The sequence below is a fragment of the Pelodiscus sinensis genome, chromosome 3, assembly GCF_052426305.1.
Source record: "Pelodiscus sinensis isolate ZL-2025 chromosome 3, ASM5242630v1, whole genome shotgun sequence".
In the NCBI taxonomy this organism is placed as follows: Eukaryota; Metazoa; Chordata; order Testudines; family Trionychidae; genus Pelodiscus; species Pelodiscus sinensis.
The window spans coordinates 186,667,910-186,794,925 of record NC_143054.1 but is presented as its reverse complement, the minus strand read 5'-3'; the positions used below and the strand labels follow the sequence as shown (position 1 = coordinate 186,794,925).

At 43.7% G+C, this 127,016-nt stretch overlaps 1 protein-coding gene across 7 annotated transcripts; it reads left to right on the top strand.

The window, feature by feature from the left end:
- Positions 1 to 46,352: 46,352 nt before the first annotated feature.
- Positions 46,353 to 120,441, top strand: AFTPH (aftiphilin). Of its 7 annotated transcripts, XM_075925580.2 has the most exons (12): positions 46,353 to 46,559; positions 54,415 to 54,489; positions 66,436 to 66,502; positions 68,327 to 70,218; positions 87,338 to 87,489; positions 88,048 to 88,174; positions 88,540 to 88,596; positions 91,275 to 91,397; positions 98,988 to 99,048; positions 100,666 to 100,749; positions 104,692 to 104,815; positions 119,348 to 120,441. In XM_075925580.2, exons 4-12 carry the CDS (start codon positions 68,359 to 68,361, stop codon positions 119,490 to 119,492), a joined length of 2,733 nt encoding a protein of 910 aa, XP_075781695.2. In that variant the 5' UTR covers positions 46,353 to 46,559; positions 54,415 to 54,489; positions 66,436 to 66,502; positions 68,327 to 68,358; the 3' UTR covers positions 119,493 to 120,441. The 7 variants fall into 7 exon arrangements, 6 of the variants coding, with proteins under 6 accessions (XP_075781695.2, XP_075781696.2, XP_075781693.2 ...); XM_075925581.2 differs by lacking the exon at positions 54,415 to 54,489; XM_075925578.2 differs by lacking the exon at positions 66,436 to 66,502.
- Positions 120,442 to 127,016: the final 6,575 nt, after the last annotated feature.

Genomic DNA, 127,016 nt, shown 5'->3' with positions numbered 1-127,016 from the left:
ATCGAAAAAGTGATCAGAAGATATGCAAATTCCTGCTGAATTTGCATATCTTTCTAAAGTAAAATGTAGTCTAGACATGCCCTGGATGTTTGGCTGTAAGATTTAGAGGGCTGACTCTCTAAAGTATCATACAAAGGAGCAGTCCTTACTCCGTGTAGTCCCATGAATTTCACTAGGAATACTTCCATGCCTAAGGATTACTCTTTAAATTATGGAATCTGTTCAGTGCTCATTTAAATCTGACTCTGAAATTTTGTGTACACATCCTTTGACGGGTAAACATTCTTATCTTGTGCAGGGATTTAAGCAGGACACAGAGCTTGTTGGCACAAGCAGTAAACACTATGGAAGCAGCCAGCTGCTGAGTCTGAGGAGAAGGGTGTTCAACAAATGCCCCTGCGGGCAATTAAAGATCTTGAGGAGGAGGAGGTGTGTTGTAGCAACAACCCTGCTGGCCAATTAAAGACCTGTGGTGATGGGATAAAAAGCATCCCCATACTGTTCCCTGGGCTGATGATTTTGAAATAGAGGGTCAAATGTAGAGCAGTAGTATGGGTTTGGGAATCCTTAGGATTCTGAAAGCGACATGAAGGGGATTTATATACAGAATGAAGGTTGGATTAATTAGGGAAAACTTTCAGTGAGACTGAATAGTATCTCCTTTCACTTGCAGCAATTTAAGTGGAACAGAGGGGCTTTCAGTACAAGATTCTAATGCAGCCTTGACATGGGGCTACACCCTGCTTGGTTCTCTCCTCTTGTGCACAGTACCCAAAAGCAGTGTGACAGAAGTGGTTCTGCTATATTTAGGGTTGCTAACCCTCCAGGTTTGGGTGTTTCCAGGAATTAAAGACTAATCTTTAATTAAAGATTATGTCCTGTGATGAAACCTCCAGGAATACATCCAACCAAAACTGGCAACCTTAGCTGTACTGAAAATGGGTGTGTGGGCCAAGATCAGCGCATGTTGGATGATCCACACACCCTGTTTTGCAGGGACCTGCTCAGAATTTTCACAGATTTGCCCAGCAGCTTTGTAGGTAGATAGGTCTGTGACCAAAAGCACAACCAGTGCCTATAATATTATAATTTATGATGGGCTTTAGTAGCAGCTACACAGCTTCTGTATGGTTGGTCCATAACACCCTCTACCCCTGCCCGTGAGAAACTTCCCATTTATTCAGCCTTTTTGCATCCTGAGCCCTATTCAAACCCCATAGAAGTCAATGGAAAGACTTTCATTAACGTTCAATGGTCTTTAGACTGGGGTCTATGGAGGTATTTGGCCCACAGTAAAAATGTTTTTAAAAAGCTAATAGGTTAGTCACTTACTCTAGATGAAAATTAGATGTTTTAAATAAACACTAAGGTAGGCTAGAGTATGCTGTAGATGGGCTCCCTTTACTTCCTGGCTCACACAGAAAAGGTCACGAGGTGCTGCATACAGCTGGCTATCCAGAGTTGGGTCAGCAGGACAGATATTCCCAGTTAGGCTGAACCTTGGTCTCTGAGACCCAACCACCACCTTAGAGTTCACAGACAGAATGAGAGTGCCTATCCTGCTGTTTTTAGTGCCATAGTGTGAGACTGGCAAGTTGAAATCTGTTGACCCAGGCTCTGAGACTCACTGCTGTGTTTTGTTTGCTTTGACTGTGTTCATGTATGCACCGTCTGAGAGACTTTTCTTTCTTCATTCATCATGACTCACTTTCACCAACTTCCCTCAATCGGAATTCTACACCACAGACAGACCTGAGTGAAAAAGTTTAGTTCTGGATCTGGATCCTAGCTTAGAGACACACACACCCATCTCTTTTCTATACACAGCAGCTGAGACACTATTTCATTCATATCTGAATATGTATAGAATAATATTGATTTCCACAGCACTTCTCACAGAAGAATCTCAAAGTATTTTACAAACCATTAATAAGATTCTATGATTTAATTTTTGTGTCATTTTACAGTCAGAAAAACTTGGGAATTAGGTTATAGGTGGATTTCACAGCTATCCATGACAAACCTGGGAACAAATTTATCTTTCTAGCTATATTTTTAACACACTGTGATATCTGAGTGGAACTTGTGAATACAGGTTCCAATCACCAGATAACAATATTCATGATAATGAGAAGTATTTAGGGCCAAATTATTCCACCCTTACTCATACTGAATAGTAATATACTCTGCAAATACTTCAGTTAAAATCAAGGAGACCATTTGTGAAGTAAAGCACTGCTCAGAATGAGAACAGAGGTGGCAGAAGCTAGCCCTAGGAAAATTCATGTGTGGCATATATAGATTCCATCTCAAAATTCCATACTATTAAAATGCATACTTTGTTACTAAATTGTGCAAAATGCTGATATTTGTTGTGAACAGTTTATTATTTAATTCTAGGCCATTTTTGTGATCCCAAAATATTGTGTCATTTCATGAAATGGCTTTTTCTCACATCACCATTATACATATTTTTATTCTAATTCAATTTATTTGAAAGAAAATATCAGTTCAAAGTTATGGTATAGTGTACCTAAATAGAGCCAACCTGAGTAAACATTTTCATTCAAAAATGGTCCACAATAGAAAAACAAAATTTCATAAGCACTTTTCTCCCTCCTCCCCATAATGAAACTGTTTTAGAAAAAAGAAAATACATGATGAAAAACCTTGGAAATTGAAGTTTTGGCATTATGTTAAAATGTGTTTACATACGCTCCCAGAGTCCCTTTCATAATACAATATAAATAAATCAGAATAAAAGATAGAGCATGGAAAATGAGATCCAAAACCAGGCAGTAGTTTGCTGCAGCTGGCTTTCAAAAGATGATGTGGCCAACACAAGATATAAACACATTCCCATAGACAAAATGATTGGCTAGATTCTCAGTGGGTTTAAATTGGCATAGCTCCATTAAAGGAACACCAATTTACAGTTGATGATCTGGTCCAATATGAGTGTGTTTAGGGACTCACAATAAACGTAATTACTTTATGCTGTTCAGAAGTGCTCTCAGGCAAAAGGACTAGCAGCATTCTAATTAGCATATGCAAAGGGAAGCATGTGAGCATTTTAATACATTGTGTGAGTGAGGCTGTGATACTGCAGAATAAATGATGATGGGATTCTTTAAGGCTGAAGCAAAAGGAGAATCAACTACAATTACTATTGCTTTTTCTGTTAACACCTGTATTGATTAGTTTCATCCTATATGTCACTGGTAACTAAGAAACATGACACATCTTTTGCTATTGTTGGAGGGTAGCAGAGATTACAGTATTTTTAGAAACAGATTCCCACAATGTAATTGTAGCAATTGGATGATCATGGACTTGAATATTAAAAAAAGTGGAAATATTCATGGGCAACACCACTAACAGGCTAGCATAGAAACTGGACAATTGATGAGGACAGAGCTGTTACTTCTAGGCCTCTGGTTTGAAACTGCGCTAATCCTGCACTGGCCAATATGGGTATGTCTACACTTGCATCCTCTTTTGAGAGAGAAATGCAAATGTAGACATTTGAAATTGCAAATGAAGCCAGGATTTAAATATCCATTTCCTGGTTGCTTTGTACATAGTCTCTAGACAGAACTTCCCTTTTGGATAACAGATTAGGTTTCACACTCTACAATGCATCTCCTGGAAAGTCTGCCCTTCACTTTTCGTTACAGCAGGAACAGCAGTGAGAATGTGGCACAGCTGGCGGAGCTGGCACACTGAGGGTCAGGAGCTCCTGGTAGTGAATGCACACATATGCCACCTGCCCATGGCAGGTAATAATATGTGCTATATTGGGTGCAATAAACAGGATAGCCCCCACTCTGTTGATGAACTTCTGCCTGATTTTCTTTTTACTCCAAGGGTATGTCTAGACTACATGGCTCTGTCGACGGAGCCATGTAAACTGGTTTACCCAGCATAGGCAAAGAAGCAGGGATTTAAATAATCCCCGCTTCATTAAAATAAACATGGCTGCCGCGCTGTACCGACGATCAGCTGATCCGGCACAGCACGGCAGTCTAGATGCGGATAGGTCGGCTGGGGAAGCTTTTGCCGACTGATCGCTTATGCCTCGTGAAACTGTGCTGGATCAGCTGATTGTTGGCACAGCGCGGTGGCCATGTTTATTTTAATGAAGCGGGCATTATTTAAATCCCCGCTTCTTTGCCTATGCCGGGTAAACTAGTTTACATGGCTCAATCAATGGAGCCATGTAGTCTAGACATACCCCAAGAGCTTATCCTTTCTTGATGTTTATTTTTTTAAATCAGGTGGGTTTGGTTTTAATTTAAAGAATGTTAAGTGTTCAGTGTATCTAGACCCCTTCATACCCTGCCACTAAATTCCCTAGCAAAACTCCCGCTAGCCCGTTTTTTGACTGGCATACCTGACAACGTTTTTGGGACCATCTAATCATCCTTAGTTCACTTTTAATGACAAGCCTTTTGTTATGTTAATCACCCTGCCTCTGTTCATAAACATAAACGCTCTGCAGCAAAGGCTGTGCTGCTCCCAGCTTCTGAATTCATCACGGGCTGGTCTACACTGAGAGTTTAGGTTGAATTTGGCTGCATTAGGTCAAATTTCTAAATAATGAGTCCACACCACCACACCTGTTCCATCAACTTTAAGGGCCATTAAAGTGGATATCAGTACTGCTTCTCATGAGGAGTGTAACTAAATTTGACTTTGTATAATCGACTTTACGATAGTGCAGATGCAACGCTGTGAAAGTGGAATTTCTTGGCCTCTGGGAGGTGTCTCATAGTGCCCTGTGGTGACCACTCTAGCTAGGAATTTCAACTGTACTGCTCTCCAGGTGAACAGGAAAAGCCCTGGAAAATTTTGAATTTGATTTCCTGTGTGGACAGCATGGTGAGCAGACCTCAGATCAGGCAGCCCACCTAAACAGTACACTTGACCATGAGTTGTATTTGACCGTACCGTTGCAGATGTGCACCAGCATGGAGCATGCAGGCAATCCAGGACCTCACTGCCATGTGAGGAGAGGAATCTGTTCAGACAAAACCAACAAAAGTAAAGCAGCTATCTAGGCTAAGATCACGAAGGGCATGGAGGAGAAAGGATATGCCAGGGATCCCAACAGCGTCACATAAAAATAAAGGAGCAGAGGCAGCTGTACCAGAAAACAAAGGAGGCAAATGAATCGTCTGGCTCACCACTGAAATCATGCCACTTCTAAGAGCAGCTGCATGTGAGCCTAAGTGGGGACCCAACTAGCTTTCATAGCCAGTCTGTGGATTCCTCCCAAAACACTCCCCAGGCAGCCTCAGGCAGCAGCATGGAGGACAGTAGAGATGAGGAAGAGGAGGAGAATGTTCAGTAAGTGAGCGGGGTAACCAATGTCACAGATAGCCAGGACTTTTTCACAACGTTGGAGACAATCCCCTCCTCCCAGGACGTCTCATCGCTGACCCCCAGGGATGGCACTACTTGTGAGTTCACATTTTTCATCATGCTACAAGTGGGTTAAGGCAGTCGGGTGTGATGTTGGCAGCCACTCTGCCTACACAGATGGGGGTCCCTGGAACAGCTTGATAACATGTCTGGAGAAGGAACAGGAATCCTCCCTGCACAGCTCCATAAAGCTCTCATGGAGGAACTCTTTAATCATTCTCACAAGGTTTCTGTGGAGGCCTCCTTTATTCGGTCCTCCATGGTAGGACATCTTTCCATGCCAAGCCAGCAGTAAGTGGTCTGGCATCGTTGCATTACAAAGCATTGCAGCATTAGGTCCAGATTTCTGGCCGCATGCAGTCAGCATTTGCTCCCTATCACTGTGTGATTTGGAGAAGACTAATATCTCGCATTGCAACCTGGATGAAGCAGGGGGCATTATTAGCTGATTCCTTTGCAGTAAAACTCCATACGCTCAAGCGTGGCTTGAACCCCTGCCCTGCCATCACACCCAGGCCCCTTTTCCCCACAGGCTCGAGATCCAGCCTGTCCCCTAACATGCCTACCACCAAATCGAGTCCAGCTGCTTCCCTAGGAACTCTGTGGTGTACCTGCTGCATAGTGGCTACTTAAAAGCCAAGATCATTTCAGTTACATTTCCTGGTTGCCTTGTACATAGTCTCTAGACAGAACTTCCCTTTTGGATAACAGATTAGGTTTCACACTCTACAATGCATCTCCTGGAAAGTCTGCCCTTCACTTTTCGTTACAGCAGGAAAAGCAGTGAGAATGTGGCACACTCTCCCAGCTCCGCCAGCTGTGCCATTGGCACAAATCTGCAGGCAAAAATGGAGTTAGGGATGACATGTTCAAGGAGCAAATGCAATCCACCCACTTGGACAGGGAGCACGTAAGCGAGTGGAGGAATACACTGCTGCTGAAGAAGAAAGTAGAGCATGAGGACGGGAGAGCATGCAGGGAGACGGACGTGAAGGACCAGGAGAGAGACTAGAAAGCCAAGGTGGATGTGATGAACCACATGGCCACCTTCCAGGACAGATACATGTGCAGGCACCCCCTCCAGCCCTTGCAGAACCACATTCTCTCCTTGCCAAGTTCCATAGTTTCCTCTTCCAGGGGCCCTAGAACTCAGGAGGTAGAGGGAGTCAAGAGCAGCCTCACAATCAACCCCTCAGGGATGCATCCCAAAGCAAAAGGTTGCCCTGTCACAATTGTGATCACATACTCCTCAAGCTCCCGCAATGAACTCCTTTTATGTTCCTGCGCACTCCCTAAATAAAAAACACACGAATTCTGAACAACAGTCTCTTTATTGCTTGTGCTGAAGGGAGCTGAAGGGAGGGGTTTACAGGCAAGCACACTGAATGCAGGGGCACCTCAATGACAGCAACATGCATGACTCTCAAAACTGGCCATTCATAAAACTGTCTTTCAAAGTCTCTCTCATTTGTAGTTCCCCATGCTGTGCTCTTCTTAGTGCCCTGGGGTATGTCTAAACTACATGGCTCCGTCGACGGAGCCATGTAGATTTGTTTGTTTGGCAAAGGGAAATGAAGCCGCGATTTAAATAATCGCGGCTTCGTTTAAATTTACATGGCTGCCGCGCTGAGCCGACAAACAGCAGATCAGCTGTTTGTCGGCTCAGCGCGCTAGTCTGGACGCTCCCCTGTCGAAATGAAAGCCTTTTATCGACATCCCCGGTAAACCTCATCCTACGAGGCATAACGGGGATGTTGATAAAAGGCTTTCAGGTCGGCGCGGAGCGTCCAGACTAGCGCGCTGAGCCAACAAACAGCTGATCAGCTGTTTGTCAGCTCAGCACGGCAGCCATGTAAATTTAAATGAAGCCGCGATTATTTAAATCGTGGCTTCATTTCCCTTTGCCTGTCTAATCTACATGCCTCCATCAAAGGAGGCATGTAGTCTAGACACACCCCTGATGTCTGGCTGCACATTATCGCTGGCTAAGCGCTGTGCTTTGACACACTCTCCACCCTGCCATATAACTTTCTCCTTTACTCTCATAAATATTATGGAAGACACAGCACGCTGCCACTACAATGGGAATGTTGTGTTCACCGAGATCTAACCTAATCAGCAATCTGCGGAGCCTTCCCTTTAAACTCCCAAAAGTACATTCTATCACCATTCTGCACTTGCTCAACCTGTAGTTGAACTGCTCCTTACTGCAGTCCAGGCTGCTTGTGTATGGTTTCATGAGCTACAGGAACAAAGAGGTAGGCTGGGTCGCCAAGAATCCATATTGGCATTCCAATGCCTCTGATGGTAATTTTCCAGTCTGGGGAAAATGTCAGTGGAACGGCCCTTGTGACCCAACAGCCCCTGCAGCACTAATGAGAGGTAACCCTTGTGGTTTATGAACTCTTTGGCAAGGTGGACAGGTGCCAAGATAGGGATGTGAATTCCATCTCTTGCCCCACCACAGTTAGGGAACCCCATCTCGGCAAAGCCCTCCACGTTTCCCGGAGTCATTACCCTCGGTAGCAGGGTAATGACTCCGGGAAACATGGGTATTGATTGCCTAGGCGACTTCGATCATAACAGCCCCCACTGTAGATTTTCTACCTCAGAGGACACTTGTCACAGGCTGGCCAGTCTGCTCCCAGCATTCACAGTTTGCACCATAACTCATTAAAAAGCACATTGTGTTAGTGATGGTGGAGAAAAGTGGTGGTCACATGTCAATTTCCTTAGCCATTCCTGGCCATCAGACTCTGGACAGTAATAGCTATTAACATAGCTACTTGGGTACACCTGCAGGAATAGAAAAAGATACATGCTTCAGGCAACCAGCAGTCGTTAGAGTGAGCAGTCACTTGTATGTCTTCCATTTCTACAACCCAGCACCACCATTAGCCCTGACTTTTTCATGGACTGGCTGTAGATCAGTAGACTCAGCAGAAAGCTGTTACTCTCCGATGTGAAGGAGATGATGATCTCAGTCCATTTTAGGAACCTAGGAATTGCTGCATAGGACCCAACTAGTCCAATATCTTCTCTGGCAGCTGCTAGCTGCGTCAGAGGATGGGGTAGACAATTATGGAATAACCTACCATCAGAGAAAGTTTTCTCCTAATCCCCATTAATTAGAGGTTAGTTTATGCCCTGAAGCATGAATGTTTGTTTACAGATTGTTCAAAACTATTCATGCCCTCTTGGTTATCTCCTCTCAGGTAAACCATCCTGATCTTTTTTCTCTCTCTTCATCTGAGCTTTTCCTTGCTCTCCAACAGCACACTTCTCAGGAGCCTCAGCATAAGAACGGGAAGGACACAAATACTGAATGACTGCCTACTATGGCAGTGAGTTACAACGGAGACCTTCTGCTGGACACGGTTGATATCCCCTCGGACACTCTTAGTGACTTTATTATGATGATTTATTATTTGCACTAAAGGTTGGACCTTGCTGGCCCAGCACTCTGGGGACCTAACTGGTTCCGAACAAGGGGATTTGCTGGACCAGGGGAGGTCCCTCCTGGGTTGCCATCAGGTTAAAGCTCCAGCCTGCCACCATTACTGCCCCAGCTTGCTAGGGCTCTCTAGATGTCGCCCACCTCACTGTTGATGATGCTCAAAGCTCCACAGTTGGGCCAGAGCTCCATGGCCGCCTGGTTCTGTGGCCAGAGCTGGCAGCCGAAACAGAACTCAGAGGCCAGGACTGGAGCTCCCTGGCTGCCACTGGGGCTGGAGCCAGAACTCCCCACTGTGCCACCCATTCCCCCCCAAACACACTCACCCTGGGGCTCCCTGAGTCACCGGTGCCCTCTTTGGCGCTTCTGCCCCACCATCAGTCCTCCCTGTTCCTAGGCTCTGTGGTCCAGGAACATCCATGGTTGGTGCCAGACCCTGGATGTGGCTGGACCCACTGGTTCTGTTTGTCTCTTTCATCTTCCTCAGATCTTACGGTTCTGCAGCCAGGACTTGGCTGACAATTCTATCTGGAGCTTCAGGGGGCAGCTGAGTTAGTCTGTACAGAAAAAACAACAACAAATGGTCTGGTAGCACTTTATAGACTAACAAAACATGTGGATGGTATCATGAGCTTTTGTGGGCACAGCCCACTTCTTCAGATGACCAGAGATTTGAGTTTAGGATGTGCAGACCCAAAATAGGAGACAAGTGGAGGAGAGGAGGAGGGAAAAAAAGGAAGGGGTGGGAGAAAGGGAGCTAGAGGGAATCAGTAAGTATTTGAAGATTGGGTAGTAAAAACGAAGCAGATAAGCATCAAAGTCAATTGATAGTATCCTTCCTGACATAGGAGTCTACACAAAGAACTGTTTGCACCTTCAATGACTATTAAGTTGATAGTGCCCCAACCATCCTTCATCACAATTGAGTCCATTAGCATGTGAATTGAATTTGCGGATGAAATCTAATTCCAATATTTCTCTGTGTATCTGGCTAGTAGAATTGGTTTGTGATAAGACAGCCACTTGAAAATCTTTTAAACAGTGATTAGGAAGATTAAAGTGTTCCCCAATTAGTTTCTGTATGTTTCCCTTACGTATATCTGAATTGTATCCATTGATTCTTTCCCGCAGAGATTGTCCAGTTTGTCCAATATATATAGCAGTGGGGCATTGCTGGCATTTGATGGAATAGATCAAATTACTGGATAGGCAGTCCAATGACCTTTTGATTTGGTAGCTTATGTTGTTTGCTCCAGTGATGAAGTCGCTAGTATAGATATGTGGGCAGAGTTGGCATCGTGTTTGGTTGCAGGGGCTGGGTTCTTGGATGCTTATGATGTAGTTGTGTGGCATGGTTACTGGAAAGAATTCGTTTCAGGTGGGGGGGGGGCTGTAAGCGAGAATAGGTTTTTCTCCCGAGGCCTCAGAGTGAGGGATCATTTTCCAAGATGGGTTGTAGATGGTGTATAATGCGCTGGAGGGGTCTGAGTTGTGGCCTATAGGGAATAACAAGTGGCAGGGGTGGATATAGGGCAGGGCGAATGGGGTGGCCGCCCCAGACCCCACACTTCAAGAAGCCCCGCGCATGCGCCGTGGCAAAGGGGGGCCCTGCAAAATTGTGCTACTCTGGGCCCCACAAAATGGTCATCTGCCCCTGACAACTGGAGTTCTGTTATTTTCTCTTTTGGGTCTGTCTTGAAGTAGTTCATGTCTGTGTACTTTTTTGGCTCTGTCAATTCTTTCGGGGTGAGGTGGGACAGATTCCAGCTCAGTCTTCCACACCTGGCCTGGCTCTGCTGTGCTAACAGTTTTGCCAGGCAAACCAGTATCTGTGCTCAAACACACACAGGCAGCATGTATGTGGAGTCAGACATTGCCATTTTTAGACAGCCACCTTTCTGGCAAGGTCCCACTTGCAAGAGAGCCACACTTCATTCATCCACAAACTACAGCGCTCTGCAAAAATCAGTTTTATCCCATTTCTCAACAAAGACTTCACAGCAAAGTCATAGTACTAAGACTCATGACTTATGCATAACATCTTAAAGCCATTGTACGGGGAGGAGCATCATAAACAACATAAGCTCCGTTCAGTAAAACAAAGTACATTGAGTTTTTATGCTTATGTTCCTTTACTAATTTGAAAAATTTAGTCATTTGTGGTATGTCTCCCATTCTTTATTATGAGCTAGCAATAAGCCCTGAGATCCTTTGTAGAGTACACTGAGACACGTACTGTCCCCAGTTCTGTTGCTGCTGACCTATTCATATTGATTACCATGTTATCACTGGAATTATGGGAGAATCTATGGAAGGACGCAGATGACATGAGGCACATACCCATGACAGCAAACGTTTTTTAAACATTAAATAGCGTTGATGCAAAGCACACAATGATGAGAGTTAACTGGCAAATGAACCAAGTGTGTGTCAGACCAAGAAAGGTACATTTCAAGAGATTACACATTGTCTAACACTCATCTGAGATATGTACAACACTCATCTGAGATATGTACATGTAACATCAGGATCCACCTTTTGAGCCAAATCCTGATCATCCATGAATAGCCCAAGGAAACTAACTGCACAGGAAGTGTCTGGCCCCAACTTAGGACAATTTGAACATGGCTAGCATGTGCTTATGAGCTTTTCTAAATCAGGGCCCGTGTGGAAACACAAGGGATGGAATTCCCTCAGTCACTACTACAGTCAATGGATTTTATGTGACTCCTGTCTTTGCCTCCTACGTATATAAGGAATTTTAAACAGTGGATCCTTATCGTCATAGTAGTAGGATGTAAAATCCCATTTAATTGTTTAAATGAGATTCACCAATTAAACGGGGGCAAACTGGGACCAGGAGTGCCCCTTTGCACTTGCCTGTCCGTCCGTCCCCAGACATCGCAGCTGGAGCAGTGCCTGCCCAGCACAGGTAGGTGGGGCTGGAGCAGTCCCCTGCCCGTGCCAGGCAAGGAGCTGATCCAGCACCACTGGCTAACGTTAATCAGTTAGCCTCACCATAAAGGATTAAACATTCACATCCCTACATGGTATTGGACATTACTGTCCTGCGTCTCCATAGCTAGTTTTGACCTGTTTCCAGCCACACCGCCACTGCTACTGTGTGAACTCTCCAAAGCCTGCTCCCCCACGTACAGCAAACCATAGTTACTTCCTTCGTACCGAGGCTAGTTTTTTATCCCACAACAATGGAGTGGAGTGGCAAGATTTGGCCAGTGGTTTTACTGCTGTTTTTTTAAGTGTTTGTCTGACAGAGCATAGGGCAGAAAAGTGTGTTCCATCCCTGAGAGAGTTTGAAACGAAGAAATATAATTAATGATTTTTATGAGAATGTGGGGCAAAGGGAAGTGAAAACTGGCAACTCCTCACCTAGAGATTGCAACAGATGTTGAGCACAAGTCAGGTGTGCTCACCTTTACCTAAGCTATTCATCCTATTCCCCAAGCATATCCAAAGGGAAACTCTAGATATCATCACAGGTAAGTTTCCATTTAAGTTCATGGAACCAGTGGGTGTGACGTTTTGCAAACAGATCTAAATAACATGCCAACACTTCCTTCAGTAAGCAGCTCCATTTAACTAATGCACATAAACAAAATTATATGTGCATTTATTGGGAAAAGATAGTACAGTGACTCAAACAAGAGTCAACAGTTTCCCAGGGTAAGGGCTTCAAAGAGCAACTCTTACTATTTATTGCAGTAAAGTCCAATGCTTAATCCACAAATTCCCTGCTTCAGATTATACCAAGTGAATGTCTAAATTACTGAGCAAAATTGAGAGTCTTGTTTGAATGACTACTACTAGACACAACTTTGTGTCCAAGACTGACAAGAATAAAGCCATGCTTTCCATAATTAGTGGTGGATGTATGACCAAATTAAAAACAAAAAAACTCTACAAGAGTGTAAACAATAAGACAGCACTTGGCTGCCAAAGGCAAATGAGAATACATCTCTCACATAAGAAACAGGCACTAATTTTGCTTCCACAGAGGATCATTTGTTCTAACACTATGGTGGAGACCATTCTGAATAGGGAAAAAAGCCCTTGTATTAATGGATGGACAGCCATGTAGGGAGAGTTCAACGGGTACTAGAGGGGATATTTAGGGTGTGCTGGAGGGATGTGTGGGTACTGAGAGGGCATACTAAGGGTCCTGGAGTGATAGGTGTGCACTGTACTGGAAAGGGGTATTTGGGGGAGTGCATGGGTACTGGAAGAGGATATTTGAGGGGGTGCTGAAGCTGCTGCGTATGTGTACTGTAATGGAGTATTGGGGGGGTGCAGGAGTGGTATGGGTGTACTGGGAGGGGCATTTGTGAGGTACTGGAGGGGATATCTGTGGTCTCATACTTGAGGTGGGGGGAGTAATGTCTGGCTTCCAATTGTGGGGGAAATCTCGCTCCCCTGGGGTACAGAGCCCCCAGAAGGGTCCGAGGCTGGAGGTCAAAGCAGTAAGGCAGAAGAGAAACCTAGAAGGAAAATTTTATTATGCATGCATGCTGGCTGACCGCTACCAGAGTTAGCAGCCAGCCCTGAGAGAGAGTTTCAGGGATTCTTTATACAGTATGTTCAGACAGTAGTTGTTGATTGTTTTTCTTTAACATAGCAAAGTCTCAGCAGAAGTACTCTGAGATGTTTCTGTTCACACCAGGAGTGCTAGAAGTAAGTTTTACAGAACAAAGGCACATGAAAGAGTTTACATGACAAATTGTGACAGACTAGGAGTCTTCATGAACTTGAGATAGGCATTGTAAGGGTCTTGATTAGAGTTAATTTGATTTCTCTCTGTTACAGGGAGAGAGGCCTGGAAAACTTTTAACCCTTACAGCAGTTTTCTTTTAGAGAGTTTATTTCCTGCACAGTCCCCCCCTTAGACACAATTGGAGTTATTTGATTTTTCTCCCACACAGTCATGCAGGGAAGCTAGTGACACAGCACCAGCCCATAAATCACCATCTCCTCTAGGCCTCATCTACTGCTTCCCATGATGGGGAACCAGGGCCTGGCCCTGTTACCCCTCCTGACCGGGCCTTGCAGCAGGGCAGGCAACATGACTAAGAGGCGCTTGGCAACTTGGTTTACCTGAATAGCCAGACAGAAGGGATCCAGCAGCTCAGGATGAAGGCCAGGGACCAATCAGGACACGAAGATAGCTCTTTCTAATCTGCAAGACTTCACAAGGAAAAATCCCTGACATTTCCTTTTGTTTAAAAGATCTGCTCACATAGACAGAGGAGGACCAAAAAGAGGTCATGTCAGGAAAACCCCTGATATATGGGAACTCTAGCTGTTACGCAAAAGGAATACAACTAACCCTATTAACTGGATTCTCCTTATGATGTGGAAAGAACTTAAACCATGTAAGGTTTTATTTCAGCACTTCTGCTTCAATGCTTTTTGGAGCAGAGGTCCATAAGGACCTGATCCAACACCGATTGAAATTAATGAGAATTTTTCCATTGACTTCAGTATGTATTAATCAGGCCCTAACTTAATAAAAAGAGTTAGACCTCAGAATGGACAAGGGGAAATTTCAGTCCCAAAGGTCTGGCTCGTCTTTGTAAAGAAAGATGAAGTAGAATTTTATCTACAGACTGAGATTAGATTGGAGAATTTCTTAACCATACCCATTTCCAACTGTCCACTGTCTTTCTCCTTCTCTGAAAAGAAAAGGGGGGGGGGAGGGAGAACAGACATCAGAATGCTTGTTATTCTGGAGAGTGGAGAAAGTTGTTCCATGGCACCACTTGCAAGAACAGAAGTATTCACTCTGGTGGGCTTGACTAAATTCTAATCTGGTTACTGAATTATTACAATCCCCTATGCTAAACCCCAGGCAGTCTCAATGTAATAAGACAAAGTCAAATACATTCCTAAGCATAACTCCACTGATATTGGTGGTCTTCCACTGAGGATGCATTTTGCCCACAGTCTTTCCTTTTTGTCCTGTACTGTATTGTTTTTCCTTTTGTTCTGAGCGCACCATTCTTGTGCGCTGTTTGAAGCCTGCCACCTTTTCACTCACAAGTAGTTGGACATCAGTGATAGATGAAGTCCACACTCAATAAAACTGAGTTTGTTGGACTGTTAGGAAAGTTTGGCTAAAAGGTATAAATGTCAGTAACTATTATTAGGTGGCCACCTCATGAATGAATGTATGTGACAGAAACTGCCTGCAGGTCATATTCTCATCAGCCAATACCAACCCACACTGGCTCTGCCATTAGGTGTGCAAATGAGTCCCTTCCTGCCTAATACTGAAAAGTATTGACAAATTGCTCACAACAGCCTGTCTACTCAAAACAAAAAGCAAAAAACCTCTTAAAAAAAAGAGGGAAAAGGAACATGGTTTCAGTGAAGAGTAACATCTTACTTCAATTGCTTAATGCAAAGTCTCAGCGGGGTAGTTGTGTTAATCTGTGTCTGCCAAAACAACAGGAAGTCCTGTGGCACCTTAGGGTACATCTACACAGCACGCTTATTTCAGAATAAGCTATTTTGGAATAGAGACTCTGAAAGAGCTTATTTCAGAATAATGGGTCTACACAGCAAATGCCCATCGAAATAGCACTGAGCTATTTCAAAAAAGAGCGCCCACACTCACTGGACACTGAAACGTGTGTAAAGCCACCCAGAAGGGCAGGGCATCAGGCAGGGCATCAGGACACCCACTTCAGGCAGGGCATCAGGACAACACACACTTCCTGGAGCTGCTGCCTGAGGCTCGAGATTGAAGGGACCCCCTGTACATGTCTCAGGCTCCTCTCCTTTGCCTACCTCTGTGAGCGACAGCAAAGCCTTTTCATTGCCTACTGTGGTTGCCCTTGCAGACACCACGGCACTCCTGCCATGGAGCCAGAACAGCCTCCAAGCAGTCGATGGCCCTTATATCCCATGCTGCACCTCCTGCTGCAGTTTCTGCAGGTTGCCCTCATGGCTCTGTGGGAACAGCACCCTCATTTCCTCTCCTCTCTCCACAAACTGCTCATGCAGCACGACCCCTCCCATCCTTCCCCATACATTGTGTACTGCTGTTTCTGGCGACTGGACACCAGTTCCGACTGGGGGGACTGAACAGTCGTGGAGCAGTGGGACAACCAGCAATAGCTCCAGAATTTCTGCATGTGGAAGGACACCTTCCTGGAGCCGTGTGAGTAGTTTGCCTCTGCCCTCATGTGATGGGACATCCACATGCGACCCGCCATCCCCCTCCAGAAATGGATCAATTGCTGACTTAATTTTCTTGGGCCTGTGTACAGGCACATTTCCTTGTATTGATACCATAAACTCTCTGCTAACAACAAAATCCTTTCCCTGCTGCCAAATACTGGCAGTATTTTCCAAAATAATTGTTGCCCCATTTCTCATTTCGACATGGATGCACTGATACGTTTTTCTAATTTGACCTAGTGCTTTAAACTTTTGTCTATTCTTTTCATTTCCACCAACAGATAAACTTTGTGTTTCATGCATATCTTGTCTTTAAATGTGCCTTTACCATTTTTGGTTTTTTCCTATTAGCAGGACTGGCATTCCTTGGCCTTTGCCCTTCTGAGACACTGTTGGTTTTTTTTGTAAATACAGTAAAAAATGCTTATTAATCATTTTCTGCCTAATGCAGTATTGTTTAACACAACACAACAATGCTAGCACTAAGACAAACACTACAAGATGAACACAAAAGTAGAGCACAATCTTTGTCAAAATAGTAGATCCATAGCATTTTAGGGTGTTCAGCTGGTACCAGCTCTTTCTGATGTTCTGAAAGACAAAAATAACATTTTTCTACCCCTAGAAGGATGGCACATTATATCTTAAAAGATTCCTTTTTTCCCACAAATATTCTTGCTGGTTCCTTTATTTGCCTGCCGTTACTCCCCATATTACCTATGTTTCTGTCCTATAGGCAGGCCAGGTTTTAATGGCATCTGCCCTTTAAGGGTGCATCTGCACAGCACCCTTAGCTTGAAAGAAGCGATTTCGAAATAGCATCTATTAAAAAGGCTCACGCCTTCCCTGGGGCTGTTAGGCAAGGCGTGGGGAAGATTCAGGCCCTTTAAATAGAAGCAGTTAAAAGGGCCCACATGTCTCTGGTTCCCAGGCAACGTGCTAGGGGGTGAGGCCTGGAACTGCCTCACGGTCTGGATCAAAGCCCTAGGTAGGCCAGATCCAGGGTGCTGAGAGGCTTTTGCCCACTTCTGGTCTAGGGACAGTCAGGGCACTCACCTGATGGGCCTTCCGCTGCGTCGTCCAATCCCTGGGCAACATCCTGGGAGAGTGGTAACAGATCCAAAGATGGGGTGAGATCCTGACTGGTGGGCATCACAGCCCCCAGGCCTGCTCCTCCTCCTCATTGGCCCCAGAACTGCCCTTTGGGAGGGTGGAGATGGTCGTAATACTGGCAGCTCTGGGATGCCACCCCTGATCAGGAGCTGCACGCCCTGGCCTTGGGATAGGCCTGCCTCAGCTCCTTCCCTTTTATCCACAGCTGCACCTGCATGCAGATGTGTCCCCTCTGCCCAGCTGTTGGCCATTTGGCCATAGACATCGGCATTCCTGCATCTGGTGCAGAGATCCTGGAGGTTCACCTCCTCACCTCAATGAGATCCAGGATCTCCGCATCAGTCCAGGATGCGACCAGCCTCTTCCACCCCCAGGCAGGGACTTGGGAGCTGCCTACAGCTGTGCTGGCAGCCACAGGGGGCTCAAGTGCAGTGCACTGGTCTGCCATAGCGGCTGGATGGCTGCTGCTGCGTAGCACAGTGCGAGCTGAGCCTGCTGTGTGCCACACATGGTTTCCCCTGCAGTTGTTCCTTTAAAGCCTGCAGGGGAAGGGGAACAATAGAGTTCTGATGAGGGTGGACAGCATCCAGCAGGTCACCTGTGGGAAGCCCTGGAGGCCCCTTCTTTCAAAATAACCACAGCTGTGCTGTCTACACATGCCCTATTTCGAAATAACTATTTCGGAATAGGTGTTATTCCTCGTAAAGTGAGGGTTATGGATTTCAGAATAAGACACCTGTTATTTTGAAATAATTTCAAAATAACAGGCTTGCTGTGTAGACACTCACCTAGTTATTTCGAAACAATGCTGCTGTGTAGAGACTAACCAAAATATCCTTCTACAAGAAAACTTCAAAATCAGATTACAAAGAGAAACAGAACTGCAATTCATACGCAAATTCAGTACAACCAAATTAGGACTGAACAAGGATTTAGATTGGTTATTTCCCCTTCTTGGTAGTCACATCTCCTCATCAGCTGCTGGGAGTGAGCCACATCCACCCTGACTGAATTAGCCTCATTAACACTGGTCCTACACTTGATAAGTAGCTTACTTCTTTTGTTATATTAGTACTTATATATCCACCCTGGCCTCTGTAATTTCCACTCCAGTTCATCAGATGAAGTGGATTTTGCCTATGAAAGCTTATGCCCCAATAAACCTGTTAGTCTCTAAGGTGACACAGGAATCCTCCTTGTTTTTCCAATTGCTTACTCAGCCATTATTCTGAAATGCATTACATTGCATTACCACCCAGGGAAAAGCATGAACACAATCTCCATTACTCAGCAGATTGGGGAGATAGGCTTTCCATTTTCTTACAGCTGTGATCTTTATATAGCTACATTAAGCCAAATCCAGCAGGCTGGCTGTGTTCTTACTCAAGCAAATCTCTCACTGACTTCAATGAGAGCTTTGCTCAAGTAAAGACTAAGCAAAAACCTCAGGATAAAGCCTGTGAGAATCACAAGCACCTGTGAATACAGGTGTAATGATTGGCTAATAGGCCTTGTTAAATTGAGGAACCTGGATAGAGAGTACTTCCTGGTTCTAGCCTTTCCTGTATATATACTGCTAGGCTGTGTCTAGACTGGCAAGTTTTTCCGGAAAATCATCTGCTTTTCCGGAAAAACTTGCCAGCTGTTTACACTGGCCGCTTGAATTTCCGGAAAAGCACTGACGATCTCATGTAAAATCATCAGTGCTTTTCCAGAAAAACTATGCTGCTCCTGTTTGGGCAAAAGTCTTTTTCCGAAAGACTTTTGCGCAAAAGGGCCAGTGTAGACAGCATAGTACTGTTTTCCGCAAAAAAGCCCTGATTGTGAAAAAGGTGATCGGGGCTTTTTTGTGGAAGCCGCGTCTAGATTGGCCACGGATACTTTTCCGCAAAAAGTGCTTTGGCAGGATGCTTTTCCGCAAATCTAGACGTGCTTTTCTGAAAATGCTTTTAACGGAAAACTTTTCCGTTAAAAGCATTTTCGGAAAATCATGCCAGTGTAGACGTAGCCCTAAGGTTATGCTGGTGGGATAGGATTTAGAAGGCAGAGCATATCAGAGGTTAGAAATTCAGTGCCTGTTCTTCTCCCATGACCACAGCAACCCATTTAGCACTGCTGTAACTCCATCACTGCCAGTGGAACTATTTTTGATTTATATTAGTATCTGTGAGAAAAAATCAAGCTCTTAAATTCCTAGTTAGATTAGGTTTGGATTATACCTTCTAAAGGCACAAAAGTGAAGACTGTTTTGATAGACAGTTTTATTTATAACAGGAATGCATTTTAAAGAGGAAGCCCCCACTTTTAGGATGGGTGAGGGAAGGGTTTGGTATTGCCTTTATGAGTTAGAAAGGTGCTTGGTCCCCTCTGGAGTAAAGTTATAAAGGAATTTTATATAAAAACAGCTCATTCATTTAAACCCTGACGCACAACAAAGTGAACAATAGCTCAGAGATAGAATTTTCATACAAACAAAATTAGTTCTAAAGAGTGTGCTATGCAACCCATGTTTGGTTAACTATATATGCCTAAACAAAAAACAGGACTATGTAGCACTTTAAAGACTAACAAGATGGTTTATTAGGTGATGAGCTTTTGTGGGCCAGACCCACTTCCTCAGATCAAAAAGTGGAAGAAAATTGTCACAACCATATATACCAAAGGATACAATTAAAAAAATGAACACATATGAAAAAGACAAATCAAATTTCAGAACAGAAGGGGGATGGGGGGGGGGAAGGTAAATGTCTGTGAGCTAATGATATTAGAGGTGATAATTGGGGAAGCTATCTTTGTAATGGGTAAGATAATTGATGTCTTTGTTTAAGCTTAGGTGTAAAATGTCGAATTTAAGCATGAATGACAGTTCAGAGGATTCTCTTTCAAGTGCAGTCTTAAAAGGTCTTTGAAGCAGGATGCAGGTAATCAAGTCATTGAGACAATGTCCTTTCTGGTTGAAATGGCAAGAAACTGTTTTTTCTTTGTGATCTTGTCTAATATCTGTTTTGTGTGCATTGATTTTTTGGCGAAGTGTCTGAGACGTTTGTCCAATGTACATAGCAGACAGACACTTTTGGCACATGATAGCATAAATTATATTTCTGGATGAGCAGGAATATGTGTTCTTGATCTTATAAGATCTTGATCTTACAAAACAGATATGAGTATATGTGTGCACGTACGCTCTCTGAGATTTGAAATGTGACTTTTAATGAGTACAATATGGCAGGAGTATTTGCAGAGAGGTAGCTATTGTAGCACAGACCTGATGGAACAATATATAGGTAATGGTCTCCTTGGAAGCCTCCATCTTCTAGGAATCTTCTCCTGGTTAAGAGAGTTCATCTTTTTTTCCAGTAGTCAAATGATGCCAGGCAGTGACACATGCAAACTGCACCTTTGTGTGCAGGTGGTGATGTTCATTTCATAGGAATTGAAATGGTCACATTCCAGAGTAATCTATCAGCCCAAATAAACAGAAGAGCAGGAGTAAAACAAGATCCTAATGATCCCACAAATGTAATGCATTTTCAGTGGGTAGTCCTAGACTGTCAGGGCTATAGAGACTCCTCCCCAGATTACATAATGACTCTCCATCAGCATCACTATAAATGAGCTTCCCTAACAACCTCCTATAATTTTCCATAGCACTTTGTAGAGCCCCATCTGGGCTAGGAGCCAGCTCTGGCCCTGGGTCTAACACAAGTGGAACCTCCTTCCATGTAACTCCTCATTTTAATCCTACAAAAAGGCAAAGCTGGTATGGGACACACTGGCTATGTCTACACTGGCATGATTTTCCGAAAATGCTTTTAACGGAAAAGTTTTCCGTTAAAAGCATTTTTGGAAAAGCACATCTAGATTGGCAGGATGCTTTTCCGCAAAAGCACTTTTTGCGGAAAAGCGTCCGTGGCCAATCTAGATGTGGTTTTCCGCAAAAAAGCCCCGATCGCCATTTTCACGATCGGGGCTTTTTTGCGGAAAACACTACTGTGCTATTTACACTGGCCCTTTTGCGCAAAAGTCTTTCAGAAAAAGACTTTTGCCCAAACGGGAGCAGCATAGTATTTCCGTAAAAGCACTGACGATCTTACATGAGATCGTCAGTGCTTTTCCGGAAATTCAAGCGGCCAGTGTAGACAGCTGGCAATTTTTTCCGCAAAATCAAATGATTTTGCAGAAAAACTTGCCAGTCTAGACACAGCCACTAGCTATAGGCAAACTAGGTGGCTGCCAAGGGCAGTAGGTTTTGTGGAACTGTGGGGTATGGTGGCTAGTACCTCTGCAATAGAAATATGCTGATCTATGTTTCCATTTTGCCATATTTCCTTTGTGCCCAGGGAGGGTGTGAGAGCAGAGAGCGTAGGTTTTGCTCCACCTCCGGCCAGAGAGTCTGGAGACGGGGTGGGCAGGGAAGAGGTAGCTGGGTGGAGTTGCATTATTTTGGGGATGGAAGGCATGTCAGTCCCCCTTCAGGCCAGGAGGAACTTTGAAGGCAGAGAGCTGGGTGGACAGTTGCTGGGTAGAAGCAGGGATACCAGGCTGCTACCTCAGTCTGATGTCAGAGACACACAGCAATGTGAGCACCTACCCTGCTGCCCTCCACCAGCCCTGACGCTGCCAGCACCCAGAGTTCTGCCTGAGCATCCTGAACACCACGCCCCAGCCCCAAATCTTGCCTTCCCATTCAAAAGGAGCTTCTGCGGCCTCTGGGGAAAACGTTCTTTAATTTTATGTTGAATGCTCAACCTGTGAAACTGAACCGAGAGTGAAGCGACAACTTTACAATTCAATTACCCATTGTCAAGCAGTCAGCCACTCGCACTAATACCCAAAGAATTAACTCCGACTTGAGCTCCCTCACTGTTGCTAAGCACAAAGAGCTGGGGCTCACTTGTTTCACTTAGCAACAGCTATCTGTTTCTACCAGGATAAATCTAGCTCATGTGGCATGGGACGAGGGCTGTGCATGGGAATGCAGGCTGCACGTTGAAGGTTTCTTCGGGTGGCAGATTGTCTCGACAGCACCAAGGGTGGGGCCTGAGCAGCGAGTGTGCCATGCCCCCCCCCCCAACCCTCAGTGCAGCCCAAAGTGTGACGCATCCTTCTCCCCAGCCCTTAAAGCCACTGGGAACATGTGGCACAGCACTCTGACAGCAATTAAAAGGGCTTGGGTTCCAGGTGCTGCCTCTGCCACAGTAGCAGGGGCCAGGAGCTTTGGGACTTTTAGTATTGCCAGACCCAGGGGCAGTTGTCCTTTTTGCCCCCACCATGGGTGGGCCTGAGCAGCACCTCAGAGCTGGCCACCTCTGCAGGATGGCCAGGTGCCCCATTTTTGACAGGAAAATCCAGTTGGAAAGGAGAACTAACAGTGTCCAATCTGATCTACTGACCAGACACCCAACATCCAGTTACTATGAGCTGGGGTGGCAGGGAGGCGCCAGGTCATCGCTCACACCAGCACCTACTCAGCTGGGGCTATGTCCTACCTGCATCAGTGGGCTGTAGCTCCCAGCTCTGGCTGTGCAGGCAAGTCTCCTGCCACAGGGGTAGGGATAGAAGGGGCAAAGCAGTGAGTGATGAGTAAAAAGGGAAGAAGAGTGGACCAGGACAGAGCCTCAGGGGAAGAGGCAGAGCAGGGACTGGGGCTCAAGAGAATAGATGAGGCAGGGAGGGGCCTTGAGGAGAAAAGATGGGGCAAGGGAAGTTACGGCTCTCCTGCTGGAGTGTCTGGTTCTTAAATATTACCAAATTGGCAGCCCTGCAGCTCTCCTCAATGGGGGAAAGGGACAGCCCTAACTATGCCGCAGAAATAAGGGCTTGAACCTCCCCACAGGTGAAACTTTTCCACAGACAAACGTAAGCCTGGAGAAACTCTTCAGATTAATTTATAGTGATGTGATGGTACTTCCAAACAGTACCAGAAGCACAAAATAGAAAACACACCACAAGCACCTGCACCCTCAGGGAGCTAATCTGTGACCAGGCGCTACTGAGAGATGCTACTCCTAAAAAATAAATTACTTAAAATAACAGAAACCTTCCTGTCCAACTAAAGGCAAATTAAAAGTACATCAGCAGCTATCCTGAAAGAAAATACAGCTCTGAAGCGCCACACAAAGTGACTCCCTGTCACACTTCAGGTGCGTATATACTGCAGCTTGGGAGCGTGCGTTCCAGCTGGGGAGGCAGATGTGCTAGCTCTGCTCCTGCTGGCCCACTAAAAATAGCAGCATTGCCAGAGGTAGCACAGTGGGCAGCTCCAACAACCTGCCTGAATACAAACCTGCTCCTGCCTTCTGGGATCATACTTGGCAGCTTGTCCAAGCCACTGCTTGTGCTGCTGTGCTGCTATTTTTAGCTATCCAGCTTGAGCAGAGTTAGCACCTATTTGTTTTCCGAATCAGGAGTCAGGCTCCCAGCTGCAGTGTAGACATACCCACATGCAACCTTTCTTTTAAGCAGAATGGATAGTTAGTTCTGTGCTCAGTGAATGTGCCTAAAGAGTGAGTCCAGCTCCTGGGCTGCCCTTTTAAGCTCAAGAGGGAGACTGAAAACCTTAGTGATTCTCTGAGGTTAGGATGCTGTGAGGAGCCCAGGGAGAACAATGATAGGGTGATGAGAGGTCCTGATTTTTCACAGTTGCCATCTGGTCATCCTAAATGAGAATGGTGACCACAAACACAGTCATGAGTAAGGAACCTTGTTTGTGTTGTAAATTTTACTAAGTAGATGATGGTTACAATCATAAACAAGTACACCAAACCTGAGGGAGCCAATGCTGTGTCGTACTCAAGATACCCAAAACACCACAGAGTGCTGGGTCTCTCGAAAGGTTGTCAATAATAGGAGGTGATTCCTGTTGGGGTCTTCCAAGCCTATCTGGGAATCCTTTTTATCCTGCATCTTCAACTTATTCCTAAGCAGGAGGGTTCCAATCTCTCTTTCCTTATCTGTATTTCCACACACCATAAACTGTCAGGTGCCCTGCTTCTATAAATTCCCCTTATTCCCATTAACATCTTACTAGTATTTATGTAAGCATGTTCCCATGATAACCTGCAGTGAAAGCAGAAATGTCCACAACGGTACAATCAGCTATCTCATGGCCTCAATGGGTAGGTACACTATGGCGCATTTTCCCAACCATCACCTATTACAAGGACAGGTAATAACATGGTGGCGGTTCACCGAGGTTAGTTCCTGGCAGGCCACCACTGCTAGATTTACCTGTACAGCTGCAGGTATGGGCGATCGCAGCTCCCATTGGCCACAAATTGCTGTCTCTGGGCAATGGGAGCAGCAGGAAGTGGCACGGACTGGAACATTTCTTCCCGCAGATCCCATTGGCCGGAAACAGCAATCTGCAGCCAATGCTGCTATTTGCCTACCCTTAACCTATTGGCACATTCTTTACAGTAAGGCTACGTCTACACTGGCCCCTTTTCCGGAAGGGGCATGTAAATTTCATGAGTCGTCGTAGGGAAATCCGCGGGGGATTTAAATATCCCCCGCGGCATTTAAATAAAAATGTCCGCCGCTTTTTTCCGGCTTTTAAAAAAGCCGGAAAAGAGCGTCTACACTGGCCCCGATCCTCCGGAAAAAGCGCCCTTTTCCGGAGGATCGGGGCCAGTGTAGACGCTCTTTTCCGGCTTTTTTAAAAGCCGGAAAAAAGCGGCGGACATTTTTATTTAAATGCCGCGGGGGTTATTTAAATCCCCCGCGGATTCCCTACGACGACTCATGAAATTTACATGCCCCTTCCGGAAAAGGGGCCAGTGTAGACGTAGCCTAATATTGTAATTTTGCTGGAACAAGGTTATTCCTGGATCACCTATATATATATCAAGTCTCCTTAGGCCCAAGACCCAGTATGGCTAAACTGAAATCTTATAGGCTTTAGCCTGTAGGCCTTACATTACAGCTTTACTTAAATACCTACACACTCATCATTCCTAAATACTTCACCTTATACTCCTATGATCCTATCATACCTGCATCTACAACTTAATTCTATGCATCACACATTAATTGCATATGAAATAATATATGAGTTAACCACAACAATAGTAGTTAAATGATAAAATGAGCTAATTGGTGGCACATTGTTGATAGGCAACACTCTGCTTTCTAGTTAGAGTAAAACTGCGGCATTGTCTGCCTAATATGTGTTGATCTGGGAGGATGAGTTCCCAAGGGGATTGATGAACTATAAGCAAGTACTGCAGTATGAACATTCATCTGAGTCAGAACACATCAATGATGTGGGTCTCTCTGAAGTTTTACCATATAAGGGATTTTATCAACATCTTAATGATGAAATAACCACGGAATGGAAAAAAATCTCTTCAACATCTGAAGATATGGAAAAAAGGAAAAAGAGTTCACCTCGATTTCAGCCAGGGAGAAGATACATGTATATTCCAAGTTGCTTGAATGTACAGGTTTGTATGTAGTCCTCAAGCCTCCAGAACCCCACACTCACTCCCAGGAACAGCTTTCAGTAGCAATTCCTTCTCATTTAGGGGAAATGTCAGGCTGGAGGGGTGATCATTGCCTAGAAAATCCATGCTATTCCCATCTGATTTTTTTATCACTGCTACTCAGAGAAGCATTAATTCTTACCACACAGCTAGCCCACAGATAACATTGTTCCTAAAGGAGCTGTGCTGTTTGGGTGGGTTTTACCTGTGGGTCATGTGGACAGCTATGTGAGTGGCAGGCCAAATATCTTGAGCCTTCTGCAAGGGAACAAACTCCATTGCAAAGGATGAAGCAAAGTGAATTTCACAAATTTTTCCTCTCATAGAAAGTCCTCCTCCCTGGACTTTCTATGAGAGGAGAGGGCCCTTCACATTTAAATGGTTTTGTAGCTACAATCACTCCAGCATTTCTAATATAAAATTGCAAATTGCACAATTATGCAAACACCACCAACACAATTTACATATAAATTGCTCATCAGTAGCCAATTAGTACTTCATTAAGTGCATAGAAGTGCTGACTTGGACACTGACCAAGCAAACAATAAAAACCATATTGCCAAAATATGTAGTAGTTGTAAATAATTTCTTAAACACACATGGAGAAATACATACAAAGCTACTCCTTGAAAAATGTATGTGTAACACAATATGAAATACCTAAGTGTCTGTTCTTCTGGGCTTTTGTCACCAGAATTATGCTTTCATCACATCTGAGCAACATGCATATTGACTGATGTGTTGTTATAATTATCAAACCGTTGATTAAAAAAAATTAAAGGGCTAATATAAATAAAAAATCCAATCTAAATTCTTCCCCAATATTAATCCAGTGACTTCAATAGAATTATGCCAGAGATGGTGTCTTGAGATGGAGTAGTTCCATAGCAACCTCTCCTGCTCAAATGAGGCACTACAGATGTTCCCTGTCTTGAGTTTCCTTCTCCAAAGTCTGTCTCCTCCTCAGCTCTCCACACATGTCAATCTGTGCTGGAGATGTGGCTTGGCCCTCTGGCCCAGTCACAAAGCATAGCCCCTTTTGGAGTAGCAAAAGTCCAGCTGAAAGTTCCAAGAAATAAGGTTATTTTTCCCCTTGGGGCTTCTCTTCAGCTGTACCTCTGGACCATATTTCCAGGCCTTTTCTGTGTGACTTTTAAAAGCTTTTATATCCCTTGGATAGAGCACTCAAACCCCAGGCCAGTTCCCCTGGATTACTGTTCCCAGCCCTTAATGAGCTCTGTTCCTTGCATCCTTCCCTGCTCCTGTAAAGAGCACACGGAGCCTGTGCTTGGTTCCCTTGACTCAGGGCCTTGCTGACTCTCTGCGGAAGGATCTTGGATGTTGCTAGACCACAAAGCTCAAGAAGAGTGAGGTCTGGTGACGAGGCCAGGGGTGGTGCAGGGGGGCCGGTGGTGCAGGAGGCTGCAGCCCCCCAATGGCATAGGGCCAGCAGAAACCATGGAGCTCCAGCCCTGGTGGCAGTGGGCCCGGCGGCTGCCAGAGAGCTCTGGCCCCAAGGAGCTCCAGTAGGGCCAGTGGCACGGGGGCTGGTGCTAGAGGCCAGGCCAGAGCCTGAGCCCAGAGGCAGCAGGGCCAGGTGCGGGCTAAAAGCAGCCAGTAGTAGGGAGGGGAAGGTGGCTCAGAGACCAATGACAGGGACCTCCCCTGGTCAAGAAAATCCCCTCATTCAGACCGGTCAGGTCCTGAAGGTGTCAGACCAGGGAGGTCCAACCTGGATATTAATTGTGGGGAAGCGTTCCGCTCAGGATTCCCTGCACTGGTTCCTCATCCTCAGCCCCAGAACTTCTGTTCCAGTGTCCCTGTGATCTACCTGCTGTTGTTCCTTGCTCCATCTTCTCTCTGTTCAATCCCCTCCTACTCCTCCTACTGCTGATCCATTCTCTTCATTTCTTCCCAAGTCCTTCCTCTACCATTTGGGCTGCTCAAGCCCAGTTTGTGATGTACATTGAAGGTCCAAGTTTGCTCCCATTTCCTTGACCTAATTCAATATTACCTTTGCTGCCATTTCTAGGTTAAAAGTCTCAGAGGGGTAGCCGTGTTAGTCTGTAACTTTAAAAACAAGTGGTCCTATTATTCCGCAATAGCACATTTACACAGCAAATGTCCATCGAAATAGAGCAGAGCGATTTCAGAATAAAGCATCCACACTCATTGGGTCCTGAATGACATTGATGGCCTCCCAGCAGTTGATGGCTCTTATATGTGTCGGTGCACCTGCTGCTGTTTCTGTGGGCTGCCTTCCAGGCCCTGCAGGAACAGGACTCTCGAGGGCCTTGGCAACCGTGTGATTCTCTCTTTGTCTCCTTCTACAGGTGATGAGTGCTATCAACACTGTCCTGCTGCACTGGGTCATCAACCTGGGTGACGTGGATCCCATCATCACTGGATTTGTCGCCAAGGGCTTCCCCAACTGCGGGAGGAGGCTACTGACGGCACCCACATCTACATCTGAGCCCCCAACCAAGGGGCATCTGAATACATTAACCGGAAGGGGTACTTTTCTATGGTCCTACAGGCTCTCGTCAACCACCACAGCCAGTTCACTGACATTTACATTGGGTGGTTGGGGAAGGCATATGATGCACCTGTCTTCTGAAACTCCAGTCTGTTCTACATGCTGCACACCGGCATCATCTTCCCCGACTGCACCACCAGGGTCAGAGACGTGGACATGCCAGTCTGTATTGCAGGGGACATAGCCTCCCTTCTGCTCCCCTGGCTCATCAAGGAACGTTATAATGCCAGGCTCAGCAGGGCCCATATTGGCACGGGAGGTGGCAACCACTCCCCTCTTGCAGCTGGTCCAGCTGTGGAGAACAAAAAGAAGGGCAGTCATCCCGGGAGACACCGTGCATGAAGCCCAGCCCTCATCTCTGAGCCAAGAGTGAAAGACCTCAGACGAAGGCCATGTGCTTTGAGCAAGGCCACCCGAGGCCTAGACAGTTGGCCCTTTCTGGCAGGGGCATAGATATCCAAGGGGAGAGTCTCACTACCCCAATGCCCCGAGAACAAGCAGGCATGAGAAGGTGCCATGGGAGTCTGCAGGCAGAAGGGGGGCCATGAGGTAGCTGGGCTTCCCTCCTTGCTGCGCACACACCAGGTCTGGCAATGGCAGCATCACACAGGAAGGGGACTTGTATCCCTGACCGCTGGAGGAGAGGGGGCAGGGTGTTAGGGGAAGGTGTGTGTGAGTGGCAGACATTCCTCCACCTTACCACATTGTCCCTGGGAGCAGATGCTGTCCCTGGGAGCAGAGTGCAGGCATGCCTGTGTGCTGTGTGCAGCACTCCTGAGTGTGTGTAGGTGTGTCTCCATGTCCGCAGCCTCTTTCTAGTGGTAGCTTGTATTGGGAAGTGTCGGGAGTAAGGCAGGCAGCTCCGGACACCCTGTGAGCCAGTGCACAAGGGTCCTTTGTTGCAGCATCCTAGGGGGCTGTGTGCTCTGGACTGGTGCTCCACATGCACAGACTGCTGCGCGATCCCCAGGCCAAGAAGGCCAAGTGAGAAACATGCAGCTGCCTTTTTCCACCCGCTGCCTCCACCCGTGTGTGTCTAAGGAAAGTAATGGCTGGGCCTTCCCCAGCTTCGGATGATGCCCAGGAGACATCCTGGGAGGGGGTACTGGCTGCAGGGTGAGCATGATGTCCTGGCTGATAGGCATGGAGCTGATGCTGGCCTTGTCTGGCTCCTCCTCCTCCTCCGCACCAGTTCTGCCCCCTGGGAGGGTGACAAATGGTGTCTGCAGCCCAGAGTCCACAACAAGGGGGGATGGGACTGCCCTCTCTCTCATGATGTGGTGGAGCTGCCTGTAGTAGGGGCAGATCTGGGGTGCCACTCCTGAGCAGGACTTGTGCTCCCTGGCCTTTGTGTAGGCCTGGCGCAGTTCCTTGACATTCATGCGCACCTGCTCTTGGGTGCACATGTGGCCCTTGTGGCCCAGGCTTTCAGCCATTCAGCCATAAATGTCCACGTTCCTGCATCTGGTGCAGAGATCCCAATGGTTTTCCTCCTCACCCCAGATCTCAAGGAGATGCAGATCTCCACACTAGACCAGGATGGTGCCCTCCTCTTTCAGCCCCAGGAAAGTTCCTGAGAGCTGCCTGAGGCAGTGCTGGCAGCTGTGGGGGGCTCAGCCATGGCAGTAAGGAAGGCTGTGCATGGTCCTGCTGTGTGGCACAATGCAAGCAGGGTCTGTTTGCTGCCATAAGCCCTTTCCCTTCTGCCTGCAGCTTTAAGGGCTGCAGGGGAAGGGAAGCTACAGAGTGTGGACAGAGCGGCCAGCAGGGCACCTGTGGGATTTCCTGGAGGCCCCTTCTTTCAAAATAACTCCATCTGCCCTGTCTACACATGGCCTATTCCAAAATAGCTATTTCGGAATAGGCGTTATTCCTTGTAGAATGAGGTTTACAGAATCCAGAATAAGACGCATGTTATTTTAATATTATTTAAAAGTAGCGGGCTTGCTGTGTAGATGCTTGCAGAGTTATTTCAGAATAATCTCTGCTATTCCGGAATAACACTGCCGTGTAGACGTGCCCCACGGTGCCACAGGACTACTTGTGATTTCTAGGTTAGTATGCAACATTGTTGTAGCCATGTTGGTCCTAGGATAATAGAGAGATACAGTCATAGCTTTTCTTGGACCAGCTCCTGTTGGGAAGAGAGAGAAGCTTTGGAGCTAACACAGAGGTCTTCTTCAGGTCTGGAAAATGTACTCAGGTGTCTAAGTCAGGGCAGTGGCCTTTGCTATGGATGTGACTCCACAACAGCAGGAGTAGATGGCATATTGCAGGATTATTTGTATTGATATTTACAAGGCTAAGTTACACAACACTGATATGGAAAAATAGGTCCAGAAGCGCCTACATCAATATTAATATTCTTGTGAATCAACATCAAAGCAGAGCAGTTTAGTCTCCAAGGGCATATTATGCCTTGAAAATGCATACACCCTTAAAGTTCAGAAAATGAATGGATGATGGTGCCAGCATTACTGAGCATTGTTAAAATTCAAATAAGAGTCTAAGTAGTTGAAATATCTGGGGCTTACACATTCACTTTTGGCAATTTCAGTTCTTTCATGTCTTCAGAATACTGACAGCATATGCCGTTTTGACATACAAAAGCAACACTATTCCACACTGCCACAAAGCTCACACAGAACTGATTGTTGCAGCCACAGAAATCTCCAGAGAATACTCATGGAGTAATGAAAATGCATATGTCGAGAATATATACAATGTAATGGTTGATCCACTATTCACGTGCATGTTGATGCATTTATCTGATTGCCTGTAACAGAAAAACTAAAACTATCACTCCAAAGTGCAGATGTATACACTCTTCTCCATTCTGCAGTGTGGTAAGCAGCAGTTTGAAATAAATTACCCACAAATAGTCCCTCCACTGCACAAGGGAGGTTTGTCTAAGTTTCTTGCTGTCATTAGGAGTTCTTCTGACAACAGAAGAGGATATGTGATTAAAACTGGGGCCAATTCTTTGTGGGCCAACCCTATATATATATAATGTATGTATGTATGAGTGCACCTGTCTGTAAGTCCATCTATCTGTGCATCTGTGAGTCCGCTTGTTCAAGAACTCCTCCTAACTCATAAGAGCTGGGACCACTAAGATTGGGAAGCAGCTTCCTCTTTCCCTTTATTTAAACAAAGGTTAGTGGTTGGTTGTGCCCGGAAAATGGGAAGTGCTGGGAATGGGACTTTTTCCATAAGATACAAAGAGAGGAGGAAGAGAGCAGAGGGACATGAAAGGGAGGGGCACAGAAGGGAGGCACTTGATACTGATAGTGGCCATTGGGGGCAGCTGCAGCACCAAGAGAATAGCCAGAGAGGCTGGGGTGCCACCATTTGCCTGCCTCCAGACTGGGTAAGTAGCCCCCTGTCCCAAACCTGGAGCCTGCCCCTCCAATCCCCGCCTCCCCCACTGTGGAGATCCACTGGAGGAGGGGGCAGCAGCCTGGATCCTCAACCCCCCAGACAGTCTGCAGTCTGGGGAGGGGCAGCAGCAGGCCATGGACTACCCCCAAAGTGCTGTCCCCCCCAACAGGCCAGGGGGGCAGCTGGAGGCTGGGGCCAGCCTGCAGAGACTCCCACCCAAAAAGTGTACAGCTCCAGATCTCCCTCTCCTGGGAGGAGCCGCCTTCTGGGGAGTGCAGCCATGGTCCCTTGAGAGGAACCACTGGCTGGGGAGCATTGCCCCAGTCCCCTGGGAGCATCCGCCACCAGAGCTGCACCACCCTTGCTGCCACAGGCAGCCACAGTAAGTCCTACCACAACCTCCCAGCCGCCTATCCTGAGCCCCCTGCCTTGAATCCTGCATCTCCCACCTGCCTTAACTTCTGTACCCCCACCCCCTGCCCTGAGCACATTTTTTAAAAATCCCTAAACCAGAACAGTTGTCTTCCCATATTTTCAGTACTGGCAATCCCAAGTCTTCAAAAATCATGAGACTGCCCCCAAAATAATGAGACTGGCTAAAAAATAAAAAGGTTGACATTTCTCATTTGCCTTCTGGGTTTTCAGCCTATAAAGTACACTTAGTGACATGTTCAAGCTTTTCTTTCCAACTGTGAGAGTTAGAAGTGTGGTTAATGAAAGCTAAGATGCTCACAAAATCTCATGTCTCTAAGGGTATGTCTACACTACAAAGTTAGTTCGAACTAACGTCTGTTAGTTCGAACTAACGGAGCGCTTAGTTCGAACCAGGTAATCCTCATTCCATGAGGATTAAGCCTAGTTCGAACTAGCTAGTTCGAATTAAGGGGTGTGTAGCCCCTTAATTTCAACTAGTGGGAGGCTAACCCTCCCCAGGTTTCCCTGGTGGCCAATCTGGCCAACACCAGGGAAACTCTACTGCCCCCCTCCCGGCCCCGGACCCCTTAAAGGGGCACGGGCTGGCTACGGTGCCTGTGCCAGGTGCAAGCCTGCCAGCACCCAGCCAGCAGACCCTGCACCTGGCACGGATCGAGCCACCCACCCGATGCCAGCCTCTCCCCTCTCCCCAGCCCTCCCCTCTCCCAGCCTCTCTCTTCCCCTCTCCCACCTCCTTTTCCCTGTCTCCCCCAGTTTTGTTCAATAAAGACAGATTCAATTTTTGAATACAATTGTCCTTTATTTTGTACATCAAGAAGAGGGGCTAGGGAAGGGTAAGTGGAAGGAGGTGAGGGAGGAATGGGGTACGAGCCCCCAGTGGGGAGGACTGGGGTGGCTCTGCGGGCTTCTGGGAGTGGAAGCTCTCCTGCAGCCCCCCAATTGTCTCCTCTCCCCAGATGGCAGCCTGCGGCAAGTGCAGCCGGGCTGATGGCCGAGTGCTGTGATGTGCCCAGTGTGGGCACTCAGGGCACTCCAAGCCAGGACTGCTTTGCAAGCGGGGCACCCCTGAGAACTGTCTGTCCGGGAACGGGGTCGGGACCCTTTAAGCACAGCCCTCGGCTAGCCTGAGACAGCATCTCTACGCTCTAAGTCCTCCTCTGATGCCCTGCCGGCACTGCTTCTGGCCATCCTTAAGCCTGGTTCAGGGTCCACTTAATGTGGACATGCTAGTTCGAATTAGCAAAACGCTAATTCGAACTAGTTTTTTAGTCTGGATCCGTTAGTTCGAATTAGCTTATTTCGAATTAACTAATTCAAACTAAGTTAGTTCGAATTAACGTTGTAGTGTAGACATACCCTATGAGATAATGGCAGGAACATAAATATCCCATGACATTTGTAGGATATGACTGTGACAGACTTTCAACTCTAGCAGCGGTTTTACATTTTGAAGGTTATCTTTGCAATTGAAACTACTCGATTTACTTGATTTCTTAGTACCAACTGGAATTAGCTTTGACAGTTATTATAAAAAATCCCCAAAACAAGGAGAACAGTACTTGATGGTTCTGTGGACTCAAAGAATCAGTTCTGACTGGAGGCTGGGATGAGGCAGATCAAGGAAGAAAGAGCCCCTCCTATTCAGGATACGTTCTGGGGACAGCATCCCAATTTATCTTAGCATCTAGAATAAATGTTAGGGCACTGTACTCCTTTCTCCTGGCTACTGGGAGTAAGCTTTGGTTTCTAAAATTCTGACTTTTCCCTCACATCTGCTATCAATAGTTTAGAGGGAAAGAGGACATGCTATACTGCGAGACCCATACTTGTGGCAAACAGCTGCAGTAGTTGTTCTGTAGCTCACTGGATCTATAATTTTGTCATGGGATCTCCTGATTTCTCCTGTGTATCAATGCTGAATGACTCTCGTCTCAGACTGAAATTGCACATCCACAGGAGAAGCTTGCAATTACATTCAAAACTCAGAGGAATCTTATTAAATCTCACTAAATCAAATATTGAAAAATTCAAATGTTAAATTCCCATTAATGTTGAAAATACTCAAATATTAATGTAATACTACTTCTTTTCCCTACTCCAATGGTGCACCTAGTTTTCCTAATGTGATCCCACAATGCCCCTGTCCATCTTCTAGTGATAATTATGACAGCACAGAGTAATACAGGTTGGACCTCCCTGGTCCGGCACCCTCAAGACCTTACTGATCCCAGATGATGGATTTTGAGGGACCAGGGGTCATTTCTGGACTACCTGCTGCTGCCCCCCATCCCCCGCCGCCCAACCCTCTAGCCTTCCAGCTGGTTCCTCACCTCCTGCCGGCTCTGCCAACTCCATGGGGCAGCCATTGCTGCCCTGGCTGCGGGACCCACAGGCAGCCGTGCATGCCATGCTGGGACTCTGGGACCCGCAGGGCAGCTGTGCGTGATGTGCTGGGGATCCAGGACCTGCTGGGCAGCCATGCATCACAGATCCCTGCCCCACCAAGCTACTGCAGCTCTCAGCCCCACTGGGCAGCCATGTGCATGTCTCCTAACCCCACTGGGCAGACCTGCTGCCACATGCTGATGCCGGACTCGCTGCAGGTAGCCCACTGCCCTGCTGGCCCGAGAGGGATCCTTGCCACTGACTCTTCACCAGGACTCTCTGGTCCTGCAACATCTGTGCTGGACCATGGAAGTTGCCAGAACAGAGACTCCTGGTTAAGAGAGAATTTCAACCTGTAGTTTCATTAGCTGTGAAGTTCCCCCCTCACCTCTACATGCATCCCCAAGAAGAGGTGAGGTGGTCTTTGGCTGATCCTGATTCTGCCTTCTCCGCCCCACGGGACACATCTAAACAGCCAATTAGATTTTTATTTTCAACATGGAAAAAACAGTGTTCCCATTTTTTGTTTTGCTTTTTTTCAAAACATAAATTGTTATTGATGGAGTATCCCACTGAGTTTGAAGGATGAGCTACAGTCACTTCTTGTGCATCCTGAGTAGAGATCAAAGATCACCTTCATACCTGCAGCCCTGTCCGTCAGTGCCACAAGTGCAGACAATTGTAGGTGAATGTACACTGCTTTTAGCTTTCTGGCTGATGCCTGTCTATTCTTGATTGCAGCAGTCTGTGAGATCTGAAAATCTCTATCTAAGGTTGAGAGCTGCCTCCATCAGTTTTTGTCATGGCATAAGAGCACTCAGATGATAGGTCAACAGTGTAAGATTAGAGGTTGGTTTGGAGAGTATATTTTAAATGACAGCCTTTGTATTCTACTGTCTGCCAGCCATATGGGTCACATGACCACATCCTCACTGTAAAAGCTTCAATGCTTGTGACGTTGCAGCACTCAAGGATCTCCATGTTTGGAACCAAACCTTGCCATTTAATTTCCATTATCCACTATAGGCATTGTAGATGGAACTGGATTGAGTGTTTTATGTGGCACTAATAAAGTCTAGGTACTGCAGCCATGGAGGAATGTGACACAAATATATTCATAACTCTTTTTACAACAGACTTTGTGTTTAACTATATAGCCCATTTTCCTTTTCTTTTAACTTGGTATTTAAAAAAATGAAAAGTTAGAAAACAGTATAACACGGTAGGCCTAAGTCTGAAACTGTGGTACATGTGAAATAAATGTCTGTCCCTTGCTATGGGCTTAATCAGGCACTGGATGCACAAGCTGCTGCTGGATACTGGAGACCTGAGATAGACAACACAAAAGTAACCATTAGGAAAACAATAGATATATATGTTGCTGATTGTGATCTTCCTGGAGTTATGCTGGTTTAAAATTGATACAAGAGTGTTAGGCACAAAATCATTAGTTCAACTTGCCACCCCAGGATCAAGCTGGTGGCTCTCTCCTGACCATTCATTTCCTCTGCCCCCACCTCATGCTGCACAGTATAGCCCCCAATAAGACCACTGCCACAGATATGGCAGGGCAATTGGGGCAGCTGAGTTCTGGATAAAGGAGTCTCCCAGAAGGACTTTCCCAGTCTCCATGCTTCCCCTTGGGATTCTTATCTCTAGATTCTAAGGAGCGCATGTGAGAGAAAAAAGCCATTATAGTATGAAAACCACAAAGTTTTCACACACAAATATTAAACTATATGGAAAAGTAAGAAACAATTTCCTTGCTTGATTGAGCACCACGTGCAGCAGGGCTCTTCGGAGGACGTTCCTGGGCTCCCACGGAAACAGCCTGGGGAGTTCTCCACTATCTCACCATGAAGGGGTGAGCAAGCAGACAGACCCTGGAATGCATGCATATTTCCTCAACCAGGATAAAACTAGCTATGAACAATCATCAGACTAAAACATTGGGACTAACAACCAAATACTAAAGAATCAGAAGCAACATTATTTGTGGTAATTGTTACAATATAATTATAGTAAGTTGCATGTTATATTGTCTTAATTAACAAGTTATAATTATTTTAATTAGTTTAAATATCTCATATGGAATATATCCTAAGATTAATTAGTTATAACAAATTAAGAGAATCTTTAGAATCCTGCCTAATTTAAAACTAATTAAAATATTATGCATTGAATGGTATTTTTGCAGGTTGTTGTACTATACCAAGAATAATGGGATAGCAACTGTGTTAGGGAATTCCTATGTGTAGATTTGGAGCAGTAATGCAGTCAAAATAGGATGACTAGTTTGGATACACTGCTGCATTACAATTTACACTTGCAATTGTGACAGAATACGTCCCTGTATTCACACCTTCCATGCTATTATAACAGTTTTGCACAAAGTATTCCTTGTAAGGTATCATTTGAAAATTTATAATCTGCTGGTCAGTGGAAACGTATGTATGTGAAATTACAGGTTTCTCCTGTATGATGGTAAGAGTGCACATCCAAAACTCACATAACTCCAAACTGGTCAAACAAGCCTGTCTTGAACAAAGGAATACGTTTGTCTTAATTTGTACTTAAACAGTAAACAGAGTCACCAAGAAAGAAAAATAAAGGTAGTTCAAATAAATAGAAAAAACAACAGGAAACATCCTTCCACACAGGCTCCTTGCCTCCTAATTCCCAACTGGAAATGTTTTTTTGGGGGGAGCAGGGTGGTGGGATGGGTGGAGACTGAAACAATAAAAAGTAGGGGGAAACACCCTAAGAAGCCCCCTTTCTTTCCCCGGACTTCTCTGGCATCACAACTAAGAAGACAAACAACTGTTGGGGTTTGCGGAGGGATCCTAACCTGAAGTGTTTGTTCAGGAACCTTGCAGGAAATATGTGACGAGAAATTTTGCTTGCATTAAATATAGTCTGATAAGTTTGTTAAGGCACTCAGCACCACATAGGCTCAAGCCCATATCTATGGAAGTTACAGACATGGCATATTAGTGATACTTACAATTCCTACAATAAGTTTAAAAGCAGTTTGGATTTTCTTTTAGATTAGTATCTGTAATTATGCTAGCAAGAATGAAATTATTATAAGAGCTAGCTACACTTACAAGGCCATAAACTATTACCCTCTCAAGTCAGAACAGAGCCCTTCATGGTACACTTCTGTGCAATGAGGCACAGTATGGGGGTGCTTAAGAATTTAATTCCCATTGTCAGAGATGGGCTGCTTGTCTGTTTGTTTACAGCAATTTGTATTTTCCTGTTCTTCAAATATTTTTTCCTTTCTTGGGTCCAAACAGAATAGTCTACAAAAGGTCAGCATAAAACATCTTTAAAAATGTTGAATTATACTGCTTTTGGTATTCCTCCTCCTCCCCCAATTGCATTTTTACTTCCTTTCAGATCAAAAGACACTTTATACATTATTTTAGACAGCTATCTGAAAAACCTAAAATAACCACCAGGGGGCAAAATATAATAGCAATAAAACAGCAAATGATTCACATATTATTGTCTCTAGCTGCAACATACCTAACCTAACTGAAACTGAAAATATAATTTCTCATATTTTTACAATAGTTTTATATTGTTTATTAAATGTAGTAGCTTACTTATGTTTACTTTTAAATTCATTTGATTATTTTTTTATTCCACATATGGACCCCTAACCTGTGAAGACTTATGCATATGCTTATTTTTAAGCATGTGAGCTCAGTGGGATTACTAAGGGATGTTAAATATTGGTTAATTGAATAGTTGAGTAACCTCATGAATTCTTATCAGTTACTCGACTATTCTACAGTACTCAGGGGCAGGGCTGGCAGCCAGTGTGCCCTGGCCCCACTGCTGAGGAACCCCTTGCTACTCTGCCCTACTGCCTCTGTATCAGAGATAGCAGTGTGGGGTCGTAGGTGGGAGCAGTTTAAAAACCAGCTCCTCTCGCAAACCAGCTGCCTGTCACCCCATGCTGCTGTCTCTGGTACAGAGACAGCAGCACAGGGTGGAAGCAGCCCCTGTCTGTGAGTGGCGGGGGGGGGGAGTCTGAGCTTCTAGACCTGGCACAAGCTGAAACTGAGCTGGGCTGCCTGCCTGGCTCCTAATATACTTTAAATGCAGAACCGCAGCGGGAGTTTGTCCCGGGCCTGTCACAAGTCAGGACTGAGCCAGGCTGCTGGCCAGCCTGATAAAAAGTTTACTGGTGGGCAGAGGGGGGGCAGGGCGGGGGGCGGAGGACAATGCATATAGTCTATAGCATTAACCTATAAGCTTTTGCTTATTGGTTAATCAATTAATCAACCACACTATTACATCCCTAGGAGTATTTCCTTCCTTGAAGTTAACCACATGCATATGTCTTTCCAAGATCAGTCCAAATTCTTCTCTTTTATTATTATTACTAGTATTACTGGTCCCATTGTGACAGTAGACATACACATGGCCACCTCCCTCCCCGCTGTTCCTGGAGGCGGGGAAGCTTGGGTCGTGTGGTCTCTTTCCTCCACGCTGCTCCTGGGGTGGGGGTTGAGGCCATGAGTCCTCTTCCTTCCCTGCTGCTCCAAGGATGCTGGGGTGTGTGAGCTCTTTCCGTCCCTATGGTGGTAGTGGGAGGAGGTGTGCATGTGGCCTCTTCCCTCCCCGCTGCTCCCTGGACACTGGGGTGCACGCACTCTTCCCCTCCCCGTGTTGGGTGTGTGGCCACACATGTGGCCTCCTCCCTCCCTGCTGCTCCCAGGGCCGGGGAGGCCTGGGACAGTTTCAGCTGCAGGCTTTCCTCTCTCCCCACTGCTCCTGGGGGTGGGGAGGATCAGGCCGAGCGGTCTCTTCCCTCCCTACTGCTCCAGGGATAGTGGGGTGCATGTGTGCACTCTTCTCCTGCCAATGGGAGGGGGCAAACACATGGCTTCTTCCCTCTCCGCTGTTCCCGGGGGCAGGAAGGCTCGGGCCGTGCAGCTTCTTCTGTCCCCTTTGCTCCAGGGATGCTGGGGCATGCGCGCGCACTCTTCCCCTCCCTGTGGAGGATGGGGGAGGGAGACATGTGCACGCTCAGTGCACTGCTTCTCCTCCTCTCCTCTCCTCTCTGTGGTGGGGTGGGGCCTCAGCAGAGGGGGCAGGGCTGTAGGTGGAGCTGGGAGCCTGCCGCCCCCCTGGAAACTTCTCAAGTCTTCTTAGATGTTCTCTGTGACAGATGTCATGACAAGCGCCTCTCCTTTTATAATAGTATAGCTCAGCGATGCGCAACCCGTCTTCCTGGGGGTTGTAGTACTTCGATCTGGGCCAGCCAGCATTTTCTTTTCCCAGCTCAGCACCCGACATATACATGGCAGGGCGGGGGAAGTGGCAGGGGCGTGGACTGGTGCTTTTACTTAAAGGGACTGTAACAAAATGTTCCTGGCATATTTTTTTTTTGTTCAACAAAAATTTGGGAGTTGCAAATGAAAAAAGGTTGTGCATCTCTGGGATAGGTTATAATAGTATAGATTATAATAGGATAGATGAGTTTGAACAGCAGGGAAACTGTGATAGGTAATGTACAATATAGTTAGTTCACTGAAGTCAGAAGAGTCACAGCATGAAAGAACTTGGTTCTCATTATACATTACTTAGATTCAAGCTCTACATTTGAAATACATTTAAGTATTTTAAATTATGAGAATGTTTACTAATACAGATTTGCATTTTAAAAATCTGAATATATTAATTTATTGCAGTTTACATACTATAAATGCTTACAGTTTTGGCATCAATGTTTTTTCATGCATTACCTCTTTTTCCAAGGGCTGTTCTCTTTCATGCTATCTGAAAGAGAGAAAACAGAAGATTTAAAAAAAAATAAAATAGCCCAAAATCCTCTCATTGATTCAGTCTTTTACCCTCCACAAAACGCTTTTCTCCACTGAGGTTACAATATTTCTTCTGAGCAACAAACAAATGAATAAACAACATTGTAAAACTGAATCTGAACAATTGTAGATTATTCAACTAAACTACAACATGATCCATAGCACAATTACTGCAGTTACTTGTGGGAGTTTGTACACTTCCTCTGCTTCTCCTTAACCTCTGGACATATCCTGAAAACTCCTGTGCATTTTTTGGAATTTCACACTTCAAACTCTCCTCCTCATCCAAATAGCAGATTTGCGCCCATTTATTCCTTGACACTGGCAGCTCCAGCAGATTCTGTTGCTTGTGAAGTGTTTAGTCCTAAACCCTGGTGAGAGCATTGTGTGCATAGGCTATGCAGATCCACCTGGATTGTGCTCTTTGCAATTCCAGGGCCTAAGTATTATGCCCTAAGGTCAGAAAGGGTCAAGGTGGAAAATGGAGACCTGACTCCTGTATTCTTTCTTTGAATAGATTTAGAAAGACAGAATTATAAAAATTGATATACTAGAATAGACCAGTAGTTCATCTCATACAATAACCTGTCTCTGATGTAGCCACAACATTTGTACACCCTCTGTGGTCTCACAAATGCATGGGACCTCCTCATCAACTTTCTCTTGATGCTGGCCAAAAAGACCATGCATTTCTTCCAGATGTCACTGAATACTTCAAATATATAACTGGAAACCAGTCTTGTTTACCAGTGTGACAGGATTATCAAAATAAATATTAGTTATTAATTTAATAGAATGTGTTTCATGTTCTGTAAAATACTTGTAAGTTGCTGCATGTATTTTTCTCACTCAACTATACCCCATAAATATAATGTAACAGCAAACATTTGCATTGCATATACCTCTATCCTGAAGACTTAGAAAAAAGCCTTGTGTAATGCAAATGATGATCTCTTACAAGGAGAAGTTAAATCTTGTTCATTAAACGCAAATGAGCCATCCTATGAGATCAAGGATCCAAGACTTTGTTAAGTGCATTCCTCCTCTCCCTTGCCCTCTCCATGAAAAAGGGACCTAAATGGGAACTGTTGCTGTGCTCTTGGGTTCTGTGAGAAGAAGCTGCAAACACAGACACAAAGAAGAATTCTTTAACTCTGGACTGTTTGAGTTCTAACAGGGTAGAATAACCAAACAAGACAGAGATTCCACAAGTTACTTTAGGTAGCCCTAAAAGAATTTTTAGAAAATAGCAGATTACTACATCTCTCCACTACCTTTTGAACATTTATCTGTGATTCATCCAAACTTATATTTTTACCTGCTTTTTAATCTCTCAATAGCTCTCATTCTTTTTTCTTAGGTAATGACTCTTTTGCTAGTTTACTTTAGAACTGGCTACCAGCATTGCCTCGGGTGTGAGACCTAATGGGATCAACCTGGTTAGTGATTGGCCTTTTGAGACTAGGTGCAATGTGAATATTTTGTGATTTTCAGCAGAAGTGCCCATTTATAACACAGTTCCTCCTGCTTGCCTGAGTAGCAAGATAGACAGGCACAGGGATGTTTCCTGCTTGCCTGAGTAGCAAGATAGACAGGCACAGGGATGTTTCCTGCTTGCCTGAGTGGCAAGATAGACAGAAAGGGATAGAGAATAAGACAGAAAATATCTTATTGCCTCTATATAAAACCATGGTACGCCCACATCTTGAATACTGCATACAGAGGTGGTCACCTCATCTCAAAAAAGATATATTGGCACTGGAAAAGGTTCAGAAAAGGGCAACAAAAATTATTAGTGGTTTGGAAGGGGTCCCATTTGAAGAGAGATTAAAAAGACTTGGACTTTTCATCTTAGAAAAGAGGAGACTAAGGGGGGAATATGATAGAGGTCAATAAAATCATGAGTGGTGTGGAGAAAGTGAATAAGGAAAAGTTATTTACTTATTCCCACAATATAGGAACTAGGGGTCATCAAGTGAAATTAATAGGCAGCAGGTTTAAATCAAACAAAAGGAAGTTTTTCTTCACTCAGCGCACAGTCATCCTGTGGAACTCCTTGCCAAAGGATGTGGTGAAGGCTAGAACTTTAACAGGGTTCAAAAAAGAGCTAGATAGATTCATGGAGATTAGGTTAATCAATGGCTATTAGCCAGGATAGGTAGGAAGAATGGTGTCCCCCCTAGCATCTGTTTGTCTGGAAATGGGTGACAGGGGAGGGATCATGTGAGTATTACCTGTTGTGATCCCTCCCTCTGGGGCATTTGGTATTAGCCACTGTTGGCAGACAAGATATTGAGCTAGGCTAGATGGACCTTTGGTCTGACCCAGTATGGCTGTTCTTATGTTCTTATGTTCATGTGTACGGGGATCTCCTGTGACTCCATTATAAGACTACAGCCTCTCCCCAAATTACAAATGAGTTACAGACCAAACACTTGGCCATAACTCTATCTGTTCGTAACTCAGACCCCACTGAGTTACATAGCGACTGCGCTGTTCGTGAGCGCAGGTCGCGTTAGTTACTCGGACACCACCTTTACGACCGCTCCATGGGAGCTTTGGTTGTAAATGTGAATGGTCATAACTCGACCGTTAGCAACCCGGGGACCGGCTGTACTGTAGTAATTTGGGAGTTCACATTTGGTTCTAAGTTGGTAAATCTAGCTACAGAACATACCATCAGTTTGGGGTGTCTGCCCTGCTTATAACAGTCTGTCCTGAGATATTAGAAGCTTCAGGGGATAGCCAAGTTAGTCTGTACAGGATAAACTTAAAAGAACAACAAATAGTCTGGTAGCACTTTAAAGACTAACAAAACATGTAGATGGTATCGTGAGCTTTTGTGGGCACTTCTTCAGATGACCAGAGTGTTGGATGTCCAGGACCAAAATAAATAAGGGAGAAGGGCAGGGGGTGGAAGAAGGAAAAAATGGGGGAGGGAGAATAAGAAAAGGCAGTGAGTAAAAAATATCAAGGGGAAAAGCCAAGCTGGAATGTAATAGGAAAACAAATAGTTTCTAAGTACCTAAAGGCTAGATAGTCAAAGGAGGCAGATAAGAACCATTAATTAGCAAACAACAAATGGTCAAAATTTAAAAAACAACAAATAGTCTGGTAGCACTTCATAGACTAACAAAACATGTACATGGTATCATGAGCTTTCGTGGGCACAGCCCACCTGTACAGACTAACTCTGCTACCCCCTAAAGCTTCCGAACAAATGGTCAGGTAGCACTTAAAGACTGACAAAACGTGTAGATGGTATCATGAGATTCTACATAGACAAAGAACCATTGTCACGTTCATTGTTTGGTAGATTGATAATGACCCAGCCATCCAGTATCTTTATTCAGTCCGTGGGTATGAGAATTGAACTTGTGAATGAGTTATAGTTCCAGTCCTTCCCTGTGTATTTGACTTGTGGAATTGATTTGCAACAAAAGAGCTACTTGAAGATCTGTTAATGAATACCCAGGGAGATGAAAGTGTTCTCCAACAGGTTTTTGTATGTTCCCTTTATGGATATCTGATTTGTTTCCATTCATTCTTTCCCATAGGGACTGTCCAGTTTGTCCAATATATATTGCAGTGGGGCATTGCTGGCATTTGATGGCATAGATTAAATTACTGGATGTGCAGTTAAATAAGCTTCTTATTTGGTGGCTTCTGTGGTTGGCTCCAGTAATTAATTCACTAGTATAGATATTGGGCAAAGTTGGCACCACAGCTAACTGCAGGGCTGGGTTACTGTATGTTTAGGATGTAGTTGTGTAGCATGGTTACCGGAAAGAATTTGTTTCAGGTTGGGGCGGGGGGTTGTCTGTAAACGAGAACAGGTTTTTCCTCCAAGGCCTCTGAGATGAGGGATCATTTTCCAAGATAGGTTGTAGATTGTGGATAATGAGTTGGAGGGGTTTAAGTTGGGGACTATAGGTAATGACAAGTGGAATTATGTTATTTTCTCTTTTGGGTCTGTCTTGAAGTAGTTCATGTCTGGGTACTTTTTTGGCTCTGTCAATCTGTTTTTTCACTTCTCCAGGTGGGTATTTCTGATTTAGGGATGCTCTATAAAGATCCTGTAGGTGTTTGTCTCTTTCTGTGGAACTGGAGCAAATCTGGTTGTATCTTAGGGCTTGGCTGTATACAGTAGATTGAGAAATTTATCTGTGATGGAAGCTGGAGGCATGAAGCTAAGTGTCATGGTCGGTGGGTTTCCATATAGGGTGGTGAAAATTTGTCCATTATTTGATTGAACTGTGGCACTTATGGTTGTGAGACATTGTAGACAGTGTTACATGTAGTTACTTTGTAATCATGAAGCCTATTTTGTCATGTGTCTGATCACTTCTCCAGGCAGAGTTCCTTCTGAACAGCATCCACTGACTCATTAGATGCTTTTGAGGAGTAGTGAGCTCTGTCCAGGGTTCTTTGCTCAGTGACCCATTCTGATTCCATGATTTTTAACTTTTGATCTCATCCTCATTCCTGTTTCTCCTTTGTTGTATTATATGGCCACTTCCTGTGCTTAGTGGTTCCTCTCCCTTAGATGAGGGGAGTGGATCTTCAGCTGAGGGACGCCTAGAACCCCTTGTCCTAGTACCAGCAAACAGGACATTGGCCAGAACCAGATATTCCAATGAAAGGTGCAAGAATTTTGACAGAAAACTACCATGGAATAATTTACTTAGTAGGAAATTTTAGTCTAAATCCCAGAAGTTAGAGGTTGGGTTATACATTGAAACATGAGGGTTTATATCTCTAAATATTCTTGTTACTTGTATCAATGTCCAGTCCTTTGTGACCTCAATCATATTTTGGGACAATGAGTTCTACAGAGTAATCATGAGTGGTGTAAAGAAATATCTTCTTTTATTGGTTCTGAATTTGCTACCTTCCGATTTCATTGAATGTGTCCTCTTGTCCTTGTGTTATGGAACAAGTGGAATAGAAGATCCCAATCTACCTTCTTCATGCCATTTTCTTTTATTTTGTGTACTTTTATCATGTCCCTTCTTTTCATCTCCTCTCTAAAGTAAGCAGTCTCCATCTTGTCAGGCTCTCTCTTTAAGAGTCTTTCCATGTCCTACTCGGTTTTGTCGGTCCCATCTCTGAACCCTTTCCATTACAACACATAACTTTCTGCAGTGCCCGCACGGATCTCAGGAAAGAGACACACAGTACAAACTCATCTCTCCAATAACATACTTAGCCTTAAATTTCATAGCCACTTGTCCTTAGGTTTTAGTTCCTTGGGAGACCACACTGTCCTATTATTGTGGCAGAGGCTGATAAGTGCCTAGAAAGGCAGAAAACGGTGCTCAGATTTGCTGTCTCTGAATGATCTTCGGCGAGCCACCTGCTCTCTGCACTTGACTCCTACCCCACTGGGTGCCTTACTTATAGCACCAGCTTATTTGCTTACATAGGAATCTCAGATTTTATTTTTGAAAAAGATACAATCTTCCTTGTGGCTGGAGATAAAAGGTTGGCAATGGAACCAAAGCAGTATCTGTAAGAGCCTGGCGATTTTTAAGCTTATTTTCTTATTGCGGGGTGGGGGGGGGGGGTGACTAGTGATTTTTGAATGCACATGGGACTTCAGCCACCTGCTCTTTGACAGGGCGTGAAGTAGGGGTGCCCATGGCTGCGCCAGGCCCAGGTCCCAAGGCTGTGAGAAGGGATGGGGCTGACTGAGGAGCATTCACCCCCTGTGTAGCTTCTGCCCCTCCTAGCTACAGGCACTGGGCTCTCCCTACCTAGGGCCCAGCCTGCCCCGCCAGTGAACTGTTGCCCTCACGGCGCCCTTCTCCAGCATGGCCGCTCAGGCCTCCCTATCGCTTCATAAGCCTCGTCACAGGCAAAGGGGCTGTTGTGCCCTCATCTAAGATGGCTCCTCTCGCGACCATAAAGCCATTTTGCCCGGGCCCAAGATGGCCGCTGAACCCGTCTGTTCACTGCACGTCGAGGAGCGACTTGCCCGGATCCAAAATGGCCGCGGGACGTCACGCGCCTCCCTCGAGGCCGCTCGACTGCAGGCTGGGGCTTCCGAGCGGCTCCGACGCCCGGGGCTGCCGGAAGTGGCGTGTCCGCGGTGGTTAGCGGCGTTGCATGCTGGGAAAAATGGACTAAGTGGGCGGTGGGGGGAGGGGCAGCGTTGGACCGAGGCGGGTCCTGGCGCTGCGGGCTTTGACATGGATTCCCCCTGATGGCGGCCGCCCGGGAGGCCCCAGCTCGCCCCGGCCTGGTCCCTGCGCGGAGCCCCCACTGTGCCTGGCCATGCCGGGCCCAGCCGCCCCTGCAGGAGTCCGGAGGTAAGAGGCCGAGCCGGGGCGTTGCGCGCGGGTGACAGCGGGGAGGCGGCCGGGTCAGGGCTGAAAGGTGAGACCCTGCCCGCCCCTGAGGAGAGTCCCGCTCTCCGGAAGCGGGCAGTGACTCAGGAGAGCCCGGCTTCCCCGCTGCCACAGCGCCCCACACACCGAGGGGGGGCGGGTACTGCCGGGAGGCGGCACCTTGGGGGGCACGACCCCCCCCCACTTGAGATCGCAGCAGCCCCCGCCCCGCCCTTGGAGGGCTGAGAGCCCGCTCCTGGGGCTCAGTGTCGGGTGTGGGGGTCGCGTTTCCTCTGGGGCCGCTGCCCGGCTCTTATCTCCTGACCCGGCGGCTGGTATGTGAGTGAGTCTGGCCAGGGCCTGTAACCTCCTTAGTTGTTCTTGTTCCCCCCCGGCCCGCCTCCTGTGCCTGGCTGTTAGTGGGGACGGCGGGTTGAAGAGCTGCTTTTATTTTCGATCTCTGTGCCTCTGCCCCCAAAAAGGGAGAGGGGGGAACCCTCTGATTTCATTCTGCTCCCACAGAGGAGTTAAGGTTGCAACATTGAGGTAGCACAGTGGTAAGTGCTGGAGAAAATCTTAAGTGAAGGAGATCGCCTTCCTTGATGGCTGTCCTTAAGGGCTTAATAGATCGCCTTTATTAGAGGAAACTGTCACGTAGATGCCTGCTTTCAGTGTAGTTCGCACTGTGCTCTAGTGAAGCCTCACAACAGGGAAACTCAATTGTTTGTGGGGGTGAGTCTCTAACTAAACTCTTCCACCTATCTTGAAAGATATTCTAAAGTGGTTGCTTAAAATAGGTATTTCCTGTTAGAAATAGAATTTTTAGTGCATGTTTTGCTGTATTTAATTCCATTAAGTGCTGTGGTTAAAGGATTGGGTAGAGTTGTAGATGGGAAATTAAATTATGCTGTGTTGTTCCCTATCCAAACTTTTATTTTAGCCTCAAATGAGTGCCAAATGCAATGTTTTAATAAAATTCCATAAACAAATTAATAAGTACTAAAAGTGATGTTATGCTGCTGGTTTTCAAGCAGAGAAAATCTGACAGGTCAAAACAAGCAGCCTTTTGACAATTTTATTATTAAATATCAGCATGCACCTGATTTCAGTATCATATATAGCTATCCCACACATTAACAAAATTGTTTTCTTATTACAGATGGTCTCTAAAGAGTAAACACAGTAACACTATAGCTATTTAAAAGTGATCACTGAAGACAAGTGATTGGCTGTTTGTTAATGGTGGTCCTGCCTGAGTGTTTCACTCTTCAATTTCAATTTAATTTCAGTGTACAGCAATATGCAGTTCCTGTTAGAGTGAACTTCTGCTCAGAAGTGAAGTTGTCGTGTAGGAAAAAATCATTAAAACAGGGTCCTAATGTATTATGAAGTAATTTGTTTTTCCAGTGGTTTAAACAGAGAACTGTATTTCATTTAAACTAGTATTTAGAAGCTGAGCTCATTGTAAAATGGTCTTATTGGGTGCCAATTAAAAATACTATTGGACTTGTTATGAGAGGTTAAATTTAATTATTTACTTTGAATTTATTCAGTAGACATACTATTATGAAGTAGACTTTGAAAACCCATTAGCCTACTCAAGCATAGGAAAAATTCTGGATATACTATGTGAACCGTTGATTATGCACACAAAAACTCACATTTAGGATGAATTGTTTTTAAAAACAATTCATCTTAATTCCCCAGTATAGCAACAACCGTACCCGAAACCAGAGATGTAATTTAAAGACTATTGTATTAACTATTTTTGGTTGGGAAAGAGGGAAGTCACTTTGAGTGTGTTTTGTTTTAAATAGACTTTTTCCTCATGTGTGGTTGAAAGTAAATAAAATGAACTTAAGTAAGGATACTCCAAATCCAATATGTGTAAAGTTAGTGTTTCTTTGACTGACATAAAAAAAAATCAGTTTTTCTCCTTATGTTCAAACCACTCAAACAACACTGATCAACTGCTCCTATAAATGAGGGAGGTGCTTGCACAGTGTTTTGTTTTGAAGTACATTTCTTTGTTTATAGTAGAGTTTATTCTATAAATACTTTTTCTAAATGTAAAGGCTTGGATTGGTGTTACAGGAACAAATATGTGGTGTTAAGGTCTTTTCCATTTCTATGATTCTAATAGCTATTAAACAAACTATTTACATTAATTAAAATATAAGAGTCCTTTTTTGAATGAACAGAAGTAAGGTAATTAACTCAGCTTACATTAGTGTATCAGGAATCCGATAGCTGGGGAAGGAAACTTGAAACCTGAAGTTCACGTTTCCATTGGAAGACAATGGAAAACAGTGTATTGTTTCAAGTCCTGCACTTATGCAACTAGTACGTTGTTCTTAACCTAACTATATACATAGCATCATCTGATAAATGATGAATGACTTAAGTCTACTCTTGCTAAGTCAGTTTAGCACAGTATGGCGTGATGGATTTTTTTTTTCTTGTTATCCCTTTATTACATGTTTTTGTATGTTGAAGAAAACTGAGCTATACCAACAATAAAGAGGAAGCTGAAATGGCTCTTCTGTCTATTACAGCTGTACTCTTAAGTACCAAACTTTGAGTGAACCTTACAAATGAGAATTCATCTTTGGGTTGTTGTCATCTTCTTGCTTTGGTGCATATTAATTTTGAAGGCTTTGTTCTATGTAGTTCAGAACATATTGTTCTGAAATACATCTGTAAGAACAGTTGACCCAGGATGGCCTAGTTCTAATAGTGTGTAAGCCAGCATTTAAAATTAATACTTAAACAATTTGTATCTTGAGTTTTAGCCTGAAAAAATTTGCTGACTTAGTTGAAAACTTTTCTAACGTGAAACTTCAGAAGCAGTTAATGCTAAAATTTGAGTCATCTTGTACTACAGTAAAACTCTGGTGGTCCGGCGTCCGGTACGCCTGATGGTCTGGCACCAACTGCAACCCGGAAGTGCTCCGGCAGCTGCTTCAAGTTGTTAGAGTAATTGATTAACTGCAGCTGGATCCACAGCTGACACGCAGTTAATGTAACTTTCTTCTCTACTGCCGGGGAGGGGGGGGGGGGCAGGGGAAGGTAGGGGTTGGTGGGAGAGGGGGAGGGGGAACAGGAGGGGGCGAGGGTGTGCCAAAGCAGCCGCATTCAGGACGTTCTGGTCAGTTACAGTCACTCCGGCTGGATCCACAGCCAACACGCAGTTAATGTAATTTTCCTCTCTACTGCCGGGAGGGGGGGGGCAGGGGAAGGTAGGGGTCGGTGGGAGACCCCTCTCCTTCTCCCTCCCCCTCTCCCACCGACTGTGGGAGAGGGGGAGGATCCAGTGACTGTAACTGACCAGAACGTCCTGAATGCGGCTGCCTGCCTGTCACCGCCTCTCCTCTTCCGCTCGCAGGCTCTGCCTTCCTGCAGCAGGAGGGAGGGTTTGGCACACCCCCGCCCCCTCCTCCGCTTCTCCTTCGACGAGACCCGCCCCTGCCAGAGTACCTCCTGATAGTCCGGCATTTCTGATAATCCGGCACCACCTGGGTCCCAAGAGTGCCGGATTATCGGAAGTCTACTGTATTTACATATTTTATGGATTAGTAGTGTACACAGTTACAACAACAATACAATGGGTATTGCTACAAATCTAGACCTTAAATTGATTTACAGTTAATGGCTATTGAAATACAGAAATATTTTTTTGGTAATGAAGTTTTAGAAAATATAGTAACTGAAACTGAGTTATAGATTATTAGAGAAAAGTATTGAATCTGCTCTGTTAAGGGACGCAGTCCATTTACATTGGGCCAAAAGTTTACATTTTGTTTTTAGAAGCTTCCAAAATCTGCTAGGACTAGAAACATTCATTTTAGTAAAATTACGTTCTTGTTTTTAAAAAACTCCTCAGCTGGAACATAATGCTAGTTCCTAAAAATAATACAAATTTTTAGTCCCATTTTGTTGCCCAACTTGAGTGAAATACAAAAAGTAAATGAGTAAAAATTAAGCTTATTAACCAGGAAACAGTTTAAATCTAACCTATCATATTATTAGTAATCCAGGAAATGACTTTTTGCATATATTTTTTTTTAAAGCTTAAACAACTGAATCTCTTGAGTTTATTTTTTTTCTTTTTACAACTTAGCACTTGCTGATGGAAGACTTTACAGAATATTTTAGAGCTTACTGAGACCACAGGCAATTCAGATAAAATGTTTATAAAGAGATTCCTGAGAAAATGGTATTGATTATTTTAAAATGGTTTGTACATTGTTTTGTAAATACAAGCAGAAATTAATACAGTTCATATTTTTAGATAAAATGACCATATTGGATTTAGAAAACAGCTGTTACCCTCAACAGTTCAGGATGTCCAAGCACTAATGGTGTTCTGAAACTCCTGCTGCAGAAAATCTTATTGTTGTGACAGGGATAGAATCGAAAACATTGATTTATTTTTCAGGGCTGCCAGAGGTTAAATCCTCTTGTGAATTTTTACCAGTAAATTTTAACACTGAAAAGAAAATTAGGCCTAGTATTTAAGTTTAGAAACAAATTAATTTATTCCAGCTTGTATCAGTAACTCTCTTCCTAGGCCAGGTTTTTTTTGGTAGGAGTGGTTTTTTCCCCCACTGTCTGCTCCAGTCACTCTAGAACAAGGTGTGGGTTATGTTTTTATAGTGCACCTCTAATTTTTTTATTTTTTTAATTCTTAGCACAGTATCAGTGCATTGTCTGATGTTCTGAAGGTTTTTCTTTTTAGAAAACTAGACTTAAATTGCAGATTTGTGACTCTCCTGTCTGTTCCTATTTTCAATTGCATCACTGTGTCAGTGTTTGCTCTGCTGTTTACCTAGATGCAGTTGATCATTGCATGACTTGAAATTAGTGCAGATTCCAGGTTTCCACCACATCTTCAGGTTCATGGGGAAAAAATGAGGATTTAGGTTGATAGGTCAGTAATGAATAGAGTTATAAGAGAGGAGGATGTCTTTCAGTATAAAACACCATTTTGATGCCCTGAGGATCCCAAATCTCAGTTTTATTGAGGTGTTTTTGTTCCTATTTCACACCCTTGCCTCCCCTCATCCCCGGCAAAGACAGGAATAAAATGCTGTTGAGAAATGGGAGATGTTAGTGACTGAGTCCATTGCCCTGCCAATACAGATTTTTTTTAGCTAAAGCACTTAAATATTTTAGTGATTGTTACTAAAGAAATCTCTAACTGCACATTTTCTGATTCCCCCCCCCCTTCACCCCCAGTCTACTCGTAGGTGTCTTAAGTGATAGGCCTTTTTCACTTCTCCTGAGAAAATCAAATATATTACAGGCAGTCCCCGGGTTACGTACAAGATAGGGACTGTAGGTTTGTTCTTAAGTTGAATTTGTATGTAAGTTGGGACTGGTACATAGTGTAGGGGAAACTCTAGCCAAACATTTCTCCAGAGCTCAGTTTTATTCTCCCTCACTTCCCTCAGTCCTTTATTCTCAAGCTGAGATGTCTGCTGAGAAAAGCCGCTCCGCTTCTCCCTGATCTGCTGGGGGGAAGCAGCTAGTGTGGGGTTGCCTCACCCCGTTTGTAAGTAGGGAGCCGATGTAAGTCAGATCCATGAAACCTGGGGACTGCCTGTACAATGTTTTATTGTTGGAATGTCTTGCTAATCAGTTTCAATTTTTCACTTTACCACTTCTTCCTACTACTCTTAATTATACTTTTTTGCCATCTTAAATAGTTCTTACTCTTTAGTGGTTTACATCTTTAAATATCTGTTCCTTTAGTCAGAGCTTCGACATCTTTAGCTCTTTTCTTTCCTAATTAGTCAGTCCATGGCTTTCTAGTTTTATAGCTCTTATACAGCCTTCCTCAGATATTGGATGCTCAGAATGGAGTACACTATTTTGTACATTGTCTTGAGAGCTACACAGAAAAGGAGGTACACCCTTACTGCTTCTATGTACATCCTCCAAAATTGGTCTTTTTACGTGCCATGTCACATTGCAAACTACTAATGCTTAACACTTCACGTTGTCAAAAATGCTGCATCTACACTACCATTATAAGTCGAGCTAAGTTATGCACTCCAGCTAGAAGAATAACATAGCTGGGGTTGAAACAGCTTAGGTTGACTACCTGCTATGTCAGGGGTGGGCAAAAGGGTCTCCATGGTTTGGATCTGGCCTGCCAAGTGGGTTGATCCAGCCCACAGAGGCCCTGCTGCTCTCCTACCCCAGGCCAATAAGGGTCTGAGTGCAGGGGGAGCCCACAAAGTTTCCTCCACCCTATCCCTGCCCTGCAAGGCATGTGTGGCACTTATAAGCCCCATGTGCTCCTGATAGGGCAGGAGGAGACTACGCACATTTCTCTCCCCCACCCACTGCCCTGATTGTGCGTTCCCCCTTCTGTTCCCAAGCCAGTCTCCTCCCACCGCCAGGGGCATGGGTGCCTAGGGGGAATCTTGGGGGGAAGGCGGACAAAGACTTCACATGTTCCCTCACCGCCAGACAAACCATGGTCTGCGGGTGGGGAAACAGGGAAGTATCCTGGTCCTACCCCTTCTGGTGTGGCCTGGGGCCACTTCAAACATTTCTGAAGTGGCCCCTGGTAAAAAAAAATCATTGCCTATCCCTGTGCTCAGTGGTGTAGCAAGGAGGGAGGGGGGGGGAGCAGTTGCCCCTTGGCACATTGCTAGAGGGGTGCCAATTTAGCAGCGGGAGGAAGGATGGCACTAGGAGTCCTAGGACCCCAAGGGTGCAGTCTGGACAGCGGAGGGAAGGACAGCGCTAGGACCCCGTGGGCGCCAGCTGCTTCTGTACCTGCAGGAAATTGAAACTGAGCGGGAAGCACCTGGCGGGAGCAGTGCACATGGCGGGGGTTATGCTGAGCATGTGCAGACTGCAGCTAGTGCACAGGCCCCGTTTGTGACTAAAACCCCCACATTCTCCTTCGCCACTAGTCAGTCTGAGGCACTGCTTATTGAGCTGCAGCATCTGGGTCCTTGCCTGTAGCCCTCCCCTCTGAAAAACTGCACCCGCTGATTGGCCAGACTGCACATCAGTCTGGCAGGAAGCAGAATGGCTTCATGCACCGGAGGGAGCCCCATCTGATGGCAGGACAAGCAAGGGAGTGGTCTGGGTGGGAGCTGGGGGGAGGGGCGTAAATTTTTTCCTTTGCCCCTGGGTGCATAACCCCCTTGCTACACCTCTGCCTGTGCTATGTCTACATCACATTGGGTCATGGAGATAAACTCTCCCACTGACTTTCCTTATTGTTTTTGTTTGGGATAGATTATTGGGGTTGTCTGCAGAGTGATCTGTGGTTGATTTGACAAATCTTTACTAGAGCCGCTAAACTGATCTCCAGTACGTCGATCACCAATGCATGGATCTGGGCTGTAATGTAAATGCAGGCAGAGCTGTCTTATCCAGAGAATGATTTGGGGCAACAGGCCCCATGTTTTGGGGGGCCCCATGATTCAGGGGGATATGGAAGCATGGGGACATGTGTGGTCCAGAGGATTATTGGGGGGCCTGGTGCTGGCAGCAGGGGTCAGACTTGCCCCTGAACTCATCAGTGGTGGTAGGATGTGGAGCGATCCAGCCCACTGTGATCCTCTGGCTTTCAGTGCTGCACAGGAGTTGAGGGTAGGGAGGGTACAGAAAAGGGATGGAAAAAGGCGGGATGGAGCAGGAATGCAGGTTTGGGGAAAGGGGTGGAGCGGGGCCAGGAAGAGGTGAGGTGGGATGGATGGAGGGGATTGATCCAGATCCCACATCCTGCTGGGGATGGCCCTGAATATAGGCTCACAGTTTCCTCCCCCCGCATCAGTGAGGGTATGTTAATGTTATCCCCTCTTTGCTACAGATGGTGGAAATTGAAGTACCATAATGATGGCTGACCTAGTAAAAACCTAGCTAGAGGAAAAGGACAAAACTTAAGGTATGTTACGGAGCAACTAGACAACCATAGCTGGCTCAGGCTTGCTTGGGCTCTAGGATCCTGTGGGATGGGAGGGCCCAAGAGCCCAGGCTGCAACCCTGAGCTTGGTAGTATGCAGAGCAGTGAAATAGCCCTGCAGCCTGAGCCCCATGAGCCTGGGTCAGCCAACGTGGGCTAGTCATGGTGTCTCGTTGAGAAGTCAGTCACTGGACTCCCCCCTCAATACTGCCCCTTTTAACTGGTGGAAGCATTTCTGCTATGGAGACACACCTCCAACAAAAGGAAGGTACTGTGGATCTGAGCCATCACAATAATTACTGCGTTTGTTGCAAGTCTACCAGATGTAGATTAACTTTGTTTCTAGTATAGACGTGCCCGTAGGGGGATGTTTGCGGAAGATGAAGGTGATGGAAAACAAAGCAGCAGTTAGAACTTGCTCAATGCCTCTACCTGCCTCCTACATATTGAGCATGAATTTGGCCCACAGTTAAAATATAAAGGCGTCTAAACTGGTTTAATACTTAAACCAAGGAATGAGAAGTCACGAGGGGAACAGTTTATGAATGTATATGTTTAAAGAAAGGGGTGGTCTACTTTAATTTACACTTTTAGTTTCTAAGGATTTGGTAGAACATGTAAATTACGCAAACTCCCACTCCTTTATGCTCACATAGTGTTAAGTGCTTCTAGAGTGGTGAAGAGGAGGTATTTAAGGATGTTTGACTTAAAAATCACCTCTGAACTAGAGTTCTAGTGACTTATCTAAGACTGTTTACACTACATTTTGTCAGAATATTTTGTCATTTGGCGGGGGGAGGGGTGGTGAATTGAGACAGTTGCTGGCAGAACTGATTTTGGAAATGGGACTTCCCAAATCCATGCTTAATCCACTGGGCTACTCAAAGCTATCAGCTGTCACACTCTGGCCTCTTTCAGCATTATTGCTTTTTAGTTTTTATTCGCCTGTTGAATATTTGACTTTCAGATTCAGTTTTCTTAGATGTTTACTTTTGTATTTTCTTTTATTAAACTAAGATCTGGTGCAACATTATTCACCTTATTCAAAATAAAATGTTCAGAATTATTGCTCTTGCTTGCCCTTTAAAATAAAATAGAAATGTTCATTTACATCGTGCACTATTGAAAAGGTTCACTGAGAGTAGTTCCAATGCCTTTATAATTGATAGTCATTGAAATATAAAGTTACAGGTTGAAAACTTGAAACCACTTTACAACAAGCTATGTAACAAAGAAATTAAGCTTGGCATTTAATGACAAATTTAAGTCATTGTTAAAAATTCTTTTGAATGGTAGGTGAAAGACTACAAGGGACATGACTAAAAGATAAGTTTGGAGGTTTTAATGATCCTCTTGGAAAATGATCTATTGGTACATGTTCTCCAATATAAATTCTTGCACTTCATGCAGCAATAGAGGAGAGCATGAATTTGTATAATCTCTCTCTGTATAAGTTTTTCCTCATGGGCAATAGAATGACATTGTCACGCTCTCTGGCCACAAAAGCAGCCAGAGAGAGGCGAGTAGGTGAGCGTAGCTATACACACACAGGGCTCTCCAAGCGGCGGTGAGCCCCGATCGCCAGCCACGTGGTTCAGCACGCTGCGCATGCGCAGACTGCACTGCACGGCAATACTCGCCATGGGCGAGTAGATTACAGTAATTGTCAAGCCCTGCATATATAAAGGAAACAAAACGTAGGCTATGCTGAATATGGCCCAAACCAATTTTGTTTGTAAAATACTATGCAAAGCTCACCAATCTCCCCCCTCCCCTCTGGGGGTAGGTGTCTGGCCAGGGGAGGGCGGGCAGGAGCAGGTTGGGGGGCAGGGTGTCTGGCCAGGGATTAGGAGGCAGGAGGAGGAGCAGGCTAGGGGTAGGTGTCTGGCCAGGGGGGAAAGGGGCTAGCAGACTGGGGGTTTGGGGTTGGGCTCAGATGGCAGAGGGGACCCGGAGCGGCCTGAGGAGCGGGATGGGAGTTAGGAATTGTATGACAGAGGGGATCTGGTGCAGCCCGGGGACAGGAATGGGGGTCAGGCTTAGATGGCAGAGCGTACTTGGCACAGCTCAGGGTGGGGGGGTGTGGTGGGTCAGGTGCAGATGGAGGAGGGGACCCGCCATAGCCCGGGGAGGGGATTGGGGGATTGGGCTTGGATGGCAGAGAGGACCTAGCACCAGCAGTTCCTCCCCAGCCACGTGGCTCCTCCCAGGGAGTGAAGCAGGAGCCAGAGCTGGAGCAGCCCATACCTGGAGGGGACAGCATTGAAGCTGGCCACAGCGAGCAGCTGAGGACAGAGTCAAGTGGTAGCAGATGATGTTGTGATGTCACACTCTTGTCCCCTAGGAAATTTTTTTTTATACATATAGAGAAATAACTTACTTGTGTGGTCAGTTCTGGATGAGGCTATATGACTTGCATCACTTAACGCTGACCTCTGTGGATCAAAAGAAGCTTTATGTAATTCAAATGGAAATAGTCGTCGTCTTTTCACACACAAGCCATTACATGAAATCTCAAGTTGTTGAGAAGGAAGAGGTAGGATTCTTCATAGTATGAACATTGTTGGCCTCTGAAATTATGGCTATGTTACAGAGCAAACGCTTAGTGCAAACACTGTAATCAGATTGGAGAGAGCAGTTCCATTGACTGACTGACTGACTGACTTTAGCCCCCTTAGCAACAATAGCTGTGTCAAAATTCTGTCTTAACCGATGCTTAGGTCAGTGTAACTTAATAAATATAAGGAGATATACCTATCTCCTAGAACTGGAAGGGACCTTGAGACGTCATTAAGTCCAGTCCCCTGTCCTCACAGCAGGACCAAGTACCATCCCTGAAAGATTTGCCCCAGATCCCTAAATGGCCCCTTCAAGGATTGAGCTCACACCACTGAGCTGTCCCTTCCCTACATGTTAATGTTACATAGGAGATTAGCTTATTCACACCAACATAAGTTGTAGTGTATACATAGGGAAATCAGTTGCCTCTTTGTGTTGGAAACTGAGAGAAACCCTAGAACAAAAATGTTTCATACACACAGCACTTGTGATATAACCACTGCTTTTTTTGATTATACAGATATGGAAAGGTCTCTAATGACAGTTAATGTCTTTCTTCAGTGTATGTGTAGGCATTGAGTATTAAAATTCAGACCCTATAAGGGAGAATAGGACTGTGACTCTACAATCCAGCTCATGGTAGCCCTATTGGCCATTATCTTTCAGTTTTTCTTACTGCAAGTACAAATATCATGGGAGCTGCTCAAAAGGAAGATAACTATTGTTGAAGATAAATTTTGTTTTGAGAATAAACTGATCTCTCAGATATACCTAAGTGTCATTCTAAAAATGAGTTTTTGAAAGTGTCCAAATAAACAGTTTAGAAGGGAGCAGTCAAGGACACATTCCATTACCTTGCATTTTAAAAAATTAGCTCTACTGCCAGAAATCTAGGATAGTTAGTACAAGCTTGAAGCCATGGAAATAATGGCCTTTCTTACATCCTCTCTCACGTGTGGCACTTTTAAAAAAGGAAGCAGCCATCCTTATTTTAATCTAGCTACAGATAAAGCTCTGTTTATAAATTTGTATTTCCAGAATGTTCAGATGATTGGATCTTGGGATAAGATCTTCTGAAATTCTATTTCAGAGCCATCTTTTTGAAGGGTAGATTGGGATAATTTTATATATTGCTGTCAGGGAGATGACCAAGGCTCCTTGTGTGTCTAAATGTTATTCGTCCATCGTATTCGAAGAGGACCTTGACATCTAACGGGTTGTGGACTGTCCACGGTGTGTCTGCAAATGGCTGATAAGGCCGATACGGGCACGGAATGTTCTGCCACATGTTGGGCAGACATGTGTGGGCACCACTGTTGCAGCTTTTGCAACTCGGGCTTTACGGAGTGCTCGCTTCTCTTGTGCTATGGTTGTCCTTCTGGCTTCAGATGTTTGACAGCCTTGGTAGATCAGCGTGTGCCATGTTGATCGGTCTTGTGCCAGGGTCTCCCAGGAGGTGGTGTCAATATCCAGGGACTTGAGAGAGGCTTTAAGCGTATCTTTGTATCGCTTCTTTTGTCCCCCGTGCGATCGCTTCCCTTGAAACAGCTCACCATAGAAGAGCTGTTTAGGGATGCGATGATCTGGCATCTTTGCAACATGGCCAGCCCAGCGTGTCTGAGCTTTCATCAGCAGGGTGTAAACTGATGGCAGGCCTGCTCTAGAAAGGACTTCTGTGTCTGGCACCTTATCCTGCCACCGGATCCTCAGAAGTCTGCGGAGGCAAATCGTGTGGAAGTGGTTCAGTTGCCTAGCGTGCCTCCTGTATACAGTCCAAGTCTCACTGGCATACATCAGGGTAGTTAACACTACTGCTCGATAGACTTTAAGCTTTGTATCAAGGCTTATTCCACGGCGGTCCCACACTTTGGTCAGCAGTCTGCCGAATGCAGAGCTTGCCTTGGCGACTCTGCAGTTGACCTCGATGTCAATTGTCACTGAGCGGGAGAGGGTGCTGCCAAGATATGTAAATTGGTCCACTGCTTGCAGCTTTTGTCCCTTCACTGTGATGGTGTGCACTTGATGTTGAGCTTTCGGAGCTGGCTGGTGCATCACTTCGGTTTTCTTTGTGTTGATGAGAAGGCCGAAGTTGTCGCATGCTGCTGCGAGTTTGTCCATGCTGGCTTGCATTTCCTGCTCTGATCCAGCATTCAGGGTGCAGTCATCAGCAAAAAGATCTCATAGCACAGTCTCCTTTATCTTGGTGACAGCCTGGAGTCTTCGCAGGTTAAACAGTTTCCCATCGGTCCTGTATCTCAGTCTGATTCCCAAGGAACTGTTCTGAAAGGCGTCTGACAGCATGGCTGAAAACATTATGCTGAACAGGGTCGGTGCCAGCACACACCCTTGCTTGACACCGTTTGTGACGGGAAAGGCCTCTGAAGCTTCTCCATCATCCAGAACACGAGCCGTCATGCCGTCGTGGAACTGACGTACCATCAAGATGAATCTGTCAGGGCACCCAAACTTCGACATGATGCGCCACAGACCTTCGCGACTGACAGTGTCAAAAACCTTGGTGAGATCCACGAAGACGGTGTACAGTTCACGATTCTGCTCTTGACACTTCTCTTGGAGCTGTCGGGCTGCAAAGATCATATCCACCCTGCCACGCTCTTTGCGGAAGCCACACTGTGTCTCGGGTAATAAACCCTGTTCCAGGTGGTCAGTCAGACGATTCAGCAACACTCGTGCAAGGATCTTACCTGCGATGGAAAGCAGTGATATTCCTCTATGATTATCGCAAACTTGTTGATTTCCTTTCCTCTTGTAGAGGTGTACAATGGACGCGTCTTTCAGTTCCTGAGGAATAGATCCTTGATTCCAGAAGGACTGGAACAGCTGAGTGAGTTTGTCGACAAGCACTGCACCACCACCCTTATAGACTTCCGCTGGGATCGCATCAGATCCTGGGGCCTTGCCACTGGACAGCTGACTGACGGCCTGTAAGGTTTCAGTCTCTGATGGTGAGACATCCAGGCTGTGGTTGATATCCGCCTGGGCCATTCTATCAATCGCCTCGTTATTGATGGAAGATGGGCGGTTCAGTACGGATTGGAAGTGCTCAGCCCAACGCTGTAAAATCAGAGTCTTCTCAGTAATGAGAGTTGCACAATCTGAGTCCAGTAGAGGGGAACTCCCTGAAGGCTGAGGTCCATACAAGGATCTAAGGGCTTCGTAGAACCATTTGGCATCGTTTCTATCAGAAAACTTCTGGATTTCATCTGCTTTGGCACTCAACCAGGAGTCCTGCATCTTGCGAAGCTTGCTCTGTACGATCCTGCGAATGTTGTTGAAGGCATTTTTCTTAGCTGTTGACGACGGGTCATTCTGATGAGCACGGTGAAGGCGATGCTTTTCAGCAAGTATGGCCTTGATCTCTTCATCGTTTTCATCAAACCAGTCCTGCTGTTTCCTGTGTGAGGGTCCAAGAACCTTTAGTGCAGAAGAGTGCACAATATCCCGGAAGCGTTCCCAGTCCTTCTCAGCATTTTCCTCTAATTGCAGCTCTAAAAGTTGGTTGCCAAGATCTTCTGCTGGTAAAGCTGCTGTGTTGGGGTTCCTCAGTCTACTGACATTGATCTTTTTCATCACAGCTTTGTTTCCCTGCGGACGTCTCTTTGGCTTGATGTGAAAGCTTAATTTGGAGATAAGTCTGTGGTCAGTCCAACAGTCAGTACTCAGCATGGCCTTGGTCACCCTTACATCCTGTCTGTCTTTCCTCCGCACAATGACATAATCAATGAGATGCCAGTGCTTAGAGTGTGGGTGCATCCAGGACGTCTTTTTGCGAGTGGGCAGGCGGAAAATGGTATTGGTGATCAAATCATGAGCCGCACATGTCTTCAGTAATAGTAGGCCATTGCTGTTACATTTACCGATTCCATTTTTTCCAATGACGCCATCCCAGGCAGTGTGATCAGATCCTACTCTCGCGTTGAAATTGCCAAGTAGAATCAGCCTGTCAGTGCGCTTCACGGATGAGAGTAGGGCATCGAGATCTTCATAAAACTTGTCCTTTACTTCATCCGGATTCGTAATTGTGGGCGCGTAAGCGCTGATCAGTGTGGCTTGCTTTCCTCTCGGTAGTGGAAGATGCAGTGTCATGAGTCGGTCATTCATGCCCTTGGGAAGACTGGCAAGTTTGCGGACAAGATGATTCTTAACCGCAAAGCCAACTCCAGATTCACGACGTTCGTCACTGCTGCGTCCATGCCAGAAGAATGTGTAACCACCTCCTGTTTCCATGAGCTGACCTTCATTTGCTAGACGAGTTTCACACAGTGCCGCAATATCGATGTTAAATCTTGTGAACTCTCTGGCGACCAGGGCTGTTCTTCTTTCTGGTCGATCTGCTGAAGGGTTGTCTTGAAGCGTGCGTATGTTCCATGTGCCAATAGTGAGTGGTGTCACCTTGCATTTTGTTTGAAATTTTATTGTTCGACCGCATGAGATGGGATCCCCTCCAGCCTCAGTAAGCTGGCCAGGGTTCTATGAAGCAAACAATGTTTAGGGCACCTTTTCTAGCCCCTTCCTCTTACTACGGAGGTGAGCAGTGCAATCCTAAAGAGGGCTGCTCAGTCACTCAGGTAGATGCCGAGTCCAGCTGTTGCTTCAGCCAGCAAGAAGACGACCATTAGACCTGAGCCGCCTGTGTGCAGGTCCGTAGCTACAGCTCCCACTGTATCCACACCTGCTGCTTCGTCGCTCGCCCGTCGCCACAGGACTTTAAGGTTTACGGGAATTAGGGGATGTTGAGATGTCAAGACTTGCACGTGAATTGGATTAAAGTGAGGGAGAGGTGCGCATAGTCAGCCTCACTCTCTCTTCCCAGATTCCATCTTGCTCCAATGGCAGGACTAATGTCAAGACGATTGGAGATGGGCTGGGCACAGTGGTTGACCAGGGCATCTTTTACGTCTTGCCGTGCTCTTAGCGTACCACATCGCTTGCAGAAACCACCTTCATGACCGTTGGTCCTATTCTAGTAGGTCTCATCCGCTCGATCCGCCGGAGTCTGTCTTCACATGCTCAGGATAGACAAGTCCCTATCTCACCGAAGGTCAATGACCCGACGGCTACTCTCAACCTGGTTTAGCCAGCCTGTCGAAGCTGTTGCCCGGGGTGTGGCCGCTGCACATGCTACAGCTACTAGGAGCCACAGGTGAGAGCTGAGTGACAAGTGGGGACCAAAGGTGGACGAGCTGCCCTAAAAGGACACGACATGCCCGTACATCAGAGGTGCTACCCCTCCCTGAACACCCCATACACCCCTGTGTCTAAATAGCTCTAATTGGATGGACATGAACCCCACACAGAGACAGATGGAATACCTGTTTTGTCAGATCATAGAGGCCTAAAGCAATGGTTCTTGACCAGGGGTACATGTTACCCCTGTGGGTAAGCAGAGCTCTTCCAGACAGTACATCATCTCATCTAGATACTTGCCTAGTTTTACAATAATCTTCATAAAAATCACTGGAGAAATCAGTACAAGCTAAAATTGCATACAGAAAACAACTAGTTTATACTGCTTTATATACAGGGCATCCCTGCTATAAGTCACCCCAATACATTTGTTCCACACTAAAGTCATTGTTGCTTGTAGGAACTGATGCACTATAAGTCCTCCCATTCTCCGCTCTTAAGTTGCACAACCTCCCCCCCCCCCTCCCGGATTCCAATTTGTACAAAAGAAAGTCAGCTGCAGGAAAAAAAAAATTCCCTGCTTTAAGTTGTTTCGCTGTAAGTCCACATTTTTTGGAACATATCTTGGATGTATAGCAAAGATGGCCTGTATTATACACTGAAATGCAAGTATGATATTTATGTTCTGGTTGATTTTATAATTTCATGGAAACATTAGAAAGTAAGCAATTTTTCAGTAATAGTGTACTGTGATACTTGTATTTTTATGTCTTTTTTTGTAAGCAAGTAGTTTTTAAGTGAGGTGAAACTTGGATATGTACAACATAAATCAGATTCCTGAAGGGGTCCAATAGTCTAGAAAGGTTGATAGCCAGCCCTTAAAGCAGGGGTCTCAAGCTCCTGGACTATGGTCCGTCCCTGGCTGGAGCAGTTGCACAATCCGGTTGGAGGGGTGGACAGGAAGGGAAGGCTATCCGTTCCTGTTGCAAGCCTCTACCCATCCTGCCACTGTCCTGCCCTTGCCCCCCAATGGCACCCCATACCCTGAGGGAGCCTGTCACGGCAGCAGCGGTCAAGCCTCCCAGCACTCCCCACATCTCTGTTACCATGGGGAAGTGGAGTCAGGTAAAGTGAGTGCCCTCACCCTGGAGAGTGCTGGGGGGGGAGGTGCTAGGGGGACACACACCCAGCTATTACTCCTGCACCCAAATATCCTGGGAAAAGACTGCTCCTTTGGGGGACAGGATGCCATGGAGAGGAGAGGTAGGGGCAGGGTTTGGGGGATGGGGACAGGGCCCCTCCCTGACCTGCCAGGTCTCCTGGGCCGGATTGCGAAACTCCCGTCCCACAGGCCATACCTGGCTAGAGTAGTTTGAGACTTCTGGCCTAGAGTGTGACATAAAGAATTCTAGTCTCAGTTTAAACATCTTCTATCACAAAAGATAAACCTGCAATTCTAGCTCTTAGACTCCATTTGAGATGTCAGACAAAAGCAGGGATTTACAACTGAAGGAATTAATGAAGAAATCTGTCATGAAGAAAAGCCACAGGTTTTATAGTGTGTTAACATCTGAGTAAATGATAGTGGAGTCAATTCAGTAGTTTACGGTTTGGGAGGGGAAAGTTCTCACTGTAAATCTTCCTATTTTTTAGATTCTGAATTTAAGAAAAAGTAATTTAGCCTTTGAGCAGAAAATTCTAATGTTTGTTCCCATTTTATAGTGAGAGTTGATAGTATTGCTGTCTCTCAAATTGAAAAGTGTAATCAGGTTCAATTTTTGTTATTTAATTTAGCTAACCATGGTGAAAAATCAAATGATTTTTCCACCAAATTTTTAATGTAATATCCTTTGTTTTCAGATTCTTGAAAACAACTGATTTATATATTGTGGTGTGCTTTTCTTATGCCCATGTGTTTTAGGGTTACTGTTTTTCACATTCCCCAAAAGAGGATACTTTGGAGGGATCAATAGGGTTGGGCAAGAATGGGACAGACTAGTGGAGGAGGAGCTGGAGGAGGTACCTGCATCACAATGGCAGGGTGGTTGCAAAGCCCAATTGGCAGAGGGCCATCATCCCTTAGCGCCTCCTTGCAGGTCCCCTCCTCTCCAGGTCAAGGAACTGGGGCCTAGGTGGGTGGGATCTGGCAGCTGTGACTGCAGGGAATAGACTAATGAGGAGGCAGATCATTCAGGGCTCTTTCAGAGGCCACATCTATACTTACACAGAAGGTTGAATTAAGATATGCAACTCCAGCTGTGTTAATTGCATAGCTGGAGTTGACATACCTTAATTCAAACTTTGGCGCTGTCACAACAACGGTAGTTTCACAGGAGCAAATGCTCCCATCGATTTTTTTCCCTTATTCAAGATTCGAGGAGTACTGCCGTCAACGGGGGTGCCCTCACAATTTGAATTAGCGGGTCTTTACTAGATCCATGAAATTGAATTCCGGAAGATCAACCACTGTAGTATTGATCTTCCGGGAAGTTCAGATGTAGCTATAGATGCAGCATCTGCTCTGAAAAAGATTTGGATGTTGCCTGTTGAGATATTATCTGTATTCTAGCTCTTCTCTACTTGTTACAATGTAACACATACATGTAATCTCAAACATCAGAGCTTCCAAATAAAAGTATTTTATACATGTATGTAGTGGAAGATTCAAGAAGATTATTTTACATAGGCTTAGATTTTAAAGTTTAAACCTATAAACACTAAGGATGCAAATTGGCAAAGTTATGATTGCTGAGGGACACCATAACTTGGCATTTTGCACATCATGACCATTTAAAATCATTTGCTAATCCTTTTGCAGGAATTAGGCTTAAAAGAATTGTTGAGTTGCTGTGAGCTAATTAATAAACAGTTAATTTATTTTTATTCCTTGTTACTTGTGGATTAAGTGATCTCTGTTTCATTTTTAAAATGCATCGAGTTTAAGAAGCACTATATATACAGGCAGTCCCCGGGTTACATACAAGATAGGGACTGTAGGTTTGTTCTTAAATTGAATCTGTATGTAAGTCGGAACTGGCGTCCAGATTCAGCCGCTGCTGAAACTGACCATCAGTTCTGACTTACATACAGAATCAACTTAAGAACCCCAAGCATCCCCAAGTCAGCTGCTGCTGAAACTGATCAGCAGCTGATTCCAGGAAGCCTGGGGCAGAGCAACTTTGCAAAGCCACGGGGAAGCCGGCAGCGGAGCAGTCCAGGCGCGCCTGGGCTGCCTCGCTGCCCGAGCCCCCCCGCAGCTTTGCAAAGCCGCGGGGGGGGCTCGGGCAGCGAGGCAGCCCAGGCGCGCCTAGACTGCTCCGCTGCCGGCTTCCCCGCGGCTTTGCGAAGCCGCGCGGGGGGGGGGGGCTTGGGCAGTGGGGCTGCCCCACTGCCCGAGCCCCTCCGCGGCTTTGCTCTGCGTCTTCCTGGTCTGCAGACCAGGGAGACTCAGAGAAAGCCCCAGAGTACACGGGCGGCAGGACCGCGAGGTCCCGCAGTCCGTGTACTCTGGGGCAGCCCCGTTCGTAACTGTGGATCCGACATAAGTCGGATCCGCGTAAGTCGGGGACTGCCTGTACATGCACACACACAAAAAATCATCTTTGGTAGGACATTGTATAGAAATAAAAACTGTTTCCTTGAAATTTGTTGTTTTTTGCTTTTCGTTTCTCACCTGAAATTCTAATCCTGGGTGCTTGACATCATAATTATTAGCTTTGGACATAAATGTAACTTTTGAAAGGATTGACTTAATGTGATGAATAAACAGCAGGAAACAGTGAATCTGATTTCATGAAAATCTCTGAATTTAAAAAAGACAAATGTTGGACTAGTAGTGATAGTACAAAATAGACATACACAGAATGTTTTATAAACAGGAAGTTTTCAAACTTTAACCAGGCCTCTAATTATTTGAGGATTAATTTTGGTGCACCTCTCAAATAACAGAAAATTTGAAATAGGAGTGCAGGGTTTAAAACTCTTTTTCCCTCACTGAAAATGTAACTGTCTCTAACAGATCACATATAGTCAGTGTCTTGTGGAATCTCTGAACTTCTGAGTCAACTTGGTGACATTTAAAAAAAGTTTGCAGGAAAAATGTTAGCCAGAGATTGGCCCATATCTTGCTTAAACTAGAAGAAGATTTCTTTAATTACTTTTCTTCTCCAGTCATTTATTTTCCCCTCCCTTTGTTCATATCCATGTACCCCAATGATGCAGATGGAACCCGCTTCTCAGTCCTTTTGCTGCTTTTCTGCCTACCAGATGGATTACTGAATTGTATAAGGTATTGTTTTCTTGGGACCTAATAGTGCTAAGTTTACAGCTCTTTAAAAACTTGATGGCTTCTGGAATGAGAAGAGCAATCCAGACTTCTATATCACTGAATGACATAGTTACTTACACTTCACAATGCATCACGTTTGTTAGGGCTGTCAATATCTATCCTAATGTATTTTATTACATTTGACAACATTTTTAAATTTTTGTGGCCCTCCCCTCCCTCACTCCCTGGGTCCTCCATTTCTTCTATTGCCACTTCCCCTTTCAGTCAGAGCTGATCATTTCTAATTCTTTGTTATTCAAAAACATAGTGATGTGGTTACCTACATTATTGAAAGTAGCACTGTTCTGGGGGTTGTCTTCTGTTTAAATGTAAGTTTTATAAAGAAAAAAGTTAGAAGGTTGTGCCCTTTTATTACTTACTTTTAATCGATAAATATGTATTGTTTACTTTTCAAGAAATATTTTAAGAATTGTCTGCTTGGATTTTTTTTTATTTTACTTGTAAAAATATCAGGAATCTTGTCTTCCCTGTTTTTGCTGCAGGTCACAAAGTAAGTAGCACAGAGTAAATTGACATCTTCCAAGAGTAAATTGCACCTTTCCTTCCAGTTTGAGTCCATTGGTTGATTGCTCTTGGATCTCTTAGGCTTAGTTGACTTTTATAGAGTTAGGTCTTAGTGACAATGCACCAAGCAGAAGGAGAATAGTGTGGATACTAGCAGTTGATTGAATTATTGCAGTGGCTGTAGGTTGACCAACATAGTGTCAACCTAATTTTGTAGTGTAGACAAGTCCTTTGTCTTTTGAGGATATTAGGGGAAAGCAATTTATAGCATTCCCTTTAGTCAATATGTTCAACACCCTATCACCAAAGTACTAGGCACTGGAAACATTAAAATGTGAGATATAGGTCTTCTTAAAGTTGAACTCTGTCTCCTTTCTGTGGTTTACTGGCTTGTAGTTGAATATTTAAAAAATAGTCCTAGCTTTTGATTTTGTTGATAAACTTTGATTAAAAGTTTACTTTTGCATTGGGCTTTGTTGGTACCCTATAGCAGCAGTTCTTAGCCGATGGATTGAGACCTGAAAATGAGTTGGAGCCTAGTAGGTGGTGGATGCTAGCTAAGAACTCATCCTGTGGGCTGTAGAACCCAACAGAAGCCTGGTTTTGAGGCAGACACCACGCTCCCATTCTATCCAGTCAGTTACTCTTCCCCCTTTCCAAACTAGAATCTGGTAGAGCTATCTTTGTGAGATGAGTGCATGCAAAATGGGAGAATTCTTTTTGGACATCTTTTGAGTCACATGCCAAGAGAAGTTAGAACCACTGAAGCCCATTTTGGCCACCTATGTGAAGAGTTCCTGAGCTTGTCAAGACAAACATTTCATGCCTTTAGATTTCTTTTTGGTGTGAATTTGGATGAAATCCTCCAATAGTTAACAGGAAGTCTTAACTGTGTGGGGATTTTTTGTGACAAAAACAATAATAATAATGATAATAAAAAAGAATGAGGAAGTTTCACTCATGTAATTTTTTTGCCATATTAAAAGTCCTACGTAGTCATCAAAGGTCTACGTTTTGTCCACTCCTCCTGATAATTGGTTTAAAAGCACACCAGACAGTTCCTGTGTAAAGCACTGAGATAATTGTGGTGCACTGTAGCATATTTTGTGAATACTTTATCTGATGTTAGAATACAAGTGTTTCCCTTTTCTAATGTTATCCAATAAAATGAAATGTGAAACATTAAAATATTACACACATTAATAATCTTATAATTTCGACATTTTTGTCAAAAGTAATATTGTCCTTTTTTCTTTATAGGTATAAATTAACTTTCTAAAAGGAATTAAACAATGGAACCAGACATAATTCGAATGTACTCTTCTTCCCCACCACCACTAGACAATGGCGCTGATGACGAGGATGATGATTTTGGGGAATTTGGTGGATTCTCTGCTGTTGGCACTTCTGGCATAGGTTTTGCTGATTTTGATGCGCCAGACTACAGTAATTCAAAGCAGGAATTTATACCCACAAACCATTTTATGCCAATTCATGATTACTCTGACAATGAAGATAGCCTTGCAACCTTTACCTCTGTTAAAAATGGTAAAGATAAAGACTGCATTGCAGAATTTTCTAAACCTGCTAAAGAACTCTCTGATGTATCAATTAATACCAGCAAAGAAAAAGTTAAGACTAGAACTTCAGGTACTTCCTTTGTAAGTCTGGAAGATGAAAAGAGAATAGGGGAACAAAAAGAGAACACTGGGAAATCAGAGGGTTTTTCCTCTGAAGACATTAGAAATGATATGAAAGTTACAGGCCAGGACCAGCAAATAGACACTTGTAATGGTGAGAAACTACCCCATCTAGAGATTCTAACAAATGGTTTTGCAGCATTGGACTCTGTAAATCCTCAGGGAATAGACGATCTGGACAGTGTCAGTGACTCAAAGGGACTAAAAACTACTAGCACTCATAGCACCGAGTTAAGTTTAGACTCCGTGTCTAGCCCAGCTGAGGATTTTGCAGATTTTGCAGCATTCTCAAACAAAGAAGCAATCCATTTAGAAGAACCAGAACATAAAATATGCAACATTTTTAATGAAAGAGAAGCACTAAATGTACAGGAAAACCATATAATAAATAGAGTGTCTGAAGAAAATTTTAGGAAGGAAATATCTTCAGATAAAAGCTATGAATATGAAAGAGACACTGAAGATGAGCAGGTATGCATTTCAGCAACCAGTTTGGTAGATAATGAAGTTGGTAGTAATTGTGAGGAAGACCCTGCAGTACTGGAACATAATGACTTCATCATTTGTAGCATATCTCAAACAACTGAGAGTTCAGTAGGCACTACTGAAAATACAGAAAACACTGGAAGGCAACAATATTGTAACATTGGGAAGGGCAAAGAGCTTGATTTTTCTAGGGCTAATGATTCATCAGAAACAGAAAGTATCAACTTTACTAAAATCCAAAACCCCACCAGTGATCCTGCAGAAGAAAATTATTTGGGTGATTTTGAAGATGTAAAGAATGGTGAAAGTAGTGCTGAATTTGTGTCTTGTAGTGATACAAATGAAGACGATTTTGGTGACTTCGGCATAGTCAGTGGTGCACCTCCCACTTTTGTTAGCGATACTCAAGAATCAATGAATGATTTAAATTTAGAAGAATCTTCTGCACAATCTGCACACATCAGTGACCCAAGTGGTGAGTTTGGTGATTTTAGGGATACAAATTTTGTGTTAACTGTCAGCAAACAAAAATTAATTCAGACTGATCTAAGTCAGACTTTAGAATATAGAACTACCGATACACTTTCTAGTGTGCAAGTCCCAGCTTTTACTGAGTTGGAAAATGGAGAGAATAGTGAATTTGGAGAGTTTGATTCCGTGCCAAAACCTCAAGATGAGTCCAGTGGTTTTCAGGACTCTGATGACTTTGCAGACTTCAGTTCAGCTGGTTGTAACCAAGCTGCAGAATGGAATGCTTTTGAAGATGAACAGAAAGAGAGCTGCTGTTGGGCTGCTTTTGGGGATGAACAAGCTGCTGAATCTTATTACAGAAGAGAAACATGGCAGTCACATAGGACAGAGGTACCTCTTAGTATTGACAGTACGGTGATCCATAAGACTGGTGGTGTTGCTTTGGCATCTTTCCATGGAGCTGCCAGTAGGCAAGAATCAGCATCTTCATTTCAGGTAATTTGCTATATTTTGTCCCTTTTTGGGGGGATTTTTTAGAACATTTGTTTTATAAGTCTTAAATCACTGATCTGTGCTAACTGCTTTAATGATTCTGGGGTCAGATTGATGTTGGCTTAACTACAAAAGCTGGACTGTGAGTATTATATATGGAAAGGAATTGTGAGTAACTCAGTTTTTCCAGAGAAATATGGATTATACTTTTTTTTGGGGGCGGGGAGGGTTTGACATAATTAGTGGTAAACTAGCGCAATGCTTATGTCAACATAACAAGATCACAAAGGTTCAACCAGGGTATTGGAGGGCAAAATGGAAGTCTCTGCTTTGAACATACTTGGTTTTGTCACACTTCCTATTGCAAATAAACTGTGAAGTTGCACAACTTCATTTGTATGTTGAGGAAAACAAATATTTTGACACATCCTTTTTAATCACAGATAAAAATATTTTCTTCCCCCTCTCCCAAAACCAAAGGCCGATGAACAAAGATAATATTTTAATGTTTGATATTAAGACTTTCAAAGCATCCAGTAACGTCTCATTTCAGCAGTAAAGATCCAGTAAAAAGTTGTTGAAATATAGTGTAGACCTGCTTATTAAAGTACAAAGTCCCGTTCTGATCAGTATTTGGGATTAGATAGGATACTGCACATAGGCCTTTTGGGGCAAATGATGTCCTTTTTAATGTAATATTCACCGTGTTAGCATATTGGCATGTTGACAGTGCCTAACAGTTAATCTAATTCACTGATTGCTACACAACAAAACCAATAAATAATTTGTTTATGCCTGAGTGTTGAGCTGTATAGTGTGGGATATATCCTATTTTTAAATTATCTACAGAAAAATCCATTACCATGGACAATCTGCATATTTAACAACAAAATAATGCTGCTAATTTGGTAGGCCTCTCTAGGCACCTCAGTAGTTAAGCTCCCTACCCTGAAAATGCCCGTTGTCTAGCACAGGAGTTGGCAACCTTGTCAAACCAAAGAGCCAAACTACATCTAAATTCAGAAAAAGTGGTCAAAGAGCCACATAGGAATGCTCATTTGCATTACTGAAAATATTCACCTTAATATTATTGATAGTAGATATAATGATTAATAATAGCATAAATGAAATATTGTACTCAGACTTTTTTTAATGGGACTTCTGCTGCTGCATCTATTTGCACATTTCTTTGAAGTTTACATCATAACTGATCAAATCCAACTTCATGCACACATTTAGGCTGTCTTCTGTTAATCTTATGGCAAGGGTGGGTGTGCAGGGATCTGGGCATTGGCGTGCGCACGGGGTGTGCCCAGGCAAACCCTAATGTCTCAGGCCAGCTAGCCTGAGCCATTTTTGTGCCCTGGGCCCCACCCGGCCGGCAGTACTGCGCAGCCCAGCAGCACGGCGCGGTGCCCCTAAAGCGCCCGGGAACACCCCCATCTAGCATGGCAGCACAGTGCGGTGCCCTTGAGACGCCTGGGAGCGCGCACGGCAGCACCGCGTGGCACCCCGAGGCACCCAGGAGTGCACCCGCCCGGCCCAGCAGTACAGCGTGGCGCACTTGAGGCGCCCCTGCCTGTCCCGGCAGCACCGCGCAGTGCCCTGGGGGCGCCACCGCCCGGCCCTGCAGCACCATACGGCGCCCCGGGGGTGCCCCTCCCCGGCCCTGCAGCTTGGGCTGGCTCTGACTCCAGCCCTGCAGCTGTAAGGCAGAAGCTGAAGGTAAGCGGGGAGGGGGGAATAAGAGGAAGGGGTGGGAGAGGAAGGGGCTTTTGCGGTGGGGGAGGGTGGAGGAGGAAGAAAGGGGAAGGAGTGGAAGGAGCTTGTACAGAGGGGGAGGGGAGAGGGGGAAGAAAGGGGAAGGCACTAAAGGGACAGGGTAGGGGGAGACAAATGCTAGGGGGAAAGTGGAGACAAGGAGGAAAAGGGCAGGAGGGGAGGTGTAAGTGGGAGGGGGAACAGGGTGATGCTGGAAGAGGAGAGGGTAAGCGCATTGGGGATTGGAATGGGAGGTGCTGGGAGAAGGCTTGACAGAAGGGGTAGGCATGAGGAAGGTGGGGTTGGAGCAAGTCATGTGTGAGGGCACGGGCATGAGAGGAATGGGGGCAGAGGGTGGTGAGGGGATGGGCATCAGGGAAAAAAGGGCAAAGGGGGAGTAGGGGCAGTGAGGGAAGGGGGAGGCACCAGGAGGGTGCAGGAGTAAGGGAAGGTGTAGGTGCCAGGGGATTCTGGGGGTGAAGCAGAAGGGCAGACACCTGCAGGGGAGGCACCAGCACCAGAGGAGAGAGGTGAGGCAGGTGTTAGACAAGGGATGAGGAGGGGTAGCTCACATGATCAGAGTGGGGCTACTGGAGGAGTGGGCATAGGGGGGAGAGAAGGGCTGGTGGAGGAGGGGCAGGTCTCAGGAAGGCTGAGAGCAGTGAGAAGGGCAGGAGTCAGGACAGCAGAGGAGGGTGAGGGCTTGGGGGGCAGCAGGCACCAGGGGAGTTGATGGAGCAAGGGGAGGAGACATGGCAGCAGAGGGGAAAGGTAGATATTTATTAATAACTTGGGTGCCACAATGGCACATCCAAACAAGCCACATGAATTCGGTACTGGTGCACAATACAAAATTCATTCTACTCATGGGAGGATACTCTTAGAGGGAACACTTCCTCCTCTTCCTCCCTCCCCCCAGCCTCTCCACCCCCGCATTAATGTCTCACACACTGGATTAATGCAATTGCAGGATAGTTGTATGGGGGGGGGCGGCGGTTGGTGGGGGCCAAACTAATCTCTATTGGTAGGAGGATGGTGGGAAAAGTCCTTGGGTCGGGGGTCACAACACTTTTTACTTTTGGTCATGTGCCCATCTTGCCCGGAGAGGGTTACCTCCAGGGGCATGGCAAATGGGGGTCAGGGGTGTGGCTAATGGGGGGGGAGTCAAAGTGCATTTAAAAAAAATTCTTTGGGTGCACCACCCTAATGAAATGTGCTGCACGTGCCTATGGATCTGGGTTGGGGTGTAAGAGGAGCTTAAGGTAGGGGGTTTGGGTATATGGTGGGCTCAGGGCACAGGCACGGCGTGTGCAGTGTGCAGGAATGTTATGACGTGACTGGGGAAGTGGGGGTGCAGGAGTTTGGGAATGTGGGAGCTTGAGGTGCTCAGAGCAGGGGGTTCAGACTTATGATGGGCTTAGGCATATTAAGTTTGGAACTCAAAATTATTGTGGATTCTTGTAACAATTTTGGGTATGACTTTGTTTCAGTTCTCTATCTGTTAAATGAGAATAATACCAACTAACTTCACAGGGGTTTTATAAAGATACATTCATTCATGTTTGTGAAGCTCTAAGACACTTTGTATCCCCAAAATTGTGCAGGGGGAAATAAGTAAATCCGCACTGAATGCTGATTTTTGGATAGTGTGCAGTAAATAAAGCATGGGATACAATGAAAGAAAAGGGACTGAAAATAAGCTGCGCATTTTTAACAGAGGGCAATTAACTATGGGATTATTTACTGGTAAAATCAAAATGAGGTGTTTTCTTTTTCTCTAAAATATATGTTCTATATCAAACAGATTATTTTGAAGGATTTCTATAGCCTGTGTTATACAGGAGGCCAGAGTAGATGATTACAACTGCCCTTTCTGGCCTTAGAATCAATGAAATTCTGAGGATAAAAAGAAATAATGAATAGTTGTCCATTCAGTGAGCACCATCCATTCTGTGCACTGAATGAAGTGGGGATTCTATGGAAAAATAGTATGTACTCATATAATGGAAGGCTGTCTCACAACATACATGGTTGGGGGGTGAATTAATGTTGCTTTGGCACAGAGTTAAGTTGAGATACATTGCAAGTTTCACAAGGTGTACCCAAGTTGGGAATGTTACTACTGCTCATTGTTTCAAAGAATCATAGAATACTAGGACTGGAAGGGACCTCGAGAGGTCATTGAGTCCAGTCCCCTGCCCTCATGGCAGGACCAAAGAGAAACCCCCCTCCTGACAACAAAGTTCTAAAATATGCTAGTAGTACATCTCTAAAATGAGACATTAAAGGGCTCCTCTGAATGAAGGAAAATATACTTGAAAAATGAAAGCCCTATGGGAAATAAACAAGGTTGCCTCATAACAAACATAATTTGACTAAGGAGGACTTGGAAAGTAGGGATGTAAAATCCTGTTTTATCAGTTAACCAGTTACATTTAACATTCAGCCAGTTAACATTTAATTTAATTAGTTAATTGGCTGAATGTTAAGTGTAACTGGTTAACTGATAAAACAGGATTTTACATCCCTACTTTCCAAGTCCTCCTTAGTCAAATTATGTTTGAGGCAAACCATTGTTTAACTGATTAAACAGAAGTGGGCGTATACATTAAAGATATGCATATTTGGGTATGTTATGATCTGCTGAAAGTCATTTTTCTTTCTCCACTACCTCACACTTCATGCTATGTATGCAAAATCAAAATTATATGCAAAATGAGAAATATGCAGATTACAGGGTGTTCCCCATTAGATATAGAGTGACGCACTGGTTTTGGAATGACTTAGTTCTCTGTTTTCATTGAATCAGTGAGATTTATTATATAAAATGTTTGATTGCACATGGATAAGATGAATTGTAAAAAGAGAAAATAAACTGTACATGAGGTCCTTAATTTTTTAAAGATGTTAGGCTAGGGCCTAATCCTGAGCTCCTTGTTAATTTGAATAAGGGTATACCATTGAGTCCTGTGTTTGAAATTTGGCTATAACCAGTTCTCTCCTTCTAATTTTAAAATAGAAATTCTAACCAGAATTTCTGTGGAAATTGGAGAGATGGCAATTAGGAATGTTAGTGTGCAATTGAATAGTCATGTAACCACATCAAATTTTAGCGGTTACATGACTACTCAGTAGTCCCCAGAGGTGGGGCTGGCAGCCATTGCACTCCCAAGGAGCCCTCTGCCACTCTGCGCTGCTGCCTATCTGTCAACAAGGGGATCCAGTTTAAAAACTGACTTCCTGCACAGACTGGCTCCCACCTGACACCCCATGCTGCTGCCTCTAATATAGAGACAACAGTGCAGGATGACAGGGAGCTTGGACCCTCCATAGACAGGGGCTGCTGCCGTGGCAGCCTCCTCTGTTCCCCTCCTCCTCGCCGTGCTGCTCCCTGTATTAGAGACAGCAGCGCTGGGGTTGGGTGGGCAGCACCATGAAGCTGGTGCTGGGGGGAGCTGGCTTAAAAGTTGGCTCCCCCCCAGCTCCTGTCTGCTCCTGCTTCCACATGGGGGAGGAGTGTGGCAGCACCTGCTCCCACCTTGCTGCCTCTAATACAGAGGCAGCAAGAAGTGGGAGAATGTGTGTAGTTTACAGGATTAACCAGTAAACCAAGTCTTGCTGGTTAATTATGTAATTGATTACACATTGACATCCCTAATGGCAATATTCAACTGCAATAAGTGACCACCCTTAGTATTTATACGATGTGAACCAAAATCCCTCTCAAGAAACATTTACACTAATGCTAATCAAATAGTAAGTAGCACTTAAATAGACTTTCCAAATAAGAAATGTTATATAAATATTGAACTAATATTGTATATAGATGCATTATACATTTATTGAATAAATAATCTGACTACTAGTGGCATCTTTATTTTAAGCTGCCCCCTCTCCCCCATCACACACACTGGCTCATAATTATTCCCCCTCCTGGGGGAATTCTTCACCAAAAAATTAAAAATTCCATGCACAATATTTTAGTACTCTGCATATTGTATTTGTTAAAATAACACTATATAATCACTCAGTTTCAATTATATCAGTACAGATTGGAGCTCCTTGGTCCAGCTCTCTTAGGACCTGACCGGTTCCTAACGAGGGAATTTGCCTGACCAGGGGACGTCCACTTCCACCAACCTCCCAGCCCACCTCCCCTTCCTGCTGCTGACTCTTTCTAGCCTGGCCCCACTGCCGCCAGGCTCTGGCTGCTGCTGCCTCTGGGGCCAGAGCTCCCCAGCTGCCTCCACCTTCCTTCCCCTCCTCGCTGGGCCACCTTTAGGGAGGTACAACCTGTGGCTTATTTAACAAATATGTCAGCAAGTATGTCTACAACAATAAAGACACAAACAAAAATTCCCCTAGGAATAGAGTTTAACAACTCCCTACAACAACCCAGTTCCTGCTTGTCTCCTGCACCCCACCCCTGGCCAAGACACTCTTACTTCCCCCAGCCCAGACACTTCCACCCCTGCCCATCTTAGAGCCCAACTGTGGGGCCCTCTGGCCCAGACACTCACACTTTGTCCCCTAGACACCAGGAATGTGACCTTAATATTGAGTCTTGGGCTTACACAGAATTTCTTATGTGCCGTGATTCCTTCCTTTGATGCATACTGAGGACTGCAGTTGCTGGGAATCCTCCAAGTTTCTTTTCTTCCCTTAAATTTGGGCTCTGCCAAATCTGGTGGCCCCTAGTGTTAGCCAGCAGCCCTGCAGCACATATTTGTGGTGGGGTGGGAAAAAAATTCTGTGTGCTCAATGTTAATTTCTGCAAAATTCTGCATTGTACAGTGGTGCAGAATTCCCCCAGGAGTAAAAATAGCCTTCAGTAAGAGGACCTTGAAACAATTGGTCAGCATACTTATCATATATAGTTAATAGGCACAGAAGGCCTATGTTATAATGCCCACAGATAGATATAATCTGCCTTGATCCATTTGAGGGGACACTTTGTTTAGTTTAATTCCACTTCTTGATTTAAGACCCCCCTCTGATCTCTTCAAATAGTAATGGTGCATGTGAGCAGAACTTTCAGGAGCCATAAAAACATCTAGTGCCACAAAGAAGTGGAAATAATGTGTTCTATTCAACACGTCATATTCAATTTTAGAGACAAGGTAAGTGAGGTAATATCATTTATTGGACCAACTTCTGTTTGGTGAGAGACACAAACTTTTGACCTACACAGAGCTTGTGAGGATGAGTTTCTCTTTCACCAACAGAAGTTGGTTCGATAAAAGATATTGTCTTGTCCATCTTTTTTGTAATATCCTGGATCCAACACAATTACAACAAAAGAACATATTACATTTTGGGAAGTATACTTGCTGCTCTGGTGAGAAGCACTATAGCTAATGTTTGATTTTTAATAATTACATTGTGGTTTTTTTTTAACCTTAACAGTAAGTTGTTATATAACTAGATCATCCAAGAAGACCTGGTACTTGTACATAGTGTGTGTGTGTATACTCTCTACGATTTTTTTTTTTGTCTAGTAAATTAGTTGTTTGGGATTTATGGAACAAGAAGGATGCAGTTCTAAAACAACAGCAGAATTTTGTTTAGTGTTTTTGTTTTTTGGTAACTCCCTTTCCACCCAGGAGATGCCCACACAGTGTCATATTTCCAATTAAATGAACAAGCGTAGTTGCTCCCTTTAGAGCTATTGCCATTGTTCCCTTGATATACTTGGGTTACATGAGACCAGGGACTTGGCATTTTCCCCAGTTCAGATCTCCCAATTTATGATAGAAATATTCCTACTTTGTACACCTATGAATAATTGGAGGTCTTTTCTAAATGTTTTATAAGACTTAAAATAGATAAAAAGCATGTACCAAGGATGTGTTGATGAAGTAGCAACTGTAGTGTTGGCACAATATTATTTCTTCCTTCCTCAAACTTGTATCTGAATTTTTATGTATGTGTTAGCAATAGCCTGAGATGAAGTTCTGATGTTAAGGATTCTTCTTTTTTTAATCCTTCTGTTGCTGTCATCTGCACTTCCCTAAAGTCAAACCACCAATTTAGAGATTGTCTTGGTTTTCTCTATGAGGTGGTAGGTATTCACAGTGGCAGGTACTTCCCTCTTGTAGATGACTTGTTACTTAAGCAAACCAATCCTTAGCTATTATACCATGGGATTGAGCATATTCCCAAATCTTCATCTTTTCCAGGTAAATTTAGTGGTGTGCTACTTCGTCAATATGACTGGTTTATCGGTTAATCTTGTTGACTACACACACTCTCCCTCCCCTTGCTGCCTCTGTATCCGAGGTGTGTGGAGGGAGGGGGGGTAAAGGGAGAGCAGAGTGGAAGCCGATCCCCATGAGGACTGGTTTTTAAGCCGGTTCCCCATGACCACTGGATCTGCCTGCCCTCCCCACCCCCACCCTGCTGCCTCTGATAGAGGTGGCAGCAGCACAGAGGGTGAGGGGGGAAGGTGGCATCTGATATGCACAGGAAGCTGGCTTTCAAGCCATGGACCTGCCTCCCCCCCTCGCTGCTTTCTACAGTGGCAGCGAGGAGGGGCAGGCAGGCGATAGTGCTGGGGCGAGCTTAAAAGCCTGTTTACCCCAGCACCAGCTTCCTGGTGCTGCCTGCCCTTCCCTGCGCTGCTGCCTCCATCAGAGGCAGCGGGAGCGGGGGACGGGGCAGATCTAGGGAGGCTGCCATGTAGCAGTTTGTGTCTGCGGCAGCAGCTCCTGTCCACAGGGGGTCCGAGCTCCCTGTGGATAGGGGCTGGTCCATGGCAATAGCCCCTGTCCACGGAGGGTCTGAGCTCCGCGCAGGCATGGGCTACTGCCATGAACCAGCCTTTGTCCGTGAGCAGCTTGGACCCCCAGCAGACAGGAGCTGCTGTATCAGAGGCAGGAGCATGAGTCTTCAGGCAGCCAGTCTGTCTGGAGAGCTGGTTTTTAAACTGGCTCCACTAGTGGACCAGCTCATGCCTGCCACCCTATGCTGCTGCTTCTGTTAGAGGCAGCAGCGCAGGGTGGCAAAGGGCTCCTGGGGAGCAGGGCCGGGAGCACGTTAACTACAGACCCTGCCCCCAGGGATTATTGAATAGTCATGTAACCACTAAGATTTCATGCGGTTACATGACTATTGAATTACACAGTATCTAACATCCCTAATGACTGGGCACCTGTGCTGCCTTCATAGTGATCATTGCTGTATATTTATAATGGATTGTAGCATGTATTTTAGGAATGTTAAGTACACTTCAGTAGTTTGTAAAATACCCTAGGAACTGATATAGTTGCATACGGAGTATAATACTTAAATTGTAAATTATGCTTCTTGTAAAAGCACTATCTTACAAAAAAATTCTAAAAGGAAATAATTAGTGCATTGTAATATGTTTTAAGCATTTAATCTTAATCTCAAGAGAAACTCGAATGTGACCAACAAACACAAGATAAAGCACAAGTAATCTAACCCTTATAATCTTGCAACATGTTTGGGCAATAGAGTATACATAGTCTTGTTAGAGGAAAAAAATACACTGAAAACCAGGAGGCAACAAAGCCAGTAGGAAGAATACTACTAGGGTAATGAGGATAAAAATAATACATGGTGCGATTGCATGGGTGTAAAAGACTAGTCGTATAGTCGACTACTTGCATTTCTCTCCTCCCTTGCTGTCTGTATCAGAGCAGAAGCAGGGGGCGGCACGGGAACAGAGCCCAGTGCTGAGGGGAGGTGGCTTAAAAGCCGGTTTCCCTGCAGTACAGTCTGGATACATCTACACAGAGAGGCTAAACTCAATAAGCTATGCAACTTGGGTATGTCTATACAGCAGTTATTTCAAAATAGAGCACTCTTCCTCTGACTTCCCTTACTTCTCATACAATAAGGTTTACAGAAGTCAGAGTAAGAAGCCTGTTATTTCTAATTTAATCCGAAATAATGGGCTTGCTGTGTAGATGTGCAATATGCTGTTTTGGAATAACTGACATGATTCCAAAATAATGTTGCTGTGTAGACGTACCCTCTCTGTGGTGTGTGTGTATGGGGGGGGGGGTGCAGTAGAGGTAGAGGTCTCTTCCTGGCTCGCACTAGGTCCCAGACCTACTCCTTATGAGACTCTGCAGTTTAAATGTAGTAGGAGCCAGGCTGTCTGCACACCCGGCTCCTACTACATTTTAACTGCAGAGCTGCAGTGGACTCTTATTGACTAATCGTGTACTCAATACAAACTGTATTTAGTACACAATTAGTCATTTACTCAGTACTTAACATCCTTCGTGCTAATGTAGTTTTGCTAATGGCCACTCCAGAAATAATTAAAATACAGAGCTTATTGTCTCAAAGTGACTTACAATCATCTAATGGATTTAATCTGTGTTCTAAGTATCCCATTTTAGAAGAGAAATTTAAGCAAGGTGTTCATGTTGGTTTAAACAGTCTGTTGCTCAGTTGAGAGACCTGGATTCCAAAATCTGAGACCCATAAGTCCATCCTCAGTATACTATATAAACTCCTGATGACTCTAAGTGTCATGTTAATATGTAATTCTCTTATGGCCATATTCTGAGATGACAAGTACCATTAGCACAGGGATGGGCAGTAATTTTTGCAAAGGAGAGGCACTACAGGAATTTTGGCAGTGGTCATGGACTGGTCCCCATCTCAGGCAGAAAGGGGCTGTTCCCTCCTGACAGTGGGAGGAGACTTCAAGAGCTCCCCTGCCCCTAGGCCAATCAGGTCCTGAGGTTAGGGAAGTACGCAAAGCCTTCCCCACCCACCACCCTGCCAGGGGCTTGCAGCTCTTAGAGGGAACCGCCAGCCATTTTGAACAGTTGGCGGTTCTCTCTAGGCGCCGCGCACCCTTGGCAGGGGGAAGAGACTTTACGTGTTTCCCTTGTCCCTAGGCCAATTGTGACCTGTGGTTGGGGGAAAGCACTAAGTCCTTTGCTATTCAAAATGGCTGGTGGCTCCCTCTAGGCACTGTGCTCCCCTGGCAGGGGAAGGGAGCCACCAATCACTTTTAATAGTGAATGACTTGGCCCACTCCTCCAGCCTCAGGCCTCTACTGGCCTGGGGACAGGGGAGCAGCAGGATGGGCTGTGGGCCAGATCCAGCCTTTGGGCCATATTTTGCCCACCTTTGCACTAGCATCTCTTGAAGGTGAGTATGCTTAATACCTTGCCTAATTGGGACCAGACACAAGAGGCATTTTCAGACAAATATAAGAACAATTATGGTTGTAGATAGAGATAAAATCCCATTTAATTGGCTAACCGATTAAACATATTGATTAACTGATTAAAGGAGGCCGGCTTCTTGGCTGGAGCAGCCCCAGTCTGCAGTGCCCCTTCCCCTCCCTCCCTCTGATTAAACCTTCACATCCGTAGTTCTAGATAACCTTTAGTTACAACTACATTTTGAGGATATTACAAATATTAAAAGCAAGTCAGGAAACTTAAAACCACCACAATTTATGGTTAAAAATATAAGCTTAAAAATTTGAAAATTCCAAGTAGGATCTCTGTCGGTGATGGCCATCCTGACTGAGACATATTTCAAAAAAGTTAGGAGAACAGTATGTACAGATGCATTGACTGATTTGTTCAGATTTTTGTGCCACTGAAGTGCATCAAAGGGAGTGGTAGTCCCTTGCAAGTCCCCTGCTGCAGATTGACTCATCTTGAGAGAATCCCCAGTTTGAAGAAAACCAAGTTCTTGCATTTCTGCCTTAGTTCTTGCTGGAGAGGAATGTGTCAGGGCAGGAGAGTGACAGGAGCACATTGTGCTCTAGCTGTCCTCAGTTGTCATATAGTCCTTTATGAACTTAACCCTAATAGTGCAAATTGAAACAGCCTCTAGGCTACCCTAATCTGGGCTAGGGTAAGGATGTTAAATTGCAGTTATCTGGCTAATCATGTAGTTGATACAAGTTGTATTGACCGCTCTGCATAGCTACAGCAGCAGTAGCTCCAGGAATCGACTCGAGCCGGGACTGATCAGTCCCAGCTCATGCCTGCTCCAGGAACCAACCGCTCTGCGGCTCTGCATTTTAAATGTAATAAGAGCCTGGGAGTTCCGGGCTCTTACTACATTTAAAATACAGAGGCGCAGCATCCCAGACAAGTATGAACTGGGACTTCTTGGTTCTAGCCCGTGCTGGGTCCAGCAGCCCCTATTCACAGCAGCCAGCCCTACTTGCCACGACCAAGGTTTGCTGCCAGAGCTCCCCGCTGGCACCCCCAGAGACAGGGGCTGCTTCCGGTTCAACCTGCCCTCCCGCTACCTTTTGATAGAGGCAGCAAGAAGGGTCTGGTGGCACTGTGGAGACAGTGCTAGGGGGAACTGGCTTTTAAGCTGGCTCTCTCCAGCTCCTGTTCCCTCCCCCCAGCTGCCTCTCATAGAGGCAGGGGGAGCGAGTAGTCGATACTCCACTTGACTATTCGCTAACATCCCTACCCTGGGGAAGACTATTGGCACAGTAACTGGTTGTCATCTTCTTTTTTTATGTCCACTTCCCTTGGTAACTGTGTGATGGAGGAATCATAGAATACTAGAACTGGAAGGGACCTCTAGAGATCACCAAGTTCAGTCCCTTGGCAGGACCAAGCACCATCTACTCTAGATCATCTCTGATAGATGTCTGTCCAAACTGCTCTTAAATATCTCCAGCGATAGAGATTCCACAATCTCCCTAGGCCAGGGGTGGCCAACCCATTAAACAAAGAGAGCCGAAACAGCAGCAGAAAAAATGCAAAGAGACGCACAAGAATTGTTGAGGGTACCCTTGCTGCAGGGTAAGCCCATTGCTTCTTGTCCTAGATGCGGTTCTGTTGAAAATAGAAGCCAAAGGCCGTTTCACTTTCTAGACGGTGGTTTCACTTTTGAAATAGTGCTTTTTTGAAAGTGCGCTATGACGGGATTATGCAAAAGAAGCATGGGAAATTCAAATCCCGGTTTCATTTGCAATTTCGAAGTGTCTAATTTACATTCCTCTGTTGAAAGAGGGATATAGTCTAGACGTATCCTTAGTCTGAGGCCAAGGAGAACAATTTTTCTCCCTCTTCCTTGTGACTCCCTTTTAGATAGTTGAGAATTGCTATCATGTCCTCTTGGTCTTTTGTAAACTAAACAAGCCCAATTCTTTCAGTCTTCCCTCATGGCTCATGTGTTCTAGGCCTTTAATCTTTTGGCTGCTCTTCTCTGGACCTTCTCCAATTTCTCCATATTTTTCTTGAAATGTGGTGCCCAGAACTGGACACAATACTCCAGTTGAAGCCTAATCAGTGCAGAGTAGATCAGAAGAGTGACTTCTCATGTCTTGCTCACAACACTTCTGTTAATGCATCCCAGAACCATGTTTGCTTTTTTCGCAACAGTGTCATGCTGTTGACTCATTTAGCTTGTGGTCCGCTATGACCCCTGAATCTTTCAGCAGTACTCCTTCCTAGACAATCACTTCCCATTCTGTATGTTTGAAACTGATTGTTCCTTCCTAAGTGAAGTACAGGCAGTCCCCGAGTTACGCGGATCCGACTTATGTCGGATCCGCAGTTATGAATGGGGCTTTTCTCGCCCCGGAGGACGGGAGCGGCGGGACGCCCAGATGAGCCGCGGTCCCGCCGCCCGCATTCTCTGGGGCGAGAAAAGCTGCTCCCCGTCTCCCTGGTCTGCTGGTCAGACCAGGGAGATGGGGAGCAAAGCCTCGGAGGCAGCCCACAGCGGGACAGCCGCGGAGCCCCTGGGCTGTCCCGCTGCGGGCGTCCTCCGCAGCTTTGCTCCCCATCTCCCTGGTCTGACCAGCAGACCAGGGAGATGGGGAGCAAAGCCTCGGAGGACGCCCGCAGCGGGACAGCCGCGGCACGCCTGGGCTGTCCCGCTGCGGGTGTCCTCCGCAGCTTTGCTCCGGGTCTCCCTGGTCCGCTGGGGGGGGGGGCGCAGCTAGTGCCCTCTCCCCCCAGCAGACCAGGCTTTTCTGCCCACGACGCCTGGGGTAGAGCAGCTGGGGCACTGCTGGGTTGGTCCCGCAGCGCCGCTCCTCGGCGCTACTGGACCAACCCGGCAGCACCCCAGCTGCTCTGCCCCAGGCATCCCCAAGTCAGCTGCTGCTGAAACTGACCAGGGGCTGACTACAGTAAGCCCGAGGCAGAGTTGCTCTGCCCCCGGCTTTCTGGAATCAGCCGCTGATCAGTTTCAGCAGCGGCTGAATCTGGACGCCAGTTCCGACTTACATACAGATTCAACTTAAGAACAAACCTACAGTCCCTATCTTGTACGTAACCCGGGGACTGCCTGTACTTCGCATTTATCCTTATTAAACTTCATCCTGTTTACCTCAGACCATTTTTCTAGTTTGTCCAGATCATTTTGAAGTATGACCCTGTCCTCCAAAGCACTTGCAACCCCTCAAAGCTTAGTATCATCTGCAAAACTTAATAATTGTACTCTCTGTGCCGTCATCTAAATCGTTGATGAAGATAAATAGAACTGGTCCCAAAACAGACCCTTGAGGAACCCCACTTTTTATGCCCTTCAGGCATGACTATGAGCCGTTAGTCTGGGAGAGCCAGCCTTACTATGTTCTCACTTAAGATTGGACCGTGAGTGAAGCTCTTCTTCTGCTCTCCCTGGGGCTCCCATAGTCAGAGACAATCCGAAATGGAACGGTCAAATGCTAATCTCTTCCCTGCAGTGCAGTACAGCAGGTAGACAGACAGGGAACAGCTGAGCAGTTGCAGCATGGTCAGGGCCATATTGGAAATGTACATGACATGATAGTTAGGATTACAAAACCTGAAGGAGTAGCTGTATTTAGAGCTCTGCATGGGTACAAAATTGGCATCTATATCTAAAAAATGATACATGAATATCCATGTGCAGGGATGTAGATATACACAGATATAAAATGGATACCTGCAAATTTGTATCGCATCTGCATCCATATCTGCAAAAGTGAGCCATGGCTATCCACATGAACAGATGTGAATGCCCCCGGTATAAAGTGGATATCCATGTATTTCCAGCACTCTAGTTATTTTTTTTAAAAAGCTTGAAACCTGTCCTTTAAAACTAAAAAAGTTTGTCATGATGTAGCAATTTTTTTTCTACACACAAAGGAGAAACATTGGAAGTGGCTATACATCAGATTCATAGAGTAAACTGGAAAGTGCATCCTCTATTTGGGTTTTTTTTTCAGTTGCCATTAGAGATATAAAATCTGGTTAACTGATTAAATGGGTTAAATGTTTAAATAGGGCAAGTAGGGGCAGCTTGGAGTGGGCTCAAGCGCCCTTTGCCCATAGCATGCTGCTCTGGCTAGGCTGGATCACCCCTATCCACAGTGCACTGCTCCAGCTGGGATGGACCCGCTAGTTAACTGTAACTGGTAAATATCACCCAGGAAGGGAGATGCTTACTTGTTAACTATTCACATATCTATGCCACAATTGTAAGTTTTCCTTATAATGGTGGTAGGTCAATATCCCGGGAAATATGGTGGTCGCGGTGTTTTGCCCCTAAATAGCCTCACCTTCAGTGACCCTCCCATCAGGCTCACTTGAACACCTTTTAAAATGTGGCCTAAGAGTATCCCAGTTTCTGTAAAAAGGTAGGTAACAGATAGCAGAGGGAGCACACAACTGCCTAACAAGCCCAAAAACATCACCAGAAAATCTTGTAAACTATTAATGGGAGGAGAAGGATACTAGAAGGAAAGCCAAGATGTAGAGTAGTGATATGGGCTACCATTTTGTAAAACAACTAAAAATAGAAAACCGGACTAACATTTCCAGGAAAAAACCCCCCAAAAACCTAACCTAGTATATTGCATTGCTTAGGTCCGTAATTGAAATACGTTTTGTTTTTCTCCATTTAAATAATTGTTTGGGGATGAGGGCTTCAGTATGCAGACTGCCCCAGGAAGATATGACAACCTCCGCCCTCTGTCACAGCAGCAGTTTGGGGCCAGGTGAGAAGTGCCTATCCAGGGCTGGTCAGCAGGCACAGCCACGGGATGGGTGTATGTCCACCAGCTGAAAGGCAGACAGACAAACTCTCTGAAATGTATAGTAGGTATTTGTCCCTTTCTTCACCCCTTTCACCTACTGGCCCAGTGGTGTTATAGCGGTCGGGTCCCCATCTCTTGTCCTTTGCTGCCCCCCTGTGGTCATTCTACAGTATAATTCCCTCCTACCAGATCTCTCCCTTTCCGTTTTATGAGAGAAAAACAATTTCCAAGAACATCCCATTGTCTTGGCTCAGCCAAACCCTTAAAACAAGATATATTACGATAAGAGGAAACTGCATATCAAATTTGGTGGTCTAGACCTTACCGTTGAGGAATTCTTGAACAAATGGACTCATGGACAGACAGACGCACATTTCTAAAGTATGTAGTAAGATAATTGGGAGGTTGAAATAATATAGGTAAGTTCATGTTTTAAAATGAATATGTCTATATTAATACTGTTTAATTATAAGCTAAGCATAGTTGGGCCTGGTAATTATTTTGATGGAGACCTGGTAAATATCTCGATGTAAGAAATAGATCTATTCCTTGTGAATTGGTATTGAACCAGTTCCCTGTTATTGGGGGAACTGTGCTGTTGCCAGCCCTGTATCTCCGAGGACATTCAAAACCAAGGTCTTGAGCACTTATGGTACTTACCATAAGAACAATGAGGAGCATTAACACACACCCTAACTAAATATAGCTTTGAGTACTTTCTGCACATTTTTCTTACCAATATTCACTTTGCAGTTTCAGTTGGATATAGTATTAACATGTGGTGTCAAACCAAGGGTACCTCTAAACTATGGGGTTTTTTCCAAAGAAGATATGTAAATTCTATGGGACTTTGCGTATCTTCTTCCGATCGTTTTTTTGAAAGCAGGTCTTTTGAAAGTGAAAGTAGTCTGGACGCGTTTTTTTCAGGGAAAAAGCCCTTTTTCAAAAAACAGCGTAAACCTCCTTTTTTTAGGAAGAGTGGGGTTTTTTTTTCCGAAAAAGGGTTTTTATCCAAAAAAAACATGTCCAGACTGCTTTTGCTTTTGAAAGACCTGCTTTCAAAAAAGCGATCAGAAGAAGATATGCCAGTTCCCACAATTTGCATATCCTCTTTCGGAAAAAACCTGTAGTTTCGACGTACCCTTATAGAGCAGTGCTATAAGTTATGGGTATATCACTCATCTACCACTCAGTTGTTCTGATTAGAGTTGCAAAGAGCTTTGTGATCCTCTGACATAAGTTGTTACATATGAGTCTATTAAAATTTTCTTTGAATGTGAACTATGTATCGTTTTTCATTTGCGCTCAGATTTTTTTATTTTATTTTTGGAACAAGCAGTTAAAGAAAACTTGAAATGCGTTTCTTTGGTGTTTGTTTGCTAGACAACGTTGCTAAGCCGTCTGGAGCGAATATTTGAAGTTTGTTTTCCTTCCATACCTGTTCTTGAAATAGAAGAAGAGATAATTTCCTTGAACCTCTTTTTGGAAACAGACGACAAACAGACAAGAACAGGGGAGACTTTGGCAAACAGTGGGTAAGAGAGGCTAATATGGCAAACTTAAAATCAGATGAATAAAGATGCTTTTAATAATCCAGGTCTTTACACAGATTATAACATTAAAACTCATGTAGTGATGTATGTAAAATTCTAATGTTTCTATAAGTATTTTTATAAATTATAGTGTAAAAATTAATGATTGTTGTTTAATACATCTGTTTCAGTGACCACAAGGAGTAGTAGGCTTTCATCTAATTGGTGGTTTCTCCTACTTTTAAGTGATGTCTAAATGAGAGAGATAATTAGGATGTAGTTGATTACTTACACTTGCTACAAATTGCTATATTAATTCATGCGCTGATGAAGTCTAAATAGGCTCTGTTTTGTTTGCTCTGGGCATACTTTTCCAATTATAAGTCTGAATAATAATTGTTCTGAGAACATTACAGCAATCGTAGCTCTCCTGAGTACTTGTGTTTGGGCACAAGTTTAATTGGAATTTATAGCATCAGTCATATTAATAATTAGAATGTGTCTAAAGCTCTTGAGTCATATGAATCTTACTGTTGATCTGATTTATCATGGGCTGTGTAGGGAACTTATGGAAGTATGGACAGAGCTGCAGGATATCCATGATGCATATGGATTGAGATATCAGTGGGGTGGTTCCCACAGCAACAAAAAGCTTTTGTGCTCCCTGGGAATCGACACCAGAAATATTGTGAGTTTTTATCAATAACATTTTAACTAATTAGCAACTGTTTCTTTTGGTGGGATAAAGTAAATGTAGTTCTTTATGCCTCTTTTTCTGAATGATCACACCTCTTCATAGAAGATGTGCATTACAATGCATTTTCACGTCACTAGTACTACAGTGTCATAATTCAGGAGATTTTATACGTGCAGTATAAAATTAATTACAATAAAATGAAAATGTTTAGTTATAAATTCATATACAGTAGTCTTTGCTCTGATGTAAATCTCATAAATATAACCTAATCCATTGAATCATATTTTAAAAAATATTAATGTTACTTACAATTAAGACAGAATAGGGAAATTTAAATCATCCATCTTTTTTATCAGCTCTTTACAGGCAACAAGAAGCAACCTGTTATTGTACCCATGTATGCGGCAGGACTGGTAAGTACTCTAGTATGCTGCCCACAAAAAGTGCATAATCTAATATATAAAGTTCCATTAAGCACCTCACATACTGAGAAGAAGCTGAAAGTGGAGATTTTTCTAGTATGCTCAAATACTTGTTAAGCATTACAAGAGTTGTTAGGGACAGTAGCTTTCATGTTTACTTGCTTTGTTTGGATCATTCGGAGCAATTAATTAATCTAATTTTGGTAAGAAGAAAAAATTAAGGTGATAGGTTAAGGTTTGTAGGCAGAAAATCACTCTAAAATTAATCCCATTTTAATATTTAGTGAAAATCCATGAGATTAGGTTGCACCTTTTAAATTAGTCAAGAAAAACACCTCAGTTAGGAAACTTAAACTGGCAGGGTTAAATCCTCAGTCAGGAAATGGAATGTGAACATAGGAATGACCAACGTGCATCAGAACATAGGTCCTTATAGTCCAGTATCCTGTTTCTGACTGTAGCTAGTGCTAGATGCTGCTGAGGTAATACTATGAAGAAAAGCTTCTTTCTCATCAGAAATTACTCTGCTTCCTTACCATTACTCTGATCCTTAGAATATATAGTGAGTATATGATCACATGCTGTTTCTCAAATACATTTTTTTCAACATTCTTAGATACATGTGTATTTTGTAGTGCTATGAACTATTCCATACATGCCAGTCAATGAAAGTCCTGTACATAAAAGATCTGCAGTGAAAGAGTCAGAGGTTCCTATGAATTCCTGCCTCCTTCAAGGAACACGTACAAAATGGGCATTAGGCCATGCTTCCTTCTAAGATGTGTTCCACCAAAATGATAGAATGCTTTTGCTATGAAAGTTGCTTTAAAAATATCAATAGTACATAAGAGGTTTTCCCTTCAGTGTCCTTTGAAATCCAAAGTAATGATGTGTGGTGATACCATCAATTTTCATTTAAGAATTGCAGTACAAGTTAGACCTCCCTGCTCTGGCACCCTTGGGGACCTGGCTAGTCCCAGATGAGAGATTTTTTGCTGGACCATGGAAGGTAATTTCTGGCCCCCCTGCCATCAGCTTCCCCAGTCCTGGCCCCACTGTTGGCCTCTCAGCTAACTTCCCCCCTGTTATTGGCTCCCCTGCCCTCCGGGCCCCACCAGGTATGCTGGCCCCATTGCCTGGACTCTCTGATCCTGAATATCAGTGGTCCTGCCAGAGCAGTGTGTCCCAGTTTAGAGAGGTTCAACCTGTTATCAATCCATGTTGTCTTGTTTGACATCTCATACTGCTGGCAATATCTGTAATCAGACAAACATTGCCAGAGCAAGAATCATAATTTTTCTGATCAGTGTTTAACAAGTTTTTTCTGTTAATGGGAATATTATTTTTTTACAGTGTTAAATATGCAGTCTCTTTATAGAAGAAATTACAACTGTCTGATGCATGTACTTACCAGGAAACATTTTAATATAAAGATTCACAATAGTTCCTTCAGATTTAGACTTATCAAACCCTATTTGTGCACTGCTTTGTACCAGGATATACCTATGGTACAGTATATCAGAAAGTTTTAAATCTCTTATTAATAAGCAGTGGCTATCTTGTGTATATTTAGGAGCAAGTCCATCTATTGTACCAATGAGGTATGTATTTAGCCAATAATATGCATAGTATTAGTCACCCATCACAGCAGTTTATGCCTCACAGAAATCTACAAAATACATATTGAAAAGAATGTCATAGAAGTCACTCTCCTAAATTTTATTTTTATATAATATTCATGCACATGTGTGCCCACAAATGAGTTAATTGCTAAATATAAACAGTATGCAGATGGCCTTTAATCAAAATGACTTTCCACCTCCTTTTACCACACATCTTCATATGTTTCCTCCGGTCTGAGATGAAATCTAGTTTCTCTTCAAGTCCTGTGAGTTTGTGTCCTGAACATTAATTTCCTTATGTGGTAGAACCTCTTGATCATTGAACCAGCTAATTTTGGTGGCTAATTTACACATTTTAACTATATTTGGAATGAACCTATGGTTTGGACATGGGACTGTGTGAACAGAAGTCTTTTGTATGCCTAAAAGCAAATTATGCTGTGACTTTTTCTCATATCTGACCAAAAGCCCTTGAGAGTTCATAACCCACTCAGGTAGTTCTCCTATGCCTTGAGCACTTTATTTTGAATGAAAAGCTTTCTCTCACTGACTTCTGAGATTTTTTTAATGGATTTGCATCCTTGGCAGTAGTAATAGCAAATCACATGGAAAATAAGGCATTGGAAACAAAATCCTGCTATAGAATTACGCAGTTCTTTTAAATAACCAATTTGTCTTGAATGGTAAAATGGACTAAATATTACTATTTTCCTTTATCCTGGGCCCATTGATCCTTGTGATAGTCAACTTACAGCAGGGAGAAAAAATGTCATATGATCAGGGATTCGTATCTTCTAATTTGTGTAATATTACTGAAAATAATGAGTCGGTTAAAGGGTTTGGGTTTCAATTTACTGTAAAATGTTTCCTATGATCCAGTAAATAGAACCAGATGGGATCTTAAACATTGATTATGAAAATTACTCTCAGAAATAACATTTGGGAGACACCTACTTCAGATTATTACTATTTAGTACCATATTTTCCATCTTTCATTGTCTGTATAATTCTTAGTGTATCTGTACATATGACTCTTACTTTTTTTAGGGTATGTTAGAGCCTACCAAGGAACCTCTGAAACCAATATCTGCTGCAGAAAAAATAGCTTCAATAGGACAGACTACCCCTGTATCACCAGAGATGAACACATGTACATCTGATCAATTCCAGGTAAAAAACTGGAAAGCAAGGTGCCAGATCTAGTTTATTAATATTACAGTTCTGGGTTCTAGGGCCAAAGGAATCTGAACATATAAAGGAGTTTCCTCCACATCACAATACATCCCATTTTTGGATCCACCCCTTGTGTGTATGGAAGGAGTCCTATAGCTGTCTGTCAGCAAGCCACTAATGGAGAAGACCTGCATCTGCTAAGAGCTGTGATGACCTCTAAAGCCTCCAATGGTTCAGTTTTCTAACAACTGACAGTGAATGAATGAGCTGCTGCTGTGATTATGAAGTGTACCGTAACAGCTGGCCCTCTTCTGGCTAATGTTTTTCATTCAAAGTTCCTCTGGGTTTCTTGTACTTCCCTATCCTTAGAGCCCTTTTTATTTCCAGATTTTCTATATAGAGACTCTTTACCTGAGTGTCAGAGATTTCTTAAGCTTTCTAAAGTATAGTTTTAAACTAGTGCTTGTACTGTTTTTTCTTTCTCCCTTTCCTTTATTTTACCTTACAGAATACATAGGAAGTAACCTGGTAATTTAGAGAAATACCCTGGGTGTAGTCAGAAAATGTCCATTACTGACACATGTGACTCTGTCCAACATCTGCACAAAGACTGTCACTGGAACATTCTGGGGCATCTGAGTTCATGGGACATACTGAGACATCTAAATCATGAGCATGTCACGTCAGTGATTCTCAGCACAGATTCAAAGAATGAGGTTCAATCCAAACTCCCTCAGAGTTCAGGCCAAGTAAATAGCACTCAGCTCCTTTGATTTGTGAATGAGGGCTATCACTTATGATTAAAAAAAAAAATCTATGATTCTATTTCCAGTTGTTCTGGTCCTTACTCAAGTCACTGGGTGATCTTTTTAATCTCCTTGTTCTACCATGTTGACTTGGAAATAACACAGTTACAGCTATCATGTCTTAGTGGTGAATGTGTTTTTTTCTGTTGATTCCATTCAGAATAGTGAGTAGCATGTGTGCTCCAAGTCAAGCATCTGTTATGCTTCTTTCTAGTTACCTGTGTCTTTGTCTTCAGCACCATCAAAGTCAATAGTCTTAGAATGGCCAGATTAGACTCTTGTTTCAGTGATCAGTTCATCCCCCGTTTAGTTTTGTTCTCAAGACTATGGCAAAACTAAACACCTCAGTTCCCCCCTCTCTTCTCTTCCCCTTGACTTCCTCTTAAAGAAAAAATAAAGGTATTATTTTCTGAAAGTGTTTCACATAGATCCACACACACACCTCTTCCTCATTGAGTTGGAAGTAAGAAGCAGTGAGAGAATATATTTTATACCTTTAGCTATTTGCTGGCATTCCAGTCGGATTAAACTCAATGACATGAGCTTTTAAAAGGTCATGTAAATTGCATGAGGGGCCATTGGAACTGCTAGTTATGACAGATGCATTTTTCCCTACTATTGGCAACTGGCAAAAGAGAGCTACGGAACCCCCTTCAGTAATGTACATGTGAATGATCCAAGAATGGGATTTGAGAACAAGAATTTCAGGTAAGAAATTTCTTTGAGTAAGCAGGGTGCTTAATAAATTAAATTCCATTAAAGTACAATAAGGTAACTGTGAAATTGTATTCTAGAAAGGAATGCAGAATTTTAAAAACAAAATAAGAACTCTTGCATAGTAATTTTTCCAGTGAATATTTTTATTTATGATCTAATATAGGGATGTTAGCTATAAGTTAATTGAACAGATGACTAACCACATTAATTTTTAGCCGTTAGTCAACTATTGTATTGTTTCCGGGGAAAGGGCCAATGCATTCCAACCCCACTCCTGGGGAGCCCCCTACCATCACCCTTGCTGCCTCTGAAACAGAGGCAGCAAGGAGGGGGGGAATGCGAGTAGTCAACTAGATCAGTGTTTCTCAATCAGTGGTACTCATACCCTTTAGAGGTACGTGGGAGAAGTCTGGGGGGGGGTGCATCAACTCAAGTGTAATTTGGCAAAAAATGTCCAGGATTTTACCCTGCAAAAGGGATTGGGGAGGGGGCGGCGACACATGCCTGTCAATTGAATGTTGGGAGCTGTGTGCCTGGACATTAATAGCCACTCTGCGTATGCGCCCCAGCCAGAGCCGGCCCAAAGTACGGGCCAACCGGGCTGCCACCCTGGGCGCCCTGGCCAGGCAGGGGCGGCACCGGGTGCCCAGGGGCGGGGCCACACATGCGCCGGGGATGGGGGGCTCTGGGCGCCCGGAGGCAGAGCCGCGCGTGCGTCTCACTCCCAGGGGCCATGCCGCAGGCCTGGGGCGCACGAATGGCTTGGGCTGGCCCTGACCCCAGCGTCTGTCGGGAAAAGCATGTGGCTGTAGTGGCAGTCGCTCCAGTGAGACCCAGGGCTGTTCTAAGTTGGAGGGTGGGTTTGAGCGGGGAGGAAAAAAAATCACTTCCACAGCCACTTCTCCTAGTTCATTTCCTCTCTGACAGCATCCCCCGGGTGCTCCAGCGGGGAGGTCGGCTGAACCTAGTGATGCACATTACCCCCACCCCCGCCAGCAGCTCAGTACAATGCATCCCCATTGCTCCTTCCCCGAGGAGTTAAAAGGCGGTGAAGCAGAACAATAAGCTTTGTTCCAGAGGACACCCACACACACACACGCGCATCAGTGGCGTAGTGAGGGGGGTCGGGGGCGCCAGGGCTGAGGTGGGAGCTCACAGCCCCACGCGGAGAGCCTGGTGCTGGTGGGCCACTTGTTCCCTACAGACAAGCTGCAGAGGCAGGGGCGGGCGGCAGGAGTAGGTAGAGTTACCATACTTCCGGTGCTGGGTGCCTGGCTCTGGGGGAAGGGTGGGTATATTGGGTTAGAGTGGAGGGGGGAGAGGCTGGGGGTACTTAACATTTTTTTTAAAAAGGGTACTTTATAAAAAAGGTTGAGAAACACTGAACTAGAGTAACTAATAAACCTAGGCTTACCAGTTAATCGACTAGTCAACGACTCGTTCACATCCCTAATCTAATGTATGAATTGTGTACCGTTATACAGCAAGTCTTCCAGTTTTCAGAAAGTCGTGTTTACAGGGCTGTATTTGTGGCACCATTTAAAAGTTGCCAGTATATTTGTATTGCCAGCATGTTTTGCAACTCTAAGACAGCAAACAGTTCTTTTTGTTCAAACTTAATCTCTTAAGTGCTCTGTTTGTATGGAGACAAATGTTTAAATCTCTAACAGTCTCTTTTAATTTAAAAAAGCTCCCACACAGTGAAACAGCAGTAAACAATATTTGTTTTAGAAGGAAATTGAAAAGCAGTTCATATTATTATACCAGAAAACTAAATATTGCACAATAAAACTACACGGTTTTTCGATTCTATCTTCCTCACTTCCTTAGCACATCTAAGGATAACTTCCCGATAGTTTCAACAATTCACTATTTTTAAACCACAACCTACAGCCCTAGGCTGGGGGGAAAAAATGCTATGCCTATAATCAGATTTCTCAGATTTTTTGTTGGGCGCTTCTCATTAGAATAGAAACATACTGCTAGGAAAATGGTTGTAAACACCAGGACTTCCAAAGGATTTTCTGCCTATAAGGCTGGCAGAGATTAAATGCTCACATCTGTAGAGCCCTGCATGGATACAAAATATGTATCCGTATTAGGGATGGAATTTCCATCGACTACTTGATTAGTCGATAAGGGGGGAAACTGTAGAGCCGCAGCAGGGTTAGCTCCCAGCCCCGGGAGCTAACCCCACTGCAGCTCTGCCTTTTAAATGTATTAAGAGCCTAATGACTCTTAATACATTTAAAAGGCAGAAGTGTAGTGGGGGGGACTGGGTGCGAGGCGGGAATCAGCTGATTCCTGGCTCGTGCCTGATCCCCCCCAATATGCCTCTGCCTCCTCTGGTTCCCCTCACCACCGTCTCCTGCTTCTTCCCCCTTGCTGCTTCTCTCTGATAGAGGCAGCAAGGGCCAGGGGGCAGTGACTAGTCGCTTACCTCCCTAATCTGTAACTGCAAAATGAGCCATGGGTATAAAGTAGGTATCCACGGATTTGTAGGGCTCTACACATCTGATACACATTCCTGTTACTTTTAATAATCTGGCATACATGTACAGAGCCTTGAATTGTCAGTGTTGATAAAGTCATCTGAGAGCCTAAGCCAAGAGCACCAGGAAATTATTTCTATTCATTTTAACTGCATCTGAAGCTTTTGTCTCCCGCCCTTCCTTTGATTTTTTTTTTTTTTTTTTTTAAAGCAGCTATCTCGGAGACATTTAATCTTTCATGACACTTTGCAGATGTTACAACATTTATCTACAGATTTATACATTTTTTGACCGCTTTCTGCTTAGTAACTAGTGGAACCAGCAGAATAATTTCTTTGCCCCCAAAAGCAGGACAGGCTGTGTTGGAGCCAATTTTTGCAAGTAGGGTCAACCTAATACTTTCTGACTTTTTTGCTAACATTTGAAAGTAAATTCAGTGCTCATAAAAGTGAGAAATGCTCAGTCCAGGTAGGTAATGGTATAATCTTACCCATACAGCTCTGACAGTTCTCCTAATAAAACCTCTATCTAAATACTTTAATAGAAACTTCCAAACTCTTCCCAGGGTGACTAACTGGGGATTGATTGGAAACCATTAATCCATGTTTTCACTTGTGATAAAAGCCTGGATTTGAGCATATTTCTCTCAGTGGAAAAAAGAATATGTTGTCTCTCAGTACTTATTAGCCTACCAGTAGTTCCCTGTCTCTATAAAACTACTTTCAACTCTAATGCATTTTTGATATAACAAGGCTCATAGCATACTGGGCATGGCTACATAACTACCAGCTGCATTGGCACCAATTTTTTTTGCCACTAATTTTGAGTGCTAGTATTTTCTCTCCTAAGAGTGAATAAAAATTGGTTGTGGTTAAATCCTTAGACACCAAGTTATAAGGGACTGTTTAAAGCATACTTATCAGTACTGGAAACACTGCAAAGGCGTTAGGAAGAAAGATTTCCTCAGATAAAACTTTTTGCATAAGTAAATACAGAACTGCCATCCGTGTCTTATTGTTTGTTTTCCAATAATAATTTTCAAGAAACTGCAGGCTTCTTAAAATTTACCTTTTTATTGTATTCACCTGGCTCAAACTTCTGACCTTTCACTTCCATGGTCCCCAACTGCTCAAGATTACTTTGGGAATTTAAAGGCAACCCAAGATCTACTCTGCCCCTCCCCCAAGGTCCTGCCCCACCCTTAATTCCTCACTCCATCACTCTCACTCTCCATCGCTTGCTCTCCCCCACTCTCACTTGTTTTTACTAGACTACAGGAGGGGGTTGGGTTTTGAGAAGGGGATTGAGATGAAGAAAGGGGTATCCATGCTGGCTCAGGGCTGGTGCTTGGAGTGCAGGAAAGGGTATGTGTACTGGCTCTGGAACGGAGGTCCGGATTGGAGTAGGGTTTTGGGTGCTGGCTTTGGGAGGAAGCTTAGGGTGGGTGTGTGGAGTGCTGGTTTTGGGAGAGGGTGTCAGGCTGAGGAAGGTGTTTAGGATGCAGGAGGGAGTATTCAGTTCTGGCTCTGGTAGAGGGCTGAGGGCAGACATGCAAGAGAGAGTGCTGGCTTTAGGAGGGGCTGGGAGTTGTGGTGCAGGCTCCCATAGGGTGGCATTTACCAATGATGGCTCTAAGTCGGCGGCGCAGCAAGGCCAAGGCAGGTGCCCTTCTGGCCCTGACCCAACACTAGAGCACTGCACAGCCTACCCAGGGATCAATATTAGTATCCCTCATTCACAAGACTTGGCTCCTAGGAGCCTCTGTGGCTAATGGAGAGAAGAGCAGTGCCACCACTCCCAGGAGCCAATGTCCCACACTAACAGCTTCTCAGTTGTGTGACCATCCACCACATCTCCTGTCTCAGGTCATTCAGCCTTGCTGGTGACGGGTCTGGGAGAGATAAGGAGCTGCCAACTTGGGGCATTGGCTCCTGGGTGTGGCAGTACCATGCTCCTCTCCATTGACCTCAGCGTCTCCTGGGAGCAGAGCCCTGCAGATCAGTAGATGCCAATGTCTGTCCAGGGTCAGACAAATGTATCTGCGCAGGGCTCTCATGCTGCTCCCAGAAGGGGCCAGTGCACCCCAGTAGCTCCCAGGACTGGGGTCTGGGGACACATTACCCCTCTCTGTCAGCTCCCATCAGCCCCCATTGGCCACAGTTTCCAGCCAATATAAAGGGTGGTGCTTGCAGACTGGAGTACCGTGCTGAGACTCCTGACCCAACACCACCTCCCTCCACACACACTAGGCCATGATGGCAGTTCCTGCGAACAGGCTAGTAGCATGGTACTGGGACAGGCAGGGAGACTGCCGAATGCAGATCACAATCAAGTAGGAGACTCCCCAGGATTTACCAGTTGGTCACAGTCAACTGGTTGGTGACCACTGCTCTATTTTGTGAAATTGCATAATTTTTCAACATTACATTTCAACTTTCAAAGGAGGGAATGAATCATTGATTAAAACAAGAGCCCTTTTCTGACTGAAATATTAGAAGGGTCTTAAAGTTTAAGAACCAGCTAATACATTTTAACTCCAGTAAGACATTCCATATTGAAATTTACAACTGTTTCTCCTGATCCAAGTCTAAGGAAACAAAATACAACATGTCAAACATACATAGTTCAAGACAGTTCCTTCCCATTGTTTCTGAAAGCTAATTTTACCAGGAACATAAATGTAACAAGCAAGGCCTGCCTATAACTGCTTCTGTGGATGTCCTCAGAATGTTCTCAGAATAGTAACTATTTAGTAGGAAGCTCTCCCCTTACCTTAATTGTGATCTCTGCCTCTTGGGTAACTTAGGTATGCAGAAGGATTGAACGAAAGGAAGTGGAAAGCCAAGGATACTCTCCCAGGAGGAGAGTGGAGACTCAGTTTCCATTTTGAGTCTTGCACCCTATATTTTGTGCATGTGTAAATGTTGGCACCCCATCTCTTTGTCAATGGACAGAACGTTTGGGATTTAACTTCACCTTTATTGGTTAGGATAATGAATCATGGGTACACTGTAGGCAGTCTTTTCAGAATGTAGTATGGTCGCCGGGTGTGCGGGGGGAAGGGGGTGACTTCTCCCTAGAAAGGGTTCCTTCGCAGTGAGTAAATTTCATTTTTTGATATAATTGTGCCAAAGCATACAGCAGTGCAGAACATATTCTTCATATCACTATCTTATTTAAAATAAAGACTCTCCTAAGCCAAACTCTGTTCACAACCTTTTGTGCACAAATCCTGCACTGTGTCCATTTGGGATAGCAATTTCATAAATTTTAACTCTATTATAATGTGTTTGGTTTTGTCACCAGAATTCTGTTAAATTAACAAAAACCTATTGGGGGTAGGGAGAGTGTCTGGTCTGTTTGATTCATAATTTAACTAGACTTTGAGGTAGATTTCAGATATTTTTATAAGTGAACTGCAAATTACACAACATCTGAGAGTTAAAATACTTGTCTTGTGTTCAATTGTCCCCTTACTATTTAGGTGCAAAAAGAATCTTGTGTATGAAACATTTTACATTGTTATAACCTGAACTGACTGTAAAATCTGATTTCTGACTTTTCAACTCTAGGAATCTCTACCACCTGTCCAGTTTGACTGGAGTAGCAGTGGCCTTACTAACCCTTTAGATGGTACGTCTCTCCGTAGAGCCTCTAGCACCAGAGCTAGAGTTAAGAAAGCTACAAAGTTCAGACAAACATCTCTCTGCTGATTTTTTTTTTTAATATATATATTATTTCTTACACTTAACTTTGGAAATTCAGGCTTTCTTTCTGGTTAGATCTGCCACAAATAAAGCAATCTGTAAGGTTAAAACACTAAGAACTAGTTAAGATTTTATTTTCCTGGATTTATGCTGAACACACCGCAAGCAGCAATATTAACATCTCATCATATATTTTCAGATTATAATGAAGATCTGAATAGTTCATGATTTTAGATTGACATGTTTTACTTTTAAACATGTGTTTTTGCCAATCCACATTTATCTGTTTAGAGTATGAATGGCAAAATTAAGTGTATAATGGCTACTTCAAAGCACAATTGTTGAACCAAAAACTGTTTGCAAAAGAGAAAATTCTTGAACTGGAAGTTTTCAGATTAGAAGTATTTTATACATTAAGATGAGAAATGTGTAACTTTAATACATAAACACTTGCTTACGCTCAGAATCTCAATATGTTCAGTGTATTAAAGAGGTAGCTACATATATTAACAAACAGTTGTGTATACAGAAAAGAATTTTATACAATTTTTTTAATGGGGAAGTGAGTTGTCACACTACTATGTGTCTTAATTGTAAACTTGAGGAGAAAGAAGTCAGAAATTTTATAAAACTTGTTAGGTGGCAGTTTTGAAACCTGTAAAAAAAAAAAAAACCATGAGCTTTCTGCTAGCAGCAGTTACCTCCATAAATGCATGAGTTGCGCAAAAAAAAAAACCTAGCTAAAATAAATTACATCTGCTACTGCACCAGTGCTATCTAGTAGTATTGTTATCATGTTCTGTGGAAAGTAACAGCTTGGATATCAGTACCATGGTGATGAAGGAAAGCCTGGATGGGCCGTTTTGCTGTTGTCCGGTGTCTTATTACTTCCGTCAAATCATCCTTCTTTCTTTTAACAAGCAACTTCTTAAAAATGTATCCTGTTTGATTTCTGTCCCAGAATTAAAGGGGAACAGTATAACTTATCACTGAGAAGCTGGATGCAATCATGTCATTCATTATGATATATTCACATTGTTTTAAGCTGATATTGACAGTTAATAATCTAACCTAGCTAATACAACTTGTCCAGTTTCCAGTTCTGTGTTTTAATTGGAGTGTTGGTTACATCGTCATGCTAGAAGAATGGTTTGGTTTTTTTGACGTTTAATACCACTCTACTCCGACTACAAATTGGCCTAAGAATTGTTTCCCTTTAATTGGGCAGATCTCTCTTACTGGTTCCACTGCATTTTTAGATTGAAATCTTTTCTTTCTTTCTTTCTACTTATGACTTTACTAGTGTTTAATTATTTGCTGCATTGTACATAAGAAAATGTACATTGAATTAAGTTGTTAACATCTTTAGAAATTACAAACTAATACTGTAAGCGTTGTTTTCATGTCAATTTTTAAATTGTGTAATGAGTACTAATTATAACTTGCATGTTCAAGTGTGTGTCTTACCCCTTTTTACACATAAACCCCTCCCTTGGCTTACCTTCTATATGGCTGCCTACCAACACGGTCACTGAATTTCAAGCTAGTGGAGGTTCCACTCTTCTGAACCTTGATTTCTTTGGGCCCGTGGATGACAGTAGCTCTAGCAGCACGACCACAATGCCAGGTCAGCAGAGTGTTAAAACCACAAATACAGTCTTATGACAATTTACTAAAAGCATGAACACATCACTTGACTTTCCTATAAACAAGGATCTTTTACGTTGTATATCTCTACAGTGTCCTTCTAGTATATTTTTTTAAAAATCTGTTATTTTCTGACATTTCTGCTAATTATTTAAAAGGTATTGTCAGCTCTTAAATTCTTAAACATCAAACCTGTAAAAGTTTTCCACTCTTTGTTTCAAATGAGAAATTTTGAAAACTTTTCAGAATAATTCATAATTAAGCTATTAGAACAAAATATATTATTATGGAAAGATTAGAAGTCTTCCTTTCAAACAAAAGACAATTACAATGCATTTGCTTATTGAAATTTAATATAGGTCTGTGTATATATAGGAACTTGCTGAATGTGTGAACTATATATTTAAATACTGAGACAGTGAACATAGCTAACATGGCTATCCAAACATTATAATTTTGTTCTTTGTATGACAATACTAATGCCATGATAAAAGATAAGTATTTTAATAATATTCATAGTTGAAAAACAAGCACTTCTATGTTTCTAGGGTGCAGAAAGTTTGAAAAACATTAGACACTTGACTATGAAGGAAAAGCAGTTTCAGCCATGCTTCTCTTGATAAGGACAAAAATACCTATCACTTTCTACTTTGAATAAAATGTGAAAACAATTACATTCATTTTTTTTCCTAGTTACATTTTCTTTAATGTGGTTTTGACATGCTTTAAATATTTTGTGAAAACCTATCCAGGATTTTAAGTTTTTATGTTTGAAAACTAAACTGAAATTCCAATAAATGCATTTTTTTTCATTTTATGAGCATTGTTGTATTTTATCTTAAATTAAGGGACAACTTCCCTCCATTCTGAATTGTTTGGTTTTTAACTTTACTCTTAATTGCATTCAAATTCACTCTAACCCCCTCTTCAAGAGTCAAATAATGTAAACATTGTGCAGAGGTATTAGAATAATGTGTTAAGAAGTTTGCCATAGAGGTGCTGGGAGCCAAAATTGAAAAGCTTTTAGAGCATGCTATGATATTTACACATTTCCTTCAGAGAGATTTTTATCTAGCTAATTTTATGTCCATCGATTCATTTTCCTTTCATTAGAGTTCACCAGTGCTTAGTAGATATTTTACTAGATGAATGATGATGTACATTCTCATTATCTTGCTGTTATGGTGATAATTACAGCAATCCTTTGGTGGCATTTTATTATTGTTTTTTGGATTTTGATTGGGTGTTTTGTTTACAAATATATCATCCAACTGCAGGTATTACCACTTTCCCTGGTATGCCATTTCGCCATTGTCTGCAGTATTTTCCTAACTTGTTTCTGGGAAAGTCATTTGTTTCCTAGCTTACAGCTGTGTGTGTTTTTGTGTTTAACTTTGTTTAGGAGCTTTAGGTAGAATTTGGTTGGATAATGTTTTCAAATAATCTCATTAAGGTTTTGTAGTGCTTGGCCATTCGCTGATTATTTAAAAGGAATATAGACAATACAGTTGTTTATTAAAAAATCCACTTTGAATTTATTTTTGAGATAAGTAGCCAATTAAAATAATGTATATCAGTAGTAAAAGACTTCTTCGGCACCTTTTGGTGATTAAATATTTCCTATACTAGACTCCCCTTGGTCTTTTCATATCTGGATCCAAAATAACTTAATGTATTGTTAACATTCACTTTATGAATAAAGGGGAATATAGTTCTCATTTATACATCTATAATACTATATATACAGCACTTGTCTTCATTGCGCTGTGCAAATAGTTCAGTAGCACAATAAATTGAACAGTGACTTCATAAATTGTACTGATGCAAATGAATGCAATAATAATTAATTTTTTTAGTTCTTGAATGATATAACTTTTTACCTGCAACCTTTTGTATTTGTCAGAGAGCTGCATACCAACTGGCTAACTCTGATGACATTTTTAAAAAATGTTGCTTGATGATTTACATCTTAATGGGGGGGAGGGTCTCAAAAGCTTTTGTAAGTCGTTACTCATACTTGAAGTGAACATTCAGTGGATCTGGGTGTGTTTGATCATTTTTCAGTTCTGTAAACATCTGATACTGTTTAAAATGCCTGGTATAGAGGTCTCAAACTTGGCACACTTTCCCATGTTGTGTGTAAATCTGGCTATGACCTCACTTTGGAGAGCAAGTATATGTTGACTAGCTTCAAATGAACAATTATCAATGGCAAATGTTCCTCTCTACACTTTGGTTTAACCACGGGGTTAAACCGTTTCAATTATTTTGTCTTCAGTTTAATTTATTGAGCACATCGAAAGACTGTTTAGTTTTATAAGTGATTGATATGTCAGTCATATCCTGAGGGATGATGACCTAGCAGCTGATACAAGATGCAATTGAAGGCATCCACTTGCACCCAAGTTATGACTGTTATGAAATGTAATTGGAGGAGTAACAGGCATAGCTGGTTTTTAACTGGTTACGTTTTGATGTTTGGTATATGTGGAGCGTTTCTAAAAAATGGCCCACATTAGTTAATATCCGACTTTAAAGTTAGCTTAACTGTTAATATTTTTAGATTGTTTAGCTACAGAGTCCATTGTATAGCTTGGCCTTTGGTCATTTAACATTCATTTTCATTGTATTTTGAAATACTTTTTCCTGAGTCTAAACCTTACCATATGGAAAAACAAGTGATGGATACAAAATTAACAGCACTTTGCATTCTAAATTAAGTTACTATTTTTACCCTAAAGGCTCAAAATGCTACAGTTTAAAAAATAAGCATTCATAGTTCTGGACAAAGTATACATAGATTTCAGCAACTCTACAGGACATATTTTAAAGTCATCAAACTGTACTTGAGAGAGTATTCAGACTAAAATTATTATATGGGAAGAAAAAAATGTATTTTTACATTTCCGTTCCTGAAGCATTTTAGTAAGTCTCAATTGCCAATGATTTTTTGAAAAAATAAAGATTGCGTGTAAAAAGTTCCATAATTACTATTTTTGAAGACTGTACTGTGGTACACCATTTAACTGGCAGTCGGCCAGATTTTGCCAGATCACTGAAAGTGTGTGGTGTGGTGTGTGGTGTTTTTTTTATTTATTTATTTTTTTTTATTAATTGCTTGCTATTAGAATCTAAACTTCATTCAGGGTACAATGTCAAAATAATGCTTGGGCATGGCTTAATAAAAGATGGAAAATTAAGACTGAAGATTCCAGTTTTTTCCAATGATTGATGCTCTATAAATACCTACAATAGAGGAGAAAGTAGATTTGGATATAATGCTATGCTACTTTACAATATGTAATGTAGGTCCAGTGAAATAGGATTAAGAATGATTGATCTTCTTCACTTTCACCAATTTTAAGCCAAGCTTTTATTACCTAAATAGTATCACATGTTTTAGTGAGTTTGTCCAATACACTATATAATAGCTTATTGGAAGCCCACTGATTTATTATCACTTGAAACATTCATTATTTTTAAAACTTGATTTTGCCTTTTTTTCTACTTCTAAATGGCAGCTGAGCTGATATGTACCAACCAAAATCTTTTGTTAAATTATTTTTAATAAATCTTTTGAGTTAAAATGAATACATGTAAAATACTATGCCTATAAAAATCTTAGCAGTCTAAGATGTACCACTGATGGGTAAACTGAACTTTTAAAATGTTGTTTGCCCACAGGCTGAAAAGTTTTATATGCTAAATTTAAGTCCACTTGTATGTATATTTTTCTAAGGCACTGAAAGGGGTGAGAGGAAGTTTGGAAACAATGACAAGTTGTCATGTTTTCTTACAGTATTTTATTGAAATTTTAAATTTCTCAGATGTTTACAGAAAATGAAGCCTTTAGCATTTTGGTCTATGGCAAGTTATGATGTATTTACCTTTTCCATCACTAATTATTATTTTATACTGTAAGGTGTGGATCCAGAGTTGTATGAGTTGACAACTTCAAAACTGGAAACCTCCAATGCAAGCAGCAAAGTAACGGATGCGTTCGCAAGGCTCATGTCCACAGTAGAGAAGGCAAGCACATCTACAAGGTAAATCATGGTGACCAGTTAAGAATTTTAAAAAGGTTTGGTCAGAGGCTGAGAAATGAATGGACATGCATTTAGATTCCATATCCTTGAATGAATTAGTTTTTATGTTAGTAAGGACTTTAATGAAGGCTAGTCCATATCACAGGTTAAAGAAATAATTACAGATATCCTTACATTTTCATGATCTAGTCAAATCAGGAGACAATTAGTATGCACAAACTAGCTCATTTTAATTTTCTCTCTCAAAACGTAATTGTTGTAAAGATACCAAACATGGCTGGGCCAGAAAAGGAAATCTTTCTAGAAAATCATGGGCTGCTAAAAATGAGAGGATAAAGTGAGTCCTAACACAAACTTAACTATAGTGCTCACCAGTTAGGTTACACATTGATTTAGAGGAGTCATTTGGGAGAAGCTATTTTTTATTGTGCTTACTCTACTCACTCCACAGCATGGAGAGTTGTATTTGCTTTCTGCCTAGGAAAGTTTTGTCATGCAAGAGAAGTGGGTGCCAGGAGACATAAAAACTCAACATTATCTGTGGACACTGCACAGCAACTGCCAAAAGCAGTGTGTTTTAGAATAAGCGTGTACTCTGTGGTATGCATGTGCTTCATCATGGACACTGCTTTATTAATATACAACCTAAATTAAAACCTAAAGATTACATATGTATCCCTGAGGACTTGTATATCACATTAGAGTAGAACAAGCACTTCTTATTCGTAAGAATTAGTTCACTTTTTCCTGGCTTCTTCAGTGATTGTGTATCTTAGCTCTGTCCAGAGAGAACCCATTGCTATTTAAAATTCAAATGTATAAATTAATGAATTTGGTCGAATCACTTGCAAGAATATTTTCTTTGAGTATCCCTTTGTAAAGTCTTCCAGTTGCTGGATAGGAATGTATGCTTTATATATATATTTGGTGCTTGGTCCTGCTGTGAGGGCAGGGGACTGGACTTGATGCCCTCTCAAAGGCCCTTCCAGTTCTACTATTCTATGATTCTATATTTATTAAATATCTATTAAACCAGCACTTCTCAAACTGGAGGGGAGAAGGAGGGACTTCCAAGGGAGGCACAGGAATGGTCAAGGGAAGCATGAGGTATGGGCTGTCTTACTTTTTTAAAGAGCTCTGGCTTTCACTCCCAGGTGGTGCAGAAGTAAGGGTGGTATGGGTTGCTAAGTTTGATAAATAACATGCTTAATAAATAATAAATAACACTTTTCACATTGCCATCTTCTGCATTGCTGCTGCCTTCAGAGTTGCGTGCCTGGCCAGCAGCTGCTGCTCTGTCTTCAGAGTTGGGTGATACTAATTGTACTTCTGGGGAGGAATGGGGAAGGTAAATGACTACTGAGACAAAGTGTGGGGAGGAGCAGTCAAGCAAGCATAAGAAGCATGCTGTATTAAACATACTAAGTTTAAAAGGGTAGTAACACCAGCTAAGTAAGCAATGTTTTGAGTACCTTTTTCTATTAGCTTACGTTTTTGGGGGGGGGGAATTATTTTACACTTCCACTCAATATGGCTTTTTATTGTAGAATTATACTGAATGATATTGCCGTTTAATACTTTATACTTATTATGTTAGACTAGGATGTTCTTCTTCGAGAGGTCCCCATGGATGCTCCACGCTTGGTCTTGGTGCAGCCCCTATGGGGGCTGCGCATGCACGGCACAGATACCACACACGCACAGTCCCAGCCCTCCAGATCCTTCTCAACTGCTCTCGGCCTGAAACAGAACTCCGGAGTTCACTGCTTTATGCAATGTTTCTCTAGTAGTTTTGTAGTTACTAGCCAGTTATTGTTGTTAGTTGCTTAAACAGTTGTTTTTTAAAAAAAATGTTGTTATGCCTGGCTCACTAGGCTTTAAACACCATCTATCCCAGGATTGCCCACATTGTGCCAAACTCTTTGGGTGTGTCTAGATTGCTGCCGTGTTCTTTCGAAATTGAATTGAAAGAACATGGTGTTTTTTTCGTGATATACCTCATTTTATGAGGAGGAATGTCTTTTTTTTTTTTTTTCAAAAGAGCATTTTTTCAAAAGTGCTCCCTTGAAAAAAGGCGTTCTTGAATGCAAACAGGGCTTTTTCGAAAGAAGTGGTTGCAGTCTAGATGCTCTTTTTCGAAAGAGGCTTGTAGTCTAGATGTACCCTGTGATTGCAAGGCTTACACTTCTGCAACTTTACAGTTTAGGATCTCAAACTACTCAGCCCTGTTGGCTATGTGTGTTTTCCGCAATTACTCCAAACTCGTGGACTTTGCAGACGATATTCCAGAGGTAAAGAGACCTCAATTTACCATTGTATCTGAGAGGCAGGTTGTTTCCCATGCTGCCCTCCAGGCAGCACTTAATGCTGCGGATACTACGGCTAGAACCATGACCACTGCAGTTGTAATGCACAGAAACTCCTGGTTCTCCCCAGCCACCTTCCCTTGGTAGATACTGTCCACAGTTGAGGACTTGCCCTTTGACCACAAGAAGCTCTTTGAGGCCAAGACCAGCAAAGTCCTTAACACCATGAAGGACTCTCGTGCAACTCTTCCTACTTTGAGCATACATACACCTGCCAACCAGCGTAGGCAGTACTAATACCAGCTCTTTCAAAGGCCACGCTACCCTACCTGTCTCAATCAGCAGTCAGATAACAATCTCAACAGGAACCGAACTTGGCCTCAGAGACTAAGACAATTGTCAGGCTCGGCCCCTCAATCTCCACTAGCCAACAAGCAAATTTGAAGCCTTGGTCAAGGGCCTGGAAAACCCCCTGCTATTTTCAGTGCCAATAACGACCATGCACATTTTCCAAAATCGTCTCCACCTGTTTTATCACCAGTGGGCCTCCATCACCTCAGACAGATGGGTGCTCAACATCATTCTTTCTGGTTACACCATCCCTTTCCTCTCCAAGCCTCCTACCTGCCCTTCCTACCCAGTCCCCCTTCAGGAATCCCTCTCACAAGCCTCTGCTTCAATAAAAGGTGTTAGACCTGTTAGACCTATGGGCCATAAAACCAGTTCCACAACAGCATAGCAGAAGAGGCTTCAATTCCTGTTACTTTCCAACTCAAAAGAAATCAGGAGGCGGGAGACAAATTATAGATTTGCACAATCTGAGCAAATTCATCAAGACACAACACTTTTACATGGTCACTTTATCTACTATCATCCCAGCAATGCCAATAAGGGGACTTGTTTTCAGCCCTCAACCTCCTGGAACATATTTTCATGTTCTAATACATCCTGCTCACAGGAGATTCCTAAGATTCACAGTAAGCCCAGACTGCTACCAATATCTGGTCCTACCTTTCGACCTGTCAGCAGTTCCTCAAGTTTTCTCCAAAGTGCTCACCATGGTCACAACGTGTCTTCGTTCTATGGGAATAATTATATTCCCTTGACGACTGCCTTCTCAAGGCAACATCTCAGGACAGTCAGCACACGTGACTGCAATAACCATACAGTGCTTTCAAAAGTTGGGCCTTCAAATAAACTGGGAAAAGTCATCTGTTCACCCTTCCCAGATCATACAATTTGTTGGGGCCCACCTGGATCCCACGGTGGCATGAGCTTACCTACCTCACGACAGATTCGTCACTATTCAAGCGTTGGCCACAACAATCTATTTTTCTCACGCGCTTCACTCAAGGGCTGCCTACATCTTCTTGGCCACATGGCAGCTACAACCTTCGTAGTATCACATGCCCAACTCCACATGCTCTGCCTACAGGTTTGGTTTGCCATGGTATAAAGGCCTGTTAGGCACCCTATGTCGCTTCCACTAATTGTATCTCACGAGGTCAAGACATCCCTCCTCTGGTGAACCAAACCAGCCAATCTTTGCATGGGGGTTATGTTTCTCCAACCTTCCTCCTTGTGTACAATTAAAACAGATGCTTCACTCACTGGCTGGGGGACACACCTCTGAGACCAGACCACCCAGGGACTCAGGTCAACTCAAGGATGTCCCTACACATAAATCTGTTGGAACTGCATGCCACGCACAATGCTTGAAGGCATTTCCTGCCTTCCATTGCCGACAAAATGTTGGTGTCCTTACAGCTAACCTTGCCTGTGTCTTCTATATCAGGAGGAAGCCAGGTCTTGATCCCAGTGCACCAAGGCCATAAACCTGTGGAACTTTCGCATCAGCCACAATATCCACCTCTCCGCAGTTCATATAGCAGGTGTCACCAGCATCACAGCAGATGCTCTCAGCAGACATTTCCATCAGCACCATGAATGGGTGCTCAATTCTTTCATAGTGTGCTCCCTGTTCCACAGATGGGGGTCACCCGTTGATAGACCTATTTGCAACACCTCACAATACCAAATGCACACAATGTTTTGTTCCAAAGCGGACATCAGGACAGGACCACTCAGAGATGCCTTTCTCATCTCATGGGATCACAAGCTTACTTACACCTTTCCACCGATACCACTTTTCCCCAAAGCCATTCAGAAGGTCAGGACAGATGAGTCCACAATCATACTAATAGCCCCAGTCTGGCCGAGACAACCATGGTATCCCTTCCTGCTCAGGATGTCAGTTCACATGTCCATCACTCTCTCTCTCCAGCACAAACTCATCACTCTGTGTCAGACAACATGAACCTACCCGGACCTGCACAAACTGTATCTAACAACCTGGCTCCTCTGTCGCTCTCCCACTCTGAACTAGGGCTTCCAGAGCAGATATGAGCAATCTTTATCCACAGACGTAAGGACTCCACCCGCACCTTCTACACCTACAAGTGGAATCGCTTCTTAGCATGGTGCGCTTTGAAGGTGCAGGACCTGATATCTGTGCCCCTGTCTCTTATCTTGGACTATCTGCTCACTTTAAAGCAATCGTCGCTCTCATTTAGCTCTGTCAAAGTATACCTGTCGGCCATAATGGCCTTCCACCACAAAATTGAGGGCTGCTCTGTTTTTACTCACCCTACAACCAAAAGGTTCCTCAACAGGCTGCAGCTCTTCCATCCTGATATATCACAACCTATACTTTCCTTGGACCTTAGTCGGGTACCTGACCAGGCCACCTTTCGAGCCTCTTGCCTCCTGCTCCCTTTCACATCTCTCCAGGAAGGTTGCTCTCGTGGTTGCCATCACATTGCTTGGTGCATGGGGGACATGGCGGCACTCATGGCTGACCTACCTTTTATAATATTCCATTCTGATAAGGTTACCCTTTGTGCTCACCTGAAATACTTACCCAGGGTTGCTTCTTCATTCCATATAAATGACCCAGTGAACTTACCTGTATTTTTCCCAAAACCACATGCAAATGCGCTCGAGGCTTCCATGCATACTCTCAATGTCAGGCATTAGCATTTTATCTGCAAAGGACTAAAGCCTTCCGACAAACCCCTCTGCTCTTCTTGCATTCGCCGGCCGAGTTAAAGGGCAACCAATATCGAAACAGACTGTCCAAATGGATTACCAACTGTTTAAAACTGTTACACTCTTTAAGTGCCTACAAACCACTATTACGTTTGATGGCTCATTCCACCAGGGTCATACTCTCTTCCGCTGCATACCTATGCAACGTGCCACTGATAGACATTTGCAAAACAGCCACCCGGGCATCCCAACTTAACTTTTGCTAAGCACTATACACTTTCTTGTGGGCTCCACAGTGTTATCATCGGCTTATCTCAATATTCCAAAGCCCCAGCTACCACGGGCCAAAACTGCTTGCTAGTCACCAAGTGTGGAGCATCCCTGGAGATCTCTCGAAGAAACAAAGGTTACTCACCTTGTGCAGCAACTGGAGTTCTTCGAGGTGTGGTGTTCCCATGGATGCTCCACAATGCACCCTCCTTTCCTCTGCTTCAGACCTGGAGGGCTTCCGAGGCAGAGAAGGAACTGGAGGGCTGGGACTGTGCATGTGTGTTACCTGCTAGCACAGTGTACGCCAGTTGGTGCCGTGCATGCACAGCCCCCACAGGGACTGCTTCAAAATCTACGATCCAGGTGCTGGGACGGCACCAAGACCAAGCGTGGAGCATCCACGAAGACACCATCTTGAACTCCAGTTATTGCACAAGCTGAGTAACCTTCGTTTTTAAACACCAAGCACTAAATGCTGAAAACGCTCTCTACTGAGGCTTTTTCTGAATCTGTGGGAAAAGTTTTTACTGTTTCCTCACAGTATGAAAACACTAGAAGCTGATGTTTAAAAAAACCTTAGTGACAATGATGAAATTTCAACTGCAAACCATTAGGGGGAGCCCTAAACTTCAAGGCTGTCTTTTGATTATCACATTCCAGCTTGAGTATTTAGCAGGACTGAAAATCTGGCAGCATCTTGGATAAATACAGTAACTTTTTGAAAGTTTATCACAAAATGGTCTGAAAACACAGAATAGGGAAGTAAGCTGTTTTTGTCCTTACATGTAAGAGAACAGTGCTTACTTCATTTTAGTGTAGAATGATTTTTCAGATATTTTAATTCTGACTAAATTATCTCAGAAAAGCTGACAAAATCCAAGGTACACCTAGTACTTGGAAACGTCTTTGTTTACGCTACTAAATCTCTCTGTAGATTTGTACTTGTTTACCTGGCAAGCTATTCAAATAGTTATTTCAGGTTTTTCTACAACACAGTAGAAAGATTTGTATTGAAACAAATATCTGTTGGCATATTATATTGTTATTGTTGGTAGTGTGGATTTGGTTCAGCATCCAAAATATGGTAGGAACTTTGTGAGCAAATAAGTCACGCTGTATTCCAATTAGTAGCCTCCTGGTGTCTAAGCATAAAAGTGACTAAAAGGGATTATTTTTTAGATTGTTTCAAGTTTTTGAAGGTGAGGGATTGATAATGTGGTAAAAGCAAGAAACAAACGTGGTGGACGTTGTTTTGGAGGCAAGAAGGAAAAATGGAGGTACATGAAGAAGTAGGCAGGCCAGCTACAGGTTCGGGGTCATGTAGGAAATTGGAAATTAGTTCCAAATACTGACTGTAGTGACATGAGGAGGCTATAACTTCTGATCTGGTGTTTGGGGACTTTTATGGCCTGCCACAGAATCTGCACATGCTGATCTAACCTTGCAAGTAACTTGGAGCTGCTGGGGTTTGGTGCCCCAGATAAGTGTATCTGGTGGAAATTAACTGGATGGGTTGGCAGGCCTTCCCATTATCCCGTTCCCTGGTGGCTGTGAAAGGAAATTTTACTGGCTTGGAGGGGGGTGGGAGGTGAGAGAAAGGACCTTAGAAAGCAATTAATCCAGGGTGTCTGGGTGATGCCTGATTTGGAGCAGCTGAAACCTGAAGTTTCCACTGTTTAATTTTTGCAACTGAAATTCAATTATTAAATCTGAATTTAATAGTTAGCAGTATGATCAGCTACAAGTGTGTCTGTTGTAGTTGGTTTTTAATTAATCCCATCCCCTCTGAAAGAAATATTCTAACTGTCCTTATTTCTTCCAAAATGCGTTTGAACCCAAGATCTGTGGGGGCAGGGGAAGTGAGCTGGGTAAACTGAAGATGTGGAAATGTCAAGTGATTTCCTTAAGTCGTAGAACTCCCTCATTTGTGTGATGTAGCACCATTTTCATCTATAGTTTGGTTGCTAACAACTGTTGAGTTACTCCCTCAAAACAAGAGTGGGGGGAAATGACAATATAGTTCCTTATATATTGGTGTATTAAATTTAAAGATAAGCTACAAGGAAGGATCAATGATCCTGTAAAGGATATTGCTGAGACTCTGCAATCATGCAGAGCATTGTAGAATTATAAACTTTTGGATTCTTAAAAATTGCCCTGATAAAAGAAAATGGAGGGTGGAGATATTGTCAAGAAATGGCTGAAAATCTCATGTTGCCTTAAAAATAATTCTGATGAATGCTGCAAACTAGCATCTTTAAATTAGGGTATGTTGTATGTGAGTCCATTGTTGCAATTGGTGCTGATGTGATAGTATCTAAAATGCTCATTCTAAACACACAAAACAGTTGGTGTCGTGGACAATATCAAAGTCAATAAGCATCACCCATTTGGAAAAGGGATGAAATGGTCAGATGGCAGGCTGGCACATGTTTGGGCTTCTCACAGTTACATCATTTTAACAATGAAGGGGTAGTAGGTTAGCATATCTCCTTGTGGAAAGGTGTTTGTTCCATAGGAGGTGGGTTGGAGGAGAATGTTGTGAGAAACAGATGAATGGGCCCTACACATTCTTCAGGGGGCAGATTAAGAAATTCAGCCTGTCTTCAACCTAGACTGATTTCAGAGACTGTCAGAAATCTGGAGAGGTACAACCACCACCAAAGATCTATTCACTCATGTCAATCTTATGACTCAGGTTGAAATGCATACATTTTTCTCCTAAAGATAACTGAAGATCGCAGAAGCACTTTTCCTGTTCCCAGGAACACTACTGTTTAATGAACAGAATAAAACACATGGAGTGAAGTCCAGACCAATGATAGAGATGGAAAATGGCTATAGATATATTTGGTGCTTTGAAAGGGACAGTTACACAAAGCTGAAAACAATTATAAGCAAAATCATTTGGAAGAAGAATTTAATCAGAAAAATTTGACTTATTCACAGTTTTTAAGAACACTTTTACTAGATGCCCCAAAAGCCACAGTTGAGGAAGGATGTCTTTTTTTTTTTTTAAAGCCCTCATGAAGAGGGGAAGTGAAGCTATAAACAATTTAAAATATAGCACATACAAGAAAGGGGAAACTAATAGTAACAAAAATAAATCAGAAGCTAGGAATAGTAGAAAATTGACAAGGGAAGCAACAGGAGAAGGAATTTATGGCCAACAGAGTTGAGGAAGAGAAGAGGAAGTACCCTAGGAATAAAAAGAAAACCAGCAATGGTATTGATTCAGTAGCAGGTGGAAATGGTAAAATGAATGATAATGCAGAAAAGTCAAAACTATTAAATATTTTGGGGAAATGTAGATAATGTAGTCATATCATATGGTAACACTTTTTATATTCCACGACTATCTCAGGTAATATAAAACAGCAGCTATTAAAGTTAGACTTTTTTTTAAAATCACCAGGTCTGAATAACTTGCATCTAAGAATTTTTAAACAGCTGACTGTAGAGTTCATTGGACAATTAATGTTGACTTTCAGTAAGTCTTAGAACACAGAAAAAGTTCCAAAAGACTATAAAAAAGCTAATGTTGTGCCAATATTTTAAAAGGGTAAACAGGGTAGGGATGTAAAATCCCGGTTTATCAGTTGACAGTTAAATGTTATGCTTCCAGCTCACCGGGGCTACTGGCCCCTGACTCCCAGCCCTCTGGGTCTGCTATCACATCCCTAAAACAGGAGAACCTGGGGGACTATAGACCTCTCATTTTGACACTGATGCTGGGCAAGATAATTGAGTGGCTGATATGAGACTTCTTTAATAAAGAATTAAAGGAGGGGTAATACAGTTATACCAATCAACATGGCTACGTCTACACTGTATGCTTCTTGCGTAAGAACTGTTTTGCGCAAGAGTTCTTTTGCAAAAGATCTTCCACAAGAGCGCGTCCACACTGCCATGTGCTTTTGTACAAGAGATATGCTTTTGTGCAAGAGCGCCCATTGGAGTTTGGGACACTTTAGCCATAGGGGTTTCTTGCACAAGAAAATCATGTTGCCTGTCTACACTGCCTTCTTGTGGAAGAGCTCTTGAGCAAGAGGGCTTATTCCTCATGGTTGGATAAAGCGGAGTGTCGGATTACCGAAGGTCGGATAATCCGGACTCTACTGTATTAATTTTTGGTGTAATACACAGATTTCTGTAAGGGTTTGCTTTGTTATCAAACAACATCTTGACTAAACTAAAAAGATATAAAGTTAATATGGCACACAGTAAACAGATTAAAGTCTGGCTTAACTGCTAGGTCCCAAAATGTGATTGTAAATGGGGAATCATCATCACTGAGTTGGGCATGTTTCTAGTAGGATCGCTGAAGGGATTGATTCTTTACCTTATGCTAGTTAATATCTTTATTAATGTCCTAGAAGACAACATAAAATCTTCATTAATGAAGTTTGCAGATTAGTAGTGGTAAGTAGTGAAGGGGATGGCTTACTGATAGAGTGATCTGGGAAACTGGATTCAAGCAAACTATGTATTTTAATATGGCTAAATGCAGTACACCCAGGAACAAAGAATGTAGGCTGTACATGCACAATCAGGTACTGTAGGCTGGGAAGCAGTGCCTCTGACAAAGATTTAGGGGGTAGTGGTAGATAATAAACCAAACGAGCTTCCAATGTAATGTGGCCAAAAGGACTAATGGATGCATAAACAGGTGGATCATGATAAATTACTTTACTGCTGTTTTGTAACAGTGGTCACTCCAGTGCCATTCTGCATCCAGTTTTGCTGTCAGCAGCTCAAGAAAGGTTGTTGATAAACTAGAGGAGTTGAGCAAAGAACCATGAGAATTATTAGAGATAGAAAACATGCCTTATGTGGTAAAGTCTAGGAAATCAACTTTTTTAGCTTAATAAAGAGAAGATTAAGGAATGATTTGATTAGTCTTTAAACACCTACATGGAGAACAAATATTTAATCATGGGCTGCTCAGTCTAGCAGAGAAAGGTATGATGCTTGGAAATTGAAGACTGGACATTTGTGTTAAGGTTTAACAGTGAGAATAATTAACCATCGAAATAACTTAACAATCTTGCAGTGGATTCTCCATCTCTGACAGTATCTTAAATCAAAATTGCGGTGTTCTTTTTTCCTAAACAATATGCTATCAAAATTATTTTGGGGAGGATCTGTTGCCTGTATTATACAAGAAGTCAGACAAGATCACAGTGGTCCCTTCTGGCTTTGGAATTTATTAAAGTTGACATGCTATTTTGGGATTCAGCATCATTAGAAAAGTTGCTAGCTAGGATTAATGCAACTGTTATGGCTTTATGTATTGCTTCCATCAAACTGGCCTTGTCAACACTACAACCGTTAGGCAATTTAACATGTCTTAAGAATGGTAAATTCAGTTGCAGTGACATTGCTACAGCAGATATTTAGGTTTAGAAGTCACGTAGTGTGAAACCCTGTTTAGCAGTTATAGTAGCTCTACCTACCTATGGTGCTCATGGCCTTGGTTTCTGAATGCCCTACAGAATGTAGTAACACTGATGCTCAGCTGGTGGTAGTTGTATCCAAAACTGTAACCTGGACATGATGAAAGCATTTTTGCTGTAGAACTATATTGGTTATCTGGGAGGATAGGCTGAGTTGCAGAGCACACTGAGGTATGTCTACACTACGGACCTTACAGCAGCACATCAGTACTGTGCTACTATGAGGGTTTCTGAATAGCCTCTCTGTTGCAGTAGTGTTTTCCCGTCAGTATTATTAAACCACCCACAACAAGCAGTGGTAGCTGTGTCAGCAGGAGAGCATCTCCCATTGACACAGCCTGTCCACACTGACACTTTTGTAGGTGAAATTTGTGTTGACCAAAGGGGTGGTTTTTTTCACACCCCGGCCAGCAAAAGTTTTGTCAACAAAGCCTAAAGGGAGGAAAGCACAGTGGTTCACCGTGATTGGTGAATTCATGTGACTGTGTTCAATTTGCATTCTGTGGCATTTTGGGGGAGGTGTTTCAGGCATTAGGCATTAAAGCTCTAGATGGCAGCAATGTACTTTTGTGTAGAATAGTTTGTACTTGTCAGAATAAGCACCAGACTAGAGGCATCACCAGTCTGTTTCTTCTGTAGTAGAACCTGTTGAGCAAAGAATGAAGCAGATAAATAGTAAGCAGTTTGTGAAAACTCTGTGTGTGTCAGAGCAGCATCAATAGCAGTTTGTGTGGTCCTTGAATCCACCCTCTACCCCCTCGCTTCCTCTTTCAAACTGTCCTTTGTCAGATACAACTGCCAATCTGCTGTCACCACTGCAACACAGGAGTTTGCACCCTGAGAGTGCTGTGGTAATTCATCGGTAGGTGGTGGTGTCTCAGCCTATTGCATTTCTCAAATGCTGATAATATAGTGGTTGATGGCCACATTTCAGCAGCTCAGAGATAAGGTGTCCTCCAAGGCCAAATAAAGCTCCTAGTGTAAATAGGAAGGGAAGGAAGCACATACTGGTTTTTCTATTCCTTTCTTCACTAAATCTAGCACACAGCTTTTTTTATTCTGTAGAATTTGGTAATCTGCCTAGTCAGTGGCTCATGAAATTCCACTGCAGCAGAGAAGAGAAAATACCCCTATTCTTGTGAAAAAAGCTCAAGGTTAGCCTCCAGTCTGTTTCATGTAGAGATCTTAAATCAAGTGGGACTTTTAGATGGCAAACAGATTACAGCTCAGTATCAGTATGGTAGCTAGGTATGTAGCACTTTAAAGACTAACAAGATGGTTTATTAGATGATGAGCTTTCGTGGGCCAGACCCACTTCCTCAGATCAAATAGTGGAAGAAAGTAGTCACAACCATATATACCAAAGGATACAATTAAAAAAATGAACAAATATGAAAAGGACAAATCACATTGCAGAACAGAAGGAGGATGCGGGGGGGGTGGGAAGGGGGAGGAAGGAAGGTAAGTGTCTGTGAATTGCTGATATTAAAGGTAGGGAGAGTGGGATGTTTGTGAGTTAATGGTATTACAGGTGATAATTGGGGAAACTGTCTTGGTAATGGGTGAGAAAGTTCAAAGTCTTGTTAAGTCCTCGTTGGCAAGTGTCGAATTTTAATGAGTTATAAGATCAAGAACACATATTCCTGCGCATCCAGAAATATAATCTATGCTATCATGTGCCGAAAGTGTCCGTCTGCTATGTACATTGGACAAACATCTCAGACACTTCGCCAAAGGATTAATGCCCACAAAACAGATATCAGACAAGATCACAAAGAGAAAACAGTTTCTTGCCACTTTAACCAGAAAGGACACTCTCTAAATGACTTAGCCACCTGCATTCTGCTACAAAGACCTTTTACATCTGCACTTGAAAGGGAATCCTCTGAACTGTCATTCATGTTAAAATTCGACACTTGCCAACGAGGACTTAACAAGACTTTGAACTTTCTCACCCATTACCAAGACAGTTTCCCCAATTATCACCTGTAATACCATTAACTCACAAACATCCCACTCTCCCTACCTTTAATATCAGCAATTCACAGACACTTACCTTCCTTCCTCCCCCTTCCCACCCACCCCGCATTCCCCTTCTGTTCTGCAATGTGATTTGTCCTTTTCATATTTGTTCATTTTTTTAATTGTATCCTTTGGTATATATGGTTGTGACTACTTTCTTCCACTATTTGATCTGAGGAAGTGGGTCTGGCCCACGAAAGCTCATCATCTAATAAACCATCTTGTTAGTCTTTAAAGTGCTACATTGTCCTGCATTTTGCTTCAACTACCCCAGACTTAACACGGCTACATTTCTATCACTATGTAGCTAGGTATGTAGAGGATGAGTTTGAATCCAGAGTTCCGGCCTCTCTCCTGTTCAAGAAGTCCTGGAAGAACTGCAGAGAGGCCACACGCTAAGACATTTGCTTTCTCCTGATCCTCTGGCCAGCTGAAGTAGTGGAACCTGACAGGTGTTGAAAAGAGCTAGGTTCAGCCCTTCTCATTGGAAAACAAATGAGTTATAAGGAAATCTCTAATATGTCCTAGTTAATCCATCTGATTTCAGGCCTTTGTCTTTCTGTTGTGTCTTCAAAGAAGTTTGAAAGTAGAGCTTGCTTGTAGTAAACGTCCTAAATATACACTTCCCTTAAACATAATTTCAGTGTTTGACAGAGGACATCCACTATAGAACTTCATAGTAACATTCAGTGCCTCTATCAATGATCAGCATTCCATAAAGTAAATTATGACTCCGTACAGGTTGTTTTGTAACAATTAGAGTCAAGGTCTCATTCTATTTCAAAGGAAATTAGCTGTTTGAAGGAAAACTCCCACTGGTGTATGCCCAATGCCCAGGGACAAAATAGTGAAGGGACATGGGGCAAGATACCTTTTAGTAATTTTCAATTAATAACTCTTAGAAGAAGTGCAGGAGGTAAAGAATCGATAACATAATGCAAAACATAAAGGTGATTACTTTCATTATATTCACCAGTAGAAGCAGCTTAATAGTACCTGCCCTCTATAAAAAAGTACTTGGTAAAACATTATGGGTTACTGGATGCAGCCACTAATTATGTAGTTGGATTGAATCTAGCAGCCCCCAGCCCTCCTTTTAGGTTCCTGTTTTCTATTGAAAGATTTCTCTGTGTTAATGATAGTACTCCTGATATCTTACTCGAAGGCTAAAGATAAAATTGTTTCTCACCAAATGTGAATAGTCCCAAGAAAGTGCATCAGAATTTGCAAAAATTTAACGTCTGAGTAGGAAACCAATTTCCTTCATTGCAATAACATTTAGGAGCTCTGTGCCAAATTTCCATGCGAGGTAATGTTGCAAATAGGCAGGATATAATTTCTATTACTTTACAGAAGTGGTCTTACCTCAATCAGCAGCTTTTTCTCCAGGAATGTCAAGTAATGGATTAATGCACTCTTTCTCTTAACAGGAAGCCTAAAAAGGAAGAACATCTTAGTGAAGAGGCTGCCAAGGTGATTTCTAGCCTTCCTGACTTAACTTTCATGCATGCCAAGGTGTTGATGTTCCCAGCCACATTAACACCTTCAACAAGCTGCCAAGAAAAGGTAGACTAAGTGATGTGAATTGGACACTTTCTATTGATTTTTTTCCCCCTTTCTGGCTCATAAAAAGCAATCTTGCTTTAATTAAAAAATTCAAGTTCAGATGATTTGTTGGTAAGCAGCACTAGAAAGGTATACATAGTAATGTATATTTATTTACATACTGAAATCTAAATTTATATGAGAAAAGTGTAAATAATTGGGGGTTGAATCTTTTTGAAGATTTATTCTTTTTGTTGTGCTGGGGTGTAAACATTTGTCTTTGTGAAATACACTGGTGTCCTTCTTACAAAACTTTAAAAATAAAAAAAAAAATTAAATTCCAATCTTCATTCTCAGTAAAATCCCCTTTTCAGCGTTTTTGGATTATATCGAGTGTCTTAATTTTATTTCTGCATATATTAAAATACTTCATTTTCATTGAAAGCTTAAAAGGTCACATGGTTTTTTGTTTGGGGTTTTTATGGGTTTTTCAGATGTTTCTTCAAAACAGGCAGTTCCCTAATTTTTTTATTTGTTGTTTCTCTCTTCAGACTTTAACAAAATGGCTAAAACACTATATAGCCTTTTGAAAGGTATATTGTCAGTACCTTTTTATGTTATGTTATAGATTACTATTTAAACATGGTCTATATTTTAATCAGTTTGATTTGGAAAAGAAGGACCAAAACTATATGAATGTCTTACAATGAAATTTACCTGTTACAGTTTTTATTCTGTTATACCACTATTCCTATGTTTGATTTTGCACAGTGTAAAATGACATAATCATAGATTGCTATGGTTTAGGCTGTATATACAGTAAAAACTATGGGTTGTAAATGTTTGGGGAAATTCCTATGGAAAAAAAAGCTACGTAGAAGAACCTCTAACAAGGTTAATGTGCATGCCCAAGGTCTTTTGAGATTTAAGTGTGTAAATTTCCTTTTAGCTTACACAAAATAAAATAATTTAAAAGATATGTATAGTCTGATATCTTTTTATGCAGCGTTTGTGTCATCAGTCTTTGTTTTTATAGCACTAAAGGGAAATTTGATAAGCTGTACTAGGACAGGCTGCAGTAAAATCTCCCTCTGGCTTGTGGACTACACACTTTCTTGGGACCAACACAAGGAAGCCAGGCATGGTTTAATTGTGTCCAGCCTCTGTGAATCAAATTATTTTTTTTCCGTTTGATACAGGTTTGTTGTCTGTTAGGGCATTATGGCATGAAACAAGTTCGTATGCCCGGGGCTGCCAACAGGTGGTGACCAACCAGGCAGTTGCCCCAGGACCTGGAAATTTTAAAAGGATCTGGGGCTCCGGGTTGCCACTGCTGTTACTACTACAGCCAGAGCCCCAGTCTAGACCCTCTAAATTGCTTCCGGAGTCCCAGGGAGCTTTGAGGACTGGCTGTAGGAGGCTAGCCCCTCCCCTTCTTCCTGAGGCCCCACTCCTGCCAGGGGACCTGCAGCTGAGCCTGATTTCCCTGCCCTCCCCCCCACCACACACACTCTCTGTCTGTCTCTCTGTGTGTGTGCCCAGAGCGTGGCAAAGTCTGTCACCAGCCCTGTGTCTGATTACATCAAGGCCTCTTTATAGTATATTGGCAATACTGAACAGGCGAGATAAGCCAACTATACTAGCCAACTTCCCAACAACAGTGAAAAATGCTAATGAAGTATTTATTTCTCTTGACATATAAAAGTTTCATATTGTCCTTTTGTAGCTCTTTCAAGAATAATATTTTGATGGGGGGGAAGGGATTAAAGGAGGAATTGGATTGGATTCAGTCTACTAACACATCTTTAAGTTGATAGATGCAGCAGAGATTTAAACTGTCTACATCTAACATGTACTCTACTTTTTCACTCGGCTGTTTAAAGTACCAATATTAGTGATAAATTGATCAGTTAATATCCAGCTCTGAGAAATCTCCACTGAGCTAATCTGCCTTTTCTTCCTGTGCCTCATTGTCCAGCTGTCCAAAATGTTGATCAAAACATATAAATTCATTTTGTCATTGGTTAGTAACTAAACCCCAAAATACATCTTTGCAAAATTCAGCCCATTAAATTGAAATATCCCCATTTTGTAAAGTATTCCAAGGAAATTCACCTGAGTTCTGCCTCCTGGAATGTGGACGTTCCAGTTAGTTTGTGATGGCCAGTGGTTTAATTACTAGTAAGTTTGCAAAGCCTAACATGGTTCCTCTAGTCTGTAACTAGTGATCCAAAGCACAGCGTCCTCATGTAAAGTAACATCCCTGCTTAACTGAATGGACTGATGTAAAAACCATCTGCTTTCCCTTGTATTGTGTGGTAAACCTCTTTAAATTGTTTCTTCCAGTTAATCTTCATTTAAGCATTGTCTTGTACTATACACTTCATCTTGGTACTAGCTTTTGATTCGTTCTGAGGTTTTTTTAATTTGTTCTTGCAGGAGTTACTTAATACAACATTCAGTTCTAACTCTGGACTGCTATAGTTAAAACCAGTGCTTTCATTTTCATAACTGGAAATGTGACAATTAGAACCAGACTAAGGATCTAGTTGGAGTAGAGTGCTGCAGCTATGGTCTGAGAAGACTGTTTGGGAGCTGACTCATGTTCCTAGGCATAGGGCTAGTGGACTAAGCTGTCAGTGAGTGGTGTGGGTGGGAGTGCCAGCTGCACATGGATTTTTAGGCTTCTCAAAATTGCCTCTAGTGGCAGCTGTCTGCTTTGTCTTCCAAGCTCAAAGTACAGGACTGGTGGCCGGCCCCCTGCAGAAAGAGGAAAGGGAGACTATGGGGAAGGGAAATGTCTGTCATAACTGATTCTTTAATCCTAGACTGTTTTTTTTTATGAAATATATAAAATGTCTGTCTAAATATCTGTTTACATGATCAATAGCTGAGATGTTGTCTTTAAAGAACAATGCAAAAAAACCACTTCCCCCCTCCATACTAATCCTTCTTTCTTTGCAATGATCTTGCCTCTGGCTAGTAGAATGGCAAGAGAGTCTTCCCTACATCTTTCCTTTTTATTGTGAGCAGGTCTACAGATTTTTCTCAGAAGGTTGCCTATGTTTACGTAGCAACCTTCATCAAGAAGATCTGTGCAGAAACAGCTGTTTACCCACATTTGAGGCCTACTCAGATGAACAGTATTGTATCTAATTGAAATCTTGCCTGTAGTTTGTTGGATGGTGGCAACTTGTATCTTCTCAAAAACATTGTTAGGTAATGTTGCAGGAGCCTGTAAATGTGGACCACATTTGCTCAAGAACTTGATTTAATAGTCAAAGTGCTTGTGTGCATACCCAACTGAAACTTCAGCAGATGGTTTTTGTTGGAAACCGATTGTCTGAATTGGAGATTGGCCAAAAGCCCAGATCTAACACACCTAATGTGAAAAGTGCCACAACCTATTCAGTAATACTGAAAGAGTTGGATTGTCGTTTGGATAAGACCTAAGAGGACAACAGGCCTCACCGCACACTGAGCTTCAACGCTACATGGTGCATTCCTGACACCAGGCTTCCCACAACACTTGAGGTTTCATTGAAAAACTAATTAGAACTTACCTTGATTAGCTTTGAGTTCATAACAGGAAAGTTCACAAATACTTGTGTGACTATATGGATGTCTTAATCTGTGCAGCAACTAAAACTGTCACAGTGGACCATTACAAACGGTATTATCTAGTAATGCAATTGCAATGTTGAAGGGTTTCAGTCAGGCTGAAGTTCTTTGAGTAATTGCTCATCCATTCCATGTTGGGTGTGTAACTGCTTCCAGGCAAAACTGAACCCGGCACACATTTGGAGCTAAGTTCAGGAACCTCTACAGCTTGAGCTTATAAAGCCAGCTGGCTTTCAGCTTAGGCTGTAGAGCCAACTCATTCTTATCTCTCCGTGTAAGTGGTCTAAGTGCCGCTACATGGGACAGTGAACCATACGCTCTAGGTGTGTGGGTTACATATGCTCACTACATGCACTGGTGCGGGAAGTGTTTTTCTCAGTGGTATCCATAAGAGAGTAGCTCTGACAACACCTCGGGTGTGTCTAGACTACAGGGTTTTGTCAAAAAAAGTGGCCTTTTTTAAAAAAACTTTCCCTGCGTCTAGACAACTGCCACATTCTTTCAAAAGTAAATGGAAAGAACATGGCAATTTTTCGACCGCGGAAAACCTCGTTTTACGAGGAAGAACGCCTTTTTCGAAAGTGCTCTTTTGAAACAAGGTGCTATGTAATGCAAACTGTGCTTTTTCAAAAGAGCATCCAGACTGCCTGGGTGCTCTCTTTTGAAAAAGCAGCTCGCTTTTTCGAAAGTACTGGTTGTACTCTAGACATTCTTTTTCGAAAGAGGCTTTTTTGAAAGTATCTTTCAAAAAAGCCTCTTTCGAAAGAGGCTTGCAGTCTAGATGTAGCCCTGGAGTGGTGCCTCCATGGCATGATATAAGGGGCATTGCATGCTCTCCCCACTCTCAGTTCCTTCTTGCCACTAGTGACAGTGCACAGAACTGTTGTGGCGTCAGCTCAATTTTCTCTGCAGCTCAATTTTGTTTTTTAGTTAGTGTCCCTTAGTAGTTGTAGCTTAGTTACATTTTGGAGATTGGTTGCCATACGAGGGCCTGTGATGGATGTTCTTTGCATTCCAAGAGATCCTTGTGGGCTCTCAGTACTCAACACCACTCAGAGGGAAACCACTACAGGTCCTTCCATTCCTGGTTGCCGGGGAGTGCATGCATAACTCCAGAAGCAGACATTGAGCAGGAGTACCTGCTGCCGGTCACACACAGACCTCTATGATGCCACTCCAGCTTATGGCATTGCACACACCCCCGGCAAGGCTACAGGGACAGTGGCTGGTGTCCTGGTACCTATGGAACCCATGCAAAGTTCACTTAACCATCCCAGGCTGTCTGGTCAGTTTTGGGGGGTGTCTGAGAGGCCTTCAATATGGCCCCTTAAGCAGATGTAAACTGTAGGAACAGAGGACCTCCCGGCTCCATGAATTCGTAGTGGACCAGTCAGCAGCACACCAGGTTCAGGGAGTGGAGTTCATGGCACCAGCATAGTCCTCTTCTTCCCCGGATGAGGCCACCACGAGCCCCCCTCATCTAGTCCTGCAATAGGATCCAAAGGCACACGAAGAGTTCCTCAGGAGGGTGGCCTCTAACTTGGGGCTACAGGTGAAGGAGCTTCAGGAGCAGGCAGATGCACTCTTTGATGTGCTTAGCGCCTCTGTCCCTGCCCGGATTGCCCTCCTGCTGCATAAAGGGGTCCTGGAGATCACTCCTCCTTGACCCCCATCTCTGAGAGCTGAACGCAAATACTTTATGCCTATGAAGGGCCATGAATACTTGTATGTGCCCCTACCCTCCCCCCCCCCATTCCCTTGTGCTGATAGTGGTCAATCACAAGCAGAAGTTGCGGCAACTGGGGGTGACACCAAAAAACAAAGACTTAATTTTTGTAAGTTTGTTTGGGCAAAAATTTGTCTGCCAGCCTCCGGTTGCAGGTGGCAAATCACCAGGCCCTCCTTGGTGCTAGGATTTTGATGTGGCGGTCCATAGGCAAGTCTAAGGATTTGTTTACTGAAGCCTTGAGGGAGGAGTTCAAGATTCCCTGAGGAGGGGATGGCCATGGCCAGGGCAGCCCTTCAAGTGGCATCTGACATGGCAGGCTCTGTGGCGTTCATGATGGCGTCTCCTGGCTACTCCTCTGTGGACTGTCTTTGGAGGCTCAACAATCCCTGCAGGACTCCTTCAATGACCATGCTCGATTTGTAGAACAAACAAATGCAAAGTTACATGGTCTTCAGAATTTTCATACCCTAGGGCACTATGCTCTTGGCCGGGCCTGTCAGAAGTTCCACCCCCAGCACCTTTTCAGGCAAGGAGGCCAGCTGTGTCAGGAGCCACCAGCTAAAAAAAGCAGAGACCATAAACTGGCCAAGTCAGCCAACATCCTTGGCCCAGACAGGCTCAAACTGCTCCAAACACAGAGCCAAGAAATCATTTTGAGGATGCACCTGAAGGTGACATACCAGACTACCCTGTGAATCCAGTCTTCCCTGTGGGCCAGACCCTGGGCTCCCTGCAATGCTGCCACTTTGAAACACCTCATGGAGCCTGATGCCCTGCGGTGTTTCAAAAAAGCAGCACCACACGGAGCCTGGGGTCAGCAGGGGGAATCTTGAGTCCCCAGCTGACCCCAGGGTCCATGCGACACTGCCGCTTTGAAACACCGTAGGGAGTATGGGGCCAGTGAGCACTGGCCCCGTGCTCCCCGCATCACTTTTGCCTTTGAATTGTAGCAACAGCCCTGCTACAAATCAAAGGCCAAAGTGCCCTTATCAACTAATCAAATTGCATTGACTATTTAATTAGCCAAATCATCAAAATTTTACATCCCTAGTACGGGACCCTGTCCCACAGTGGGACCTCAGTCTGGTCCTCTGTCACAGAGCCACCCTTCAAGCCAGTTGGATCCTTCCCCCCTTCCTGCTTGTTCTCAAAAGCTGTGTTTTTGTGACATCAGTTGGAGATCAGGGCTCTGACCTCAGAGCCCCCGTATACTGTCGTCTTCAAAGACCAGGTCCAGCTGTGGCCCCATTTGGGCTTCCCGCCAACGGTTGTCTCCTCCTTCCATGTGAACCAGGACATATTCCTGCCTGTGTTCTAGCCCAAGCATCATAAAACGGTGGAGGAGAGGTGGCTGCATGCTCTGGATGTCTGTCAGGTGTTCTGCCTAGAGCATACTAAGCCCTTCCAAAGATCACCACAGCTCTTCATCACTACAACAGACAGGGTGAGAGACCTGTTGGTTTCCACACAGTGTCTTTCTGACTAGCTTGCATTGTGCATTCAGCCCCCTTGGGAGCTGGCCAAGACCCCTCCACTGCAGATTGGTCCATTTGACCAGAGCTCAGGCATCTTTGGCAGCCTGTTCCCAGCACACGTTCTGATCCAGGGCATCTGTCGTGCCGCGAGGGAAGAGCAAGAGAGCAACTTTCCCGGAGTCCTGAGATACAAAAGGGTCCAGAGTTTCCATTCACCGCTACTGCAGCAGCAGTGGTGGCTGGAGCCATAGGCCCTTTAAATCACCGTTGGAGCATGGCGCCATGCGCTCGGGGTAGAATTGAGGGCTGCCCAGCCCCAGCCCTTCCGGGAGCGTGGCACAGCCCTTTCTCCCTTGCCTTGTCTAGCCTAGTGGCTCGGCAAGGCTGTCGGCCCCACTGCTGCTGAGGGAGAAACTTGCATGTGGTGAGCATGCACATCCTGTGGAATGGACACGAGCAACACCTCTCAGAGAACACTAGTTATGGAACAGGGAACTGTTACACGTGTGTTTTGAATTTCAGGGGACTGTGAGCGATGCAAAAGTTACTAATCTCAGGGATGGGCAGAGGTAAAGCAGATCATTCCAGGCCACATGTCAGATGTTGATCCAGTTGCTCGCTTGTCTTCAACAGGACCCCTTTTGCCTTATTCTGTTCCTTTGTGTCTTTGAAGGTTGTCTTTTAAATTTACATTGCAGAATACTGCAAAGATACGAGATGGTTCCAAAA

Excerpts from the sequence above, each read along its gene's own strand:
- AFTPH (XM_075925579.2), top strand. The coding sequence starts at position 68,359 with ATGGAACCAGACATAATTCGAATGTACTCTTCTTCCCCACCACCACTA. Across the intron at positions 87,490-88,047 it reads GAGACTTTGGCAAACAGTGG|GGAACTTATGGAAGTATGGA; the intron begins GTAAGAGAGGCT and ends TGGGCTGTGTAG. Across the intron at positions 88,175-88,539 it reads GAATCGACACCAGAAATATT|CTCTTTACAGGCAACAAGAA; the intron begins GTGAGTTTTTAT and ends CTTTTTTATCAG.